The sequence below is a fragment of the Magnolia sinica genome, chromosome 19 (assembly GCF_029962835.1).
Source record: "Magnolia sinica isolate HGM2019 chromosome 19, MsV1, whole genome shotgun sequence".
Lineage (NCBI taxonomy): Eukaryota > Viridiplantae > Streptophyta > Magnoliopsida > Magnoliales > Magnoliaceae > Magnolia > Magnolia sinica.
The window spans coordinates 11,171,935-11,316,113 of NC_080591.1; the positions used below are offsets into that span (position 1 = coordinate 11,171,935).

At 40.3% G+C, this 144,179-nt stretch overlaps 4 protein-coding genes and 3 non-coding genes across 21 annotated transcripts; 3 read left to right on the forward strand and 4 right to left on the reverse strand.

Moving 5' to 3' along the window:
* Positions 1-35,281: 35,281 nt before the first annotated feature.
* Positions 35,282-35,384, reverse strand: LOC131235899 (U6 spliceosomal RNA). The gene has a single exon (XR_009166414.1). It is a non-coding gene; the product is annotated as a U6 spliceosomal RNA (small nuclear RNA).
* Positions 35,385-37,685: 2,301 nt separating this feature from the next.
* Positions 37,686-37,788, reverse strand: LOC131235910 (U6 spliceosomal RNA). Its single transcript, XR_009166425.1, has one exon. It is a non-coding gene; the product is annotated as a U6 spliceosomal RNA (small nuclear RNA).
* A 1,474-nt stretch (positions 37,789-39,262) lies between these two features.
* Positions 39,263-50,153, reverse strand: LOC131234923 (uncharacterized). 2 transcript variants are annotated; one of them, XM_058231924.1, is made up of 5 exons: positions 49,909-50,125; positions 47,305-47,365; positions 46,901-47,034; positions 41,833-41,906; positions 39,263-39,863 (listed from the first exon to the last, which is right to left on the reverse strand). In XM_058231924.1, the coding sequence occupies exons 1-5, from the start codon at positions 50,014-50,016 to the stop codon at positions 39,821-39,823; spliced, it is 420 nt and encodes a 139-aa protein (XP_058087907.1). In that variant the 5' UTR covers positions 50,017-50,125; the 3' UTR covers positions 39,263-39,820. The 2 variants fall into 2 exon arrangements, with proteins under 2 accessions (XP_058087907.1, XP_058087908.1); XM_058231925.1 differs by lacking the exon at positions 39,263-39,863 and having other exon boundaries at positions 41,865-42,002; positions 49,909-50,153.
* Positions 50,154-51,808: 1,655 nt separating this feature from the next.
* LOC131234388 (AP-3 complex subunit delta) lies at positions 51,809-60,858 on the forward strand. Of its 7 annotated transcripts, none has more exons than XR_009165697.1 (3): positions 51,809-54,785; positions 60,120-60,192; positions 60,284-60,858. XR_009165697.1 is itself a non-coding variant. In XM_058231226.1 (3 exons), coding segments are annotated over exons 1-3 (2,847 nt in total). In that variant the 5' UTR covers positions 51,809-51,883; the 3' UTR covers positions 60,285-60,858. The 7 variants fall into 7 exon arrangements, 3 of the variants coding, with proteins under 3 accessions (XP_058087209.1, XP_058087208.1, XP_058087210.1); XR_009165696.1 differs by having other exon boundaries at positions 60,133-60,192; XR_009165699.1 differs by having other exon boundaries at positions 51,809-54,656; positions 60,133-60,192.
* A 14,387-nt stretch (positions 60,859-75,245) lies between these two features.
* On the forward strand, positions 75,246-108,336 carry LOC131234434 (sec1 family domain-containing protein MIP3). Of its 8 annotated transcripts, none has more exons than XR_009165710.1 (10): positions 75,247-75,445; positions 80,641-80,703; positions 80,843-81,064; positions 88,668-88,728; positions 91,563-91,706; positions 102,300-102,452; positions 102,933-103,469; positions 103,948-105,441; positions 106,011-106,148; positions 108,057-108,265. XR_009165710.1 is itself a non-coding variant. In XM_058231295.1 (10 exons), exons 4-10 carry the CDS (start codon positions 88,678-88,680, stop codon positions 108,183-108,185), a joined length of 2,577 nt encoding a protein of 858 aa, XP_058087278.1. In that variant the 5' UTR covers positions 75,248-75,445; positions 80,641-80,703; positions 80,843-81,064; positions 88,668-88,677; the 3' UTR covers positions 108,186-108,336. The 8 variants fall into 8 exon arrangements, 7 of the variants coding, with proteins under 7 accessions (XP_058087285.1, XP_058087278.1, XP_058087279.1 ...); XM_058231295.1 differs by having other exon boundaries at positions 75,248-75,445; positions 106,011-106,079; positions 108,057-108,336; XM_058231302.1 differs by lacking the exons at positions 106,011-106,148; positions 108,057-108,265 and having other exon boundaries at positions 75,246-75,445; positions 103,948-105,156; positions 105,236-105,373.
* A 6,212-nt stretch (positions 108,337-114,548) lies between these two features.
* Positions 114,549-118,839, forward strand: LOC131235536 (glycosyltransferase BC10). Its single transcript, XM_058232729.1, has 2 exons — positions 114,549-116,425; positions 117,881-118,839. Exons 1-2 carry the CDS (start codon positions 115,856-115,858, stop codon positions 118,520-118,522), a joined length of 1,212 nt encoding a protein of 403 aa, XP_058088712.1. The 5' UTR covers positions 114,549-115,855; the 3' UTR covers positions 118,523-118,839.
* Positions 118,840-132,821: 13,982 nt separating this feature from the next.
* Positions 132,822-132,928, reverse strand: LOC131235902 (small nucleolar RNA R71). Its single transcript, XR_009166417.1, has one exon. It is a non-coding gene; the product is annotated as a small nucleolar RNA R71 (small nucleolar RNA).
* Positions 132,929-144,179: the final 11,251 nt, after the last annotated feature.

Genomic DNA, 144,179 nt, shown 5'->3' on the forward strand with positions numbered 1-144,179 from the left:
TGTGTGCATGTTAAAAAAAATAATAAATAATAATAAATAAAGGATGGGATCGCGCTATCCTGGGATATGTATGATGAGCCAAACAGACCCATTGAACTTGTCCCGGGATATAAGCAATCCCATGGATCTTAAAACAATCCACTGAAATCACCATCACTACCTTAAAATTGATCCCATCCCTTGGTTGGACGGATTGGAAGGTAAAATCCCGGGCGTGCCAAACAACCCAGTGAACTTGTCCGGGATATAGCAATCCCATGGATCTTAAACCTATCCACTGACATCACTATCGTTACCTTAAAATCCATCCCATCCCTCCTAATCCTATGGGATTCGCCCGGCCAAACCTACCCTTAATGTAAACTGCGCTTCAGCGGATCCCTGGCTGTGGGGGTCACCATGATTTATGTGCCTTGAATCCATTCGACATATCATTTTATGACATGATACAAAAAATGAAGCCGATCCAAATCTGAGGTGGACCACACCACTGGAAAAAAGTATGATTGAATACCCACCATTTAATACTTCTTGGGGCCACCGGAAATTTTATTTTCCATCCAACCTGTTGATAAGGTTACAAAGACCTGGATGAATCGACCATACACATATCAGCTTGATCCAACACTTTTGTGGCCCACGAGACATTTTTAATGATCAATCATCACTGTTTCTTATGGCGTGGTACACCTGGGATTCTACTGCATTTTTTTTGGGCCTTTGCACTAAAATGAGATGGAAAAATGGATGGATGACGTGGATCTAAGACAAATACATCAAAGTGGGCCCCACAGTCAGGGATCCACTAACCTCGGTGGATCCGAGATCCATCGAAGCCGCATCCCTCCAATGTACGGCATAAATGCTGCACCAGCGTTTCATGTGGGCATATGGGAGGCAAAATGACTCTGGGATATTCCCAAATTTTTAATGATTAGCAAACCATCTGTAGTTCTCAAAAATGGACGCTCAGAATCTTTTAGATGAAAATATATCCAACAAACAATTCGAACCATTCATTTGCTTGCTTCCATCGTCATTTATGGTTATAAAGAATCACTTTTATCCAGAAATACCAATAATCTCATCCAGGGCTTTGAAACAAATACCTACAGAAAAAGGCCACATTACGGATGGATTAGACCACCTGATCAGTGTGATTTTTCTATGAAACCTTCTCAAAATGCATGCTGGGCCGAGTGGACCGTCTAGATTCTCCAATTGGACTCTCCAAGTGCATCGATGCAACTAGGAGCTCTACAATTTACAGTGCACTGCAAGAGCACTAGAACATCTCTGGTGCAGGATGGGGACGTGCATATATTATCGAGAAGGAAAGAATGTCCAAAAGAACGAAGATAGGCACGCATAACGCTTCCTGGCCATTTCCCGTGACTTATTACGTGGAGAAATTTTTTGATACACTGGCTGAGTGTGATATATGATACACAGGCACTTAGAAATTGCATACTCAGGATAAGATTATGTTAATCTAAACTTTTCATATTATGAGTCTTATTTCATGAACCAAAAAATTATGCTTATTTGATTATCTCACTGTACGATTTGTGGACATTTATTGGACGGTTAAAAATGTAAAAACTGCACCTAATAACATTTTGAGCCCGTCATATAATTATTATTTTTTACACACGCACACACACCCCACACACGCAAGCCTTATTGGGATTTCACTACCTATGGATACTCGAACCCTTGACCGCTTGTTGAAACGCCTGTCATATAAATACATAGGTTGATGTACTAGAAACATAACATTCAGCTTTGATGACATGGCAGATAATTACTTTCTCCGAAAACCAGCACACATATGATGGCACATCAATGTTTATCAAGCGAAATCTATACAAATTTAGAGATATAAATTTAGAATGATATTTGTTCATGTAGTTTATCATGGTAAACTAATTCTATGAATGGTTTGGATGGCATATAAATATTATTGTCAGAATAATGGAGGTTTCAACAGTGAAAATGATTTTTCATTAGATTTGAAAGTACGGCAGGCCTTTCAAAGTAGATGGATAGAGTAGATTCATTATAAGCATTCTCGTGAACCCCACGCCGCCAGAGATACCTTTGGTGGTCGGTGCTACATGGCCCCACCATGATACATGTGTTTCATCCACATCGTTCATCTATTTTTTTAAAGATCATTTTAAGGTAAGAGGCTAAAAAATTAGGTATATCCCAGTCTCAAATGGACCACGTTACATGGAAGAGCGTTGAGTGAATGTACACCATTAAAAGCATTTTGGGGCCCATAGAAGTTTTGGATCAAGCTGATCTTTGTTTTTTTCTCTTCATCTAGGTACGCCTGACTTAATCAACAGATTGGATGTCAAATAAAAAGTACAGTGGGCCTCAGGAGGATTTTAATTGTAGATATCTAATCACTATTGTTTTCCTGTGGTGAGATTTATATCCCTTTAATTTTTTACGTCAACTCCTAAAATGAGTTGTAAAAGTGGATGAACGGCATGGATGAAACACATACATCATGGTGGGGCCCACAGAGCACCGACCAGCAGCCACCGGGCTAGTGGCAGGGGGAGTAGCCAATCGGTTTCCATATCCATGTGCCCGATGTGGCAGGGAATCTGAAGCAGATTGCGTCTGAACCGGGGCACAGAGATATTTCATATACCTACGCCTGGGGCTGTGTGGGGCCCAAAGGGATGTCCTTGATAAATCCACTCATTCCAACTGTTTTGAAAGACACGATAGGAAATGAAATAAAAATTAGAATCTAGATTCAAAACTCAAGTGGGCCACACCAAATAAAATGGTGGGAATGGAAGTTTACACCGTTGAAACCTTCTCAGAGCTAGCCATGAAGTTTATGCGCCATCCAAACCGTTCATAGGTTTATTAACACTCAGATAAACTGTATACACAAATGTCATCTAGATACAAAACTTCTGTCATCCCAGGCGTTCAATCCTCACTGTTTCGTATGGTATGGCCCACATTAGTTTTGGATATGCCTGAATTTTATATCATTATCCTATCGTAATCTTAAAAAATAGATGGACGGAGTAGATTTTTCATGGACATCTATGTGGGCCCCACAGCCCCAGGCACAGGAATTTCTCCGTGCCCAGGGTCACAGGTAATCCGCTTCCGAAGGAGGATGCCTCTCTTTAATGCATGACACGTCTCACCTACGATGAACACTTGGGTTGGGCCTATGACCGGAATCATCATGTGGGACCCTTGAAGAGAACCCTTGTGAGTGGGCCCATCCACATGATGACGACCCTATCTGTTGACCCAATCAGACTGCTCAGCAACCGTTCAGTTGGTGGCAGACCAATGGATGGTTGAAAATTCTGGAAACTGTCTGCATTAAATTGTATACTCGGATGGTTACGATAGTGCTATCAAATTGATTACTGGGCGGTGGGCGTTGAGGACTACCAGATGAACGGTCAAGATCATGCTGACATCATACTCAGGCACTTTAAAAAATAGTACAGGTAGCGTATATTAGTTCAAACTACACCGTCAAAGTTATGGAGCCCACCGTTAAGTCACCCTCCCAAAATCAGATTGATTGAATAATCCTATCCTCTGATTCATGACACTTGTTTTTTGAAAATTAAAATCTGATCATTGGATATTTTCATTTTTGAATGTCCACAAATCAGATAATCAATTTGGTCACGATACATCTAAAATGAAAATCATAATTTGGATAGTTTAATTTAACTCGTGTGCCATGTATGCAATTTCAAGTAATTTCTAAGTCCCTGCGTATCATCTGTCACACTTAGCCAGAGTATCAAAGTTTTCCTCTGATAAGAAAGATTCGGGCCACCATATTCCCTTGCCTAGGAGGCTAGGACATCACCACCATGAAGCCCCACTAAGAAGATCACACTTATTGGAAACTAAGGGCCTGTTTGGAATGGATTAAATGGTTTTGAATTACATTAGGTGGAATAACTGAAATGGGCCCAAGTTAACCCAAATCCCTGACCCAACTGTTGACGTAGAATAACTGAAAAATGACAGTTGACACTGAGAAGATGGTCTTAAATCTATATCAGTTTTAACTATCTATTTAATAGCCATTATTTGTGGGTGTACCAACAAGCTAACAAAAAATAAAAATAAAAATAGCCATTATTTGAATGGTTAGGATTGCTTGATCATTATGGTGTTACAGATATCCTCTATATCAATGGGACCCACAATTTACACATATGGTCCATGCTCCTTAATCAAATTTTATAGGTGGACCTAGTGGATTCTCAAGCCCAAGTCTGCCCTTAGTCTTCGTACAAATGATCATGGACTAACTCAGAGACTTGTATAGATTTGTTTGGTCCTGAGTCAAGCTGTGACTCGGCTGAGTCAGGAATAACTAGAGCTGGGCATCGAGTCGAGTTGGACGGAGTTAGGGCTGACCTAAATCCAGTTTTGAAATAGGCCTAACCTGAACTCGACTCGATTCGGTACAAGTCCAGCATGCCTAACCCGATCCAAGTCCAGGTCTGGCTTGGATGAATCCGGACTGAGTTCAACATGGTCACAAGTACCGAGTTGGGATGAGTTGGCGCCAAGTCAGGTCGGGTGCAACGGGTATTCATTGGCTGAAATCACAACTCAAAACCTAGATTCACTTGTTAGAATTGCAGCATCTCCATCAGCTACATGGCATCTCAAATCTGAAACATCATATTAGAGTTTTTTATAATAAATATGTACGGGTCGAGTTTTGGATCGAGTCGAGTCAGTACCGAGTTGGATTTTAGGTTGATTCGAGTCGAGTTACTGGGTGACTCAAACTCGACTCGGTTTGAGTTCGGATTGGAAGAAGTCAACTCGATTTGGATCGACTCACCCACTCGGTTCGGATCGAGTTGGATTTAAACAAGTCGGGCGAGTCAAGTGGTCCAGTGCCCAGCTCTAGGGATGACTCAGCCGAGTCAGTCTAAGCAACCCAATATTCTCAATCCCAACTCAGCAATGTCAAGCCAGATTGATTCGACTGACTCCGAGTCGATTGGACGGGTTGCATCCGACTCAGATGACTGCAGCAGAAAATCGTTCCTTTAAACATCTGTTTCAAATGCAAGCTGATCATCTACAGCCTGTTGTATCAGTGTAAACCCACGCACGTACATTGAATCGGACCCTTATTATTATTTTTTTCTCTAGACTTTATTTTTTCTCTTCTCCAAGTTGGAATATATAATGCAATATGGTCCACATATTACGTTTGTTTGCTAAAATATCCACCCTTGACACACGAATCTAAACACGTGAACAATACTTTTCTGATATTCAACTGATCACCAATACTTTTCTGCTATACGTTGGTGGTCGGATTACGTACCAGCAACGTGACCAATACTTTTCTGATATACTTGGGTTTTTAGCTTGTGCATGTGGGGCCCATGTGGATGGACTACCATGTTCCAAATAGATCCTGAATAGGATGATCCTGTCCTTTTAGTTCATAGCCAGATAATTGACAGAGAAGTACAATACACGGCGTCTGAAAGCTGATGGCTATGATTTTCAATATCTGGGAGATTTTTGGACCATGATCTATCCATAAAAGGTTGCATCCCATTAACGGTCTTGATAACCCAAAATGACCCTTATTCAAAATTAAAACCCAAGTGTTTGCTCATGAACTACAATGATTTGTAAAAATGGATGGATGACATGAATAAAATACATACATCATGGTGGAGCCAATAGAGCTTTTCCAATAAAACACAATACTTTTCCAATAAAACACATTACTGTAGTTGGTGATATATGCTACCAATGTCCCATTTGTCAAAACCACTTGTATGAGCAAATATTTAGTGGCTCAGGTGGGACATACTATGATGTTTTCTAAAAAATCAACCTGGACCACAAGGTGCGTCACTTCTTTTTAAGCCATAGGCCGAAAAAATCAGTTCTATCTATTATTCAAGTTGACCACATAATTGTAAACAGTGTATAGATAATCCTCGCCTTTCAAATTGTTTCTATTAAACTGGCCCAAGTGATTCATGTATCAGAATTATTTTTGGCAAAATGTTTTTTTTTTTAATAATCTAGTTGTTGAAGTGGATTTTGATGTAAGTATAATGTTTGACCCTTTAAAATAAAAGGTGGACATCTCTCTCCTAATTATTTCCTTTAGTGCGTATCTTTAGGCTCAATATGAGACTTAATAGCCAATGGTTATAGTGGATATTACATAAACATCGCAGTGGGCCCTGGAAAAATCAAGAGTCACGCCCCATATATATATATATATATATATATATATATATATATATATATATATATATATATATATATATATATATATAAACTATCTTTATAATTGGAGAAGTATGGGGGATTGAATTTTTGGCGGGGGCCCACCATGAGATGTATGCAAAATCCATTCTGACAATTAAATGCGTAATTATTTAGGCTTGAATCTACAAAAAATAATAAAATAATAAAAAAAAGGTTAATACGAGATTCACGTGAGCCACACCATATAAAATATTTGGAAGAGAAACATCCACCCTTGAAATTTATAGAATCCACCATGATGATTATATAAAATGGACACATTAGTTTATTTAATGGAACCCCATCATTTTGTTTAATGGAACCATCACTATGTCAAATGAACTTATCACTTTGTCTATTGAAATCCCGTTATTTTATTTGACAAGCCGTTATTTTATCTAGTAAAATCTTGCACTTTACACAGTAACATTGTCACTTTTTCTAGTGGAACTAAGTCACTTTACTCGAAAACTCATTATTTTATCAAGCAAAACTCATCGATTTGTCTGGCAACCCCATCACTTTATCTAGTGGAACATCGTTACTTTGTCTAATGGAACCCTCTTACTTTGTCCAATAATCACGTCACTTTGTCTATTAAAACCTTGTTACTTTGTCTAGCACCCTTTTCACTTCATTTAGTGAAATCACGTCACTTTGTCCAGCAACCTCGTGAACCCTGCCACTTGATACAGTAGAACTTTGTCATTTTATCCTACTACATAGTCTCTTTGTCTAGTAGAACCTCATCATTTTATCTTGCAACCCAATCACTTTGTCTAGTAAACCTCGTCACTTCATCTGACAGCCTTGTCACTTTGTCTAACAGCCTCGTCACTTTGTCTAGCAACCTCATCACTTTGTCTTCCATCTTCGTCACTTCATTTAGTGAAACCAGGTCACTTCGTCCAGCAACTCATCACTTTTTCCAACAATCTGTAACTTTGTCTAATGGAACCCTATTTGCTTTGTCTTATTGAACCTTATTACTTTGTTTAGTTGAATCATGTTGCTTTGTCGAGCAACCTCGTCACTTCGTTTAGTATAAATTTGTCACTTCATCTAATAACTCCGTCACTTTGTCGAATGAACCCCGTCACTTTGTCCAATGAACCCCGTCACTTTGTATAATGGTATTTGTTCAATTACTACTTTTTCTATGGTGTGGTTCACTTGAGATATCGATCTATCTATTTTTAGACTCATGCTCTGATGTAAGTGGGCAAAATGGATAAATAGTGTGGATAAAAAAACAACCATCATGGTTAGAGGTGGGCATCGAGTCGATTCAAACCAAGTTAGGGCTGACCCGACTCGATTCGATTTTGAAATAGGCCTGACCCAAACTCAACTTGACTCGGTACCGAGTTTAGCATGCCTAACTCGATCCGAATCCGGGTCTATCCTGGACTAATCCAGACTGAATTTGACCTGATCACAAGTACCGATTCGGGTCAAGTCTTAAAATAATATAAGAAAATGGATGGATGAAGTAGATATACAACGCGTAGATCGAGGTGGGCCCATGGTGAGGATACTACAGACATCACTCATGCTGGGTCACAACTAATATTCCTTGCCAATCAAGTAGACTTTGTAAATACTTTTTTATCTTATAAAAGTGTCGCGAGATGACATGGCCTAATTAAATTTTAGAAGAAAAAAATTGGAGGCGAATTAGCTACTGACACGTTGAGTAGCTAGACTCATTACCGAAGTTACGCCACTAAGTTCTGTGGGGCCCACCATGATGAATGTGTTGTATCCACACTATCCATCCATTTGGAGAGATCATTGTAGGGCATGATTAAAAGAATGAGGTAGATCCAATGTCACGCCCCAAACTCGGAAACTGGGCTCACAAAATTTTTGATCGCCGAATCCGGCGCCGACAGCCTCCTTAGAACCCCATTCTCGGCTCCCAGCGCCCATTCGCCATGTTCTGATCCTGGGATGCTACGAGGAGGATTTTTTTTAAATTTTTTTTTTAATATCAGTTTGATTCGTAATAAGCATAACTAAAGGCATAACCCACAAACAACAACCAAAAACTCCATCACATTTTCACTATGATAAAAAACTTTACAAGTACAATGAGTATAAAGGGAAATACAATGATGATGAACAAAAACTCCAAAATGATCTGCCACGCGCCCAAGCCTCAGCGCTGCTGCGATCCAATGTCACCTGCACGCAACGGTCGTGCATAAGCTTATAGAAAGCTTAGAGGGTGGTGAAAGTGTATACTGAAGGTGGTAATGCAGTTATGTAGTATCAGAGTAATGCGGAACATGCTGATGAATGCCAAGAATACCATTAGCCGTACCAAGGCCATGCGGTGCAAAGAATGATGTCGGCCATACCAAGGCCATGCAATGCGAAATGCAACTCAAGCATACAAATCCTCATCTAAGTCCACATATCGATACAGCTCAAAATCTGGAATATCACCGGGGTCTAGTACACTCCAAGCCAAATTGCCACCCCATCGCTCGCAATAAGGTGAGTGGAAAAGACCTCACTATCCGCCTGCTAATATCGGGCTCGGCTCGTTAATAGCGGACCCATTTCTCAAGCTGGTCAGACTCAACCTAGCTCTGCCTCCTCCTCTCGGGCGGGTAAGGCTGCACCCCCTTCCAACCGACTACGACACAGTGAAAAGCGCAGCCGTCTGGCAATCGGCACTCAGAGCTCATACACCCACTCGGTCTAGACGTTGGAGCAACCTCTTGGTACCATAAGTGTTTACGGACTTTCACCCAGGGGTATCTATAGCACCTCATGTGGAACAATATTTTCGGTATCCAATCCTGCCAACAACGATACGTCAGTGGAGGCTACGGCCCTGATGTCGCTGGGGCGTGCAGTAACCATATCATACGATGTGAATGCATGAATCATACTATCCAGTCATACAGTAATCATGAGCGTATCATGCGCTCATGTAGGGCAACATCGCCTATCCGGGAGCCCATAAACAATCTGCCCGAGGGCATATGTTATGATCAGTCACTGCTCATATCAAGCATACATATGATGCGTATGATCGTGAATCATGGAACTATACTAAGCAGGTCATATGGTAATGGATGCAGTTCATAACGAAGATGGGCTTAGACAGCCTACACATTACATGTACGGGCCTATAACGAGCCCTAGGGTGAGTTATAATGTGGTCATTTAACCAACATTATACTTGCAATGTGGACGTCAAACCAACATTACTCCCAAAGCATAGCCCGTCGTAAACATTATTGCATAAACCATGATGGGATCATACATTGCAATGGACCTTAGGTACATCCCATTGGGCCTTCAATATATCAAATGGGCCACATTAATGGGCCTCACCAACGGACCTTATATACATTGCAATGGGCCATAGCCCATGGGCCTTAAAAATACATCACAATGGGCCTAATCACATGGGCCTTACATTTATTAAATGGGCCGCACCAATTAGGCCTTATATGTACATCAAATGGGCCTCAACCCATAGGCCCCAATACATCTTAATGGGCCTTAACCCATGGACCATAAATGCATCTAATGAGCCTTACAACATGCCAAGGTGGGGTCCACTTGGACTATGGATCTGGCCCATTCTCTAAGCTCATGCCACAAAATAACCTTTTTAAAATGGATGGACAGATTGGATGCAGCACCTGCCTCATGGTGGGGGGTCCACATGAAGGCCAACCATCACATATTTTATATAATATAATATATATTTTATATATAGTATATACAATATTATATATATAATATAATATTATATATAAATATATATATACACACACACACACACACACACACGCACACGCACACATACACACCCACCGTCCCTGGACGGTGGGGATAGAACACAAACATCACAGCGGCTCCATCGTCCGCCTGGACGATGGCAATAAAACACATATATCACTGTGGGCTCCATGTGGGGCCCACCATAATGTTGATACGCCATCCAACCCGTTGATAAGGTCACGTAGACTTAAATGAAGGGTAAAAACAAATTTCACCCTGATCCAAAACTTCTGTGGACCCAAAAAGGGTTTCAAGGGTAGACTTCAATTCACACTATTTCCTATGATGTGGGCCACCTGAATCTTGGATGGACCTGAAATTTGGAGGGTGGTCCATTGCCCTTAGGGCCCACCATATGAATGGATTAGATGACAAATAAACATCAAGGTGGGCTGTCCGTCCGCTCGTCCACCCGGGCGCTGGTGCACAGGCAGCGCCTGCTGCTTTTCTGACACAGCAGCAGCGCTGCTGCTGCCGTTGTGTTTTGTTTTTTTGTTTTTATGTTTTCCTGTGGTTTTTCACAGGTGGGGCCCACGTCTGAGAATCCACTCCGTCCAATGGCCCTCCATGGCTCAAGACAAGCAAAACAAGCCTAATATTGGGCCTGTTTCGGTGTATAGAAACAACAGGGGATATTTCAACGGTAAACCCGTTGTTTGCCATGTTATGGCCAGCCTGAAAGTCTGATTGGTCCCATCTTTCGGCTCAACGCCTAAAACGAGCTTGGGAAAGGAATGTACGGTGTGGATTTAATACATCCATCAAGGTGGGGCTTACATGAGTGGGCCACCCAAAGGCTTGGAACCAAGCTAATATTTGTGTTTTCCAACAAACGTCCAGCGTTCAGGGACGCTGGATGGTCTGGCCGTGCAAGGTGGGCCACCAATGATGGATGGTGTGGGTACTACACACATGAAGTGGGTCCCACTTATAGACGGCTTGGACAAAATACATACTTTATGGTGGGGTCCGTTTAAGTGGGCCACACAATCATATCATGATCTTAAAAAAAGGAAATGAAAAAGAGAGAGAGAGAGATACAGAGTGGGACACGCGTGATGGAGGGACCCTGGCACTATGGGCCCTCCCTTCAATGATCTACAACATAAATCAAGTGGGCCATTACATGTGGGCCCATTAAATCGAAATCCAACGGTGGAGATCCATTCTCCACTAAAATAGATGGTCTAGATGACCCTAGGTATGTAAGGAAAATAAACATCATGATGGGGTTCATGGAGAATGGCCCCATCATGGAATGATCATGATGATCCAAGTGGGCCATCGGACACATCGTAGGGTCCAAAGTGAGATCCAAACCATTGATCGGTTGGCCTCACTTGGCCCATCTTAAAAACATTAAAAGCTACCCTATCAAAGCACCCACCGCTTGATCTTCTTGTTCCCTTGGCTTCCTTAGCTCCTTGTGCTTCTCTTTGATGGAGGAAGATGAGAAATGGATGGCTAGGATGAGAGATCTAGGGATGGAAAGGTGGGCCTCACATATGCATTTTTCTCTCCATGGAAGGGCTTGGACGTGAGGAGTTCTTGGGTTGCTTGGATTGTAATTTGAAAATGAAGGAGAGATAGAGTTGTAGAGAGAGATGGGTGATGTGTGATGGAGTGATGGATGGGAGAGAGAGGGATGAGTGTGTAAGAGACTTTTTGACTTTAGGGGTTTTTGGTGTAAGAAAGGTATGAGCTTGTAAGATCTTTTTTACTTTTGGGGCTTGCTTGGGAAATGGTGAAAGGTGATGTGTACTTGACATGTACTTGATATGATGAGATTGATTGATGTGACATCTTGTAGAGATTCTCTCAGAATTGGCACGTGCGACGTTTTTCTCACACCGAACGCTGGCCCACATCTCCTGGCCAGAGCATCGCATCAGCGCGCGAGTCACGGTATCGGAACCGCGGTGACGGCGCGGTCGCTATGGTAAAGGTCTTGGGTTGAGTCGACTCGGGTTGACGGCATGAGAATCAAGGTCGCGCGCAAATACCGGTTAAGGGTCGAAGGTTGTCGAAATTCGACCAGGAAGACCGCGGAAGTCTAAGGAACGGTACGGTCTAGGATACGGGGCTTACATCCAAAGCTGGAGTGAACCCCACCATAAAAAATAGTGAGGAGAGTCATGTCTACCGTTGAAGCCTTCCTAAGGTCCATCGTGATTTTTATTTGAGATCTAACCTGTTCATAAGTTAACACAGATATTAAAGAAGCGGAAACACAAATATCAGCTTGATCTTAAACTTTTGTGGCCCTTAAAAGTTTTTAATGGTGACCGTACTCTCTTCACTATTTTTTGTGGTGGGGTCCACTCGAGTTTTAGATTTGATTAATTCTTTGGCTCATGCCCTAAAATGATCTCTCCAAAGGGGTGGATGGTGTGGATACAAAACATACATCATGGTGGGACTGGCGTAACTGCGTGACGTCACTTTAGCAATGAGTCTCGCTATTCAACCTATGCGCTGAATCTCCAAATGAAAACTTAAATAAAAATCACGATGGACCTTAAGTTAACACAGACATTGAAGAAGGGAAAACACAAATATCAGCTTGATGGAAAACTTTTAACCCTTAGAAGTTTTTAATGGTGGGTGTGGGCGTGACTCACTCCGCTGTTTTCTGTGGTGGGATCCACTCGAGTTTTGGATCTGATTCATTCTATGGCTCATGCCCTAAAATGATCTCTCCAAATGGATGGACGGTGTGGATACAAAACATACATCATGGTGGGACCCACATAACTAGGTGACGTCACTTTAGTAGCTAGTCTCCCTGCTCAACCCGTGCACTGAATCCCAAAATGGAAGGAAGCGGATTGTGCAGTAAGTAACTCACTGCGTTAGCGTACTGAGTAAACTTCGTGGGGTCCTACATGATTTATGTATTTTATCCACTTCGTCTATCAATTTTACCCGATAATTTTAGGGCTATACATTTGAATCCACACCATAGGAAACAGTTGAATTGAACAGTTTACCATTAAAAATTTCTCGGGGGCCACAAAAGTTTTGGATCAAGCTTATATTTGTGTTTTCTCTTCATCCATGCCTGTATAATCTTATGGATAGGTTGGATGACAAATAAACATCATTGTGGGGCCTAACAAGGCTTCATCGGTGGAAATCATTATCCTCAATGTTTACAATGGTATAGTCCACTTGATATTTGGATATACTTCAATTTTGGGCTTAACACCTTAAATTAGATGGAAAAACGGATGGACAACCTGGATAGACTACATACATAAAAGGTGGGGGGAAATTGACTGAACTCGCCTCGAAGTTTGGGCAAATTACCTAGACCGCTACAACACTCCAGTATTCCCATAAGTGCCTTCTGACGGCTTTTGGAGTTTGCTTCGGACGAAAATGCCCTCGACCTTAGTTCAGTAGTTGCACGATTTTCTAGGGACTAAGAAGTTACATAGTATTTAATGCTAGTAAAGTGATGTGTATGGAACCCTTTTTGCATGTGGGCAAGGACTAAACTCGTGGGGCCCATATTGATGTATGCGTATAATCCATGCTGTCCATCCTTTTTACCGTGTCATTTTAGGGCTAGGGCCTATATATCAGCCTGATCCAGAGCTCGTGTGGGTTACATAATAGAAAATAATGGTGACAATAGAACCCGTTGTTGAAACATTCCAGGCTCACCGTGATGTTTGTTAGAAGTGGACACTGCCCAAGTCAGGACTTTTTGGGCCCCACGCCGAGCTGGCCAACAAGATGGACGGAACGGATCTCCCATTGTTGGCCTCAGGCTATTGTACCAACGGCTATCCTTTCATTTGGTAGTAAAGGAAGTGAACATGTAACAACCGCGACCTGAGAAAACTATGACCCATGACAACCACGACCCATATAACATGAGAACTATGACCCTTACAACATTACAACCACGATCTAGGTATGGGTCGTGTTTGCCATGTTATATGGGTCGTGGTTGTCATGAGGTAAGAGTGTGGTTGGCATGCTATGCGAGTCGTGGTTCATAGGTATGCTACAGAGTTGATTGGGTCATGTATTACAGGATATCTCTAACTCTCATGTTATATGGGTCATGGTTCTCGTGTTATATGGGTCGTGGTTCTCATGTTAAATGAGTCGTGGTTTCGTGTGATATGGATCGTGGTTCTCATTTCCTGCTTTCAAATTGCATGACAACCATGACCCATACCTCATGACAACCATGACCCATATAACATGACAACCACGACTTATATAACATGATAACTACAACCCACCACCATGTATGTGTTTCATCCATGCCACTCATCCTTCTTTCCATGTCATTTTAGGACTAAGGCCCAAATATCAGCTCGATCCAGTGCTTGTGTGACCCACATAATAAAAAATAATGGTAACTGTTGAAAGTTTCTAGGCTCACTGTGATGTTTGTTAGAAGTGGACATTGCCAAAGTTAGAACTTTTTGGGCCCATGCCGAGCTGGCCGACAAGGTGGATGGATCGGATCACCCCATTGTGGGCCTTAAGTTATGATACCAATGGTTTAATATAAAAGAAATTGAACACGTTGAAAACTACGATTCATACAACATAACAACCACGACCCATATAACATGGCAACTACGACCCATGCAAACCACGACCCAAATGGCTGCAGTTGTATGGATCGTAGTTTTCATGTTATATGGGTCTCAGTTGTATGGATCACAGTTGTCCTGTTATATGGGTCGTAGTTATCCTGTTATATGGATCACGGTCGCGGTTGTCCTGTTATTTGGGTCGCAGTTGTCCTGTTATATAGTTCGCAGTTGTATGGATCAGAGTAGTCCTGTTATATGGGTCGCAGTTATCCTGTTATATGGTCGTGGTCGTAGTTGTCCTGTTATTTAGGTCGCAGTTATCTTGTTATATGGATCGCAATTGTCATGTTATATGGGTCGCAGTTATCCTGTTATATGGGTCGCGGTCGCAGTTGTCCTGTTATTTGGGTTGCAGTTGTCCTGTTATATGTGTCATGACAACCGTGACCCATATCACATGAGAACCACGACCCATATAACATGATAACTATGACCCACGACAACCACGACCCATATGACATGACAACCATGACCCATAACAACTACGACTCATGACAACCACGATCCATGACAACTACGACCCATAACAACCACGACCCATATAACATGACAATTGCGACCTATGAAAACTACGACCCTTACCACCTTACAACCACGACCCATACTGCATTACAACCACGACCTGAGAATTTGACCATACATCAAGGCCCACATTGATGTATGTGTATAATCCATGCTGCCCATCCTTTTTGCCATGTCATTTTAGGGCTATGTTCCAAATATCAGCCTGATCTAGTGCTCGTGTGGGCCACATAATAGAAAATAATTGTGACAGTGGCACCCACTCTTGAAACTTTCCAGGCTTATTGTGATGTTTGTTAAAAGTGGACATTGTCCAAGTCGGGACTTTTTAGGCCCACGATGAGTTGGCCGACAAGCTGGATGGATCAGATCACCCTATTGTAGGCCTTAAGCTATGGTACTAATGGCTATCCTTTCATTTAGTAGTAAAGGAAGTGAACATGTAATAATCATGACCCATATAACATGACAACTACGACCCATGACAACCACGATCCATTTTTGGTAGTGTAAATGGATCAAAGGCTACAGATTAAGGCCGTGGTATAATCCAATTGATCTTTGGATATACTTCAATTTTGGGCTCAACACCTTAAATTAGATGGAAAAATGGATGGATGGCGTGGATAGACCACATACATTTAAGGTGGGCCCAACCGAGTACTTAATCCGATTTCCTCTCTCGCGCGCAACTTACACTGGGAAAGAAAGAAAAAAGGGGGACGGATTGCTACTGATAGATTGAGTATCCAGACTCGCTACTCAACTCTGCAAGCGCAGATTGCTACTGAAAAGTTGAAAAAAGGAATTGAACACGTTGAAAAACACGATCCATACAACATGACAACCATGACCCATATAACATGGCAACTACGACCCATGCAAACCACGACCCAAATGGGCCCATACTGATATATGTGTATAATCGATTCTGCCCATCCTTTTTGTCATGTCATTTTAGGGCTAGGGCCCAAATATCAGCCCGATCCAGTGCTTTTATGGCCCATAAAGTTGGCAGTTATATGGATCGCAGTTGTCCTGTTATATGGGTCGCAGTTATCCTGTTATATGGGTCGCAGTCGCAGTTGTCATGTTATTTGGGTCGCAGTTATCCTGATTGCAGTTGTCCTGTTATATGGGTTGCGGTCGTAGGAACGTGGTGGATTTCTCATAAACATCTCGCCCCACTAGCTTCTTTCGCAAGGAAACCTGCGCGGAAGCGGATTGCTGCTATACGTCAAAGCTATATAGTTGGTTGTATTGATGCCAGCAAGTTTTGTGGGTTTAATCATGAGGAATGTGTTCTATCCAAACCGTCCATCCATTTGGTGAGCTCGTCTTAAGGCTTGAGATAAAAAATAAGACAGATATAACTATCAAGTGGACCACACTATAAAACATAATGGGGGATTGAGCATCTACTTTTGGGGTCACAGAAGTTTTGGATCAATATGAAATTTGTTTTTCCTCTTCATTCAGATCTCTGTGACCTTATGAACAGATTGGATGCAAAATAAACGTTATGGTGGGCCCTACGAATTGTTTAACGGTGAAAATCATTATCTCTGCTGCTATTTGCGGTGTGGTCTAGATGATCTTTGGATATGATTCATTTTTTGGATAGTAGTCTAAAATGATCTCTAAAAATAGATGAACGGTGTAGATGTAATAAATACATCAGTGGGGCCATGTAACTTTGATATACTTTGAACCATTCGTATAAGTCGCAGCTCAAGGAGCGTCAATGCTCGTCCTAGCACAACACGTACTTACAGCAGGAAGGCGGATTGCGTCCTATAACCGTCCGGGCAGGGCTTTATGGGGCCCACCGTGATGTAAGTGTTTTATTCACGCCGTTAATCATTTTTTTCAGATAATTTTAAGGTATTAACAGAAGAATGAGGCAGGTATAAGTCTTAAGTGGACCACAAAGTGGGGATTTTACGTTCACCATTAAAAATTTCTTGGAAGGTAGAGAAGTTTTAGATCAAGCTGATATTTGTTTTTTCACTTCATCCACGTCTACATGACCTTATTAATGGGTTGGATGGTAAAAAGACATCACTGTGGCCCTTAGAAAGGTTTCAATGGTGGGAGTCATTATCACTGTAGCTTCCTTGGTGTGGTCCACTGGAGCTGTGGACCTGCTTGATTTCTACAATGACAGCTTAAAATGATCTGAGAAAAATGATTAACGGCATGGATAAAACACTTATATCATGGTGGACCCCACAGATCCCTGCTCGGGTGTAGGACGCAATCCCCATCCCTACAGCAGTAGCTGGCGTGTGGTACACTAGCCAATCTGCTTCCGCGTCCAACGCTTGGACTCATGTATAGCTGGAGGAGTCCAGATGGAGGTGGATTAGATACTGAAAGGTTGAGCAGTGACACGCAAACGTCACCAAGTTCTGTGGGACCCACCATAATGTATGTGTTGTATCCACACCATCCATCCATTTGGAGATATCATTTTAGGGCACGAGACAAAGAATGAGTCAGATCCAAATCTGTAGTGGACCCCACCACAGAAAACAATGGGACGAGTGACGCCCACCGTTGAAACCTTCCTAAGGTCTACTATGATGTTTATCTGAGATCCAACGTGTTCATAAGTTAAGATAGACATGAAATAAGGTAAAACACAAATTTCAGATTGATCGAAAACTTTTGTGGCCCTTGGAAATTTTTAATGGTGGACGACACTCTCTCCATTGTTTTCTATTGTGGGGTCCACTCGTGTTTTGGATCTAACTCGTTATTTGGTTCATACCCTAAATTTATATCACTAAATGGATGGACGGTGTGGATACAACACATGCATCATGGTGGGTCCCACATAACTACGACCCATGACGACCATATAACATGACAACTACGACCCATGACGACTACGACCCGAGTGACAACCACGACCCATATAACATGACAACTACGACCCATGACAACTACGACCCATATAACATGACAACCTCGACCCTTGCTACATGACAACCACGATCCATTCGAAGGGTCATGGTTCACATACACAATCGATCGTGGTGTTCATCTACAAAGGGTCGTGGTTGACAATAATGATCCATATTAAATGTGAACCACTACCCTTCGATCCATTATGAGGAAAGGGTCGTGGTTCGTGGTTGTCATGCTATGCGGGTTATAGTCTTCATTTTATAGGCCTTTCATCTAGTGGGGCCTACATTGATGTATGTGAGGAAAGGGTAGTAAGGGTCGTGGTTGCCATGAGAACCACGACCCGTAACAACTACGACTCGCCACGACCCATATAACATGAGAACCACGACCCAACGACCCAGGTATGGGTCGTGGTTGCCATGCTATATGGGTCATGCTTTTCATGAGGAAAGGGTTGCGGTTGTCATGAGGTAAGGGTCGTGGTTGTCATGCTATGCGGGTTATAGTCTTCATTTTATAGGCCTTTGTAAGGACCATCTAGTAGGGCCTATATTGATGTATGTGAATAATCCATGCTCGTGTGGGTTGAAATATCAATGGTAGGTGTCATTGTCACCATTATTTTCTATTATGTGGCCCACATGAGCACTGGATTAGGCTGATATCTGGAACCTAGCCCTAAAATGACACGGCAAAAATGATGGGCGGCATGGATTATATGCATACATCAATGTGAGCCTCAATGTATGATCAAATTCTCAAGTTGTAGTTGTAATGCAGTACGGGTCGTGGTTGTAAGGTGGTAATGGTCGTAGTTTTCATGGGTCATGGTTGTTATGTTATATGGGTCGTGGTTGTCATGTTATATGGGTCATGGTTGTCATGAGTCGTAGTTGTTATGGATCGTGGTTGTCATGGGTCATGGTTGTCATGAGTCGTAGTTGTCATGGATCGTGGTTGTCATGGGTCGTGGTTCTCATGTTATATGGGTCGTGGTTGTAATGCGGTAAGGGTCGTGGTTGTTATGGGTTGTAGTTGTCATGTTATATGGGTCGTAGTTATCATGTTATATGAGTCGTGGTTCGCCTATGATATGGGTCACAGTTGTTAAATGTTCAATTCCTTTACTACCAAATGAAATGATAGCCATTGATACAATAGCCTAAGGCTAACAATGGGGAGATCCGTTTCGTCCACCTTGTCGGCCATGTCGGTGTAGGCCCAAAAAGTCTCGCTTTGTGTAGTGTCAACTTCTAACAAACATCGCAGTGAGCTTGGAAAGTTTCAACAGCGGGTTCCATTGTCACCATTATTTTCTATTATGTGATCCACACGAGCTCTGGATCAGGCTGATATTTGAGTCCTGGCCATAAAATGACACGGCAAAAAGGATGAACGGCATGAATTATACACACACATCAATATGTGCCCCACGAGTTTAATCCTTGCCCACGCGCAAAAAGGGTTCTGTACACATCACTTTACTAACATTAAATACTATGTAACTTTTTATTCCCTAGAAAATCATGCAACTATTGAACTAAAGTCGGGAGTATTTTCATCCTAAACAAACTCCAAAAGCTGTCAGAAAACCCTTTTGGAAATGCACGGAGTATTGTAGCATTTTAGGTAATTTACTAAACTTTGAGGCAAGTACGGTGAATTTCCCAAAGGTGGGCTCAACTGAGTTTACTCGGTACCGTAAGAGCAAGAGCACACCGTAATCGGTACGCAATATCCCATTTCCAAATGAAACCGTCTAACGGCGACTTTTCCTGAAACGTAAATTTTTGTAATATATTAAAAAAATCCAGTGACGTGGCACTTACAGTGACGTGGACCAATATTAGTATTGGATTAAGCTGCTCGCTGTTTCCACAAAACAGAGGGTCCTTACTCTTGCTCGGGTGGTAGACTCTCAGTTGAAACGGCGGTGAAATTCCACCAGCGTGAGCGTGTGGGGGTTTGTGCGCGTGTGTAAAAAAAAAAAAGGATCCGCACTCTTTATTTTCTATCCATTCTGTGACACGTGTTGCCAAGTTCCACCTCTGACAAATGAGGTTACCGCTTCGTGATTACCTTTGTTGCTGCATTTTGTGACACGCCAACCATAGAAAGTGACACGTAAAACCAATGAAGTCACCCCGACCACTAGATCCAAAGCACCAACTAAAGAAAAATAAAGAGGGAACATCGTCTCTAATCTTATCCAATATAGAAAATTGAGTATTGCACGGTAGGCGGGACGCATGAACGAGTCATCTCAAGCAGTTTTTGAGTAATGTGTAATAAAAGGAGAGGTCTATCTGGCTAGAAGATAAGCTCCAAATTTTCATGCATGTGTGAGATCCCATTCATACAACCATGAGAATTGCCTAATAAAAAAATAAACTTATTCCACTTATCAGGTGGGCCATAGTGCCATAACATGGAAATCAAAGGATTGCAACTAATATATATAACGAAGAAATACAGATATAGCTCTTCCGGTGGGTGGATTATGTTGATTTCTAGATAAGATGAACCTTATAGTCAGACTAACCCACATAATGAATTTAAAATACACACAATGTAGGCAGGAGCTTGTATGCTGTTTACACGGTAAGCACCCAGCTGCTATCAAACAACAACACCTTTGGCATCTTGTATTTGATATAAATTAGCTGAATTCAAATCAGGATTACCAAAGAATCCATGTGAAATGAAATCCTCTTTATGTTTGGAATGTTGTGGATAAAATTAGGTGGAATCCAAAATTTGCTTTTGGGTTTGGCACATGAGTAATAAGACGCATTTCTAAGCATTTATGGATGGATTTTAGGAATTCTCATACATGGCTTATTATAATATTTATGTGAAATCCACCATGATTACTAGGTTTGTCGCTCCATTTTAATTATAGGGTCGATAAATCAGCTCAATTCATGATTCAAGTTAACCATATAACTGGAAACAATATAATGGGGGCGACGCTTATTTTCCAAACCGTGCCCTTGTGCAAACCACCTAAATGGTAGATGGGGCCCTTTTTTTGTCTCCGATGCATAAATTTTGGATTAGCATCTAATGGTTGGATTATATTTCATCTAATCATTATAGTGACTTCTTAAAAAAGGCAAGGGCAAATTGATTTTTGGGTGTTATTATTAAAATGGGATGACACACCTAGTGATTGGGTGGATTTCACTTAAATGTCATGTTAGGGCTAATTAATTCTTGAAGTGGATTCTGGGTGATTTCATGTGGATGTTTACTGAGGTCAACCACATGCACAATTAAAAAAATTCATCAAAGTGTCCCACTATGATGTTTATCTGAAATGCACCCCAATTAACAGGAGCATCACTCCATTTTAGCTGTAGAATCTAAAACTAAGCAGTACATAACAATGCTCACCGTCCAAACGGTTTCTCCTCTCATGAATGGGCCTGATTTGATCCCAAGGTCTAAATTTTAGCTTAGCATGGTTGGAGAAGATCTCATATAATCATCATAGTGGTTCTGAAAAAATCAAGGGTAGTCATCCCTCTCCTAACTTATTTCTTTTGTATTGTCCACTTGAAACACTATCCAAGCTAACTTTTGGGCACCATGGCTAAAATGGCATGGCACATTGGTAATTAGGGTGAATTTTGCTTAAACATTATGGTGGGCCCACTAATTCTTGAAGTGGAATTTGGGTGATTTTTATATGGTCACCACACACCTAGTAAGCAAGGTAGATTTCACTCAAACATCACCATGATCCCACTAATTCTTGAAGTTACCACATAGAATCTATAATAATCTGTGTTGAAGTCATACCTATTAACTGCATATAACATCCAAACCTTCCAATAGGTTGGTCCCAACATGAGAATTGCCTAATACGAACATCGGCCTCATATAATGTTCATGTGGGCTATATTATATGAAAAAAAATAAATTCCCATTGATAAATAGAAAAATACAAGTGTGATCTACATCAGTGGATGTGGCTGATTTTCTTAAAAGGTGCTTCTCGGGATGGATCAACTTATTTGAAGGGTTGGATGTCACATACACATGAAAGGTTGGAAGGTCTCTTTTGGATGGACGGTAAATTATAGTCCAGCCGGTTGGACCAGAGACCTTCTCTTAAGTAATGAAGCTCACGGCGTCGCTTTGCTTTGCAAAGTCAAGCAAAACATATAAAATGGCATGAAATTTGCATGTCGATCGAATGCAATCGTAGTGATGCTGTAATCCTAACCGCACAAATGGCATGAAATTTGCATGTCAAATGCAGGCCGTTGCTCATTTTGGGTCATTACCTATTGGTCGTCCATTTACATACCACAGGTCAGATGGCCGGGATTTTTCAATCGCAATGAACTTTAAGGCTATCTATTATCCATGTGGTGGCCCATCATTTCAGCTCTCTTGATTAACTTACGATTGTGCCACGTGTATGGTGGAGATGCTGGGGACCAAATGCCATAACTAGGAGCCCTGGTGGTGGGCCGTGCCTATTATTATTCTAAACTACTCCTACCAAATCATCTTTTGAGTCCCCATTCAACGTCTCCATACCTCTCCCTCTGAACAAAAGCCAGGTTACAGCATCCACAGATGATACTAGAAATCAGTTTCAATAATGTACAGTCCATAGAGAATCATCCGCCGCAGCATCTCCACCGTACACGTGGCTAAATAAACCCAGATTGTCTGTTGACCGTAACCCTTCTTCGCCTATTAAATCCTAACGGTTGTCCACTCTTTTCCTAATTGTCTATTCCTGGGCCACCGTCCATCTCCCAAGGTTTCTCCACCGGTGCAATTTTTCATGCCATGGCCCATTCAAGATGTGATCCACCAGATGGACAGTCCAGATTAATATAGACGTGGCCACTTGTACGGTGAAGATGTCAATGCTGGATGGTCCTCAGTATAGCACAGTAGATGAACATGCATATTCCAGTCAATCCACCTTTTCCATTTGACAATTCTAATAATTATCTTGCATGGACCATCTTTAGTGTGTGTATATATATATATATATATATATATATATATATATAATCCTACTAAGAAATTTCTAAGGCTGAATAAAAGAACCTTCAAAGCATCTGGGCTACAATTTCAAGGCCAGATTCGTTTTCATTATCTGTACTAGGTGTAACATGAGTAGCTAGGGTCAAACTTCATATTTTCAAAGGTCATGAGAAAGATTTGAATAATAGCAGTCATTTGATACTCCAGTTGCGTGCGACCCTTGATATGCAGCACTCATAAATGGTACACGTGGCATATATTAACTCAAATTAAACCGGGAGTGGATCAGGTGTTACCCGTAGTGTGTGTTTCCCTCAATGTGGAGCCCACCTTGATGTATGCATTGTATATCCACTCCATCGGTCAACTTTTCCGGCTCATTTTAGGGTGTGGTTTCAAAAATTAAGCAGATCAAAGTCTCAAGTGGACCACACCACAGGAATCCTTGTCGTCGGGCGTTCATTGACCATTGTTTCCTGTGGTGTGGTCCGGTTGAGATATGGATCTACTTCATTTTTGGAATCATGTGCTAAAATGAGCTGTAGAAACTGATGAACAGTGCAGATGTACTACATATATGTCAAAGTGGGCCACACCGTCTAGGCGCATCGTGTTAGGTGAGGCCGGGCCCACATCTAATCTGCTCCCCTAAGAAATGGTAAACGTGGCCTATATTAACCCAAATCAAACCATATAAATTCTGGAATCCATTGTCGTTAAGTTAAAATATGAAAATCAGGTTGATTGAATAATCATGACCATTGATTCTTGGACACTAGTTATTTAAGTAACCCCCAAGGTGTTTTTTAAACTGTCCCAGCAATCTAATATTCAGATAATAAAAAGGAGTTTTTTTTTTTTCATTGTAAATCTAAGATGGTACCTATAATTCCGGCAGTTTAGTTTGAATTATTTGGCCACCATGTAAGCAATTACTAATTGTTAAATGCATGTGGGCCATCCATCTATATGATAGGGTCTTAAAGTATTTCTCTTCAATTACGGCTGATTTGTTTTTTAATTTAGAATATAAAAAGGGTGTAAATGGTAATTATCATACACTTGTATTTTCATTCAACAGCCGCCACTTGATGTTAACTCGATGGTGACAAGTAAGCTTGGCCGACATATTGCCATGCTTAACTTAGGCACCAAGATTTTTTACCATTAAAATCTGTGGGGCCCATTATTATGTATTTGTCTATCCACGCCCTCCTTTCATTTTTCCAACTCATTGCAGAGCATGAGCCCAAAAAATTGAGGGAGATCCATCCAAAGCTCGAGTGGACGACACCACAGGAAAATGGGAGAATCAAATGCTTACCATTCAATTCTTCTTGGGGGTCACAAATTTTAGATCAAGCTGATATTTTTGTTTTCCCTTGAACTATGTCTGTGTGAGATTATGAACAGGTTAAATGATAGGTACGCATCCCCATGGTACTTGGGCTCACATTAACTTTCAAAGATAAGTGTTCAATTCCCTTACTTTCCGTAGTGTGGTCCACTTGAGCTTTGGAAGATCCTCATTTTTGGACTCATGCCCTAAAATGAGAACGTCAAATGGATGAATGGCGTGGATTAAAATCATATATAGTGATGGGCCCATGAATTTTATAGACACAATTAGAATAGCCAATTACACTGTAAATTCTTCTCCTATAATCAAATGCAAGAAGTAATAATTACCATTTACACTCTACTTACTTATTGTGTAAATTGAAAACCAAACAAGCCCCATTTACTGAATTTGGAAATGTTTGAATGTTTGGCAACCGCCACTTGATGTTAACTCGAGTGGTAACTCGATGGTGACAAGTAAGCTTGTTTGAAATATTGTCATGCTTAACCCAAGCACCAAGATTTTTTTCTACTAAAACCTGTGGAGCCCATTATTATGTATTTGTCTAACCACGCCCTCCTTCCATTTTTCCAACTCATTTTAGAGCATGAGCCCAAAAAATTGAGGGTGATCCATCCAAAGCTCAAGTGGACGACACCACAGGAAAATGGGAGAATCAAATGCTTACCATTCAATTCTTCTTGGGGGTAACAAATTTTAGATCAAGCTGATATTTTTGTTTTCCCTTAAACTATGTCTGTGTGAGATTATGAACAGGTTAAATGATAGGTACGCATCCCCATGGGACTTAGGCTCACATTAACTTTCAAAGATAAGTGTTTAATTCCCCTGCCTTCTGTGGTGTGGTCCACTTGAGCTTTGGAAGACCCTCGTTTTTGAGCTCATGCCCTAAAATGAGAACGTCAAATGGATGGATGGAGTGGATTAAAATCATATATAGTGATGGGCCCATGAATTTTATAGACACAATTTCAATAGCTAATCACACTGTAAATTCTTCTCTTACAATCAAATGCAAGAAGCAATAATTACTCATATTTAACGAATTTGGAAATGTTTGAATGCTTGGTAACCGCTACTTGATGTTAACTTGAGTGGTAACTGGATGGTGACAAGTAAGCTTGTTTAAAATATTGCCATGCTTAACCCAGGCACCAAGATTTTTTCCACTAAAACCTGTGGGGCCCATTATTATGTATTTGTTTATCCATGCCCTCCTTCCATTTTTCCAACTCATTTTAGAGCATGAGCCCAAAAAATTGAGGGTGATCCATCCAAAGCTCAAGTGGACGACACCACAGGAAAATGGGAGAATCAAATGCTTACCATTCAATTCTTTTTAGGGGTCACAAATTTTAGATCAAGTTGATATTTTTGTTTTCCCTTGAACTATGTCTGTGTGAGATTATGAACAGGTTAAATGATAGGTATGCATCCCCATGGGACTTAGGCTCACATTAACTTTCAAAGATAAGTGTTCAATTCCCTTGCTTTTTGTGGTGTGGTCCACTTTAGCTTTGGAAGACCCTCATTTTTTATGCTCATGCCCTAAAATGAGAACATCAAATGGATGGATGGTGTGGATTAAAATCATATATAGTGATGGGCCCATGAATTTTATAGACACAATTTCAATAGCCAATTAAACTGTAAGTTCTTCTCCTACAATCAAATGCAAGAAGTAATAATTACTCATTTACACTCTACTTACTGTGTACATTGAAAACCAAACAAGCCCCATTTACCTAATTTAGAAATGTTTAAATGTTTGGCAACTGCCACTTGATGTTAACTCGAGTGGTAACTCGATGGTGACAAGTAAGCTTATTTGAAATATTGCCACACTTAACCTGGTCACCAAGATTTTTTTCCATTAAAACCTATGGGGCCCATCATTATGTATTTGTCTATCCATGCCCTCCTTCCATTTTTCCAACTTATTTTAGAGCATGAGCGCAAAAAATTGAGGGAGATCCATCCAAAGCTTGAGTAGACGACACCACTGGAAAATGGGAGAATCAAATGCTTACTATTCAATTCTTCTTGGGGGTCACAAATTTTAGATCAAGCTGATATTTTTGTTTTTCCTTGAACTATGTCTGTGTGAGATTATGAACAGGTTACATGATAGGTACGCATCCCCATGGTACTTAGGCTCACATTAACTTTCAAAGATAAGTGTTCAATTCCCCTACTTTCTGTAGTGTGGTCCACTTGAGCTTTGGAAGACCCTCATTTTTGGGCTCATGCCCTAAAATGAGAATGTCAAATGGATGGATGGCGTAGATTAAAATCATATATAGTGATGGGCCCATGAATTTTATAGACACAGTTTCAATAGCCAATTACACCGTAAATTCTTCTCATACAATCAAATGCAAGAAGTAATAATTACTCATTTACACTCTACTTACTCTACTTACTGTGCAAATTGAAAACCAAACAAGCCCCATTTACCAATTTGGAAATGTTTGAATGTTTGGCAACAGCCACTTGATGTTAACTCGAGTGGTAAGTCGATGTTGACTAGTAAGCTTGTTTGAAATATTGCCATGCTTAACCTAGGCACCAAGATTTTTTCCCACTAAAACCTGTGGGGCCCATTATTATGTATTTGTCTATCCACACCCTCCTTCCATTTTTCCAACTCATTTTAGAGCATGAGCTCAAAAAATTGAGGGTGATCCATCCAAAGCTCAAGTGGACGACACCACAGGAAAATGGGAGAATTAAATGCTTACCATTCAATTCTTCTTGGGGGTCACAAATTTTAGATCAAGCTGATATTTTTGTTTTCCCTTGAACTATGACTGTGTGAGATTATGAACAGGTTTAATGATAGGTATGCATCCCCATGGGACTTAGGCTCACATTAACTTTCAAAGATAAGTGTTCAATTTCCCTACTTTTTGTGGTGTGGTCCACTTGAGCTTTGGGATACCCTCGTTTTTGGGCTCATGCCCTAAAATGAGAACGTCAAATGGATGGATGGTGTGGATTAAAATCATATATAGTGATGGGCCCATGAATTTTATAGACACAATTTCAATAACCAATTACACTGTAAATTCTTCTCTTTCATGGTTAAAAGAGCATCTTAATTTAATAGTTATTATTTTAAGCATGTTTCATTTTTTAAAATTTTCTTAGCTTTAAGATTTATAAAGTTTGTTCTTATGTCAAATTCCATCTTTTAAGTTAACAAAAAGTGGTTCGTGATTTCGAGTAGAGTTGAGCATTTTTAGTAATTTCTTCCTCAAAATATTTCTTTTTTTAATTTAGTCTAATTAGCCATTTGTGTCTTTGGTTATATATGGTTGACTATGAATAGGGTTGCCAATGGGTTGGGTTGGTATGTAAGGCTTTTAAGTAGAGGTGTACACGAGTCGAACCGAGTCGAGCTTGGCACAACTTGACTTGGCCTAGCCACTGGTTGACCCCAGCTCGAACTTGGCTCGGCTCGGTCCTCGAGCTTGGCTGGCCAGCTCAGCTCAATTCGGTCAACAACTTGGGCCAGTTTGAGCCAAGATAGAGCCGAGTTCACCTGTGCAGCATTTTCACAAACACATGGAGTGCACCTTCAATTTCTCACTATATGAAAAACAACAGCAGGTATTTCATCAAACACTCAATAGGCAATATCAAAATCAAGAAACAAGGGTATTTGTTTCATATCCATACCTTTGTCTCCACTAGCCGACACTACATTAATTCATTTCATCAAATATTTGGTGAGCAACATCAATATCAAAATAACCGAGTCACCGAACTAGTTTGATTTGAGTTGGAGTTCGATCCGAGACGAGTCAAGCTAGAACTCAGTTCAAAATTTTTTCGAACTCAAAAAATCAGCTCAACTCGGCTCAACTCAGTTTCGAACTGAAACGAACCGAGCTTTTTCTAGTCGAGTCAAGCAAGCTAACCAAGAAAACTCAGTTCGTGTACAACCTTACTTTTAAGCCTAGCCTGTCTTAGGCTAGACTTGGGTTGGAGTATTAGGTCTGAGCTCAGGTTTAAAATTTAAGTACGTCTGGATCGGACAAGTTTGGACCATGTATAATAGCCCAGCGGCCCAACTCGGCCCAGCTCATTAAGAGGTTTGAATGGTAATTTTGTAATATGCAAAATACATAAAACCTCATCCTCTCCCTCTCTCCCCTCCAATAACCTACCCATCTCTCTCTTACAAGTTACATGTCTTGTAGCACTTTGTATTTAACCTTTGGGTGGTTCAAAAGAATACAATAGAGAAGATTTGGAAAGGACATCAGATAAGATCGCCACGACCAAAAGTCAGGCTAGTCGGTTCGTGAGGTGGGCCACCCCTATAGAAAAGAATGGACGGCTTAAACAAACTTCCAACAGTACACATTCAACGTACACCTATGTCCCGCCTGATTACTGGCCCGGCCTGATTTTTGCGTATGGTCAACCTCACGGTGTGGCCCACCTTTTGTACCGTTCAGATTTTCGTCGAATTTTTCAGGCTGTAGATGGGACACGTGTCAGGGATAGCAAAGGTCCTCGAACCTTATTGCTTGCATGGATTCCACCATGCATCGGCCCAAAACCCACCTCATCTTGTCATTTCTCCTCACAGTGTATGTATTCGTTTCTAAAAAGAGGTGGCTCCTGGTTCATCAGGACCACCGTACTGACGGTGAATCCTGGTCGTCCATCTACTGGGCCGTGCATGAAAGTTCCAATGTAGATTAACCATACTGATCATGCGATTCTAAGTACTTAACTAGTGTTACCTTAAATAGGCTGTGTAGAGTAGGGTTACTTTAAATGGTTATAAACAGATGATCCCACGTCTCTGCTTAGCCACTGTCAAATGTACGGCTAAGATTATACATACCATTCCAGACTCAAGAAAGCATATATACACTAATCAGAGGTTAGGGTCGTCTAATCAATCTGATTTTCGGGCCATGCCCAATCTAAAATGGGCCCCAGCAATTCCACGGCTTGAACCTCTAGCGTATGTAACTCGTGCAAATAGGATGTGTATATGTGTATGGATGATCATTCTATCCGGAGTATCAAAGGTTTACTGACATGAGTGGCAGCGGGTTCGGTTCGGGTCTGGTTTAGGGTGAGCCCGACCCTAAATGGTATAAGACTTTAGGCCTAAAACCTATCCACAACCATTAATCCTATGGCCTGGCACAACCCACTTAAAATTCATCAAGCCCAATTAGCAGGTATATATAAATATGTATACTTATTATTGTTGGAAAATATATTGGAAAAATAAAAAAAATGAATTATGTATAAATATATTGTCCTTAAAGCTTGATTTGTTCCCTTATCGCAATGACAAAGGAATTTACTTAAGAACTCACTAAACACAGCTGATCATCTGACAAATTGGATTAATGATCGTCTAGGAATATTCTCAGAAGGAGAATGTTTTAGAGAGATCAGATGAATTTTGATGGGATATGTTAGAGTTGATGATTATGTACCTATAAACCACAAATTTTCTCACTCTTTCTAATGTGGAACTAAAGAAACTGCAACTTTTTGTTTGAAAATTTCAACATCATTTTTTTGGTAGAAAATTAAAAATTTTAAAATATTTTAATTTTTAAAACCAAAATTTCAACAATCATCTACTAATTTGTTTTGGGGTTTTGGGTGCGGTCCAATCATCAGGACCCACCCGTTCAATGGCGTTCGACCCTAGCCCGGCACATTTACTGTGTTTTCTAACCTGACCCGACCCACTACCCATTTAGCTTGGCCTAAACCCGACCATAGAAGCCAGTCGGGCCAGTTGACCGGTGGGCCAATCCAACCCATTACCAACTCCAACTAGGCCATCATGAACCTATTCGATCGATCCATGCATGATTTGTCACCAAACACAAACCAATATTTTGTCGCAATCATGTCATACATAGAAGGTGTATGGTGGACCCCATAGGGACGTGCATCAGATGCCTGCATGTCCACTACATATCCCATCATGCATGAGTGAAGTGTTTTCGCAAGGATAAGATGATGTTGACTAGTGGGGTCCACATGTCACCTACATGGGTATGCATGCATGCATGCAGGCAGGGACATGAAGCACGAGCACTAGGTGAGAGAGTGGGGAACAACAGAAGGTTGGTCTACGTGCAACTTTCACCATTTTGTAAAATAGTCACTCATTGTGGATAAAGCATGGCTTGAAAATGGTGGGCCATGACTGTGTGTCCACCAAAGCCCAATTTGTGGGGCCCATTGTGTTCTGGAGAATTAGAATGGAAATCAAGCTGATGGGACAGTCCTAATAGGGGGTTATTGGAAGTTGAATTTTGACTATTGACCATTTTTTTTAAAAAAAAAAAAAACGTAACGATGAAAATGCATTAAAGTAAAAACAAAGTACAGAAGAACTGCTGAGATAGCAGCCACAAAGCAGGACTAGGAACCTAAAAAAGAGAGATTATAATCTTTTAAACCCATTACATTCGTGACCCACTCTAAGATCAACGACTTGGCTAAGGATCTTATTGATTTAGCCGTAGCCTGAGAATCATTGAAAACTCGATCGTTCCTTTCCTTCCACACTGCCCACCATATTGCAATGATCGTCATTCTCCAAATTCTGGTTTTCACTTTACCAATCTTATGGCCCTGCCACGCTACTAGCAAGGACGCAGCTGAATTTGGAAAACAGCCAATAAAATTGAGTCTGGAGCAAAAGTCCCACAGAATTTGGGAGATAAAGGGGCAGTATACCATAAGATGGTCAACAGTCTCTTCATTGCGTATGCAGCACCGGCATATATTAACAATCTGCATCCCACGCTTCCTAAGATTATCAATCGTGAGGATCTGGTTCATAGCAGTTAACCAACCAAAACAAATGAATTTGGGAGGGGCTGCATTTTTCCAAATAAAAGGGGAGGTCTGAAGCACGGAGAAGAGATGGGAGACATGCTAGCATATAAGGATTTCACTGTAAATTTACCCAACCTAAGACGATTCCATATCAGCTTGTCGGGAGAGGAAGGATCCAAAGAGACAGAAGATAAACATTGTAGCATATCAACATATTCGACCACCTCTTGATCCCGCAAATTTCTGACACAAATGATTTCCCAAACCCCACTCGAACCCGAGTAGGAAAAATTGCTGGCTACCATGCTATCTTTGTTTGCAGCAATTCTATAGATGCCCGGAAATCTGCTTCTGAGAATATAATCGCCTAGCCAATGATCATCCCAGAACCGAATTCTTGTTCCATTGACCAGAATAAAACCTATATTAGAAACCACAGCTGCTTTATGGCGAAGGATTCCTTTCCAGATAAAAGAAGCTCTGTAATCATAGATATGACTGGTCCACCAACCCCTTGGAGACAATCCATATTTTCCTTTGACGATGATATTCCACAGAGCTTCTGATTCAGTGCCCAAATGCCAAAGCCACTTTGATGGACACTAAAGGGACTGTTAGTGTTATGGGAAAAATGCGCCGATCCATGAGGGAAGGTCGGACCCGGAGTATAATTAAGGTTAAAGCCGCAATAACCATAAGTCGGTGTGACCTTCAATGGGCTTATGAGAAGAACAGCTTAATAGGGTTGTCAAGCCCAGTGAAGGAAGCTAAGAGTTACTGAAGTTAATGATCACAAGGACAACATAAGCATGCTTTGTTTGTACTATCATCAGAACGACACCAACCTTCCAATAGCTTGGCCTCATTCACTTATGAGGCACCGCTGCCTCTACAGTCCAACCTGTAGATAAGGTCAGACGGGTTTATCAGCTTCCAACTGACCTTCAATCTTATCCGAGGAAACTATTTGAAGATCTCTCCCAGATCTTGGGGGATAAGTACAGAATCCCCGAAATCTTGGAAATGAGATCAGGAGTTCTAATTCAATTATGATGCTTACCTGTCAAACAGGTTAGGATTGTTCGAATACTGCAGTCTTTGCACAAACAGGTGGGCCAATTTGAGCTGGTACGCGATGAAACCCAAATTTCGAATAGACAGCTGAATTCTAGTAACGCCAGACGGCTGGGGCTGAGCCTAGGGATGTCTTGGGCCAGATTGTGAACTGATTGGTGGATCCCTGACTGTGGGGCCCACCTTGATGGATCCATGAGGTTTTTGAGTTTTTCAAGGCTTGGGCCCCCTCCATAGGGTGCTGCGCTTGTGGTGGATCCCTGACTGTGGGGACCACCTTGATGTATGTGATTTACATCCATGCCGTCCATACGTTTTTAAAGATCATTTGAGGGCATTATAACAAAAATGAAACAGATCCAAATCTTAGGTGCACCACACCACAGGAAATATTGGTTATTGAATCACTACTGTTAAAAAGTTGTTGAGGGCCGCCGTAATGTTTATTTGCCATCCATCCTGCTGATAAGGTTAGAAAGATCTGCATGAAGGGAACATACGAATATCAGGATGATCCAAGACCTTTGTGGCTCACAACTTTTTAAATGGTCAATCACCACCGTTTCCTGTGGTGCGGTAACCTAAGATTTGGATCTGCTTCATTTTCCAGATAATGCCCTAAAATGATGTTAGAAATATACGGACGTGGATGCAAGACACACACATCAAGGTGGGCCCCACCATGATGTGATTGTTTTATCCAAGCCATCCATCCATTTTTACAGCTCATTTTAGGGAATGATCCCAAAAAATGAGGCAGATACAAATTACAGGTGGACCACACCACAGGAAACAGTGATGATTAAATATCCACCATTAAAAACTTCTTGGGGGCCACAGAAGTTTTGGATCTAACTCATATTTATGTTTTCCGTTCATCCAGGTTTTTGTGACTTAATCAACAGGTTGGATGGCAAATAAACATTAAAGTTTTTAATGGTGGGCGTTCACTCACCACTGTTTTCCTCTGGTGCGGTCCATCTGAGAGATGGATCTTCCTCGTTTTTGGCCTCACCCCCTAAAATAATGATCCAAAATGGATGGACGGCGTGGATAGAAACAAAGTCGCTACTGGCAGTGTTAGTATGCAATCCGCACTCCACCCTTAACCGTGGCCTGATCGACAGGGATTTGATAATTATACGGTGGTGGAGAGTCGTCGATCCACATTGTTCTGACCACACTACTCAAAGCTGCATCGAGACGGGTTTGATAGCAAGCAATGCGTGCAGGTGTGATGGGTCGTGCTGGGGCTAAGATATCAAGGCCCATTAGGTCTGTTGGGTCGAAACCATTAGGCCCACATGGCAACCGGCCTGGCCTTATGTCCAGCTCAATGGTCCATCTGATTGGGTTGGCCCGGCCCAGGTCACGATAATGATCATTGAAATGAATCAACGACTCGGATCAACCCGTCGGTCTTGAGTCAGAGGTGAATCGTCCTGCTGGGGTTGAGTTGGGGTGACTCTTGTCAAAACAGAGCGGGTTGGACCGAGCCAGAGCATTAAACCGGGCGCGGATTAGGTGAGTCCGTGACTGTGGGGCCCATCTTGATGTATGTGTTGTATTCCACTCCATCCATCAGCTTTTCCTGCTAATTTTAGGGCATGGTACAAAAATAAAGCATACCCAAATCTCAAGTGGACCATACCACAGGAAAAAGTGGTTATTAATCACTGTATGGCATTATCAACATTACGGTGGTCCTAGGAATTTTTTTAATGGTTGGCGTTGAATGACCACTGTTTCACGTGGTGTAGTCCGTTTGATGTTTGGATCTTCTTCATTTTTGGGACCATTCCCTAAAATGAGCTGGAAAAACGGATGGACGGAGTGGATATACAATGCACACCAAGGTGGGCCCCACGGTGAGGGACTGACCCACTAAGCTGTTACCCGGGGCTCACCTAATCTACGCCCGTTAAAACCATGCTTGCTAATGTGGAGGAATCAGCACATGATACCCCACCGTATCTGTGCACAGGATACATGGGTTTTTAATTGTAGTAAGTGGGGCACCATGATTCGGTAATCCAGACCATTGGTTTGGTGCATTACGAAATGAATGGACTCTGTACCGAAGTAGATGGATCAACTCTCCATCTTAGCCGTTGGATTTGTGCCTACAGAGAGACTGTCAGGACGAGTTGGAAAAGCATCTACTTCCAACTTTAAGAGAAAGTCCTAAGATTGATTGGTGGTTCTTCCAATCTCTGGGGTACATGATCCGTCTAGGATGCAATCCATCTGGTTGTGGGCCGCTTGTGAACTGTATGATGAGCGGATCAGACAGGCCCATCTCCCATGTCACTTTCAAATGGCCCACCTGATGCCTGTACTGGTTCTACAATGGCTTGAATTACCGACCAACAGGGCCCACTTGTCCGAATGGAAAATGGAGTACTGCATAAAGATGCAGGTCAACTGATTGTGTGGGCCTGTATGATGAGCGGATGAGACTGACCCTTGCACCGTGTCATTTCCAAATGGCCCACCTGATGCAAGTTGCAATGGCACATATTCAGCTGCGCTGATCTGCTGAATGGTATTAAAAAAAAAAGACATTTGGGAAGAAAGGGCGCAATCGGTGGGCCCACCTGATGGACGGCCCGATCTTGGTAAAAAACATCGCCGTGGTCTGGTGTCCCACGTCAGGTGGCCCAATTGATGAGTTGAATAACAATGGCACATATTCAGCTGGGGCGATCTGCCTGATGGTATCGAAGAAAAAATAAATAAATTTGTGGATAAAGGGTGCAATTGGTGGGCCCGCCTAATGAACGGCCCAGATCTTGGTAGAAAACATCACAAAAAAAATTTGGACCATTTCTCGATTTGTGCGTGTCATCCTTGCGCAGGGGCCATGCTAATCTTCTCTGTATCGTTCCAATTTTATCGGATGTCTCCGAAGAGACAATAAAGATATGTTCTCAGCCTTACATGAATATCCTGTGTTTTATGTAAAAATCGATGTGGGATAAACATTCCAAATGCAATCCCATCAACAGGTGACCACCCAACAAGAACATGCCACGTCATAAGACATCCAATCCGTCTATCATGGGAGACCCACCGTTCAAAATAATTTGGCAAGAAAATCTAGCTGTTGGACCATCATGCATGTCACAAATTCACTAAAACAGCCCAGTGGTTAGTGACCCATTTCTTCTCACGTGTGCGCGTGGCCTACCTCGTAGTTGGACAGTCTGAATCTTCGGGCAGCATCACAACCATTGGTTCTGGAATCAGTTTACCATTGTGGTGGGTCCCGAGTATACCATGATTGACCGATGTTGGTACTAGCTTCTGCATCCGTCTCATCCAGTTTCAATTACATATGATGCTGGGTCCCACCACAGGACGATTCTGAGAGTTCGGGCCCGCTAATTTTGGACGGTCTGAAACGCAATGGATGTTACGTTCACTCACAAAAGCCTCACAATGGCACAACAGGCCCACCTAAGACCGCACTTGGTGGCCTAGAGGGCATCAATTTCACGGACCGAGGGCTGCAAGGGTAGAACTTTGACGAGATCCATCCCGTCCATCAGTTAAGCTGCCTCATGTTTACTCTGCAAACCAAAAATCATGACGATCCAATACTTAGTTGGGGCACACCATAGGAAACAGTTCGTATGGGTATTCCCACCATTAGTTTTGTGTAGAACCCACCATGGTGTTTATATGCTATCCAATCCACTCCTCTGATGCGCCTCATCGGACGGAAAGAAATAAGATGGCCTGGATCAAGTGGCCTGCGTTTTAGGATCAAAGCTTAACCTAGGGTGGGGTAACTGATGAACGGCCTGGATCTCAAGCACATAACGTCTGTTTCCCCCACATTAGAGAAGACGCTCCACATTGCGTAGGCATTTTGGCCCACTTAATTGCCGTAGGAATCCATCGTTCAACAATTTTCTGATGGGCATGTGCCCTTGCAATTTTGAGCCTTTACAATTTGCTGAGAGGCAAGAAATCCCACATGTCAAGCCCCTTCATATTCATCCAGTCCATTGGCCTGGTGGCCCACTTTGTATAGGTGATCCCCAAAAAATCTCCACACGATCAGAAAATCTTAACACTCCAATCTTTGCCCTCTCTTTCGTTGAATCTGGAATGTCGATTATCATCTCCTTCAATACCCAGAACTAGAGGCCGTATGAATTACAATTATATGATACTCGGGCTGGGAAAGACCCTTGATAAGCACATACATTAAATCTACTGTTGCTAAGTCACATTTCCAAGACCTGGTTGGTTGAACACTCCTAACCTGTGAATCATGGACACTTGTTTATGGGAAATAGGACCATTGGATATTTCTCATTTTAACCGTCCAATAAATGTCCTCCAATCTGATAGTAAGATGATAAAATAACAATAGTTTTGGATCATGGTGCATCTAAACTGGGACCCATGACTTGCACATTTTAATTTCAAATAATTGTGTCGAAGTACTCCCAAGTGCCTGCGTATCATACATCACGCTCTGTCAGAGCATCAAAGTTTCTCTCATAAAAATACCAATGAAATTGTCTATAATTCCAAGCACATTTACTGCCACCAGGTTTCACTAGATCATTGACCAATTGACTTGTGGGACTGTTTGGATGTCCCTCAGATTGAGAATTGAATGGATTATAAAGGCAGGGTAATTTGGCACTTCCCACAAAATGCAGATGGTGGGATCCGCTAAGTGTGGTGGCCCACAAAATCCATCCCAAAATGTGAACGCACATAACCTTAACAAGGTGATACTGTTAATCATCGAATTCTCATTCTGGGAACATGAGAGCAGGCACAGTAAGTCTCTCCTCATAAGTGGGTTAGGTTTTCTGTACACCTGAAGGCCAATGCGACCTTGAATGGGAGAATCATCCAGAAGCTTCTACAACTTGAGCACACTTACACACCGCCGATCTTAGCCATATATGCACCGTTGAGAATCTACATGTTGGCTTTCCTTTCCCATCTTTCCTTTGTGTCGAGCCTACAAACAGAAACAGAAACAGAAACAGAAACAAGAAAAATTACTCAGAAGTATTCACCGATGTTCCTAAAATCATCTCCCACCCGGGAAAAAAAAAAAGCACTGCTAGATTCCCCGTGGGCCGTTGTGTGATGGAAGAAAAAAAAAAAAAAAAATTGTGGATGAAGGGCGCAATCAGTGGGCCCGCCTGATGAACGGCCCAGATCCCGGTAGAAAACATGACAAAAAAAATTTGGACCATTTCTCGATTTGTGCGTGTCATCCTTGCGCAGGGGCCATGCTAATCTTCTCTGTATCGTTCCAATTTTATCGGATGTCTCCGAAGAGACAATATGAAAGTGCTCTCAGCGTTATGTAAAGGAGCTGTGTTTAAAGAAATACTCGATGTGGGATTATCCTTCTAAATGCAATCCCATCAACAGGTGCCCACCCAACAAGAGATGCCACGTCACAGGGCATCCAATCTGTCTATCATGTGGGACCCACCGTTCAAAATAATTTGGCAAGAAAATCTAGCTGTTGGACCATCATACATGTCACAAATTCACTAAAACAGCCCAGTGGTTAGTGGCCCATTTCTTCTCACGTGTGAGCGTGGCCTACCTCGTAGTTGGACAGTCTGAATCTTCAGGCAGCATCACAACCATTGGTTCTGGAATCAGTTTACCATAGTTGTGGGTCCCCAGTATACCATGATTGACCGATGTTGGTGCTAGCTTCTGCATCCGTCTCATCCAGTTTCAATTACATAGCTGGGTCCCACCACAGGACGATTCTGAGAGTTCAGGCCCGCTAATTTTGGACGGTCTGAAACGCAATGGATGTTACGTTCTCTCACAAAAGCCTCACAATGGCACAACAGGCCCACCTAAGACCGCACTTGGGTGGCCAAGAGAGCATCAATTTCACCGACCGATGGCTGCAAGGGTAGAACTTTGACGAGATCCATCCCGTCCATCAGTTAAGCTGCCTCATGCTCATTCCGCAACCCCAAAATCATGATGATCCAAAACTTAGGTGGGGCACACCATAGGAAACAGTTCAGATGGGTATTCCCACCATTAGTTTTGTGTAGAACCCTGCGTTTTAGGATCAAAGCTTAACCTAGGGTGGGGTAACTGACGAACGGCCTGGATCTCACGACCATAACGTCTGTTTCTCCACGTTGGAGACAGTCACGCTCCACATTGCGCTGGCACTTTGGCCCACCTAATTGCAGTAGGAATCCATCGTTCATTAATTTTCTGATGGACATGTGCTCTAGCAATTGTGAGCCTTTACAATTTGCTGAGGCAAGAAATCCCACATGTCAGACCCCGTCATATTCATCCAGTCCATTGGCCTCGTGGCCCACTTTGTATAGGTGATCCCCAAAAAATCTCCGCGCGTCCCAACCCTCTCTTTCATTGAATCCGGAATGTCAATGTATCATCTACTTCAATCCCCAGCACTAGACTGGCCGTATAAATTACACTTAATACTCGGGCTGGGAAAGACCCTTGATAAGCAGGCTATATACATGGCATACATTAAATCTACCGTTGCTAAGTAACATTTTCAAGATATGGTTGGTTGAACACTCCTAACCTCCGAATCATGGACACTTGTTTATGTAAATAGGACCATTGGATATTTTTCATTTTAACCGTCCAATAAATGTCCTCCAATCTGACAGTAAGATAATAAAATAATAATAGTTTTGGATTATGGTGCATCTAAACTGGGACCCATGACTTGCACATTTTAATTTCTAATAATTGTATTATAGTACTCCCAAGTGCCTGCGTGTCATTCATCACGCACTGTCAGAGCATCAAAGTTTCTCTCATAAAAATACCAATGAAATTGTCTAATTCCAAGCACATTTACTGCCACCAGGTTTCACTAGATCATTGAGCAATTGACTTGTGGGACTGTTTGGATGTCCCTCAGATTGAGAATTGAATGGATAATAAAGGCAGAGTAATTTGGCACCTCCCACAAAATGCAGGTGGTAGGATCTGCTAAGCGCGGTGGCCCAAAAAATCCATCCCAAAACGAGAACGCACATAACCTTAACAAGGTGATACTGTAATCATCGAATTCTCGTTCTGGGCGATGGGCTGAAACTGAAATCATCCTATTCTCATTCTGGGTAACGAGTGAATGGGCCCACTTGCATTCTTACGTAATGCTCAGTGTAGTCCTGAGAGTGAGTTCATGAGATCAGGCACAGTAAGTCTCTCTTCTCGTTAAGTGGGGTAAGGTTTTATGTACACCCAAAAGCCAATGCGACCTTGAATGGGAGAATCATCCAGAAGCTTCTACACTCGAGCACACTCACGCACCGCCGATCTTAGCCATATATGCACCGTCGAGAATCTACATGTTGGCTTTCCTTTCCCATCTTTCCTTTGTGTCAAGCCTACAAACAGAAACAGAAACAAGAAAAATTGCTCAGAAGCATTCATGGATGTTCCTAAAATCATCTCCCACCAGGAAAAAAAAAAAAAACTGTCAGATTCCCATCACAGACACGAAACATGCCCTTTTCATACATGCTGTCTTGCTTTTCTTATCTGATTATTTATTTATGAATTATTAAAAGTATATGTGTGAAACGCAATCAATCTACTAATTGATCTATCTCAGATACCCTACTATGTCATATCATGTTCTCATCTACCAGTATTTATAATACCTCAGCAGCTAATGAGACCATTTTAGTGAAATTCAACTGTCTCAATTCCTGCTCCAAAAACTCGAGTTCCCTTTTTATTTCCTTCTTGATCAATGACGACTGCTGGAGAGAACACCGAGAGGAATTTATATTGTCCTAAAATCATGGTTGCCTACTCGGATTTTCAGTTTTTGTACTGAGTGGAGCCCAAGGTTCAGTGATCCAGGCCATTGATCTGACATGGCCTTCTATTCACGGAATGATACCTGAAAAGACCTTGCCCCCCCCTTTTTCTCCATTTGGATGTGGAGCATTGCTGCATGGTCTACGTTCCACATCTTAAAACAGATGGGATCAAATAGAATTTTGTAGATGGTCCATCCATGATGGGGCCTTATATACTGTACCAAGAGTCTGGATCACTGAACCATGCTCAAGGACCTAAAAATTACAGAGTCCTGACACCACAAAGACAGTCAAGACCCCTTAAAAAAGACTAGGAAGTCTTCTTAAAACAGATGGGACTCACCATCTCAATGCAAAAACTCAACACTACTTTCTTGCATTTCAATAAAGAGCAAAAAAGATACGAAAATGTTAAAAGCTTACTTTTCTTCTCCCTACCAGTAATTTATCTCATTCATACAGAATACACATACAGGATCTTAACTGTTCATCAATGGTCCCCCATCACCTGTGTGCCACAACCCAAAAGCTGCAACAGTCACACGGCCTAACCATCGGCCAGACTCTTGGTAATAGACGGTCGTAAGCAGTTGACAAACAGCCTACATTCATCGGGCAATGCCCATGAATTGGAAAGGTTGGGATTGTCCAGTCAGTGAGATCTTTTGGGATCCGACCTATACATAATGGGGCCCACCAGATGAGCATTCTGAATCCTGTACACTTGTTCCACAGTATAGGATGATTAGAAACATATTCATCTAGAAGCATATGTGTGTTTGTATGTAAATAGGTATACTTTTGTGAATGTGTTGGAGGGTATTTGTTTATGTTTGTGTATGTATGTGAACTAGTGGAATGGCACATGGAACACACGTAGAGAGAATAGCGGAGAGAGAAACAGAAAGAGAATGAGGGAAAAGGTGTGGCTACATGCACTCTGGCCCATATACACACAAAAGATGGGTTTCAATGGTGGGAAGACCCATGCCCCCTTTCTCTGGTATTGTGGCCCACTCGAGCTTTAGATCCGCCTCGTTTTCGGGCCAACATCCTAACATGAACCAGCACGACAGATGTACGGTGTGGATGTTGCAGATTCATCACAGTGGGCCACACAAATCCTTGTCACACGGGCTCCACTATGTCTTCCGTACACAGAGCAGAAGAAGTGGATGCGGGCTACTCCCATGGAATTGAAAGGAAAAAAAAAAACCCTCAGGTTGAAAGGCTATACCGATGAGAAAATCAAAGGACCCCCCCCCCGGATGACTAATTACAGGGGGGAAAATGGCCAAACGCTATTCACATTATATATAGCATAGATATATGCTGGGATGATATCATGAAAATGTGCATGTATCATGTGCATTTATATATTTGTGTATATGTGCAAAACTGCAAATGTCTGCACACATACACATCCATGATAACATGAAAGCATGCATTTGGTTAGAGATGTACTTATGCTGATCAATGAAAATCAAATGTCCCTCTAAAAAGCTGATTTATGTGAAAGAAAAAATACCCCCAATGTAACTTCTTCCGCTTCTTTAATCCGAAAGATGGTTCCACTTCATCCTTCAGCAATGAGGTGGTGTCCTAATTTCAGTAGAAACACCAGCACAGAGTCACCATCCTATTAATCATGCCAAAAGTGCTACAGAAAACATAAGAAGCACCAAACCTGCTACTTTGCTGCACATATGGGAGTGGATTTTAGAACAGCTTAGGACTTAAAGAGGGAATTCAGCACATATTTCTGTAATATAATGTTGAAGTTCTATAAAGATAATCTACTTCATTTATATGAAGAAAAATCCAAAGCTAATGTTTACAAAGTCACAAGAATTTGAGAAATAGTCTTCTTTTGGTCATGTTGATAGCACCTTTTGATGTCACTAGTTTTCCCTTCAAACTCATTAGCAGTTCAATCTAATAAAGCATGAGCTATTGAGCTACTAGACATTTCTCAGACAGACATTTTGTACTTGCACAGTTCATTTTTTATTTTTTATTTTGTACAAGCAAGGCCCATGGTTCAATCATCGAAATTGTTCATATTATGGGCCCCAATGTGGATGGACCACGCCAAAAACTCTCAGATAGAATATAGATGGTTAAGAAGGAAAATACTGCTATCGTTCAAATTAAACCACGAAAATATCCAATAATAATGTTGCAATTTGCAGGATTTTTCATGCATGAGCCATCACTATTGAAAGTGAAGCCCATCGTAGCAATGGTTTGGCTAATTGAACTATTGACCCCACTTGTACAAATTGAAAAACCAAACAATATTGCACAAACTGTCAGCACTGCGTAGTGCGCTCATAAAGCATCAGTGATTTTTCATGGCACAAAATAGACAGTGCATCTATGAACCTTACTCTCGCCATACATGCCAATGTGCATCCAGATCTAGGCCACGCATCAGGTGGGTTCCATGTGTATGTGCGACAACCAAGAATCAAGCATGACTGACCAATAAATGGTCCATGAGAGTAGGCGAAAATGGTTCCAAATGAACATAGACAAGCAGCTGAAATGATGACTAGACCAGATATTTTGGCCAAGGCAAGCACACCCAATGAACAGTCCGGATCTCACTGGCACATCCCATTGGTGATGTGCCGCATTCGCAAGTGGTCTGAGTATGACTGTCATTCTACTCTACCAAGTAGCCACAATAGGGATCTTAGAAAGGGTAGGAATCTTTCTTTGGGAAGAAGGTTAACATTAATCAAGGCGGCAATGTCCAATTTACCAATTTATTTCATGTCTTCTTTTAAATGTTCGAAGTCATAATTGGATAAACTGAAGAAGATTAGGCAGGATTTCTTGTGGAGAGTGGTAGAAGAAAAGCTCAAATTTCATCCAATGAAGTGGGAGTGCAAACCAATGGACCAAGGAAGAGTGGATTTAAGAAATTTGGAGATAATGAATTTGGCACTCTTAGGAAATTGGATTTGGAGTGGAAGAGTAGAGCCCTTGGAGAGATGTGGTGAATAGGAAGTATGGGGTAAGGGAAGGCAGTAGATGGTTAAAGTCTTCATCGATGTATAGAGCTTCATTTCTTTGGAAATTGGTGACTTCATTGAAACAGAAGTTTTGGGAAGGGGTGGGCTTTTCTTCAGGTAATGAGCAGGATATTAGGTTTTGGGCGGATGTTTGGTTAGGTAATCATAAGTTGAGCAACATGTTCCCCCACTTAGCTGGTATCTCCATAGATGCGAATATATTGGTTGATCATTACTTCTCTTATGTCGGTGATGAAATTGTTTGGGCTCCTCCATGTAGAAGGAAGTTTTATAATGAACAGTGTTCGAAATATCGATACTATCGGCCGATATATCGGCCGATATATCGGCCGATATTATTGTTATCGCACCACTACGAGATGATACACTCGCGATAACCCCCGGAAGATACCAAAAAATTTAAAATCCAGATATCGGCCGATATATCGTCGATATCGCACAAAAAAACCCAAATATCGGCCGATATATCGTCGATATCGCACCAAAAAACCCAAAAATTTGAATTAGAAAAAAAAAAAAAAGGAAATCGGAGAGTACCTGGCCGTAGCGGCCGAATCGATGAACCGTTCCTTCCAGAATGAGATTTGAGGGGTTGCGTGCGTGAAAGATGGATCGGACTGCGTGGATGGGGGTAAAAATGGAGAGGGAAAGTGAAAGAGGGGCGCGGATGGGGAAATCACAGAAACAATTAGAGGAACGGACGAGTCCATCTTATTAGGGTTCGGAAAGTAAAAGAGGGAGAGTGAAAGAAGGATATATCGTTTGTATCGCGCCATCTTATTAGGGTCTCAGTAAACTCACTCGGGCCCACCTTTAATGTATGTGGTCCATCCACGCCGTCCATCGGATTTTCCATCTTATTTTAACGGTTGAGCCCAAAATTTAATCATACCCAAAGATCGAGTGGACCATACCATAGGAAATAGTTGGAATAATGATTTCCACCGTTGAAACCTTTTTAGGGCCCACAGTCATGTTTACATGTCATCCATACCGTTAATAACGTCATTCTTACTAGGATGAACTGAAAATACAAACATTAGCATGATTCAAAACTTCTGTTGGCCCACGAATATTTCAACTGTGGACGTTCAATTATCCCGTTTTCGGCCCACTTGAGTATTGGATACGGTTCATTTTTGGCCTCATATCCTAAAATGCACTCACAAAACGGATGGGCGGAGAGGATTTCTCACAAACATCACAGTGGACCCCACCTGGGTTCCCAGCGCAGGAACTTCTTACGGAAGGCTTTCGCAGGAAATCTATGTCCGAAACGGATTGGCTACTCTCACGGGCACCAGCCAATGGCTGGTGGTTGGTGCTTTGTGGGCCCCACCATGATGTATGAGTTTCATCATTTCTGTCCACCTATTTTTATAGATCATTTTATGTTATGAGAGAAAAAATGAGGTATATCGAAATATAATCTGGACCACATCACAGAAACAGTGTTGAATGAATGTTAACCATTTAAAATGTTTTGGGAGCCATAAAAGCTTTGGATTAAGCTGATATTTATTTTTTCCCTTCATCTGGGTCTTTATGATCCAATCAACAGATTGGATGTCAAATAAACAGTGCAGTGGGCTTTAGGAGGATTTAAATGGTGGATATCCAATCATTATTGTTTTCCTGTGGTGTGGTGCACCTTAGAATTATATCCCTATAATTATTTTTATTAAATCCTAAAATGATCCGTAAAAATGGATGAACGGAATGGATGAAACGAATACATTATGTTGGGGCCCACATAGCACCGACTGTGCATGGCTGGTGTGAGGGAGTTCACCCGCGTAGGACACGGATTAGATACTAACATTTGCACAGCCAGACTGGCTACTGAATTGACGTCACCAAGTTCTGTGGGGCCCACCATGATGTATGTGTTTTATCTACACCGTCCTTCCATTTGGCTAGATAATTTTAAGGCATGAGACAAATAATGAGTCAGATCCATATATGGAGTGGACCCCACCACAGAAAACAGTGGGGAGAGGGACGCCCACCGTCCATCTATTTCTCAAATTTTACTTCTTCAGCTCTTCTTTTGCTTTTCAATAAATTGGTTGTGTTTTCATACATGACTATGATATATTTATAAATATCATGCATCCAATTTAAATATAGTTGCATTAGTTCATTTAAACATCGCATAGTTTAGGACCCTATACAAAGGAAACTTATTATGTGCATATTTTTTTTGAGATGTTATGATTTAAAAGTGTGTATTAAGGGCTTTTTTAACAATCCCCAAAGTTTCATTAAAAAATTCAACCATTTTCTCAATGTTTCCCTATGTTTCCCAAAAAGTGCGATAAACTATGCGATACAAACGATATATCCCATGCGATAACCGATACATATCTGTATCCCAAGGGTGCGATACATAGTGCGATACCGATATTTCGAACACTGATAATGAAGAGTTAGAAGAGTTGCTTAAATTGCTAGATGTGTTATGTGCATCCCTCAAGGTCAGAAAAAATAAAATAAAAAAATCAATGGTATGGTTAAAAGAAAAGTTTTCTCAGTAAAATCTTTCTCTAGAATGATTAGGGAGTGGTGTTGTGCGGGTGGTGTGAGTCATACAGCTTATATGTGTAATATGGCACTCCTTCAAAGGTGGCAACTCTAGTTTGGTTAGTGGGGAAGACAAGGTTCTTATGGTGGACAATTTGCGCAAGAGGAAGATGGTTATACCGAACGAGTGCTTGATGTGTTATTAGAACGAGGAATCTGTAGATCATCTTTTTATCCATTGTGACTTTGCTAAGAACTTATGGGAGTATTTCTTTAATCTGTTTGGAATAGCATGGGTTTCACCTAGTTCGATTTTCTTTTCTATTGGTGTAGCATGGTGAAGGTATAGGAAAAATCAGAGAGAGTTTGGAAGCTTAGTTTATTAGCGGAGATACGGTGCATCTGGTTAGAAAGCAATAATCGCCGTTTCAGGAACCAGAAGGGGTGAATTTCTGAGGTCATCAATAGGGCTAAATGAATGTAATGGAATGGGCGATAGCATCAAATTCTATAGCCATCGCCCATTTCCCTGATTTATGGACTGATTTGTAATTAGTTTTTCCTTTTTTTTCCCTCTCTTTTTTACTTTTGTTTTCTTTTTTTCTTAGTAATTCTTTAGGCTTTGGCCTCTTCTCAATAAATTCATTACTGTTCCAAAAAAAAAAAAAACAGGGATCTAAGGATTTCTTTTTCATTTTCCTTTTCCTGATCAAATTACATGCTTGAGTGTGTGCATGCATGTGTGTGTAACGAATAGAAGCCAGTTATAATTGAAGGCACCGGATTACAACTTTTTTTTCCAAATATCAGGTCTAACCATAGATCAACCATATGCACACATGCATCCAAATCACATTCCTGTATATGACTGCCAAATATACAACAGGTGGCAGAAGTGCGGAATTTCAAAAAAATAAAAAATAAAAATCATGAGGATAAAAGGACTATTCAATATACTTTGTAGGATTTCACCATCTGTACTTCGATCTGTAAATATGAAACTAGAAAAGAAGATGAGATCTTCAATCTTACCTCACCCATTAAAGAAGTATTTGCTTTTGCAGTAGAAGAACTCGAGTCTTTTGGCATAACAGCTGCATGTTCATCTTGACCATCATTGATGCTGAGTCCTTTTTCACAGGCTTTTGTCGCACCACTCGCACCCCCTACAACAAAGATCTTCTGTAAGCTAAGGTTGCACTTGGGTATCTAGAAACATCATTCTATCAATACGCTTCTTCACCCAAATCAATATCCAGCATGCTTCAAGTCAGGCCTGAAATATATTGGGTATTGACTTGGGCAGAAAAGAGGGAAATTTCTATCCCATGTAGTGGGGCTCGTAATTTTTTTCACGCCGGATACACAGTGCAACAGATAACCATCTTTTTTGTTAAAACATCACATCAGTGACAAGGACGAGCATAAAAATGCACCTTTGGAATTTTTTTGAATCTTCGATCTTTGTTTTATCTGTAAACGTCTCTTCCTTAGCTCCTATGAAATGCAAGGAAAACAGCAATCAGGAGTAAGATTGGCTTCTCCACAAGGAAAACACATGCTTACCAAAAACCTGAGAAGAAAGTCCATTTTCTTTCATTTTGTCTGAGAATTCTTATACTGGATATTCTACTACCTCTCATGGCCACTCACGTTGTGACTGAAATGCACAGATGGAAGCTTCTTAGCCCTTGATTATGTTGCAGGAGAATTTCATTCTATCTCATTGTTGAGGTACTATAAGATGCTCAAATGAAAGAAACGGCAATTTTTTAATTGGCCAGCAATGGTACTGGTGCGGCAAGCCTTTGGTAACCTAAACAACTGATCTCGTGAGCTCCATCTTGGAAAGGGTCATGTCCTACCATCACTGTAACCAGATGACCTTAGTCATCCAATGAAAATGGACAAGCAAACGGTCCATGTTTATCACGGTTCCATACAGATGATCAGGATCATTGAATGCAGGAGATTTTTAGAATAACTCACTGCCAACTGCCAACCATGTTTCTCTTGATGGATTTGGCGGTTTGGTGTCGAGGAGTCTACTCTATGGCGTAATATTATTGTTGCCAAGTATGGATCTACCTCCATGGGGTGGTGGATTAAAGGCTCTTGTTTTTATCAAGCTTCTTACCTCTAGAAAGTTATTATTTGGGTGGCCCCTAAGGTGTTTGAAGGATTTAGTTTTGCTGTTGGGGAAGGGTCAAGTGCGGGGATTCCTTGCTCCAATCATCATTCCCAGACTTGGTTGTCCTATGCCCGGTGGCTAATATTTATGTAGCTGATTGTTTCCGTCCTCTGGATGGTGGGGGTGTTTGGGCTTTCCCCTTGTTGTAGGGATCTTCTCGACTTTGAATTTGATAACTTCCTCCTTTTGTATTAATTACAGGGTTTGTCAATCTCACCAGGGGTGAAGGATTTGCCGTTGTGGTGGCTCAGGAAAATTTGGGAGGTTCTCAGTCCGTTCTCTAGATCTGAGATTATCTCAGTTTGCGTTCAGAGGTGATTAGCACTATATGATCATATGGGGCTCCTTTGAAAATTGTTGCATTCTCCTGGCTCACTGGGAGAAAGAGGATACTAATGATCGATAACCACCAAAAGAGGCATGGTGCTTCCTAACACCTGCATCATGTGTCTTAGAGTGAAGGAGTCTGTGGACCACCTCCTCATTCACCGTTCCTTTGCCAGGGTTGTGTGGTTTGGCATCTTACAGTCTTCGAGTGCCTCTTGGGTTATGCCCGCTTCGACAGAAACTCTGTTTCATTCCTGGCACAGCAGCTCAGGTGGTTCTTTTACCACTCTTAGATGGAGGCTTGCCCTTCTGGCCATGCTACAGTCGATTTGGCTAGATAAAAAATAATAAATAAATAAATAATCTTATCTTTCAAAACTAGAGCAGTTCTCCAGATGGGGTGATCAATCGGGTGTTTATGTTGTTGTTTGAGTGGATGCCTTGAGTTTGTTCTGAGTTGCGGTTTTGGGCCTTGTATTTTTCCTTTCTGTGTTGTCTTTGTTTGTTCTTTTCTTTCTGTTTTGTATAGTTTTTCTTTTCTTTGACCTCTAGCCCTAATAAATTGCATCATCTTTCAAAAAAAAAGAAAAAAAAAGAGTAGCAATCCGGGTCACTTGATTCAAAAAAGAAAATGTGGGGGGCTTGGTGATTTAGGTAACATTGCTGCAGATGGTAGAAGGGAGTGATTTCCTAGATTTGCCTACTTTGCTCTGATAGTAGTTGGTCATAGTGGATATCGAATCTTCAGCTGAATAATGAAAGAATCCAGAGAATTTCAGCACACTACACATGCTTAATTGGACAGGCATGGTTACAATGTTTAGGATTGCATGGCACAACTTGCAAATTTGTAAAGCCATCGTTTGGAATAATTCAATCAATGAGCAATTAAGCTGAGTGTAGGTTACACCATTGTACTCAGCAGCTTAGGGGTGTGTTTGGTTGCACCAAATATCATGATATTTCATGATTAATGAGTCTAACTTGGTGTAAATTTTCATTGTATTTCATGAATTTGGTGCAACCAAACACACCTTAAAGAACGAGGAAATTGTGAGAAATCCTGCACACAAGAATCTATGCATACAAAGACAAAACTGATGAACTACTACTCATGGAGGAATAATAATAGAAGAGGTTATTCTCAATAAAGCGAGGTGGGTCAAAAGCCATCCGTCTTGGATCGGCCCGATTTTTTGGGCGATGAGGAGAACACAAGAGGATGCCTGTGACGGACGGATTGGATGTAATGCACATATCACAGTGGGCCCCACACATCATAATGTAGGATCTGAAAATTTTGAAATTGAAGGGAAAATAAAAAAGAATAAACAAAGGAAATTTTATTTCATTGGTAATCAATTTCCCGCCTTTCAATTTCAACGAATCAATTGAAGATGAGTTTGTAACTACCACCTAATTATACAATTAAAAAAATTCGCTATTCAATTCGATAATGCATCCAAACGCACCCTTCGACGTAAAGAAAAAGAAAAGAAGATAGAGGTTAAGGTGGAAGCACCTGGAGCTTTTTAAGCTGGTCCTGGGAAACGCCTGAGGACTGGAACTTGGGCTGGAGTGCTGGGCTTGCTGCTAGAGCAGCCTCTCTCCTTTCAATCTCCTCTTCCATGCTTGGCACTCTCTCTCTCGCTCTCTCTCTGTCTCTCCCCGGCGGATGAAGACAGTCCTCGGGCCGAGTGTCTCGGCAGATCTCTTCGGCCTCGGGGCTTTCAGTTCGTTCAAATGAGGGCCCTGGTTCCGACGGATGGGATCTTTTAAATCTGATGAATTTTTGACCCATGGACCATCCACGGTGGCGATCATCCAACCAACGGTTTTGATCACTAAAACCATGGGTGGCACTTGTATAAACTTAGACACCGTTTTGTACTATAGAAATGCGGACAGCCAACGTCTATCCATTCCCGTGCGTGCGATATCCACGCCGTCCAATAGGATGGCCCCGCCATGAGGATCACCTGTTCAAAAACCTGCCACATCCACTAATCAGGTGGGGCACGCCATAGAAAATAACGTATAGCTGCTGATTTAAAAGAATGGAAGTGTGGTTTGCCTGATGAGTGGATGGGAGGTGATCTTCATGGTGGTGCTGACCATTGGACGGGTTGGATGTCACTCTTGCCTGACATATTTTAAGTTTTCCGTTTGATGGACGGTAATTGATCATCCATCCAGTTGGGTGTTATTTCTCTTTCTACCTTGTCTTGTTGGGCGCGGATTAGGCGAGGCAGGGGTAACATGGAATGCAGATTGCGCCCTGCCCCGTCTGTAGAGGGGCCACTGTGATTTCTCTGTTTATCCACACCGTCCATCCTTTTTTCTTAAAATCATTTTAGAATCTGAGCTCAAGAATGAGACGGATCCATCGTGCAAGTGAACCACATCATAGATGACTCCAGCCTTTAATTCAACTTACATTTAATGTTCTGTTCATTTAATGCAGCCCAAGTGCCCAATTTGGTGTGGTCCACTTGAGCGTTGGATCGGCCTCATTTTTAAACATATAGATTAAAATGACCAGAGAAAAAGAGATGGACCCCGTTGATAGACAGATCTCGGTGGGCCGCTCCGCAGATATGCCGCAGGGCCGGATGCAATCCGGTTCGGTAAAATGGTGATGGTGGGATGCGGATTGCGTCCTGGCATGTCTCAAGCCACGAATGGTAAGTTTTGTGGCGAGCCCATGTATTTATTTATGCACGTCACCCACCGCTTCTCTTATTCTTCAAAGGTATGTGCATGAAAATGAAGTAGATCTAAGGCTCAAATGGACCACACCAAAGATAACTCTTGCATTTAATTGCTCATGCTTTCGCTATTCTGTCTCCTTAAGTGCTTTGAGCCGTGAGCTTTAATGTAATCAAAGGCCTATTTAAGGGTCATATTTTTTCAGTGGAAAGTCTACTACCCAAAAATAAGGTATATTCAAATCCCAATTCTATCGCATCATAAAAAAAACAGTGTTGATTGAACACCCACCGTTAAAATATATAGGCTCAAAAGTTTTGGATTAAGCTGATATTTGTTGTTTTTTTTCACTCATCATGTCTGTTTTTTTTCATTCATCTATGTTTGCATGACCTAATCAACGGGTTGGATGTCAATTTTTTAAAACGTTAATGGTAGACATTCACTCACTACTGTCTACCTCATTGTTTGGATTAAGCAATTAAATGATCTGAAAAAATGAATGGACGGCGTAGATAAAACACGTACAGCATGGTGGGGCCCACGGAGCACCGACCACTAGCCACCTCGCTGCCGGCAGTGTCACTAGCCAAACCGCGGCCGTCCCAGGATTCTCTCTGTCTCTTTGCTTCCCTCCACATTCAATCCCACCCAAAACCCCCGATTACCGCTCTCCCGTTCTTCCCAAACAAGAAAAAGAGAGAAAAAAAGAAGGAAAAAAAAAAGTGTTATCCCGTCGCACAAACCAGGAAAAATCCCAAATTCATCTCCCCCTCTGGCCCACCATCATGATCTCTTCCTCATCTTCTTCCCCATCTTCGATCATCGATTGCCTCTTCCAACGCTCCCTCGACGATCTCATCAAATCTCTCCGATCCCAGCTCGTCCCCGAATCCAAGCTCATCAGCAAAGCCCTTGACGAGATCCGCCACGAGCTCAAATCAACCGATCTCGCCACCAAATCCGTCGCCCTTCAGAAGCTCACCTTCCTCTCATCCATCCATTCGGTGGACCCCACCTTCGCCTCATTCCCCACCATCGAGCTCCTCTCCTCGCCCCGCTTCTCCCACAAGAAAACTGCCTACCTCGCTGCTTCCCTCTCCTTTCACCCTGGCACTGATGTCCTCCTCCTCATCCCCAACCAGCTCCGGAAGGACCTCGCCTCCCCCAATCCCTTTGAATCTAGCCTCGCCCTCGAATTCTTATCTGTTGCAGCTACTCCCGATCTTGCCCGTGAGCTCACACCCGACGTCTTCGCCCTCCTGGCGACTTCCAAACCTGCCCTCAGAAAAAAGGCCATTGCTGTAATTTGGAGGTTCTTCAACACGTACCCGGATTCCGTCCGAGTCGCCTTCAAACGGTTGGTCGAGAATTTGGATGGCTCAGATCCGTCGACGGTCTCAGCAGCAATTGGGGTCTTTTGTGAGATGGCAGCGAAGGACCCCAAGTCGTATCTTCCGCTGGCGCCAGAGTTTTATCGGGTTTTGGTTGATTCAAAGAACAATTGGATTTTGATCAAGGTGGTGAAGATTTTTGGGAAATTGGCACCATTGGAGCCAAGGCTGGCCAAACGGGTCGTGGATCCGATTTGTGAGCATATGAGACGAACGGGTGCAAAATCTTTGATTTTTGAATGTGTCCGGATGGTTGTTTCAAGTTTGAGCGATTTTGAATTGGCAGTGAAGCTCGCTGTTGAGAAGATTAGAGAGTTTTTAGTGGATGAAGATCCGAACCTTCGGTATCTTGGATTGAACGCACTTTCGATTCTGAAATCGACACATTTGTGGGCTGTGATCGAGAACAAGGAGGTGATCATCAAATCATTGAGTGATGCGGACCCCAACATTAGGCTTGAATCATTGCATCTTGTACTGGCAATGGTGACCGAGAGGAACGTTGCTGAAATTTCACGGATTTTGCTGAATTATGCACTTAAATCTGACCCTGAGTTCTGTAATGAGATTCTAAGATCAATCCTGTTGACTTGCAGTAGGAATGTCTATGAACTGATTGCTGATTTTGATTGGTATGTTTCAATTCTTGGGGAGATGTCACGTCACCCACATTGCGGACTGGGGGAAGAGATTGAAAGGCAGCTTGTTGATATTGGTTTGAGGGTGAAGGATGTGAGACCAGAGCTGGTTCGGGTTGCCCGTGATCTTTTGATCGACCCTGCATTGCTTGGTAATCCGTCTTTGTATAGGATATTGTCTGCAGCTGCTTGGGTTTCTGGGGAGTACGTCGAGTTTTCGAAGAACCCATTTGAGCTCATGGAAGCACTGTTGCAGCCGCGTACGAATCTCTTGCCACCATTGGTAAGAGCTGTATATATCCAATCTGCATTTAAAGTTCTAGTCTTTTGTTTGCATTCATACCTTATGCAGACTGAAGCCATCCCGTCATCGCCTTCTGTGGAGTCATTGCCAAGAATTTCTGGTTCAGTTTCTGAAATCCAATGCTTAGAAGAAGATTCTAACGCAATGCTTTCCAATAGATCTACAGAAGATGTTGCTATAGAAAATGAGGCGTCTCTGTCGGTTTCTTTGGACAAGACGCCTTTCACATATGAATCTGTTACCTACTTGTTGAATTTGATCAAAATGGGTGTGGATCCAGTAAGCGATGAGGTAGAGATACAGGAGAGAGCCCGCAATGTACTTGCCTTGATTAATGTACTAGACGAAAACCCTGGTTCTCTGAATCAAAAGGGAGGCAGTTTTGAAAATCAAGAACTGAAAACTTCTGAAATTGTCAGACTGTTGTATGATACCTTTTCTGAGAAGCTAGGTCCAGTCTCTGCAAATGCTCAAGAAAGAGTTCTTGTGCCTGATGGGCTTATTCTCAATGAAAATCTTGCAGAGTTGGAATCTATTTCTGCCAATGATATTCCACAGTTGAGTGTATTTTCCACCGTGGGTCATCGACAGAAAGAGATGGAATCAGAACCATCAACTGAGTCCACCTCTCTGCTGGCCGAGCACCGCAAACGACATGGATTATATTATCTTCCTGCCGAGAAAAATGAAACTGAATCCAATGATTATCCACCTGCTAATAATGACACCAAGTTGCTGGTCAATGTAATTGATGCTGCTGATGATCTTGTAAAGCTTACTGAGGAATCTCTAGTTCCAAAGAAGCCAAACCGTGTGAAGCCGCGGCCCGTCGTGGTAAAATTGGATGAGGGAGATGAAGCTCCATTTTCATCCACAAAACCGGTGAAGGATTTGAAAGATGATTTGCTTTCTGGTGCCGTTCGAGATATTCTTTGTGGTGAGGAAGGCAAATCCAGGTCATCACATGCCGAGAAGTCATCCAGGAGGAGGGGAAAGGAGATTTCATTAAATGGCGATTCTGTTACTCTGTCGAAAGAAAATTCAGGTGATACAGAGAAGCCCAGAAACGGAAGCCCAAGTTCTCGAACGAGCAGACATCGTAACCGTGGTAAAGATAAGCACACAAGTCATCATGAGAATGGGGGTAAAGAAGAAAACAGTCAGAAGAGCTCACAGAAGAGTAGTCGTCATCATGGTAGACATAAGACTCGTCATAGAGCAGATGGTAATGTTGTCCCACAAACGCCAGTGATACAGGATTTCCTTTTGTAGTGGTGAGCGGTTTGCAGATTTGTTGTGTTTTCATTTGGGGAGATATTGTTGCCATTGTAAAACCACTTGTTTTGCTGCTGAGGTCAGTTTGATACATTTTCTTTACTTTTTTTCCGAAAAGTAACTTGTCGTTCTTTTTATATAGGTGTTTGGAATTCCTTGTTAGCTGAAACGTAGCATTAGTCTCTTACACTGCTCTGATATGGTCAATTCAAATGGGCGTTTTCAAATGGAGGGTTGTGTCATGCCCTGATGTTAACTGCCTTTGTTTTTTTTTTTTTTTTTGGAGAGTTGATCAACGTGCCTTTGTGCCTCTTAAGGTTTGTTTATTTATTTGCTTAGTGTCCTTCGGTACACCTCCATTTCATCTATGGGATAAAGTCATTGAGAGAATGGAGAGAAAACTATCTCTTTGGAGAAAAATTGTCGAAGCCAAATATGGCTCCTTCCCTCGAAGGTTGGTGGACTCGGGATTCCTCCCTCTATAGGGCTTCTTTCTTATGGAAAATAGTGACAGCGGTGGCTCCTGTTATTTTTGCTGGTTTTAAATTCTTTTTTGGAGAGGGAACAAGAGTTAGATTTTGGGATGATGTTTGGTGTGGTGACACTCCCTTGCACAACACTTTCCCAAGGTTGACTGACTAATTCGGGGGCATTTTCACACCGGGCTCGAGTGGGGTGACTTGTGTGAAGTGGGGGCACACTTGGGTAGGTGGCTCATGGGAGACAAGACCCATGTGAAGTGGGGCCCACAAAGGGGATTCGGCCGAGGGCTTGACCTGGGCTATGAGATAAAGGGATTGATTCACCATGCTTTACCAGTTCGAGCTTTTAGAGCAAGTGGTTAGTTGTCCTGCATTAAAAGTGATATTAGAGCGGGAGGTCTCATGTTCGAGATCCTCACCAGGGGTGATTAATGCATGGGCATTTTCACACCGGGCTCAAGTGGGGTAGCCTTTGTGAAGCGGGGGCACACTCGGGGTAGGCGGCCCATGTGAAGCAGGTGGCTTGTGTGAGACAAGACCCATGTGAAGTGGGGCCCATGAGGGGGGTTTTGGCTGAGGGCCTAACATGCACTATGAGATAAATGGATTAATTCGCCACGCTCTATCAATTCAAGCTTTTATAGCAAGTGGTTAGTTGTCCCGCATCACTGACCTTAGCCCAACTCAAAATCTTTTAATTGCCCAGTTTTTTCTAAGTCGGAAGGAATCTAGGTCTCCCCTTGCCGTAGAAGTTTGAATGATGATAAATTTAATGAACTTCTTGTTCTTCTTTCCCTTTTCCAAGGGATTTGACTTTCTCAAGGTTCTCATGATACCTTGGTCTGGAGACTGTGTAAATCTGGGATCTTTTCTGTCAAATCTTGCTACTCGATTCTCGTAGGAGAATGCTAGAGAGGAGAAGAATGCCACACATTGAGGATCTGGCGCTATGGAGCTCCTTTGAAAGTTGTTGCTTTCGCATGGTTCATTGGGAGATACAAGATTTTAACCATTGATAATCTCCCAAAAAGGGGAATGTGGCTCACCAATGCTTGAAAGTTGTGGAGATTGTCGATCACTTGCTCATTCATCGTCCCTTCTCTGCTGGTGTCTAATCTGGTATCCTTAGGCTGGCTGTGTATTTTGGGTGTTGCCTAGCTTGTCGATCTCTTTATCGATCTTGGGTTTTTGGTTGGATAGGTTCAATGTTGTCAAATCGCCTAAGCGTTGTATGCGAACCACCATGTGTGATTGCTTATGTGACGCAAAATCGCATGAGTGATAGCACATGTTTTTTTTGTAGTAAAAAAATTAAAAAAGGGGAAATTTTCTGAAAAAATTGGAAAAAATTACTATAACTAATCCAAATTGTTTTTCTTATATATTTCATTCTAATTTGTGTAATTAGTAGTTGGTACTTGGTACCTTACCTACTATGGTACTTCCTAAGCTATAACAAGTTAATAACCAACATGTAAAAAATAATAACATGTCAACAACTTATTAAAAATTAATTAATTTTTTATTGAGAAATGAAATCTTGAAGAATGAAGACTACTATATACATTACTTACAATTACAAGTTATAACTTAGAAATTACAAATTTGCAATACAAGTATACAACTTACAATTTACAAAATATACAAACTACCATATACATTGATCCCTCTCCCATTGTAGCACATCACTACCGCCATCATCAAAGTCATCTCCTTCTTCAATGTGCACTTCATCTTCTTTTGTTTCTTCATCATCTGCCCAAACAAGTTGCTTATCCACATCCAATGATTGAGCATCTTCTTCATGCACTTCAATCTCAATCTCATCTTCTTGGTCTTGACTGCTACCAGGCTTCGCGCTACTTCAAGCCCCTCTTATTTGCCTAAGAACCCTTGCCACGTGCCAATCCATAAGCGGCGTCTTCAACTTGGGCCTATGTCAAGGACTCGCCTGCAAAGACTAGAGCATCTATCTCCACCAGCCACTCACCATTTGCCTTCAAATCATCTAGGCAGATAGGATCATAGAAACTAGACTTTTCTCGCCTAGCTTGAAGTTGTTACCGTAGCTTCTAATTATACCGGACGAAGACTCATTGGGTTTCTTTTATTCAAGACAATTTTTTTAAAATAAAAAATAAAAAATAAAAAAATCGTGTGAATCTATATAGCATTCGAAAATTTCAATTAAAAGTGAATTAGAATTGAGCTAAGAGTTGATGATGGTCGCTTACTTTTACGATTAGTAAACTGAAAGTGAATTATAGAACTTCAAGTCTTCAACTTACTAACTCGAATGTACTCCAATTGCGCTCACAACCTCCTGCAAAATACATAAGGCTAAGAATTCTCATGGCCAGCTTCTGTTATACCGGATCCCTCTTGTTTGGGTCAACTCCATACATTGACCACCAGCAAGTTGTGCTAATAAGTTTAAGTTAGACACTTAGACTTCTTAAATTGTAAGTTGAAACTTGTAAGAACTAAGAAGTAAGAACAACCGTATACATACTTCGTAGAAGTGCATACTTACTAGGCAATTTTATTTGGGAGAAGATTGCATCCAAAGAGTTCATCAGGCCCAGTTGGCAGATATCTTCACTAAAACATTGCCTTATACATAGGGTAGAATAATATGTAGCAAGCTGGGCATGATTAATATGTATGGTCCAGCTTGGCTGTTTATAAAAGAAAGGGAGTGGAGATTAGGGTTTGAGAATGCAAACCCATTCTCGTCTCTACATGATTTTCCCTTGTCCTTTCTCCCATCTCGATCTATCTTCCCTATTTTTACTCTCACTCTCTCTCCGTTCTCCACTTCCTGCTTTTCTTCTCTCCCACGTGTGAGAATTTGTGTGGAGTCAGATGCTGTCTCCATTTTGGTCCACTATTTTACAACACCATTCGAGAGACTTATCCTTTCATCAAATTCATCTGGATCACCCGTGAGCCCTGGCTCAGCCTCCCACTTGCCCAACACTTCATCAAACATACTGAGGAATCACGGGATTTCCTTGGCATCGAGGAATTTCTGTATTGAAAGGGGTGAGAGTGAGGGAGCATGCTCTCTCTCTCTCTGGATTATTTATTTATTATTATTATTATTATTATTATTTTTTTGTAGATCTTTGCAGTCACATTTATAGATGAGAAGCGAAACATGATAAGCTTGAACGACACCAGGAACCAAAACTAGGAAAACAACGATGGAGCCTAAAAAAAACAAAAAACAAAAACAAATCAAAAGGAAAACAAGATGCTGATACCACAAATGAGTTGAACCGCAAAACTGACTTATCTCCTATTAATAGCAACAAGCCAATCCCTGCACACACCAGACTTGGTGAGACTCTACCATGGAGTTGGCCTCTTAGGCATTCGAGAAAAAGAAATGGCCCTACCATTACAAAGGTCCCACACTTCTTCAATTAAACCCACCACTCTCCAGGAGAATAACATTGTAAATAATAGGACCTGAAACCAGTCTTAGAAATTTGGAGGGCCACTGCTTCAGCATAATTAGAGTCCTTAGTTCCAACAGGACCAAGAATTCCACGATAGTACCATTGCAATCACATAAGATGCTCTGAACTTCTGAAGGCCTGGGATTGCCTAGGTTCTCTACCCTAGTTAATTGCAGTGGTCTTTGAATAGCACACACATAAGCCTATCAGCTAGGATGATCACATTAGGTTGGTTGTGCCTAGATTTCCCCTCCAAGCAACATCAAGTCTCTATGATATTGGTCACAGCATTCTTCACAGACAGTGAACTCCTTGATATCATCAATTGCAATTTTGAAGAGTGGCTTGTATGTAGAAGTCCCTGTTGAATGTAGCTTCCTACTAAGCACCCTACCACATGTTTTCTTTAGATCAGTTTTTAGGTTTTAGTTTTTTGAGCTGATCCATTGCATCTCGTGGCTGCAGATATTGGAATCACCTTTCAAATGCGGATTTTTACCTAACCTGACTATTTTCAGGCCATGATCAGACATCTTCTGATTGAGGAAATTTTTTGTGGTACAACCCATCCATGATGGGCCCCACCCATTAAATGATCAGTGTAGGCCTCCAAAGGTGACTCACCTCACCTGTACTGTTTTGAGGCCGAATAGAAAATGCTTTTTCTTTTGATTGGGCATCATATGACACTTTATATGGATCTGACTGATGATTGTTTCTGCATTAGCAGTACTGGCTGGTCATCAATAGTCGGGATTGTCAAGATTACCGACTTATGCCAGTTTTCCGACTTGATTGGAGGAGTGTTCTGCTTCTGATTATTTTCATTGAGGCCAAGTTTGCATAACAGGGATTCCATGCCAAATAATGGAAAAAAACGAAAAGGGTTTTCCTTTGATGTGACAATTTGTGTTGTTAAGATAGCCAAAAAAAGGAGTGGATTCCATAAAGGATTTTTTGCACTTTTTTGTAATTTGAATTCTTGGCAGAAGAAACTAGGTGACTGTTGTGAGAGGAATATGATATTTGCACTTTCTATCCAAACAAGAAATCGAAAATTGGAATCCATGATTCAGTAATACTCATGGAAATCATCATTAGACAATTATTCTTATTTTTTCCTTTTCTTTTCCTCGGATTCCACCTATCCAAACATGCCCCGAAGTAGGATAATAGCAGGAAAGGAAATCACAAGCACCAAAGGAAATGCCATTCTCCCACTAAGGAATATTGGACTACAGGAGCTGAGAAAGCCCTGCAATCAGAACCTTTGCAAGGGAAACCATGTGGACATTGGATTCATGATGAACTGCCAAATGAAAAGCTGTGTTAAGTGACAATATCTCCCAAATACTCTACTGTAAGCCTCTAAATGCTGGCTATATCCATTAGATTCATGCATGCTGTGCAGTGTCTGTTTTCATTCTATATCAAAGCTTGCGACTGGCTTCAATTGGTTATTCATAGGTTCACTTTCTAGGATGATCGATATTTTTTCTTTTGCACGGGCGGTTGAAGTGTTGGGCGTGACACAATTTTGGTAAGTTGTGATTTGCTTGAGGTGAATGTTTGTCACTGGTTTCCCAAACTATTTCTTGTCTTACGCATTTCTTTGTTCGTTGTGGTTGCAGAAAGGAATTGCCTCTTATGGACATTGCTGCAATGCGTGCCATGAGCTTGTCTTTCTGCATTAACCTTGCATTAACCTCTAATGACAAGGGCACTGAGAGCACCTATATAAGCAAGTTGGTCGGAGCGAAGGAGTAGGTGCGGTTACAAGTTTTGACTATGAATTGGGTTTTTGGGACCCAGGAAATCCATTCGATATGTGACCTCCTTGAAAACCCGATTGCAGTTAGCAACTGCCAGTCTCCTGACGCCAATTGTCTTTGGGTATTGAATTCGTCAAAGCTTAACGGAGGATATATGTACATGCCTTCATATCTTATGTGGGGCGGGCTTCAGTGGTACCAGTAGCACCATATGCTGAGTGGTAGCAGGAAAATGTGGGCTCACTTGATGTATTCACACCATCCACGCTGTTCTATCAGATGTGTCACATCAGGAAACTTTTGAGGAACCGAAACTCAGCCGGATCCAGAATTAAGGTGGGCTGCCCTGCAGTGGCCCCATCTTACATTGTTAGCTACTTCATATTCTACATTTAGGCACGACTTCATTGTGGGTAGAGCCATTGTTTGAATTATCTCCAATATTATTGTTATCTCCAGCTTCGCAGTGCTGATAGTGATACTAATAACACTGGTAGTGATACCGAGAACACCGGTAGTATTAGAAATTCCAGGCATTAGTAATGCATTGCGAAGTATTGCTAACACATTGATATCACTAATATTTTCAATTATGTAAATACCAGCCAATGTATCAATATAGCCAATATTTTTTTACCGTGTAAATTCTAGGTGACGCATGTATCACAAGTGTATTGGCAATATTTTAATAACATCGCCAATATAGAGATCACAAAAAGTTTGTTTATTAAAAATATATATATATATATATATATATTTTTTATTTTTTTTTATGAGCACATTGTTGTATGCAGTTTCCAATTTGTTGTTGCTAATGTCGTGGGTAAAAATGGACTGACTTGAGCCAACCAACATAGGATAATAGCGGCAACAGGAAGGTAACCCGGGTTGAATGACCAAGCGCGACTTCCATGGATGGTTTGATAACCTGACCACGAGCAGGGAACCTCGTCGCCAGTTCCCGCTAAGTTTCTATATCGGTCAACCTGTTCCTAACTGAACACTCGACTCTGGAAGATTGACATCGGGACAACATTGACCCTTAAACCTACAGCTCGGCCTCATCTGGTCGGGTTCAGCTATCTAGTGCTGGTTGGGCTCGGCTAGCTATCTGGCGCAACCTTTCCAGGTTCCGACCAGATAGCCTTATCACTAAAAATAGTTCTGAGATCTCATCCAAGGATTTCAGAAGACAGCTGTAATGAGCAGCTACCTTGTAGGGAGTTTTCCATCTATGTAATCCGCACCAGAGCTATAAATGGGGCCCCCCAATCTACATAATCCGCACCAGGCTATAAATGGGGCCCCCCAATCTACAGGAAAGGTTACGTACTCAAACCCTAACACACCTAGACCTAGATTCCCTATCTAACTATGGCATCGGAGGGTCCTCTACCTTAGCCAGTATTTCCATTGTTGTTTTACTTGTGTAAGGACCCAAAGGTCTAGTTAGAACAACAAAATAACAACATCAACAGCTAATATTAATAATATCTCAATATTATCATTATTGCAACATGTGCAATATTAGGACCAAAATCTTTCGTTTGATTTCCAATTGTCAACGATTTCTTAGCAAAAATATTGTGAGTTATCGATATTATGCAATATCGATGGATATTTGGATGGAAGGTTGCATTGATGATTGGTTGGTTAGGTGGGATGAATGAGATGGATTGTGTCTTATAACGACACATGCTTTTAAGCTCCAATTAAGTGGAAACTTATTATGTATTAATTCTTTTCGGGAAATTTTTATTCATAAATATGTAAATATGTGTCTTTTAGCATCTCCTGAAGATTCATTGAAAATTCTACTGATTTTCCCACATTTCTGGTTATCAGCGATATTATCGGCGATGTCAATATTGTTTTCGTACCCCTGTTCAACGAAACTTGTAGCAATACCGATATTTCGAACACTGGGTAGCATTAGGACTTGGTGTAGACATATGTCCCACCATTTATAGATCGTTGGTGGTAATTTAATGATCATTTCAAAATTTGAACGTTCAAAAAAACATTTTGAAATGTGTCATAAGGTTCTGGCTCACTATTATCCAACAACAGGAAGTATGTGCACCCCGACTTCTGGTGCACCCTGTGCACACATGACCTTCTCCACTTCACATATTTACCTACTTTCGAACCGGTGCGAACATGATTTCTGATTGCGAAAGAGGAAAGCGGCACTGGAGGACCAAAATGAGAAAAGACGGATCATACCTACTGCTACTATTTTCTCACTCCACAAGTGCATCCAGGTCAGTTTCCTTTACCCTCCCAATTCTATTTTTTCATATATGGTTGTGGAATCATCTATCTATTGATGCAAAACTGCTAATATCACATGAGCATGTAGGAAAAAGATGTCCTATGCAAGACAATTAAGCACTTGATATAAAAGCTTGAACTGATAGAGCATAGTGAATTAATCCATTTATTTCATAGTCTAGGCCCCACATTCATGGGTTAGGTTCTTTGACGAACTCTTCTCATAGGCCCTAAATCACATGGGTTCCCCTCACACGAGTCACCTACTTCATATAGGTTGCTTACTCCAATTGTACCTCGCATCCCACAAGCCACTCCACTCAAGCCTGGTGTGAAAATGCCCCTACATTACTAATGTTGTATATTAACAATCCATGGACCCCACTTGTCCAAATCCCCTCAAAGAGGGGGTTTGAAATCCACAGTGAGAGCCTGGACTACATCTAAAAGAGTTGCATATGTAATATGTGTATCACTATACTATTAAATTGTTGGGCACATGGCTCACTAACCCAAAACAACTAGATTATCATTGCATCACTACAATTACTTTAATATGATGATCAGCACCGTCCAAACATTGTCCATTTAAATTAACGGTTAAAAATCGTTGTTGGTAACTTAAATATGATCTTGTGCTTGTGGCCCGCCCATCCGACACTTGGAATTTCATCACTTTCAGGCAAAGTATATATTTTTAGGGCTTATCACAGCCATTGTGTCAAACATTACTTACATTCACTACTTTTGGAATGTAAGTAATTAAATTTAAATTAAACCTCCATAAACTATATACACCGACAAACGTATCAACATAATGCCGCAACAAGATGTAACTCATTGTAACAAACGTACTGATAAATGAATATACTCAGTTTTCTTTTTATTCATCTTGATTCAGTTCACCTGCTTGTTAGTTTTGAATCTTTCTGAATGCTTTGCTGGACTGACCTAGGGGTAGTAGATTTTTAGATGCTCGGTATTTCACGGATGGGGTAGCAACTGTTCGGTTAAGTCTTCCAATCGATACGTTCCTGGTCGAATGGTGCTTGAGATGACATAGGGTCCTTCCCAGTTGGGTCCCAGTGTGCCACACCAACTTCCTTAGTGTTGAGGAACATTTTTCGGAGAACCATGTACCCGACTCAAAATCGCCTAACCTTTACTCGAGCATTATAAAACCGAGCTATTTGTTGCTGCCGCGCCATAGTTCGTAATCGAGCTCTTTCTCTCTGTTCGTCCACAAGGTCAAGTCTGAGAGCCAAGAGTTCTTCATTATTCTCTCCGTTAAACGAACTGATTCGGGCTGAGGGTAGCCCAATCTCGATCGGAGTAACGGCTTCCGAGCCATAGGCGAGGGAAAAAGGGGTTTCTCCTGTAGCGGTTCGAACCGTGGTTCGGTATGCCCACAGTATCTTTGGGAGTTCTTTGGCCCATGCTCCTTTGGCTCGGTTAAACTTAGTTCGGAGATGCCATTTAATGATCTTATTGACTGCTTCAACTTGTCCGTTCGTCTGAGAATGATGGGGTGATGCGTATACATTTTTGATTCTGAGATTATCGCACATCTCACGAAAGCTCCTATTGTCGAATTGCTTCCCATTGTCGGTAATAATGGTTCGGGGTATCCTGAACCGGCAGACAATGTTCTTCTATACGAAGTTTGTGATCTTCTGCCCGGCTATTTTTATCAGTGGCTCAGTCTCGGCCCACTTTGTGAAGTAGTCCACTGCTACGACAGGGAACTTGGTCTGTCTTTTTTCCATGGGTAGTGGTCCGATAATATCGATTCCCCACTGCGCGAAGGGCCAAGGACCGGTCATTGGAGTCAGCTTCTCCGGGGGTTGTCTCGGAATGACTGCGAACCGTTGGCATTTGTCGCATCTATGGACAAGCTTACGAGCGTCGTGCTGGATGGTCGGCCAGTAATACCCCTGACATAGAACCTTATGCGTGAGTGATCGTCTTCCTGAATGATTTCTGCATATTCCTTCATGTATTTTTTGTAGCACATAGTCGGCTTCACTAGGGTTTAGGCATCGTAGTAACGGAGCGTAATAGCCTTTGTTGTACAACATCCTGTTGAGTATAGTGTAGCGGGAAGCTCAGATCTTTAATCGTCGAGCCTCGGCACGATCTTCGGGCAACTCTCCATTGTCGAGATATCGAATAATCGGGACGAGCCAAGTGGGTTCCGAATCGATTGTATACATGGTCGAGCTAACCGGTTCACCGATACTTAGCTTGGCGACGTACTCGATCGGAATGAACCTCGGTATGTGGCTCCTGGGCATTACCCCCACATATCACTGTGGCTCACAATATTGTTTACCTATGGTGTGGTCCACCTGAGATTTATATCCCTCTCATTTTTTGTTTATAGCCCTAAAATGATCTTTAAAAATTGATGAATGGAATGGATGAAATATTATACATCATGGTGGGGCCCACATAGCACTGACCGGGCTGGTGGCAGGGGGAGTAGCCAATCCGTTTCCACCCGAACCCGACCGGACGCGGATCAGCTACTGACACGTTGAGCAGCGAGACTCGTTACTGAAGTGATGTCACCAAGTTCTGTGTGCCCCACCATGATGTATGTGTTGTATCCAAACCGTCCATGAATTTTTATATATTATTTTAAGCATTATCCAAGGAATGAGGCCGATACAAATCTAGAGTGAATCCCACCACATAAAACAGTGGAGATAGTGACGCCCACTGTTGAAACATTACTACGGTCCATCATGATGTTTATTTGAGATCCAAATTGTTCATAAGTTAACGCGGACATGAAAGAAGGAAAAAAACAAATATCAGCTTGATCAAAAACATTCGTGGCCATTAGAAGTTTTTAATGGTGGGCGTCACTCTCTCCACTGTTTTCTGTGGTGGAGTCCATTCGAGTTTTGGATACACTCATTCTTTGGCGAGAAAATGACCACTGTAGACAAAACCTTTTACCCATCGGTTTCTATGAAGGAATACAAACTTAGGTTACCAACTTAGACTAGCACGTACGGACAGTGACTTTAAAGACGAAACTACCCCTCCTTTTCACTGAGAGGACGAGCGCTGACGCTCCTCCAACCGAGAGTTGTACGAACGACTTAAAAGAGATCAAAGTTACATGGCCCACAGCTATGTATTTATTATATCCACAACGTTCATCCATATTTCGAGATCATTTCGGAGCATTATCAATAAAAATAAAATCATATCCAAAGATCAACTGGGCCACACCACACAGAGCAGAGGAAAATTGATTTTCATCGTTGAAACTTTTGTAGGGCCCACCATAACATTTTTTTTCCATCCAATCTATTCATAAGGTCACAAAGACCTAGATGAAGAGGAAAAACGAATTTCATAATGATCCAAAACTTGTGTGGCCCCTAAAAGGGTTTCAACGGTAGACATTCAAGTAGAATGGTAATGGTGGACGGACAGGGATACAGATATAGCTACGGTCATAATCCGTAGCCATAACAGTAGCTCGGCGATCAATCATTGATCCGTGATTCCACCGCAAGTCGCTGTCCCACCCCCGATCTATGGCTACGGATTATAACCGTAGCTATAACCGTATGTATGCACTTTCTTTTTTCTTTTCTTTTCTTTTCTCTAATTTTTTTTTTTTTTTTAAATTTTTTACATGGAGAATTTTATTCTACCTACATTTTTTTCTAACACATATTTATATAAATATGTAACTATGAGCATATAAAAAAAATTTCTCTTTTTTCATTTCTTTCTTTATTCATATAAAAAGAATATTTTCTAAACCAAAATTAGTTACTTGACGTACCATATATAATTTCAGGGTTGAAAGTTGAGCGGGCTCAACCCGACTAACCTGTGACCGACCCGACATGGGGTTGGGCTTGGTCAGGATGTATCGGGTTTGGTCTTGGGGTTGGGCCATACAAACAGCAACTCGATAAAACTTGAGTTGGGCTTGGGTTGAGGTCTCAGGAATTGCAAGGAAATGCATGGAAATGACCGTGAAATGCATGAAAATGACCGTGAAATGCATGAAAATGACCATGAAATAAAGGAAAATGACCGTGAAATGCATGAAAATGACCATGAAATGTATGGAAATGACCATGAAATGACCGTGAAATGCATGGAAATGACCATGAAATGAAATGGAATTACCGGGATTGACCGTGAAATGCATGGAAATGACCGTGAAGTGAAAGGAAATGACAGTGAAATGCATGGAAATGACCGTGAAGTGAAAGGAAATGACAATGAAATGCATGGAAATGACCGTGAAATGAAACGAAATCGTTGAGATTGACCGTGAAATGCATGGAAATGACCGTGAAATGAAACGAAATCGCCGGGATTACCCGTGAAATGCATGGAAATGACCATGAAGTGAAGGGAATTGACTGTGAAATGTATAGAAATGACTGTGAATCAAAACGGAATCACCGGGATTGACCATGAAATGCATGGAAATGACTGCGAAGTGAAGCGAATTGACCGTGAGCGAGGGAAGCTAGAAATTGAGCAAGGCAACGTACAAATTAAACAAGACAACCTAGGAAATGAGTGAGGAAACCCAGTCGACCCCGCAAATGGCATTCACACCCTAAACATTTGAGATCTTTTTTTGTTCCTCTAATAATTGAAACAAGGAGAAACAAGTTTTTAAAATAAGGCAAAAACTAACTTTGGTGTATGTGAAATCTTTTCGTATTTCAATTTTTGACTCATGGTCAAGGACTATTGATAAGCATAAATTGGAAATTGAGCAGGCCAAACTGGAAAATGAGCGGGACAAACTAGAATTTGAGCGGGCCAAACTGGAAATTTGAGCTGGCCAAATTGGAAAATGAGCGGGCCAAACTGGAAAATGAGCGGGACAAACTAGAAATTGAGCGGGCGAAACTGGAAAATGAGCGAGACATACTGGAAATTGAGCGGGCCAAACTGGAAATTGAGCAGGATAAACTAGAAATTGAGCGGGACAAACAGGAAATTGAGCGGGCAAACATGAAAATGAGCGGGACAAACTAGAATTTCAGTGGGACAAACTGGAAATTGAGCGGGCAAATATGGAAATGAGCAGGACAAACTAGAATTTCAGCGAGCCAAACTGGAAATTGAACGGGCAAACATGGAAATGAGCAGGAAAAACTAGAATTTCAGCAGGCCAAACTGAAAATTGAGCGGGCAAACATGGAAATGAGCGGGACAAACTGAAAATTGAGTGGGACAAACTAGAAATTGAGTGGGCAAATTGAAAATTGAGTGGGACAAACTGAAAAATGAGCAGGCCATCCACCTCCAGAGCCATGAACAGACCTGAACAAGGAGAGAAGGGCTAGCTTTGCCAACTTCAACTGCTCTTGGGAGTAGTTAATAAACTCTAAAAGATTGAAAATCTATTGTCCTTACACAAATGTGCAAGTCCTGAAACATGGCAAATATCAGACTGGTCATAGCATTTTTTTAGGTACGTTAGAATTGTGCTTTGACATAATGAATACCCTGGGAAATAAGTCACTTTCAAAATACCCACCAATATAGCTTCTCCAATTTTACCAATTATAAAGGTAAGTCTTTAGAATTTTAAAAAACAAAACTATGTGAGATTACTTCAGGATCATTTGAATTGAGGGCATCTAGATGCATTGGATATTTCAATTACCAGGCATTGTAATGCCTGGATGGTGTAACTGCTGGCAATTGAACATAAAACAATGAAAAGCTGAAAAGTTGCAAACATAACATAAAACAATGGCTCTTCGATATAAACACATAAAACTTGTAGTAGAAGACATAGAACACTATGGGGATGTTTTGTGCACAATGAAGCCAAAATGTGAACTATTTAGCCACCTAAGGTGGATCCGACATTTATAGGGCTAGGGTATATCCAAGATTCTTCATCAGTTATAGGAGATGCGCCTAATATAAGTTTCCAACAACCTAGGTTATATCTACCAGATTACTCAATTTTTATGAAAATGTTCCTCAAACGAACATCCTAGCTTATCCTCTTGAGGTTGTATGCCTCTAGAATGCCAAAAATATCTCCTGATTGTTGAGAAACCAGTTCTGAATGGTCTCTCAATTTGGTGCTGGATGTCTTGGAGGGACCAAACATCTAACTTTTTTTGATTCAAATCCTTTTGGATGAAAAATCAGAATAATATTGGGATACTCTATTATGAACCAACCCTATCAGTTCATCGATAAATCCGTGACCACTTCTTTGTTAATTGTATAGTGAATTGGTTGTAGCATCACCCGTGGAGGATTATTTTATATACATTGACGATCTCCCATGTCCTAATAAGACTCCTCAGCTCGTTTGCCAGTGTTGTTTCCACCATTTTCTTAGGATTATACATCATATGTTGTAGGAAGAATTTCAATCCTTCTATGAATAAATTCCATCCTTGTTGGGAGTATTTGAAATTTTATTAGGGTGAGAAGTTGGGGTTCTCCATCTTCGAATTGGTTGTGTGAATAATAGTATAATACCTTGTTTGCTTTTAGTACTTATATGTAACGGTTATGGGTTATCTACAAATGTGATGTGAAGAGTTTATCCAAATTGCTTGTCTTCCTTTTTTAGCAACTAGCCAAGGAAAACGTACCTAAATAAGACTTTAATTTCACTACTAAACTATGGAGGTGTCCCAAAAGAATACTTTATGGATCTTCTGAGGAATGCTTTGAATGATGCTCAATTTCCAGTTTGTCCCACTCAATTTCCCAATTTCCAGTTTGACCTGCTCAATTTCTAGTTTGGCCCGCTCAATTTCTAGTTTGGCCCACTCAATTTCCAATTTGTCCCGCTCAAGTTCTATTTTCCGAAATTCCTCCATGCTACAAGTTCTCCAGATGCAAATAACTGAAAAATCATGAAAACATGTCCCTCATAATGTTGTTCTGTTTTCTCTGCCACCCCACCCAACACTTACACATCTGCCATAGAAACCCTGCCAACGGTGAATTTGGGAGTGCATTGAAGCACACCCAAAATAACCTTTTGATGGCTGTGTATGGTATATATGATGATCAATGTTCAGTATTTTGATTGTGTAGTAGTTTTTTAGGTCATATTGTTCGAAGGTTGGATGCTTGGTTTCAAACCTCTACCAAACGAAGACGTCAAAGCAGTTGACCCACAGGTTAGCCCTTGAAAAAGGGATCCAACAATCACATCTGTTTTATATTGCATGTGCTTGGTTAGTGTATTTTTGTCAAATTCATGTTCATTGTTAGTTAATCAATTTGGCTTTTATGCATGTTTATTGTTAATTAATCAGTTTGGTTTTTACTCATATCATAATTCATATTTCAGCTGGAGATCATAAACAAAAAACTTGAAGCTTATTATGATGCATGGGATAAGTTCGTCCAGTCGTGGATAATTATCAAGATCAATAACCCAAACTGCGTCTTTCGGTGGCGGTTGCAGGTTTGTAACATTTTCATGATTGGAAGTTCTGACAGGGGAAAAAATAAATCTAAATTCCTCTATTTTTCCATCCTGCATCAAGACGATCATCATTCTCATGGCTGCATTTTTTTGAAACTTTGTCACCTACATGACATCGCAAGCCGAGCTTGCTATGAGGGTGGAGGGTAAACCCGGTATGTCTGATGAAGAGGTATGTTTCTTCATCCGACATTTTCTTCTATCTTCTTTTAATCTTACCTCGTATCCCCTAATTATCTGTACTTGGGCTCATGTAATTACCATTCTTCCTACAAATGACTGATTTAAATAACAATGTTTGAAAACTTGAAACCTGATTCGTGACTTGACAAGTCCAGTCAACTCAAAACCTGATTGAGTCCTCAATCGAGATTTTCTGGGTGAATTGAGTTGACCGGGTGATATTTTTGAATGCCCTATCTAGATTCTCAACAAGTGTCTAAGGACATGCCATATACTACAAAAAGTGAGAACAATGATATCTTGGCCGAATTTTTGCCAAGTGACCCAACTATCATTTCCCTAGCAATTTGTGCCATATACCTTTTACTTCTGCCCCTATTATTTTCACATTGCCCCTGTTGGTACTAAAAGAGATTATTTTGGCACTCCATTTTGCATATCATTCGTCTTTTCCTTTATGTTGAGGAGAACCATGGAAGGCAATTGGCTTTTCAGTTTCTGAGCAGTGTATGTTTGTGGTGCTTTAAGCAAATTAAGGTCCAATTTGAGGCCCACGTATTCAATCAAATTCCATTGATTGGACTTGGTCTCACATATCCAATTGACAGCCTTATTATTGGGTTTATGCAAACAACCATAGAGTATGGGAGGGTTTCATACAGCCGTACACATATCCAAGCCCATGCGGTCGTACATAGAGGAAGTAGCTGAGTGAGTTTTTGGGTCGGTAAGTTGGTTTCTCTTGTTTAATTTTCTTTCCTTCATGATGGATGGATTTTCTATGACAAATGTGTAAGTGTTGGGTGGGGTGGCAGAGAAAACGGAACAAATGAGGGACATGTTTTCATAATTTTTCAGTTATTTGCATCTGGAGAACTTGTAGCATGGAGGAATTTCGGAAAGTAGAAATTGAGCGGGACAAACTGGAAATTGAGCGGGCCAAATTGGAAATTGAGCGGGACAAACTAAAAATTGAGCAGGCCAAACTGGAAATTGAGTCGGCCAAATTGGAAATTGAGTGGGTCAAACTGGAAATTGGGAAATTGAGTGGGACAAACTAGAAATTGAGCATCATTCAAAGCATTCCTCAGAAGATCCATAAAGTATTCTTTTGGGACACCTCCATAGTTTAGTAATGAAATTAAAGTCTTATTTAGGTACGTTTTCCTTGGCTAGTTGCTAAAAAAGGAAGATAAGTAATTTGGATCAACTCTTCACATCACATTTGTAGATAACCCATAACCATTACATACAAGCACTAAAAGCAAACAAGGTATTGTACTATTATTCACACAACCAATTTGAAGATGGAGAACCCCAACTTCTCACCCTAATAAAATTTCAAATACTCCCAACAAGGATGAAATTTATTCATAGAAGGATTGAAATTCTTCCTACAACATATGATGTATAATCCTAATAAAAGGGCAGAAACAACACTGGCAAATGAGCTGAGGAGTCTTATTAGGACATGAGAGATCGTCAATGTATATAAAATAATCCTCCACGGGTGATGCTACAACCAATTCACTACACAATTAACAAAGAAGTGGTCAGGGATTTATCGATGAACCAATAGGGTTGGTTCATAATGGAGTATCCCAATATTATTCTGATTTTTCATCCAAAAGAATTTGAATTAGAAAAGGTTGGATGTTTGGTCCCTCCAAGACATCCAACACCAAATTGAGAGACCATTCAGAACTGGTTTCTCAGTAATCAGGAGATATTCTTGGCATTCTAGAGGCATGTAGCCTCAAGAGGATAAGCTAGGATGTTCGTTTGAGGAACATTTTCATAAAAATTGAGTAATCTGGTAGATATACCCTGGGTTGTTGGAAACTTATATTAGGCGCATCCCCTATAACTGATGAAGAATCTTGGATATACCCTAGCCCTATAAATGTGGGATCCACCTTAGGTGGTCTAAATAGTTCACATTTTGGCTTCATTGTGCATAGAACATCCCCACAATGTTCTATGTCTTCTACTACAAGTTTTATGTGTTTATATCGAAGAGCCATTGTTTTATGTTATGTTTGCAGCTTTTCAGCTTTTCATTATTTTATGTTCAATTGCCAGCAGTTACACCATCCAGGCATTACAATGCCTGGTAATTGAAATATCCAATGCATTTAGATGCCCTCAATTCAAATGATCCTGAAGTAATCTCACATAGTTTTGTTTCTTAAAATTCTAAAGACTTACCTTTATAATTAGTGAAATTGGAGAAGCTATATTGGTGGGTATTTTGAAAGTGACTTATTTCTTAAGGTATTCATTATGTCAAAGTACAGTTCTAGTGTACCTAAAAAAATGCTATGACCAGTCTGATATTTGCCATGTTTCAGGACTTGCACATTTGTGTAAGGACAATGGATTTTCAATCTTTTAGAGTTTATTGACTACTCCCAAGAGTAGTTGAAGTTGGCAAAGCTAGTCCTTCTCTCTTTGTTCAGGTCTGTTCATTGCTCTGGAGGTGGATGGCTCGCTCATTTTCTAGTTTGTCCCACTCAATTTCCAGTTTGGCCCACTCAAATTTCAGTTTGTCCCACTCAATTTTCAGTTTGTCCCGCTCATTTCCATGTTTGCCCGCTCAATTTTCAGTTTGGCCTGCTGAAATTCTAGTTTTTCCCTCTCATTTCCATGTTTGCCCACTCAAATTCCAGTTTGGCTCACTGAAATTCTAGTTTGTCCCGCTCATTTTCATGTTTGCCCGCTCAATTTCCAATTTGTCCTGCTGAAATTCTAGTTTGTTCCGCTCATTTCCATGTTTGCCCGTTCAATTTCCTATTTGTCCCGCTCAATTTCCAGCTTATCTTGCTCAATTTCCAGTTTGGCCCGCTCAATTTCCAGTTTGTCTCGGTCATTTTCCAGTTTGGCCCGCTCAATTTCTAGTTTGTCCCGCTCAATTTCCAGTTTGGCCCGCTCAATTTCCAATTTGGCCCGCTCAAATTTCCAGTTTGGCCTGCTCAATTTCTAGTTTGTCTCGCTCATTTTCTAGTTTGGCCCGCTCATTTTCCAGTTTATGCTTATCAATAGCCCTTGATATTGAGTCAAAAATTGAAATACGAAAAGATTTCACATACACCAAAGTTGGTTTTTGCCTTATTTTAAAAACTTGTTTCTCCTTGTTTCAATTATTAGAGGAATAAAAAGCGATCTCAAATTTTGGGGTGTGAATGCCATTTGCGGGGTCGACCGGGTTTCCTCGCTCATTTCCTAGGTTGTCTTATTTAATTTGTACGTTGCCTCGCTCAATTTCTAGCTTCCCTCATTCACAGTCAATTCGCTTCATTTCCATGCATTTCACGGTCAATCCCGGTGATTCCGTTTTGATTCACAGTCATTTCCATGCATTTCACGGTCAAATCCCTTCACTTCACGGTCTTTTCCATGCATTTCACAGGCAATCCCGGCGATTCCGTTTCATTTCACAGTCATTTCCATGCATTTCACGGTCATTTCCTTTCACTTCACGGTCATTTCCATGCATTTCACGGTCAATCCCGGCGATTCCATTTCATTTCATGGTCATTTCCATGCATTTCATGGTCATTTTCATATATTTTATGGTCATTTTCATGCATTTCACGGTCATTTTCCTTCATTTCACGGTCATTTTCATGCATTTCACGGTCATTTCCATGCATTTCCTGGCAATTCCTGAGACCTCAACACAAGCCCAACTCAAGTTTTATCGAGTTGCTGTTTGTATGGCCCAATCCCAAGATCAAACCCGATACATCCTGACCAACCCCAACCCAATGTCCGGTCGGTCACAGGTTGGTCGGGTTGAGCCCGCCCAACTTTCAACCCTAAAATTATATATGGTACGTCAAGTAACTAATTTTAGTTTAGAAAATATTCTTTTTATATGAATAAAGAAAGAAATGAAAAAAAAGAGAAATTTTTTTTATATGCTTATATTTACATATTTATATAAATATGTGTTAGAAAAAAATGTAGGTAGAATAAAATTCTCCATGTAAATTTTTTTTTTTTTTTTAAAAAAAAAAAAAAGACAGAAGAAAAGAAAAGAAGAAAGAAAGTGTATAGGGATACGGTTATAGCTACGGTTATAATCCGTAGCCATAGGTTAGGGGGGCGATCAATCGCCAATAAAGACAGCGACTTGCGGTGGAATCATGGGATTCACTATTGATCGCCGAGCCACTATTATGGCTACGGATTCTAACCGTAGCTATATTGGTATCTCTATCCATACGCCATTACCATTCTACTTGAACGTCTACCGTTGAAACCCTTTTAGGGGCCACACAAGTTTTGGATCATTATGAAATTTGTTTTTGCTCTTCATCTAGGTCTTTGTGACCTTATGAATAGATTGGATGGAAAATAAATGTTATGGTGGGCTCTACAAAAGTTTCAACGATGAAAATCAATTTTCCGCTGCTCTGTGTGGTGTGGCCCAGTTGATCTTTGGATATGATTTTATTTTTGTTGATAATGCTCCGAAATGATCTCAAAATATGGATGAACGTTGTGGATATAATAAATACATAGCTGTGGGCCATGTAACTTTGATCTCTTTTAAGCCGTTCGCACAACTCTCAGTTGGAGGAGCGTCAGCGCTCGTTTTCGCAGTGAAAAAGAGGGGTAGTTTCGTCTTCAAAGTCGCTGTCCGCATGTGCTAGTCTAAGTTGGTAACTTAAGTTTGTATTCCCTCATAAAAACCGCTGGGTAAAAGGTTTTGTCTACAGTGGTCATTTTCTCTTCTTTGGCTTATGCCCTTAAATGATCTCTACGAATGGATGGACGGTGTTGATACAAAATAAACATCATGGTGGGCCCACAGAACTTGACGACGTCGCTTCAGCAGCGAGTCTCGGTACTCACCCTCTCGTTAGCTAATCCGCGTCCAACCCGACCCGTGGACGAATGACAACCCAAAACAGATTTCAGGGTTCCCGAGAAAATCAGTCTCAACGAAGAATCATGTTCTAAGATTTCCAAGGAAATACAAAACCAGGAAGACCATTTCCAGCAGCCAAACAGGCTCTAAAATTCTACTCTCTATCATCTCCACACTCTGCAAATCTTCGATCGCAAAACCTCATCTTCAATCTATTTTGGTATGTTTCTCTCTCTCAAATGCAAATTGTCAAATGCAAAATCTCCATTTTCATCTCTCCCTTTCTCTGCGCGAGAAGAGGTTGAAGGGCGGACTCGCAGTAGACGTGCCAAAGTGGCACACATTCGCGAGATCGGGTCCATTCATCAGGTGGATCCCACCGTTAACACGGCGTTTGGGATTAAAAATAAAAAAATAAAAATCAACTTTCAACATTCGTGTCTGGCCCACCTTATGAGTGGATCAACCATATTTTTTGGGCTAGGGCATGTTCACAGGCGGGCTCAACTGATGAGTGGTGCTTGCTGCAAACCACTTCTTTTCAATCTCTCCTGTGAATCATTTTGCATTTCTCTTTGTAGATAGACGAATTATGATATCCGAGAATAATGATGTGGATGTCCTGATGCCCCGAGTCGATCAAGTAAGATTCATGGTTTCGTTATCCAGGCCCTTGATTCGATGGGTCCCAATTTTGACCGGGGATGCTCCAGAAAGCTCAGAGCTTCAAAGTTATTTCAGGCGAATTGATAGAAGTACAAGCAGACGGTTAGAAGAATGCATCAGCAATCCCACAAAGGATTGGATGGATAGGATATTCTAATTTGGAAAGTTTATGGAAGATTTCTGGGACATCCCATTTACAGTGGCTTATGCAAGATCAACAGTCTAGATGACTGAACTTAAGGACCCATATATATGAAATGGAGTTGGGACTTGTCAGTGAGATGGAGAGTAGCTAAGGGGTCGTTTGGATGCCAGTAAAGTTTTAAGTTGTAAGCTCATTACACCTGAGAAGAGTTTCAGGTGTAAACGGTTTACATGCTATTCCGTTTGGCTTAAGTGGTAATCTGTTTACAGGTAAACAGATTGTGTTTGGCTAGCTTGTAAAGTGTTTACAATGGATAAAGTACGTATTCACACCATAGAACTTGGTGGTAAACCTTTCAAAATCTGCAAATCCTACAAGGACTTGATTTTTTTTTGGGAGGCCCTAAGAGAGCATTAAAACATGCACACACTAGGAGGATTGGATGTCCTCCACCTGTCACAGTGGGCCCCCAATGCAAGTTGGAAGTTTTTAATGGTGAACATTCCGTCCTTCCCTCATATGGTCCATTTGAAAATCAACGAGCTGATTTTTTAGGGCCATAGGAGAGCATCAAGGAAAGCACATAATAGATAGATTGGATGTACCATACACATTACGATGGGCCACACAGCTGTAAAGACTTTACCTGTAATCTGAAACATGGATTTTTGCCAGGTTTCAGATTATAGCTGAAAGCTGTAATCTGTTTACAGCCTGGCTTGTAAAGCCTTTACAGGCAAACACATGCATCCAAGCAGCCCCTGTAATCTGATTACCCGTAATTCCTTTACAACTTGAGGACTTTACAGGCATCCAAACGACCCCTAATGCCATGGATGTTTGAGATCTGAGTCACTCATTAGGTGGGTCACGCATTGTGAAACATCGACTTTGCTTTTGTGCCATGCTCTGACAAATGCCACAATGCTATTGGTTATCACTTGAACCATCATCTTAAATCCAAGCAAGTAGTACAAACATTTTTTATTTTTATTTTTGTATTCTTTGACATATCTGAAGTATCAATATTCGATGAACTTAAGAAAGATTGCTTCATGAGGACAACAACTGTGAAAGCGGTTATATTTTGGTTTTCTTCATCAATTCACCTATCCAACAGAGGATATGAGATAACTTGTCTGTGTGTTTGGTCAGCTTCTTTGTTTCCATCTTGGGTGATTGTGTGTAATTCTGTTTGGTTCTAGTCGCGGTTTGTTTGGCCTGCCATCTGTGCCTTATATTCTGATGTCGGCCAGTTTGGCTCTGTTGTATCTTCTCCCTTTTTAATAAAATTCAGCATTCGTAGATAAAAAAACCCATCCAACATGCATTCCATTTTCCCCCTTCTTTCAAATATTCTTCGATTGATCTCTCAATAAGATAAAATTTCATTCTGAGACAAGTATGTTTTACTTTGTGATCGCTCAGGAGTTCCATTTCCGGTACATATGAAAAATGAGATTAACAGAAAACATACTCTTAGAAAAGATTGAACTGGAAGGGTGTTTACATGAAGAGACTTACACAGAAAAGATTGAACTGCAAGCACATTACATATCCCCTTTTCTTCCACATATAGTTTAGAGTAATTTGTTTTGGTTTCTCCACTTCTCCCGTCATCCCTAACCTTGAGTACAAAATCATCCACTGTAAGTCCTTTTCCTCTTCTCACCCCATAGTCATCGGGTTAATTGATGCAGGACTGTTGGATTGTCAATCATGTTCCCCATCATTAATCAGGGGTGAGAACTGGACCCCACTGCTGGGTATGTTGGCCCCACAATCTAATCAAATGGGATCTTTGACCTAAAATTCTAATCCTCCAACAACAGTCTACTGGTAGACCCTAAGCAGTGATTTTACAATCCTGCATCACTATTTTTGGTTGAAAGAAATCTGTCAACCTTCCTATATCATACTTGCTATATCTCCTTTTTGTTGTTTACATTCACTCTCTTCCAGGAGCTGCTTAAATTTTGCTGCCACATTGCTACTCACTTGATTACTCTAACACAACATTATTTTTCATTCTTGTGAGATGGGATTTACAACCTAAGTATTGCTTATTATCTCCATGCACCTTGGAGGAATGAGCGCATTTAATATCCACCTCCTTAACCATTTCTCAACCCAAAATAACAAATAACAAGGAGAAATTCTGAAACAAATTGCAAAGTCAGAGAATTTCCATGAAAAATTACAAATCTTGGTGTAGAATCATTTTTTTTTTCTTTTCTTTTGAGAGATCATGGAGAATTTTATTAAACAAAAGCAAAAACAGACAACAAAAAAAGCGCTGAGCTGGCACTCCAATTACATCCCAAGAATAGCAAAATTACAACCCATAAACTTATAAATACAAGAGGCTCATTTGACAACAAGCAGCCTAGCCCTTTGGGAAATCCCTCCACTGCCTTGCTTTCATCCTTGAAGCATCTCACATTTCTTTCTTCCCAAACAGCAAGCAGGGCCATTCTCCACATCATCCTCTTATTTTTCCTAAACCCACCCCAGGCTAGTGTAGAATCATGCTAAGCTCCGTAGAGATGGATCCCTCTTGAAAATTGAAATGAGTTGGTTTGTCGCTTTTTGGATGTTGAATAATATGGAAGACCATTTTTCAGTTGACAACGATGAAGATATCTTGATATTTTAAATCTCCACATCATCCTTTTATTTTTCCTAAACCCACCCCAGGTCAGTGTAGAATCATGCTAAGCTCCGTAGAGATGGATCCCTCTTGAAATGAGTTGGTGTCTCTTTTTGGATGTTGAATGATATGGAAGACCATTTTTCAGTTGACAACGATGAAGATATCTTGATATTTTAAATCTCCCCCCTTCATTGTTTTGAAAACCAAAAATCCTCTCTCTCTCTCTCTCTCTCTCTCTCTCTCTCTCTCTCTCTCCCTAACTCTCGTTGAAGAAGATTGCAATTCCAAATAAAGATATCCATGGAAAAGAAGTGGTTGAAAGGTTAGGCATTATGTTTTGAGTTTGAGATTAAACTGTATGATTCAAATCATTTATAGGAAAACCACTATGATTCCAATTGAAATGCGTACTATTTGGGTCATAAAGTGCACAATTTTAATTACAGTGGTCCTAGCTATTTGGGGTTGGCCCAATGTATGTCATGCTTTCAGAATGCGGGGTCTGTAGACCATTTATTCATGCACCGTGACTTTGTGAGAGCCATCTGGTGGAGGTTCTTTGATCTCTTCATGACATTTTGGGTGGTGCCTTGTCAATGGTGTTTTTAGTTCCATGTATAGCAGAGGTTGCTGAGGCCAAAAAAGAAAGGTGTTGTGGGAATTTTCTCTACCAGTGGGATTTTGGCTGAATGGTCAAACAGAATATTTTCAACTTACCAGGTTGGCTAGAAAAGGTGTTGCCTTAAGGCTAAGAAGAAGCCGTTCGGCTAGGCCAAGTCCTTAAGTGTCTTTACCTGATGTCCTGAGGACTTTTCTATAATAACTGGGAACTGAATTCATGTTGTAGTGGAATTGATGATCCCTCCTCAATTGTCCCTTCAATGTTGCTTTTGTTCCTTCCTTTGTTGCTCTTCCTTTCCTTTTAATGAAATAAATCTCTTAAAAAAAGAGACTATTTTGGGTTGGCCCAAGTATCTAGTTTTGCCAATCATTCCTAAGGCCCTATCCTGTGCAAGCAAACAGACCTTATTATCCCTTCTCACCACCTCAATTCAAGTATTTATTTATTTATTTATTTTTTGTCTTCTCATCCTCCTTTTGACCTTATTATCCCTTCTCACTGCCTTGATTCAAGTATTTTTTGGTCTTCTCATCCTACTTTTAGGCCCTTCACCCGTAATTATAGATTCCATTCTTATTGGGTCTGTCTTTATTTTTCATTGCACATGGCCTAACCATCTCAATCAGCTCTCCATTTATTTCCTGTTTGGACCTCTCCTAGGCTGCTTCAAATAACCTGATTCTTCATTCTTGGGGCCCATTTGGTTGCCACTAAAAAATATTTTATCTAATTTTATTTAATTGTAATTGTGTTAAAGATCATAGTTTATATAAAATTGCTGGCTGTATTTTTAATCCCTATCAAAGGATTGATCTATAATGCATAATTATGATAAAATAAAATGAGATGAACTCACTAGTCGCAACTAAACAGGCCCTTAATATTTGCAACTCTCATTTTCTACTCATGTTTTTGTATAATTTCCAACACTTTATTCTATATGCATAATTGGTCAACTTGCTATCTTTTAAAATGTTCTTTTAAGTTTCATTGGAGAAATATCCTTTCAAGTATGCGAGTTAATATGTGCTTTACCCATGGGTCATGTCTATTCAAATAACTTGTGTGATTTTTCAATTTAATCCCTTCAATTAAGAGTTTTAAGCCACAATAGTTGAATAAGTTTAAGATAAACATTTTCCTTTTAGCGTTGTTATTGATAGACCTTGTTTCCTGAGGAAAAGATTTTAGCACTGAAATTCGCTTCTATGTGATCCATTCACTGAAGATTGGGTTAAATGATCTGTTTGCTAAATCTCAGTGTCCACTTCCCATTTCAACTTTCTTAAAGAGATTTGTACGGTTTTCTTACCTGAATGTGTATGGCAGGTTGGTGGATAGTAACATTCTTATGCTGATATAATTGAATCTTGTTTGGCTCCTATTCATCAAGTAAGCTTATGATTGTTACAAAATTGCAAATAACATTGGTTATATATATATATATATATATATATATATATATATTGTTTATTATACTTTTCTTCCATTTATAGTTTCTTAAATTTGTTCACATCTTTAATTTGTCAAGGAAATATTTTCTTGATGCAATGGTGGATTTGGATCAAGTAATGTTGGGAATCAGTGCTGGTCCTCTCTTCCTTAGTGGCTTTTATTGCACCACATTCCTCCTACATACAACAGCTGGGTGCAAGGTGTAAATTTCTGGATCTTGCTCATAGCCCTTGGTCATTGGCAAGAGCTCTACAAATATAAGGAACAATAGCTTATTCGGGTGCTTTATCATCCTTTGGTAAGTCCTCCAATGCTTTTTTCCCCTAAGGCTTTTTTTAAGCAACATGGAACCATGTATCACTTTTTTATTATTATATAATTCTGTGCATAATGTGCTTATATATGTCTAAATGTTGTTCCATCGTCCATGATGAGGGTATCTTGGTAATCGTGTGTGCATTGGTTTTGATGTCTCCCACCTGTCCCCTTTTTTCTTATTTTCCTAATTGTTAACTTGGTTATTCCACATCAACTCTGGAAACTGTATGTTGAGGATGTTGGGATAAGATGGATTAAGTGGATGGGAGAATGTACATGTTCTGCATATCTTTTTGTGCTAGTAAACAGATCTCCAAATTTTTTTAGGGGACACGAGACTTTTGTGTTGGGGAGATCTTTTATCTCCTTTCTTGTTTGCATTGGTGGTAGAGGCTTTGAGTTGAATTGTGAAAAGAGCAAGGGTTGGTCAATAGTTTCTTGGTGGAAAATGCTAATGTTCAGATTGCTCATCTTCAATTCACTGATGGCACGATCCTTTTTCTATGAGGCTGATCAAGTTCAAGTGGATAATCTTTGGAAAATACACTGTTTTGAGTTGGCCTTAGGTCATACAATAAACACATAGTGAAGCTTTGGGTATAAGGCTTAATGGGATCGATGTGTGTGTGCGTGTCTCTCTCTCTCTCTCTCTCTCTTTTTTTTTTTTTTTTTTTTTTTCAGATTTTTGGGTGCAAGATAGGCAAGTTTCCACAAACCTACTTGGGCCTCACTTATCCATTGGAAAACCGACCAAGCATCCGTGGGATGCGGTAGTTGTCGCACAACCAGCTAATGGGAAGGATCCACCCAGATGTAGGCACTTTAAAACTAAGCACATGAATTGCAAATAAAGGAGAAACAATAGCCATAATTTTCATTCATTTTCAAGGTGCTTTGATACTACTCATATCAGGCCCTTAAATAAGCTTTGAGACGTATAAATGAGGAAGATTCTTAATATCATTGACAACTGATGATTTATGTAAAAATGGAAAAGTAAATAAGAAAGATGTTTAATGGATAAGAGATATCTAATGAGATTTTATTTCATGGTTAGCTGATTGATTTTGCATAGGTAGCTGCCTAATTAGGAGGATTGGAGCCATTAGGCCTTCTTATTGATGGGCCAGTTATGGGTTTGGGCCTTGGCCCATGGATATTGGGCCCACATCCGCTTGCATAAAGTTGAAAGGAAGGAGCTGAAGTTGTTGGGATGGAAAAATTGCTGTCTCTAGGTGGTTGCATTGCTTTGATCAAAACAGCTTTAGCAAACATGCCGATTTACTTCATATCTACGTATCATTGTTTGGTTAATATTATTAATTGATTGGTTGGAAAGAATTCAAAGGGATTCCTTTGGAGAGGGGTAGAGGACAAGTATATATTTTATTTGGTAGATTGGAGGGATGTTTCTCAATTGAGGAGCTAGGGGTCTAGCCATAAGTTTGCTAGAATCATTGAATTAAACTCTAGTAGAAAGTGGCTATGGAGGTTTGTGGAAGGGGAGGAAAACTTATTGAAATTTGTGATAGCCCGTAAGTATAGTACAAATGTAGGAGGATGGTTCACTTGACATTTGTCACAGTATGAAGCATTTAGGCTTTGGATGTGTATGAGGGAAGTTTGTTTAGGTAGGAGATTTCTTTTTGTCTAGGTGATGGTGTACACATTTGGTTTTGTGAGGATATGTGGTGTGAGATACTCCTCTTTGCTTGATATTCCTTAATCTACATGGAGTTGTTGCAGAGAGGGCAATGATGATTGCTCAGTGCACACATTATGTATGAGATCAATTAGTGGTCTCTTCTTTTCAAAGAGCTTTGATTGAAGAGGAGTTGAGGAATTTGCTTGTCTTATGGTCGGTCTCTAGCATCACTATCTATTGATAGAGGAGGATAGAAGGATATAGAGGATTGCAAAATCGCGTCACAGTCCCTATCAAAGTCATTGTATTTCATTGTGGTTTGTATGTCCTAGCCCAGAGAGTTGGATGTTATTTGTTATCATTAGTGTTTTAAATATCGACGATATCGGCTGATATATCCCACGATATATCTTGTATACCACCCATGCGATACGAAACACACAAATAGTGGGATGTATCCCACATGTTCGATCCGGTGAACATTTTTTTTCGATCCTTTTTTTTTTAATTTTTATAAATCATGTTAAATCAATGTCGAATTGTTACAAATCCATGATTTTTCATGTTTTGCATGGCATGAAAAATCATGGATTGAGAACTTCGAATTTGAGATTTGGAGAAGAAGGGCCAAGTTGTGGAAAATTGAAAAAATAAAAATAAAATCAAAATCAAACATGTATGTAACCTAATCTAGTGATTCTTCCTTTTCTTTTGAATGTATTGCTTGTGTTTTCACATGTCTTCTTACATTTATAAATTATATAAATAGACTTTGAATATACTTGCATCAATTCAGTTAGACAACGCATAGATTAGGACCCCATACAAAGAAAACTCATTATGTGCACTTGTTTTTTGTAATGTTTTGATTTGTAAGTGTGTATTGATGTCTTTTTTAACAATCACTGAAATTTCGTTGAAAAATTCAATCAATTTCCAATGTTTCCCCATGATTCCACCAACAACGATACATTACGCGATACAACTGAGATATCCTATGCAATAACCGATGCGTATCTGTATCCCAAGGGTGCGATATGTAACGCGATATTGATATTTCGAACATTGGTTATCATCATCATCATCTAAGTCTTATCCCAACTAACTGGGGTCAACTACACGAATCCAGTTCTACCATATTGTTAGGATTCATGATAGAAGTTGTGGCAAAAGTTCCATGCCGGCTACACTAATTATATATAGAAATATTTGGGTCCTCCCTATGTTTTGGCCTTCTTATGGTTGGTGGGGAAAAAAAAACATGGTGTTGACTATTGATAACCGGAGAAGGAGATATGTGAGTATCTTGTGTTTGCGAGATGTAGAATTTGTGGACCACCATTATATGCATTGTGGTTTCTCACAAAAGATTTGGTGGAAATTCTTCAATCTCTTTAGGTCATGGTATTAAAAAAACAGTTATGTATTAGTCAATATGTAAAGGAAACAATCACCCTTGTTGTGCGATATGGGGTGAATCAGTCCGTTATGCAAAAAAGGGCAGTGGCCTGTATCGACCAATATGCCCGTATTGACACTATTATGGGGCTGTTACGACCATGAAGGATGAATTTTGAAAATTTCTAATTTTCAAATTTCTTTAGGGGGTGTTTGAATTTTCATTTACCTGTGTAATTCGTGGTAAATGAGTAATGATAATTTTCCAATGTATTTGCTTGTAATTCAAGCAGCAGTCCCCATGTTGACTTTGACAGGAAGCTTGTTTACAAAAGCTTCTCACTTCCTAGGATACATTCGTACAATATTGAGAGATGTACAAATTGTGGGGCCCATTATGATGTATGTAACTTATCCACGCTGTCCATCCGTCCCGCGAGCCCTAAAACGAGGCATATCTGAAGCTCAAGTGGACCACACCATAGGAAATGATCGGAATTGAACACCTAACGGTTAAAATGTTTTTGGGGGCTGCAAAAGTTTTGGATCAAGTTAATATATGTATATACCCTTCATACATGTCAGTGTGATCCTAAGAACATATTGGATGATAAATGCACATCGCGCTAGAAAGGTTTCAACATTGAACGGTGGACATCATTACCCCCCTTCTCTCTTGTGGTGTGGTCTACATGAACTTCCAATCCACCTCATTTTTTTGACTCATGCTCTAAAATGTGATGGTAAAACGGATGGACGGTGTGGATCACACACATACATCACTGTGGGACTCTAGGATTTTAACAGTACCTAATGCCTCTTCATTTCTTGCTTTTGGATGCCTATTTTCCTCTCAAACAAACACCATTCAAAAGCTATAATTAGCTATTTATCCCCATTTATCCGCATTTACATGGGTAATTGAAAAACTAACCCCCTCCCGCCACCCTCCTTCTCGTGTTGTGTACGCTATACATGCAGTAGTGTACGCTATATGGTGGTATCCGGTGTTTTAAATAGTGTTGCTACATATTGAGCATAGCTTGCACGCTACATGTCGTGAGTAAATAGCGCATTTCTCGTGTTGTGTACGCTATACATGTAGTTGCTTACGCTGTAAGTTCATTAGCGTGTAGCGTGCGTAGCTTATGCTGCAGCATACTGCTCATTTTTATTAAAAAGGGCCTTTTCCATATGGCCACCTGCCTTTTGAGCTATGGACCGAAAACCTCCCACTTTTAAACTATTTTCGAGAACTCGCTCAAAGTTTTCACTGTTAGAGATTAAACCGCTTGCTGTTAGTTTACTGTACGAATGGATTTGTGTATTTTCGTATTGATGGAACTGCTCTCACTTTACCGCATTTTGCGATCTCCCTTCGTTGCCTTGGATTCATGGGCGTGCCACCTTAACCCCCAACCGTATGTAGTGCCCACCTTGTCATTTGTGAAAAATCCATGCTGTCCATCTGTTTTACCATCTCATTTTAGTGCACGAGCCTAAAAATGCGCCAGATCCAAAGTGCAAAGTGGGAACTATAATGGCCCCAAGATTCTTCAACGGTAGACGTTCAATTCCCACTGTTTCTTGTCACTTGGCCCATTGGAGCTTGGTATTGGCCTCATTTTTTGGTCCATGGCATAAAATGAACTAGAAAATCAGATGGACGGGGTGGATTTGGCGCAAACATCCTGTGGCTCAACGAGTGTTTTAATGGTGAGCTTTTAATCCCCTCTGTTTCATGTTTGTTTGACCTACTTGAGCTCTTGATCAGTCTCGTTTTTTATCCCATGCCCTAAAATGAGGTGTCAGAACAGATGGACGAAGTGAATTGGTCACAAACATCATTGTGGGCCTCACTATGGTCGAACAACCTTTGGACTTTAATCTGCCGTGTGGCCCATTGGAGCTTAGTATTGGCCTTGTGTTTGGGCAGAAGCCATAAAATAAGCTGAAAAACAGATGGACGGGGTGGATTAGTAAAGAAAATTATCCTATGGCCTGACGAATATTTTAATGATGGGTGTTTAATTCTCAAATTTTTATGTTCGTTTGGCCCACTTGAGCTTTAGATCGGCCTCATTTTTGGATCCATGTCCTAAAATGAGATGACGAAATAGATGGATGGATTGGATTTGTTACATACATCATGGTGGGCCCCACCTAGGTCGACAAACCCTCCCCTCTCTGAACTTAAATGTCCATCAAACTTCTCGTTTGCCATTGATGGACGTTGATTGTCGTGCCCACCTAACTTTGACCATTTGTTGGGCCCACCTTGATGTTTGTGAGAAATCCACCCCGTCCATCTGTTTTTCCAGCTCATTTTGGGGCATGCACCAAAAACTGAAGCAGATGTGGAGCTCAAAATGGCCACACAATGGCCCCAAGAAATTTGGGCCCACAGAGCTTTGCCACCTCAATGCAATACCGAGGTTGGTGCTCTCTTGTACATTGTAATCAGAGTCTGTCTGAATTATGATATTAGTGTGGATGAGCACCAAGTATAACATTGATAAATCAATATTATTCATCCATTGGGTGGCCTAAAAAGCAGTTAAAGTAGAAAAATGTCAACTGCACATGCTCATAAGGTAAATATAGCTAGATACATGTGATCGATGTGATTTCGACGATCTAGATCCATCACTGCCACATGATCTGTGGATGTTAGTTCAAAAGAGATGTCCATGCAATTAGCAACATTCACGTGTACCGCGCTTATCTTCATGTAGAGACAGAAGTTCATGTGGACCCCACCTATCCTCATGCATCTGCAATCTCTGGGTCGGCTCAAATGGGGACAAAAAGGGCCAGTACTGTCATTTTGCAAAGGTAAAACCGAGGGAGGGCATGAAATAGTAATATCTACGATTAACCAGGGGTAAAATTGACCTTTCGGTGGTTAACAGCTGCATCTGTCAAGCATCTTGTAAGCGGCCCCCCAAAACGTTTTTGAAATAGGTGGGTGGGTTTTGGGAAATAGTTTAAAAGCAGGAGGATTTCCGTCTATAGCCAAAAAGGCGGGCTGCCATTTGGAAAAATCCCTATGAAAAAACTCTTTTTATGTTAGTTTAACTGCTGATGTAAAATGGTGGTGACCAATCTTTCTCACACATGGCAATGATTTAGAAGTTTCCAAACCATCCAAATAGTGGGTCCTATTGTTGATGAAGAATGTCTGTACATAATATCCATATCATATAGTTTTACCCATCTATACAAGGGCCTACACGTGCATGGTTGAAGATTTATGAGTTTTCTAAATGGTGTGAGACTCACAAAGTCATACTTGCTCAAATGTTTTAAAAAAATGGGTTTCGAAAGAAGGTTTCAAAAGCACTCTTTCAAATGCCCTAATACCATTGATGACAAGCCATCTTTCCACCAAACTTCCTATCTTCGATTCTCTCAATCCAGGAACCGTTAGAGACAAAAATTTAGGGCATTGATCAGCCATGTGAGATGGTCCAATGGCTGAAGTTTCATGGGCATTGGAGCCCAAACAAAGGAGAACCTTGCGATTCCCCATTTGAAGTGCACACGGCTGTGGAGCTGAAGATTTGCATTTTTTGATTGATTTAATGTTAAATACAGGTATTTCTTTTAGTCTTTATCTCAGTTAATAACTTTTATTTTATTGTGATTGATTTCATATTGATTTAGAGTGCCTTTTGATTTTATTTTCCATTTTTATTTTTCATTTTTGGGGGTTGGTGTTGTGAAATATTGTAGAATAAAGGCTTATTCTAGAACCATTGTGTAGTGTGTACTGGTTGTTCTATGCAGTGTAGTGTGCGGTGTCCACATGATGATGGTGGTTGTCTTGTTTTCTATGTTATGGCTGTCAATTGTTTTCTCTGGTCGACCGAACCATCATGGGGGCCACCACACAACAGTTGGTTTAAATTAAATATAAATAGATTGGCTTTTGATGAGTGATAATTAATAACTTGTTTTGAACATGCTTTTATATGAAAATGGAAGCATTTTTAGGCATTATTTTTTTTTTAATTTTTAATTTTTGTTTTTTATATTTATTCTTAATATTGATCATTTTTCCTATTATTTTAATCAAAAAATAGAGGTATCATGTAGCTTACGCTACATGCTATGTAGCTTACGTTACACGCTATTTGTTTTAGCAAAACCCAACATGGAAGTCGGGTTGACACTGCCCAATAGATGGGAGGGAGGGATTGATCTTTGGCTGTTATAGGAGGATGGGGGGAAGACCTAAAAGGGCTTGGATTGTGGTGGCGAGAAGGGATAGGAAGGCTTGTTCACTTACCAAGTTTTACACCATAGAAATGATTAGCAAAAAAGGATTGTAAAGCTGATCCCTAATAACTAAACAAAAATAATGATGATGGTGATGATGGCAATCTCTTTTGTTCCACAACATTCTTCTTCTTCTTTATTTATTTATTTATTTATTTATTATACATGTCGACTATGTTTCCTTTGAATCTTAGATCTATCCATGTCCCATTCATTGGCTTGGAAGAGGTCCTGTAATTTTTTTACTTGGATATTGCAGATTGGTGGATATGGAGTCCTCGGTTGATGTAATAAGATCTTGCTTGGATTCCATTCATCAGGTAAGCTTGTGCTTGTATCATTGTTTTGCCTATTGTTTCTTGGTGTAAGTATAGTCTTTGAAGTTTTCTTTTGTTTCGTAAGGAAAATCATTCCCTGTTGCAATGACAACAACTCAATCATCTTTTAGGGGTTTTTTTTTTTTGAAAGGTATCTTTGATTATTCTTAGTTCTTGATATTAAAAAAATTTCAGTACAAGTAATGTTGTTTCAGATTTCTGATATAGACAGGCATTTATGTGTTATGTGCCAGATGGGTACCTGATTTTTTTTATATGAGACCGTTTTTTTTTTTTAAAAAAAATATTTTTTGGTGGATGAAGGAAAATGATAATTATCTTTCAAAAAGAAAAGAAAAGATAATTAAGTAGTTTCAGGTTGAACTATAGCACATGTATAGCTCTCGCATTTGAATTTGGACTCAAACGAAGCATCTAATTTCTTTGTTGAGCTTGAGATTTTTGCAACTGGAGAATTTGGGATGTTCAGCTGTTTTGGTCATGGTTGATATGGTTTTTATGTTCTTTCTGTACTCTCTTTCCATTCCCTTATCCTTCTCTGCGTTAAACATTTCAAAAAGCCTCTAAGACTAGGAAATAAAAATAAAAGATGAAAAGGAAAGAAAAATAATATACTGATGGCCAATAATCTTTACCTCCATCTGTCTTGATGTGTATGCCTTCTTAGGAGGCAAAGGAGACTATAGATCAGTTCTTCTTTGATTTTGGTTTTCTTCTGGATTAGCAGCTTCTTCTTGGTTCCTTTTGGGGTGTTTTTGCTCATTTTAGCATAACTTGTATCTCTTGTCACTTTGGTCCAAGGTTATCTGTAGCATGGTTGATCTGGTATGTGATGTCTCTAATACGGTATGGTAGGGATAAGTCATGTTAGTAGCTCCAGTGCATACTACTAAGTATAGCAATATAATAGTTATATATACAAGTGGATTTTGTGATTTATATTTGAAATAATGAACTTCATGGGGTCAGTTTGGAGAAAAGGAGGAATTGCCTATGGAGGATGTCCATCCTCGCCATCTGGTGGTCTGTTTGGGGGGAAAGAAACACGAGGTGTTTTGAAAACTCCTCAAAATCTGCAGAGTCTATTTCAGCTATGGCTAAGGGTTGTATCATTGAATGGGTGGTCAATGTTCCCATGCTTAAGGACTATGATTTTCGTTTCCTAGGAGGCTAGTGTGGCTGCCCTCTCAGCAGGCGCTCTATGCTTCTCCTTTCTTTTTGCATTTTCCTTTCTTTTTAATATAAGTTGCAGTTAACCTTCAAAAAAAATAAATAATGAATGTCATTATTATAGATGCTGCATGCATAGAATTATATTATATGTATAGATCATAACATAAATCTGTACATTCTAAATATAAGCTCGCCTTACAACCTAATCAACAATTATAGGATCGCAATTTTGGGTTGGTAAACATGGGATCCGGATCGCAGATGACCCATCATCCAGTTATTTTGATTTGGAATGGAAAGCGTGGGGGTTGATGATCTAGGTAACTTGTAGGCCCCAGAGTCCAACCAATGGGCATTTTAAAGCATCCAATACTGTGTGCTGCAATGGACCACATCAACAATAGTGACCGTAGGACCACAACTTTGGGTCGAAAAAAAATGGGATCTAGATTGCAAACGACCCATAATCCAGATTGTGTGATTTGGAATGGAAAACATCGGGCGGTTGGTGATCTAGGTAATTTGTGGGCCCTGCCATTCTATGCTGTGGGCGACAGAGGTCAATAAGCATTTGTCCAGAGTATCCATCAAACTTGTTGACAGGGTCCTAATTTTTCATTAATTCAACTGAACCCTTGATATGGTCCAGATCTTCAATATGGATGGTTGGATGGTTCAAATCTTCAATCTGGTTAGTTCAATTTTCTGGATCTTCAATCTGAACTCTTGGATGGGCCTGATCATCAATCTATAAGCAACTGGACCACTTACAGTCTTCTACTGGATGATTGAACAGACCTGCATCATATGGATCTCATGAAATTAAAAAAGGCATCTTTAGCTTTAGCCACTTGTCATGTGGTAAGGCTTGCATTTATGCATGGTTCAAATTATTGTGTTTGATATCCGTATAGGTGACCACTGATACATGATACGCTATGCACTGTATCGGCCGATACGACCGATTTATTGGGCGTATCAGTGTGGATTTTTACAGGTTAAAAAAAAATATTGAAAAAATATTATGCACTGTATCCTTGTCTATATTTGTTTTTAATAATTGAAAAACATCATCTGTATTATAAATGAGATTTTGTTTTGTTTAAGGATTAAGCAAAATATGTATTTTTAATTTTCTTCTCAAGATTTTTCTCTGACACAATGAGTATCAATTTATCGTATCAACGATGACCAATACACTACACATATCGGCCGATATGATACATATTGGCTGATATTTAAAACCATGCTTATATGCAGTCTCTGAGACGTGCATTTCAAGTTTTGAACATGAGATTACTTCATTTTTCTTTCACACAAGTTGTTTGGGCAAGATAGCATCGATCTTTTGCAGAGTTTATATACTTGGTTCGAAATATAGTCTTATATGCCTATTTTCTTCATCATTTTGAAAGATATGAGTTGTTTTGTACTAATCCAGCCATAAAGAGATGGCACTTGAGGTTTCTTTTCTTTTCTTTGTAATTTTTTAAAGACCATTGTAAAACATTAATGTGCATTATGGCATTTTGCAAAAGGTCTTATAACATCTGAAAAAAATGACCTTGCTCTTATACACATTGATGCATGCTTTTGTTGCTCTCGTGTGAGTCTTCACTAAACTCTCTTTTGTTCTTTGTTAGATATCAGACGAGGTTTCAGATGCTACTGTGTATCTAGATGCTGGTTGTTCAGAGGCCTTCCAATTTCTTGGTGCGTTGCCACTGTTGTTGGAACTTGGAGTGCGTGCTGTTTGCAGCTTGGAGAACATGTCTCCACTTGATGTTGTAAGTTTTGATTTCCATTTACAAACTGGTTGGTGCAAGTATTGCATATCATGTTCATCCCATTTGTAACAAGGTTTATATAGAATGTAAGTTGCTCGTGCTTGGCATCCTCAAAAGGTATGCGAGATTTTACAGAGTTGTGGGTCGCCATGAAATTTTAGATTTTCCATTTGAAGGAGGGCCTTTCACTTGGTCTAACCACCAAGCATAACCTGTAATGTGTAGGTTTGGACCAGGTCCTAGTGGATAGAGAGTGTGAGAAGCTCTTACCTAATTCCATTTGGACCATCATTCCCATGCCAATATCAGATAATAATCCGGTACTGTAGGATAACATCCACTGTGGTCCGAGACCATTCAAATTTGAAAATGAGTGCTTCAGATTCCTGGGTTCTACAATTAGGTGAAGGATTGGTGGTTGGAAGCTAATGTCGTTGGTTGGGCTGGTTTCTAATTTTGTAAGAATTGCAGATTATTAAAGCTAATTTGAAAGTCTGCTCCATACAATTATACAAATTGAAGTTTATTTTGCGTCACATTGAGGAGTTGATAAGGAGGTCTTGGCTAGTATAGGGGACAATGAGAGGAAAGAAAGATTGGAGCTGAGAAGGGAGTAGAAATTTCTCTCCCGGCAAGAGGAAATTGCGTGGAGGCAAAGGTCTAGAGAGCTGTGGCTGAAAGATGGGGATTGAAACATGGCTTACTTTTGCAGGATGGCCAATGCCAGGAGGAAGAACACCATCAAGAGCCTATGGGTTAATGGGAATCTACTAGAAGATAAAGAAGAGATCTAGAAAAATGTGGTTGGTTTTTTGAAGTATCTATATTCCAGAAAATCTGTGCAGGCCTACATTAGATGGTATTCAATTCAACAGGCTTACTGATGAGGCAGCTTGCAGTCCGGAAAGACTCTTCAAATGGAGGAGATTAGAAGGGTGATTGTGGAAATGGACAGAGCTAAAGCGCCAGGCGTGGTGGTTTTTCAATAGGGTTCTTCATATTTTGTTAGGAGATCATAAAAAACAATTTGATCAATGTGTTCAAGGAATTTTATGAGAGATGCAGGTTGAACAAAAGTTCAAACTTTATGCTAATTTGTCTCATTCCAAAGACACTAGGGGCAGAAGAGGTGCAAGATTTCAGGCCTTTAAGTTTGTTTGGCAGTGTTTATAAAATCATGGCCAAAACACCTGCTAACAGACTGAAGAAAGTGATGCATCTCTTATCTTCCTCTCCAAGGCACTTTTGTTGAAGAGTGGCAGATTTTTTCTTAAAATTTAATTACAAATAAATGCATCCATTCAAGGAGGATTTCGAAGGAGCCAGTGATTGTTTGCAAAGTGGATATTGAAAGGCATACGATAAAGTTGATTGGGATTTTCTTAAGGTATCTGTTGCAGAGGATGGGCTTCAGAGAAAGATGGATTAGGTGGATGATGGAATGCATTTCCACTACCTACTTCTTGATTCTTATTAATGGGTTGCCATGTGGATTCTTTGGGAGTTCGAGAGGTTTAAGGCAAGGAGGTCCGGTGGTGGAAGGTCAGCAGTCTCTTTATTAGAGGGCAAAGATGTGGGATGTTAGAACTTAGAAGGATTCATGGTGGGCAGATTATTGTTCTCTCATCTCCAATTTGCTGATGACACAATGGTGTTTTGCAAGGCCTCCTCAAGGTATGTGGCAAATATTAAGCTTATTCTGAGAAGTTCTGAAGCGGTCTCAGGTTCAAGTTTAACTTGAGCAAAAGGTTTTTCTGGGGTGGGTATCCCTCATCAAGTCAATAACCTCCAGTTTATTATTCATCATTACTCAAAATCCACATTTTGGGTACATTGAAATTTGAAAAGATTCAAAGATAGTTCTTATGGGGAGGTTCATTGGATAAAAAGTTCTACTTGGTTAAATGAGAGGAAAGGATAAGCATCAGGTGGCCTCGGCATAGGCGGAATGTGAGAGTAAATGTTGGTGGCATTGAGAAATATGGGGCAGCCAATAAAGGGTGGGATCCAGGATTTAATAGAAGATTCCTGCTGTAAAAGATTTGGAAGTATATTGTCAGTATGGGAGATAGCTCAAGGCAGTGGGGGAAAAGCTTAAGGTTTCAGATTTTTGGTTAACTATGAGGAATCAATTCTGTTTTGGGAAGATGTGTGGGTACATAGCAGACTTCTAGCTGTCAGATTCCCTACAGTCTACAGATTGGTCCAAGAGAGGCATATACCAGTAAAGGACTGTTCGTAATGTGTGGAGGACAGGTTATCCTGGAATAGTCCTTGGAAGAAATTTAATGATGAAGAAGTGGAGGAGTTTCAGTCCCTTCTCAGCTTGCTTGAAGGGGGTCACTTGTCACCTCTCCTTGAAGATGAAAGTATTTGGAAATGGGACTGTTCAGGCAAAATTTCAGCAAAATCCTTCATTTGCTCATTGAATGCAGCTAAGGTCCAATTTGCTACTCTGTGGAAACCATTGGATTCTCTGGAACATAAAGGTTCGTTTAAAGAGAGGATCCACAGTATTTGTGTAGATAGTAGTGTTGGATCAAACACAAGATGTTGCAACATATGGGACAAAATAAATTTAAATTCAATTTTCAGTTTAACATTTCTTTGTAAACTGAGATTCCTTGTTAAAAATTGTTGAAACCAAGGAATGCCAAATTGGTTACATAACGGTAATGGCGTGACTTGTTACAAGATACGGGTTTGTAACGGGCCATCTTGAAAAAAAATGCACTGTAATGGACTGTTAAAACATAACAGCCATTATGGTCCACTGTGACTGCGCAAGGGCACAAGAACCCATTTTCAGAAAAAAAAATCCATTTTCCAGAAAAGAAGAGGAGAAAAAATTACATTCATCTTCATCTTCTTCTTTCCACTTCTCTTCTACAAGTGGAATCTCTCTCTCTCTCTCTCTCTCTCTCTCTCTCTCTCTCTCTCTCTCTCGTCTTTTGAGAAGCATAAGTGGCTTCTTTATGTCCATGTCTTATAATAGTAGAAGGTTTCTAACTAGAGCTGTACACAAACCGAGTTAGCTTGGTTAACTCGCTTGACTCGACTCGCAAAAGCTCGATTCGACTCGGTTTGAAACTGAGTTCAAGCCGAGTCAAGCTGATTTTTTGAGCTCGAAAAAAGTTCGAGCAGAGTTTGAGCTTGCTCGAGCTCGACTCAACTCAGATCGAACCTCAACTCAAATAGACTCGGATCGAATCGGCTCGGTGACTCAGTTATTTTAATATTGATGCTACTTGCCAAGTGTTTGATGAAATGACACAATGAAGTGTTGTGTCGGGTGCATACATTCTCCGCGGGATTGGCTAGTGGCGAGGAAGGAATGGATACGAAACAAATCACTACAAAAAAAAAAACTTCACATTATAAAATTGCCCTCAAATCATGATTTTGATGTTGCCCGCCGAGTGTTTGATGAAATTCTTGTAAACTGCTGTTACTGTATTGCATTCTATGAAAAATCGAAGATGCACTCTATGTGTTTGAGAAAATGTTGCACAGGCTCGAACTTGGCTCGAATTGGCCCGAGCTGCTAACCAAACTAAGCCGAGTTGGCCAGTCAAGCTCGAGGACCGAGCCGAGCCGAGTTCGAGCTGGGGTTAGCCACTGGCCGAGCCGAGCCGATCCAAGCCGTGCCAAGCTCGACTCAGTTCGACTTGTGTACAACTCTATTTCTAACCTTTTATGTTTATGAGACATCTAATCCATCCAATAGGCATGAGGATCACATTTTGCTAAACTTAGGCATATCCACTCATCGAGTGGACCACACTTGTATTTTTTGCTATTTACCAATGGCTAGAAAATTTTGTCTATGGTGTGGCTCATTTGATGAGCAGATATGGATGAATTTTGCACAAGTTGTTTAGGGCCAATCTATTGGAAATGTTGGATTTCATATGCACTTAATCAGTTGAAAGTTATCTACTAGGTGGACCATAGGTTGGACCGAAGTTATCTGCCGAGTGGGCTGTAGGTTGTGGTCCAATTGGTTTGACTAGGGACCTCTTTTTTCCCTTATATGATACTTTGGTGGTGTATGAAGCTTGATACATTGTACTTAGAAATTTGTACACGTGGCATGTATGAAAATGTGGGGCTCGTTGTTGTTAAGTCACAAGCCCAAAATCAAACTGTTTGAATGATCCTACCTGTTGATTTGTGGACAGTTGTTTGTTGAAATCGGACCACTAGATATTTTTAATTCTATATTATCCTATAAGTTTCCACCTATCGAATAGTTGGATGATGAAATAAGAATAATTTGGGGCTGATTGCATTAGTATGAGTGAGTGCCATAGATTCCATGAATTTCGGGCCGATTTAAGGGCATTCAAGTGGTCACCGTAATCGGTGACACTTCATCCAAATTCAATTCTATTTTTTTTTTTTCCTTGAAATTTCTTAGGGAGAATGATCTCAAATGCTTATGGATATGCATTAGTGGGATGAGTGCCATAAATTCATGAATTTGGGGTTGATTAGGGGGCATTTGAGTGGTCTCCCAAATCAGTGACATTATTCATCCGAATTTAATTTTAATTTTTTCTTTAAAATTACTTGCGAGGAATTATGTCAAATGCTTAGGGATGTGCATTAGTGGGATGAGTGTCATAGCTTGCATGAAGTTAGGGGCATGAATTTGGGGGGCATTCAAGTGGTCTCCCAAATTTGTGACACCATTCACTTGAGTTTTATTTTTTCTTAAAATTACTTGCAGGGAATTATGTTAAATGGTTAGGGATATGCATTATGCGTGCCATAGGCCCATAACTTGCATGAATTTCGGGCCAATTTGGGGTCAATCTAACCCGATTAGGTTAATATAACCGTAAGACAGGCCGTGACAACATTCTTACCAAAAAATTGACTGTTACACCATCATAACCATGTTCAAAACTTCCAAAAAAAAAAAAAAACCATATTTAATATCCTCTCAATATTTCAGAATTTTTTTTTTTTTTTGGAATTTTTTTTTTAAAAAAATTTGATCATTATGGGGGTTTAATAGTGTTACGCATAACGGTATCAGTGGGGACCGTTCCGGCCACCAATATCGTTACAGCACACCTTGGTTGAAACAAATTAATGCTTTTTATACATGTCATAGTTTGATTAAAATTTTCGTTGATTTTTGTAAAATAGTGAAAAGAGATGGAATGGAGAAGTAGAAAGAGGAGAAGAGAATGGGCTGAGTTAGGGTTCACCCCCCCTTCCTTTTTTGTGTTATGGAAGTTTCATAATTACAAACATGTCATTAATAATAAAAGCAAAAAATCCCCTCTATGTCCTAAACCAAAACAACCCATCGTAGTGGGCCTGTGTAGGCCCATATCACATTTATTAACAGTTAACCTCAAGCTGGAGCATATATATTATCTATGCCAAGCTTGGAATATATATGTGTAGCTTGAGTAGAACGAAGAGCCTTGGTGAACACATTTCCTGCAACAATTTCTTAATCCACATCAACTCATAAGAGGCATGAGCTATAACTTCATACCCTACTTCGACACTCGATCGGGCCACCATACATTGCTTCTTGCTCTTCCACGTGACTAGATTTCCTCCCACAAATGTATAATATCTAGTAATGGATTGTTTATTTTGTCAAGGAACCTGCTTAGTTTGCATCGGAATGTCCTTGATTTGAAGATGACCATTCCTTTTGTACAAAATTCCTTGACCCGCTGCTCGTTTTAGGTAATACAAAATTTGAATAATTGCTCCCATATAAGGTACTCTTGGAGAATTCACGAATTTGCTTACCACACTCACTGCGTAAGATATGTCTGGTTGAGTAATAGTTATGTAAATAAGTTTTTTCAACCAATCTTCCATATCTCCCCGGATCCTCTATTACATCTTCTTGATCACGTACAAACTTGTGATTAGGATCCATTGGAGTGTCAATTGTCTTGATCCTACAAAGACCGTCTCCATGAGTAAATCCACAACATATTTCCATTGAGATAGATCAACTCCTTTGGATTTGGCTACTTCTATATCAAGGAAGTTTTGAAGATGACCGATATCTTTTGTGAGAAGTTTTGAAGATGACCGATATCTTTTGTGAGAAAATACTATTGAAGATACTTCTTTAGTTCTTAAATCCCTTTGTTATTGGTTTCAGTAACAACAATATCATCCATGTATACTGTAAGCACAATAAGAACTATGATACCCTTTCGTATAAAACAGAATGATTAATATGACTTTGAATAAAACCATAGTTTAATAAACCTTATTGAACTTGTCAAACCATGCATGTGGAGACTATTTTAACTCATAAATTGCCTTTCGTAGTTTACATACTTTTTCGGATTCTCCCTGAGCAATAAATTGGGAAAGATGCTTCTTATAAACTTCCATTGTAAGATCATTACGAAGGAAGGCATATTTGACATCAAGTTGGAAGGGGGGCCAACGATGATTCACATCGAAAGATAGTATAACCTGAATGGAATTCAACTTGGTCACAAGAGAGAAGGTTTCACCCTGATCAACACTAAAATAAAAATGTGAGTATACCCCTTAGTGGCTAGGCGAGCCCTTAATAGTTCAATCGTACTATCAAAATAAAACTTATTTGTATAGACCAATTTGTAACCTACAACATGTTTACTAGTTGGAAGAGTGGTAAGTTCCCAAGTGTCATTTTGATGAAGTGCATCAATCTCTTCCTCCATAGCCTGCTTCCACCCCTTATGTAACATAGCTTCCTTATATTACTTGGGAACAAAGTGAGAAGACAAGGACATGGTAAAGCTGTAGAAATTTAGAAATAAGCAATAAAAGGAGACATATTTAGAGATGGGATGATTGATACATGTACGCTTACCTTTTCTTAGGGCAATAGGAATATCGGATGTATCTAGAGAACTCACTGGACCATAAGTCCCTGAAAAAGATATGTTAGATGGCACGTCATTATTGGCTATACCATCTGTCTTCATTATGAGTAGATCTTCAACTGAGGTATAGTAGGAATGGAAGGGGTAATACATGATGGGAGTTGGATGTCGTTCTTGACCGCAACAGGTATGGAAACAATTTTCGTATCAAGAGATTTGCATCTATTGAGAAGAACGAGGTAAACTGAAAAATGTAACATATGCACATACATATTGTCTTTGAAGTGATGGACTATAACAATGATAACCTCTATGTGTGAGAATATCCAAGAAAAATGCATTTAACTTCGAGGATCAAACTTATCATGGTTATACCATAGCCGATGGACAAAAACAAACACATAAAAAAACTTTAAGAGGTAGAAGAAATAATGGTGAATTTGGGAACAAAACTCGATGAGGTGATTGACCGTAAGTATTGCATCACTCTAAAAAATCCTTGGAATATTCATGTGAATTAAGAGAACATGAGTTACCTCAAGGAGGTGATGCTTTTTCCATTTTGCAACCCTATTTTGTTGTGGAGTGTGTGTGCATGATGTTTGATGTAGGATTCTTGTTCCCTATTTTGTTGTGGGGTGTGTGTGCATGATGTTCGATGTAGGATTCCTGTTTCAGAAAAAAAAAAAAAAAAAACTAACTAACATCCATGGACGTAATTATCAGATCGAAACACAAGCAATATCTAATTAAATTGATTTTGTACTTCAAAACAATTCAAGTCTATCTTTCACTAAGTCATGTCATTCTCGAACAATCATTAGAAAATGTAACAAAATGCTTAAACCTAGACATATTAAGTATTTTAACTAGACCCCAAACATTTGAACGAACTAAAGAGAAAGAAACTAAATGATGGTTCTCAACAGGTAGTGGAAAAGTAGCATAGTGATACTTATTCAATTGACATACATCATACTCTAGACATGACATTGACGAGAAGGAATGACACTTTTAAGAATCTTCAAGGATGGATGACTGAGGCAGCAATGCCACCGCTAAGCTACGATGTCTTTTTACGGTGTTGCACCCACAATGTCATGATCAAGATAATACAACCCGTCATGCTCATGTCCTTCACCCATCTTCTTCTTCGTCTTTAGGTCCTCAAAAACACAATGTAAAGAATATAAAGTTATGTAATAGTTAAGGGATTTGGTAAGTTTGCTGACAGACAAAAGGCTTGGAGGAAATTTTGGAACAAATAAAACAAAGTATAATGAAAGAGAGGGACTTGTATGAACGGTACCCATTCCACATACTTTGGATTGGGTACTATTTGCCAAACTGATAAAAGAACTTGTTAATGAGCCATCAATAGACGAAAATGCATTAGACTGACTTGTCATGTCGGACATTCTAGAGTTACCCATAGAGTATGAGACTTAGATCCTAAACAAGCCATACCTGAGGTCATGAATGTAGGTGTAGGGGTGGAAGTAATTGCAGAAATAATAGGAACATATCGATTTTGTAGATTGTTCAACAACTTGAAATATACTTCTTGAGTAAAAGTGACCATCTCACTAGTCATATGTGTTTGTGAAGCAATAGATGTAAAACTAGTCAAAGGAGGCCTGCTCTGTCCAGTGGAAGCTTGATTAGCCCGTGTAGGTTTCCCATGAAGGTCCTAATATTTTTCAATCGAATAATTGGAGAGCCCACAATGCATGCACTTCCTAGGCCCCCAACCTCCACCACGGTCATCTCCCATGTCACAACGACCACCTCTTCCACTATGGCTACCATCGCGGCCTTGGATAAAGAACGATGCCAGAGCTAAGATGTCATTGGTTCCACTTGTGGAGTCCAAAGAGGCACCCTGGAGGTGTGCATACATCTCATTTAAAGATGGTACATTTTTACCACCCAAAATCTGTGTACAAATTGGTTCATATTCACATATCAACCTAAATAAGGACTTGACCACTCGGTACTGTTTACGTTGTTGACATAATTTCTCCAAATCGGTAGTAAGGTGCTAATCCACATTTAACTCTACCCATATGTCTTTGAGTTTGCACAGTATTCACCTAACGATATATCTCCTTGTTGGAGCTCGAATATTTCTTCATATAACTGGTAAGTATTCATCTACATGCAATCACTCGATGCACGTGGTTGGCGGGTGATTGCGTGCATCCGCAGGGAATAGTCTCGCCTTAAAAAGGGGCGGAGACACCCTGTCGTTATTTTTTTTAAAAATGATTAGTACAAGAGATGTTTTTATCAAATGAATAGATCTCACGTAGAGTATCCCACACTTAGCCATTTTTAGAAACATGACATTTGTTCTTATGGAGGGTTCCATATTATTCCATAACCACGCCATAATTTGGGCATTTTCTTATATCCGTTGGTCATGAGTATTGGATTCTTCATCAGGTTTCTCTATGGCCAGATATCTCAAATTTTCATTGGTTGTGAGAAAAACTTGGATTGACTTAGGCCACTGTGAATAATTTATCTCGTTTAATATGGACCCCTAAAAAATAAGATGGGTTTATAAATCCTGATTTCGGGTCACTTTTTATCTTCATAACAAATAAAAGAAGAATGTCTCACAAACACAAATGCGGGTTGATTTAGCACAATCAATGAGCACCACACATGAATACTTCACATGATGCACACGTTAGCTAAGATAAAAGAATCAGCCCACACGTCTACTACTTCCAACCAAACAAGAAAAAATATAGTCGCTAACTCAGCGTTCAACATAGGCAAATAGCCCACACGTTTGCAACGATCACATGTGAGATGATATCATTTAAGAAGGCGATGTCTTCATTCTCTCGTGCACAAATAGACCATTGCAAAAGGTCTGACACACAAAAGAAAAAAGAAAAAAGAAAAAAAACCCTCTAGGTTTCTTCTTCTTCTTCTCTTTTTTATTTTTATTTTTATAAATTATTATTATTATTATTTTTATTATTATTTTTATAGCATAAGCAAGATAAGGGACACCAAGAGATAAAAAGATTTGGACAAGAAGGAGAAGAAACGTTGAAGTTTTGATACCATGCAAAATAGTAGAAAGAGAGATGGAATAGAGAAGATGAAAGAAAGAGGAGGAGAATGGCCAATGCACGTGGTGATCTTTTTAAGTCAATGACACATGATTACATAGTGTTTCTACATCACATGCAATACCAACACATGTATAACAAAGAAAGATCTGACTTCTAATCAGAACTAAGTAGAATTGTGACATCATATTTTTGGGCCCTACCTTGGCGGATGACCTCCATGCTGCTGGACTGAAGGCCCTTCATGTGGGGCTTCGCTTGATCCCCTTTTCTATCAATAGTCCTTTAATTGTTGAAGGTATCCAAGAACTTGTTCCATTGGATTAGAAATGGGGTTGGCTTTTGTTCTCGATGAAGTTAGAGTGCTCTTCTCTAGGATAAACTACTTCTTTTTAAAAAAAAAAAACCTTTTCCTTTCATTGTCAAGGTCACCTTTCTTGCTAAAGAGGGTGCTTAGCAGGCTACCTCTCTGTACTGGAAACTTTGGATAAAGAACTTTTGGTTTGTATCTAGCATGTTATGGTACTGAAATCTCTAGTAGAAGATAATATTATCTTTGGATGATTTTATTTTTATCATCTTTGGATGATTTCTTATCTTTTGATCTGTATTAATTTATTTTTATTTTTTGAATATAGGTGGTTGATTGGAACTCAACCTCGATGGATCCCACAAAGAAGATGGTAGTCATCACATCACGCCTTCTAAGCGATGCACATCGGTATATTCTACGTTGCCTGAGCGCGCATCAAACTGTTCTTTGTTGCACTATATTTACATCTATCTCAGAGGTGCTTCTTCAGTGCTACATCTGATTTACCATGGTTTAGTAGCTCTTTGCCTTCAACTTCTGTGCTTGATGGACATCAGTCATGCATGTGATTATATTGCTTGCTTATATCAAGTAATATGCATAATTCATCAAATACTGTTTGGCACGGAGTTCAGTAAATATTGTTTGGCAAATGCTTTACTTTCATTCCTTTTAAAGGAAAATTTAATATCTAGGTGTTTTCTTCAGGATTTATCAAAATTTTAATGTTATATTTAGGCCTGTTTCTGCAGTTTTGATTTGCTTCCAATATATTCTTCCCTCACAGCTTGACCTCATAGTAACATTCCGCGCCCCCCCCCCCCCCCAAAACACACACGCACAAAACACAGAAACCATGCTATTTTTACATAGTACTAGTAGTGTAACTGGATGATGATTGTCTTCTGTGATCTCTCCTGAAGTTTACGCCTAATTATACTGCTATTGGACATTACAGATAGCGCACTCTGCATATGTTGATTCACCTCTAGGACCGGATGCTTTTCGAGAATATGAATCATTACTCCTCCAAGATTATGAAGAGATTGTTAGGAAGTCCAATACGAAGGACCATATTTCACCACCGGTTAATGAGTTCAGAGAGTCTCCAGGAAGCAAATGTGAGGAAAGATTGGTTGTGGAAGATGAGGGTTGGTTGCCTTTGGCTTCAAATGAAGAGGATGTCCCTAGTCCCGTAGCTACCTCTACTGGAAGAGATCTAGATGAAGTGAGCTCAATGAGTTTTACACAAGATGGATGGCCAAAATTGGTCGTGTCCGTGCATCATTTTCCAATGATTTTGTGCCCTCTCTCACCAAGGGTCTTTGTCCTACCTTCTGAAGGAACCATTGCCGAATCATGCTTCTCGAATGACCATGAAGATTGTCTTAGTCCTGGACTGCCTCCTATAAATACAGGAGTATCTTCTGATGGTGAGGATATTCCTCCTGGAGCCATTCAAACGGCACATTTTCTTTACCATCTGGTGACCAAGGTACTGCCAAGTCACCCTATAGCTGAAGAATTTGTTAACCAGGACCGGTTTAGTAGTCCTCTGATCCTGCAGTAGTGGAGGCCCATCCTCAGCTATCTGAACCATTCATCTGGTCAAACCAATTTTGGATGGCCTGTTGTCTAAAAATTCCTCTGATTGGATGATGCCTGCCTATCAAGTTAAATGACTTATCTTTGGCAAGTGTGAACTGTTGGACTTTTAGTTTTAGTTGCACTCTGTGGTGGGACTCATGTGATTGTTCAATGAGTGGGTTTTCTACACTATGGGCCATCCGTAGTGGATCCATAGGATGAATGGTTCTGATCAATGAGGGATGTCTCCCATGTATGGTGGAGGGCCTGAAGCCTATCAATCCTTTTCAAATGTTTTTATGTTATTTTACTATTCAAGCTAAGTGCCTTTTCCCTTGGTTACATAGTGATCAGTGACCATGTATTTTGCTTTTTATAAAATGCAGATGGATCTCAAGATGGAAATATTTTCTCTTGGTGATCTGTCAAAATCAGTCGGCAAGATTTTGACAGACATGTCAAGCCTTTATGATGTAGGTCGGCGTAACAAAAGATCAGCTGGCCTATTGCTCATCGACCGGACACTTGATCTCATGACACCATGCTGCCACGGGGACTCACTCATTGATAGGATGTTATCATCTCTACCCCGCAGGGAAAGAATGACCTCTGCCGCACACACAAAGGGCCCACAACTCCAGAACAAACATGCTTCTGTTAGTTTACAGCGGGCACCACTCGATGTTCAAATCCCACTTGGGAGAATTTTCAGTGAAGAACCTGCAACTGGTGGGATTCGGCTGTTAGAAAGCATTGCAGCTGTTGCATCAGGTTGGGCTTCTAGTGATCCCCAATCTCAACCCATCGATTCAGTTTATCAAAACATGAAGCACTCTGAGATTGATTTGCTAAATGGCTCGTTTGTATCCACTGATAACTTTCAGGGAGCACACTACTTGGAAGCAATACTTGATAGAAAGACAAGAGATGCAGCCTTACTTGTTAGGAAATGGCTTCAAGAAACTCTACGCAGAGAGAAAATACCTCTGAACATGAAAATTCGCCCTGGTGTTGCTACTGCACCAGAGCTTCATGCCATGGTTAAACTGCTGGCTTCAAACCAGGCATCTTTTGTAAGAAACAAAGGGATTATTCAGCTAGCGGTAGCTGCTGAAATAGCACTGAGCGAACCTCACCGTTCACGGTGGGACACATTCATCAGTGCGGAAAGGATATTGAGTGTAAGTGCTGGAGACAGCCAGAATCTTTCGGGCCAAATCCGGGATCTCATACATAAAAGCATGTTGGCAGGACCCCATGAGCGCGGACTTCTTTCCTTCCGAGATGTGCTTATTCTTGCAGTTGTTGGATATATGCTGGCTGGTGGAAGTTTCTCGACATCTGGGTCTGGCGGGCCGTTCTCTTGGGAAGAGGAGCATTCACTGAAGGAAGCAATTGTGGATGCAGTCCTTGAAAATCCGGCAGCTGCAAGATTTCAGTTCCTTCATGGCCTAGAGGAAGAACTTGAAGCCAATCTCAAAAAGTTGAAGTCTGAGGAGCCCAAGGAAGCTTTCTCTGGTAAATCCACGCCTGTTGATTTTGATGATCAGTGGGGCAGTTGGGATGATGAAGATACAGATCAGAGTAGCGAACAGGTATATAGTGACATGCAGTTAAGATTGGAGTTGCGGGATCGGGTAGACCACATTTTCAAGATGTTTCACAAATTATCAGGCTTGAAGCGGAGGAACCCAAGTTTCAAAGAAGGGCTCTTGGCTTTTGAAAGTAACTCCGGAAGCGATAGTTATACAAGCAGAGGGCTGCTTTATAAGCTTCTGACCATGGTGTTGGGGAACTATGATATTCCTGGACTGGAGTACCATTCTTCTGTTGTGGGGCGGTTTTTCAAAAGCGGATTTGGAAGATTTGGCCTTGGACAGGTAAGTTTTCCCATATGTTGGCATTTTATTTAAACTTTAGCATATTGAGTTCTAAAAAAGCCTAAATGCATCTTTGTGCTTGCACCTCTACATTGGAACAGTGTATCAGGTAGGCCCCACACAATATTCAAAGTACTGCAGCATGTAGTGGCCAGCCTCAAAACTGATATGGATCAGTATGTATAGGCTGATTTCGCTCAATAATGCTGATACATACAGATCTGTGTCGTTTCATCAAAAAATTGACGCATATCGGTTGATTCAATGCATATCAACTGTTATTTTGAACCCTGGCCACAGTGTATCCAAAGAAATCAAGCTGGTCAGGTAATTAGGGGGTCAACATGTCTCAAGACAATGGACGGCTCAAACACCAGTCCACGTTCAACATACTTGGGCGGCCCATCGTGATGATTGGAGTGGCCTGATTCCTGATTTTTGGGCCATTTCATCTACACACCTGATGCATGGTTCAAACGCCTACGGCATGTCAGGCCTGGCTACATGTGTGCTTAGAAAAGCTCTACTTTCCTATGCATGCTGAACTCTCAAATCCTGAACTCTTACAGGCAAAACCAAAGTTGGGTGAACAGAACGTTCTTCTTGTTTTTGTTGTGGGAGGCATCAATGGTCTCGAGGTTTGATTCTCTCAACTTTGTAAAGTTCAATTCTGAAGCTGAACTTCAAAACTTCTCGATTAGGCCCAGGTCCCTCCTATTTTGTTCTCTCTCCTTGATCTGCCTTATATTTCCATCATCATATTTACATGCACATTACTGGTAGGATACAACATCCATTTGTCACCACCCAAGTGTAGTTAAAGGTGCTAAGTGCAGTCCAGGCTCGGGTGCCCTAGAATGCCCTAAACATCTATGCTCACCTATGTGCAAACCTGGAGAATCTAGGGATGGTGTTATCATATTACAAATGGTAATGGAGGTTGAATCTTCTAGAATGACAAATTGTTTTTCAAGGCATAAGAATTTCTTCTGATTTTCTTTAAAAAATAAAAAATATGTAAATATAAATAATAAGGAAAAATAAAAAACTCATCAACCTTCCATTTCCTATCAGTATGTTCTGAGTAACATGACCATGAAATTATCAGTTCAGAACCTATATATGGTATACATATGGTGATGGCAATAAAGGATTCTTGTCTCTTTCCTTTGTTTATCTTTCAAGAAATTAATCTCAAAAAAATGCTAGTCTAATATTTTATGTTCTTTTCTACCTTTCTTTGGTGCAGTATTACATTAGAAAATGGCATTCAGTTTTGTTGACCGATGAGAAAAGATATCTTGATTTCTTTGTTTTAAATAGATGAAATGTTAGATACCACTTCCAAAAAAATAAATCCGATCAACATCCCAATGAATTCACAAATCATTCCAATAAAAGAAAAAATCAAATTCAACATCGTTTGTGAGGAAAACTATTATGCACCAAACTATCATTGACCCAGCCATTAATTAACCATTGATCAAACCATCCATCAAACTAGTAAACTGTTAATCACTGATAAAAAGCTAAAGCTACAGATGTCTTAAAAAGTTGTCTAGATTTAAAAATCAAGTCCCTCACTTAGGTCTTTCTACCCTCAAAAGGTGAAAACTTGTTTGAAGGGGGTTTTGTAAGTGCCCCTGAAGTCATTACACCCTTAGTGGGTGTCTAAATGCCAAAAGTACTATTTTTCTTGAGGTACCAATGCAGGCACATTTAGGCATACCTAGGTGCACCTTAGTGCATGCCTAGGGACAGCGCCTTGCATGAGGCTCAGTGAAGGTTTTAAATCACTCTATTGGGTATCATATCATTCACCACTTATATGGCCCTGTATCAATCTGTATCGCCCCTGTATCAGTCTGTTTTAGGCCAATAGGGGCCAATACAGCCGTATTGTTCATGGGTGATACTGGCATGTATCAAGCGATACATACCGGTTTCAGACAAACTTCAAACCTTGGACCCAGGCAAGGTGCAGGCCTTAAGTATGCACCTAGCCACGCCCTTGGCTTACCTTTAACTACATTGCACCACTGATAGTTGTGGTGGTCTTCTACTCAAATATGGCATACATGTACGCCAATCCAGATCTTCCAAATCATGGTCCCCACTGCAGATGCATCATTGCCTGAAAACTAAACTGATAAGATTTTATGTCTAATTTTGGCCATTGAGTTTTACTGCTGACCAACACTCTTTTCAAAGTCTTTTAGATGGCTACCTGATGGTCATGATTGTCGGTTGGTGTAATTTTTGGGCACTCTAACCATGATACTCTGTAATGGTAATGGTGGTCGTAATGGCCACCACCGTTACTGCTACGATATAGGCTGTGATGGCCATTACGGTCTCACTATGGGAAGAAAAAAGGGGGGGGACCATAATTTGCCGACCAAATTTGGACCGGAGACCATAATCTTTTTGAACCTTCCATTTCACAATTTTGATGGGCCTGGTTGGGTGCTTGTGTGCCATGTGTACAGTGGATGGGTTGCCACAACTTACAGTTGGAGCAAAGCAGATTGTTCAGCATTCCTCTTCTTTTCTTTCTATCTTTTGTGTGTGTGTGTGTGTGCGCGCATCTGAGTGTGAATGTGTGTATTTTGAAGGTCCGTGAAGCTTGGGAGGCGGCATCAGAAAGTGGTAGACCAGATGTCGAGTTGATTCTTGGCGGTACGACTCTTCTAACTCCTGATGACATGTTTGATTTGTTGTTAGGGTCTTCTAGCTACTTCTAATTCATCTCCATATAACATTTTTGAAAAGAAGGAAACACGAGGAAAAAAAGAGTATAATCTATATCGTCATGTTGATATCATGTAAAATTTCATGGGGACTAATTGAGGTGACAAGAAAGCCTGCCATATCTAAATCCAACCGAATTTCTAAGGAGGTTTGCTAATCCTGAATGCATGTATCCCCTAGCCCATATTAGATCCAAGCTGTCATTCAGGTGGACGCCACTCTCTAGATGTCATGGTAGAAAAATCAGGCCAACTCACTCATAAAGTGGACGACAATACAGAACAAATGGTCGATTCACGGAAGTCTTGTTTATCCTTCCGTTTTGTACACTGGCCCACCTAATGAGTAAACTGCCCTGATTTTTGAGCCAGGGAATGGCCCACCTGATTTCAACCTTGGACCTGATATCTGAACTCGTGGAAGCGTGTATAGGGGCTGAGTGATATGAGCATGTGGGGCTTGCAACCCTTGCAGGGCTGAAAATTTTGCTGATTGCAGTTGAAATTTACACTACAAGGCCCCTGTTCTGTGAGATCTAAGTGGATCCTCAGTCGTCCACATTTGAGGCTGGTCCTTCCATCACTGCGCCTCACTTGTACAAAAGAAACGAACGGCTGAAAAAATGTCTCTTATCTTGTATCTCACTTTTTCTCCGTGACCACAAGAAGTTAATTACATTTTGTAGATTCTAATTTTGATCAATAACCAGTTTTTATTGTTTCCCTCACCTTTAGAAGAACAATTGTACGGACATTGTAATTGTTTGGACCACCTGATGAGTAGTGTGGCCCGGGGAATGGTCACTAGAACGCACCTGGTGAGTGGTTTGGATCTGGTTTGGCCACAGGTCCATTTTGCATTTCTCATTTGAATATTGCCCGATGCATCTCATTTCTGCTATATTGAGGTGCATCACACATGTATCAGACCTAAAAAATAAAAGGGTCCTAATGGGCGGAGCAGGACTTCTTTTTCGGTGTGCACACACCCATTTTTGCCGGTCCTGGCTCATGATTCCAGCAAGTGGATCTTGACTGTCCCTGAATGTTAAATCTGTGCATCAGCGTGGCCCATTTATCGTCAGGACTGAGTGAAAGTCAGGTGTGGGGAAGGGCCCATGGGCCTATAAATGAGATGCAAGACTAGCCCGGGACTGGCCTGACCTCATGGACCAATGAGCTTTATTTGAGTGATTGTGCCCAAGCGTCTGGACGCATCTGACCTGATGGGCTGGTCCAATTCACTAACACTCAAATAAGGGAAGGAATACTAGCACGGAAAATCTGGAATGTGTAGTTGGAGGTTTGCTAATGGAAATCCCTGCCCATTGCATGCCTGTATATGTGCGAATATTACTTAGTGAATGATCCGGGCGTCCAAAATGTGGGCCACGCTATGTAGAATCGGTAGATGCTCTTGCCTAAAAAGAAAACGTTTTAGCCATCCTTTTGTCTTTTACACTACTGGCCTACCTGATAAGCATGCTTGTCACAATTTCGAGACTACATCTATACAATGCTTGGGAAGTGATCCAGACCGTTTACATGATGGTATTCATCATGTATGGAGGATGCCCAAAATATGTCTTTCATTGGACCGTTCAAACCTTTGATAATGCCCGTGTGGGGGCCAGGCGGGGCCCATTGCTACCCACTGAGATGGGTACATGCCTGTTCCCAATATGGGTGCACGTGCAGTAAACGGCTATATACACTGCCGTGGAAAGTTTTTAACGGTGATTGATCAATCATCACTTTCTTGTGGTGTGGTCCACCTGAGCTTTGGATAAGCTTAATTTTCGGGACGGTCCTAAAATAAGCTGGAAAAACGAATGGACGGAGTGGATATACAGCATGTCATCAAGTGCACCCAATGGTAACCGTGACACCCCACTAAGTTGTTGCCGGGTAACACCTATTCCTTTTACTCTAAGGGCATTTTTGGTTGCACTAAATATCATGAAATTTCATGCTTAATCAATCTAATTAGGTGGAAAATATCATGAAATTTTGGGGCCAACAATCTATACCGTAGACGGTCTTTATCCCTAAAAACTCAATTTATCCTACAACCCTTTAATACGGTTAGCATACACTGGTTTGTTCGCAAGTCAAGAGTATTGACTCTTTTTTTTCCTTTTTTTTTTTTTTCTTTCTTATTATTTTTTTTTTTTTTTTCTTTTTTTAAAATTTCTTATTTCAACGGTTCATTAGATGCCCACCAATCTATCGTGTAAAAGCACCCTCCGATTGTGGTTTTTAGGTTGTGAGCCATGTAAGTTGGACCCCACGATTTGAACGGTTTGGATTGAGATATATGTATTCCAAGTAAGCAGGGGAGGGGCTCTACATATGAAATCGTCACGGTTCCCTTGGCAGGGGTGTTTGAGCCATTGTTTTTGTAATCTAGATCATAGGTTTGTTGTGTCTTGATCGTGAATGGACTATGAACTTAAAAACCTCCTCAACTGGACAATCTCAATCGTCCAATTTGTTGTCTACTCATAAATGCTTTGGAAGCAGAAATATTGTGCGTTCAAATGAAAATGTCTAACCTTGGTCGTTGGATTTTCCAATATGTGAGATCTTTGAAGCATGCCCCATCCATGCTTGGACTTTACAGACCAACGGTCCAGATTATCAAATACTGGGTCCCGCTTGTCAGACTTCAAGGCCGGATGTACTATGAAAAGATGGTGAACAATTTTTAATATAATCACTGAAATCAAAAGAGAAGTAATCGCATAGGGATGGAAAAACTAATGCACATGTGATGTTCATGGGTAGGACCCACCTTATGAGTGGTCTGGATGTTGCAGAGTTGGTGCACGTGTGTCGTGAGTCTTCGCTTCAATCTCTCCCTGTCAAGCATGGCTACGACATTTCTCTGGCCCAACTCAGTTTTTATGGGGCCGGAATCCTCAGCAAGGCATGTTGTAGGAAGAGCGTGCAACACTAAGCTCTGTGGACCCACTATGATGTGTGTGATATCCAAGTCGTCCATCAGTTGGAAACCCTCATGTTATGATCCGATCCCAAAAATCACGACTATCCAAAACTCATGCGGACCACACCAAAGGGAACAGTGGTTATGGGAACTTCCATCATGGAAACCTCTCTGGCAACCGTGTTGTTTATAAGCCATCAATCCGTTCCTATTTTGATCCCGAATAAATGATTTATGAGCTTGGAACCTTTAAGAAGCCTATCTGTCCGATTCAAAATTCCAACCCACAACAAGGCTCAAGGTCTCACATAGGTCTCACATAGTAACTGAACTCCACGTAGAAATTTAGTAACAAACTCCACTTGGACAGCTATGATATTGCCGCTCAAGGTTATTTTGATGATCTAGCAAAATGGCGGGTTATCACAGAATTGCCTTAAACTGGTGTGATCGAAAAGTCCATATATACGGTAATAATATTTTCACGCAAGTCCATTTAAGCAAGCTAGAGGATTTAGAGGGTCAATCCAAGATTGTTGAGACTAAAAATATAAAATTTATGTGAAATTATTTGTTTTACCACTTATCAAAGTAAATCGATGATGTCACTTAGGGGTACACATGGAACTGGTAGAACAGGTAAACTGGACCGGAACTAACCAAACCCCACAATTTGGTGGTTTTGAAGTGCACTGGTTTTGAAAATAAAAGAATCAATTAGTTTGGTTTAGTTCTCAGTTTGGGATTATGTATAATTGAATTGAACAGCGAACCGAACCATAGAACTGACCTTGAAAATGAACTTAGAACTGAATTTGGAACTGGGCCATCCCAAGCAATAAATATCAAAAAAAAAAAAAAAAACCCTAATATCTTGATTCTCTTCATGCCACCCTTGCTGCCCCCATTCCATTCTTCTCTCTCTCTCTCTCTCTTTCAATATATTTTAGTTGTTTATTTGAGTAATGATTTATAGTTTGCAATGAGCCCTTTGATGGTTTCTATAAATGTATTTTTACATACCTTATACGATATGTAAACCATTCATCAAATGGATCACAACACGAATGGACATAGGCTGGATTATAAAAAGCCCATAACTGTAGAACCAATCTAGAACTGAACCGATTTTTATGGTCCAATTCCGGTTCAGTTCTAGGGTGTAAACAGTCCGATTCCGTTCCTAATTTTTCTGGAACCGCAAGGAACGATTCAGTTCTAGTTTCACCCTAGAACTGTACAGAACCGACCTGCGTGTTCCCCAGCCAACCTAATCACTTTACATGATATGTTTGCTTTCCAAGTTGTAGTAGTTACAAAAAATTCAGGCCAACCTCTATAGATAGAGGCCCACATCTCTTATTTCATAGAGGAGATACATAAGAGAAAAAGAGACCAACTTGGGTGCTCAGAGGGTGAGAATGAGTGGAGAGTAAAAGTTAGAGCAAAGGGAGAGTAGAGTACTGAGAATGTGCCCCAACCATCCAGACCCTCCAACGTAGCTTATACTAGCATCCAAGCCATCTTTGTGGTTCAAGATTGACGGAGTAAGGTTGGGATCCGAGATCTACAATCATCTCCTTTTATGAAGAGTGTTATATCTCTCTCCTACATTCCACATGTACCGGCATCAATCCAACCATTCATTTTACTTTTTTATCTTTGTATTTGCATGTCATCCCTCTCATAACCCCCACATATAGTTTAAATAACTTTTAATTGTATGTTCTACATATTATCGAACATTAGAATCCTGTTGTATCAGAAGTCAAGTCTTGTTAGACATTCTTATTTATTCCTCAGCACATTACATTTATCATTTTTTTTTCTTTTCTATAGCTACTATCTTCTTGAATCTAACACAGGGGAGACACCGTGATCTAATTGGTGTTAGTTCGGGTGAGTAGTGATTTACTAGTTAGTTTCTGACTTTGTTAGCAATTGGCTAGTTAGTTAGTATAACACCTTTAATAACCTCGAAAAAAAAAACTCCAAAAATCCCATAAAATAAAGACCGAACACTAGTGTGAGCAAAGGAGGGTGCCTAACCATTTTCTTCTCCATCACCAAGGTCTATGCCTATAATCTTTGAACTTTATCTGAGAGCCATCTTAATTTAAGGAGTTTCTAATTTCCCGACTTAAGACAATTCTATGTGTCTAGCTGACTGTAGATTTTGAGCCTATATTGATTATTGTAAATTCTGAGTTTATATTGGTTATTGGTGACTCAAAGCCTTACATGATTCATAGACTGTTGCACTAACGGCGAATCCTTTAAGTGTGCCTGCACATGCCCTCCACGAGGAATGTGAGTACATGTCATGAACCTTTTTCCTTCTCGACGAGAAGTCTCTTGCTAATATTTATATTATAAAAGGGTAGAAAATGAAAAGAAGAAGAAGAAGAAGAAGAAAAAAAAAAAAAAAAAAGAGCTTATTTGATTGAGTCCATTGGATTTTTTCAGTTTTAACGGTTCAACATTATGTTTTTTGTTCGTGGTACATTTAAAGTCTAAACCGGGACCGACGTTGGAAAAATATATTGAAAAACTAAAAATAAAATTATTTAAATTTTAACACTAGACTGAATTATGTATAAATATGTTGACTTTAAAGCTTGATTCGCCCCCTTATCGATTGCTGATGGGTTATAGGCGAATTGCTTCCAAGATAAGATAAGCCTTCTCTCTTAAATCCCGCACACAACAATCATGAATGGATTTACTTAGGAACTCGATACATGCAGCTGATCGTTTGACAATTTCTAAGAAGGAAAAACGTTTTGGAAAGATCAGATTGGATTCATATGGGATCTATTGGACTTGGATGATTCTGGACTAGGATGATCCAATTTATATAACATCTGAGGACTGGACTGCTGCTAGGTGATTATCAGTGGTTCTTCTGACTGTTAATATTGAATTCCGAGCTTTTAAGATTGTTGGATCAAATGATCTAACTATTGCATCATCAAGATCCATCCATTTTCAGACCGTTTTGACTATTAAGGCTACTAGGTGTTCTCAAAATGATCGATGGTTTTGGATCTATGGATTTGACTGTTTCCAGCAGCCTATAAAATCGATGTTCATTTCACACCTCTCGCACCATTTCGCGTAGGGTCACAATGGAGTGACTACATAATCAACCACTTATAAACCACGACATTTCTTCCACTCTTTTCAATACGGGACTAAAGAAAAAACAATTTTTTAACTTGAAAATTTTAAAATCTTTTTGCGAGGGAAAACAAAATTTTTAAAAATATTTTATTGATTTTTAAAACCAAAATTTCAACAACCTATAAATTGGACAGTTAACTTAGATTGCTTGTATGTCATTTTGAAGCTATTTCCACGTGCACGCGCATCATCCCTCAAACTTTGCCATAGTATCCAAGCTTTTCTCTTTGTTTTTATCCATTGGAAAGCTAAAATAGACAGGATTGCATACTCGGTGCCACCAGTAACACTGAAGATATGGACGGTCAGGATTTACCATTAAGTAGGCCACTTGTCCAGGAGAACCAAAAATAGACAGCTAGGATTGCACAATCGGTGCCACTAGTGACACTCAACGGTCTGGATTTACCATAAGTAGGCCACGTGTACAGGAGAGTCACGACAAACCTAGAGTGGTCCATTGCGTGATGAATCAGAAAGGGCCACAGCTACAATTCCATTTGAAAAAGGAATCTAGGAGTTAGTTGAGGAATGAAGTCTCTTCGTGGGGGAACAGCTGCGATCCCACGTTTCCTTGCATTCGTGTATGGGTTTAAGAATCCAATCAGAATCCTCTTTCTAGAAAAGCTACATGAGTGTGATCCAAAAGCCGCGCGTGTAAATACGATAAGAATCCTATTCTGGCACACGTGTATGAAATCCAGACCATCATCAGGTGGGCACAAACATTTATGTGCCATTCCAATCATTCACTGGGCCACATGTGTACAATGAGAAGGTCTCTAGTCCAACTGGTTGTACAACAAGTTACGGTCCACCCGGTAATAACTTCCAACGCGTTAAGTGCATACAAAATCCAATCCGTTCACTAGGTTAGTCCCACCATGAGGATCACATAGTAGAAAAATAAGCTCTATCTACTCATCATATGGGCCACACTATAGAAAAGAATATTTAGCTATTAATAAATAGCAATATAGAAGTGTGATATGCATGACGTGTAAATATGGCTGATTTTTTAATAAGGTGATCCTCATGATGGGGTCAACTTACTGGACGGATCTGATTTTGTATCTACTCAATAGATTGGAAATTATCAGCTGGGTGGACCGTAACTTTCTTACCAAACGGTTTGAATTGGAACCTACTCGTGAGACAATGAACGGCTAAAACTTAAAAGAATTAACCAAAGGTCCAAAATCAATGTACATGTTTGGTGAATCTGATTACAAGGCAAGCCTTCTTGCTTTTGGCTAGGGGACTTACAAGGTTGGATGAAAGACATGGAACTCTTACACGTACGACATGCTGACATGTGTGTCAGAGAGAATCCTACTCGTGTGAGTAGCCTCTCTCTCTCTCTCTCTCTCTCTCTCTCTCTCTCTCTAATATTATATAACATCCACAGCTTTATATAACAACCATAGCTGAAAAAGAACAATAGTAGAACCCTCTCTTTAACATCATATAACATCCACAGCTTTAAAAAACATACATCAACCATAGCTGAAAAAGAACAATAGTAGAAACCACAATGGAGAATCAACTACAGCAGCAACAACAACGTCCACACCCTTCCATTGCCAGGCTCTTCAACTCCCATTTACAGCTTCTAAACCTTCTCTTTTATTTCCTCATCTTTGGCTTTGGTTTGACCCTTGGTATCACAGCTAGTTTCTATCTCAAAAACCTCTCCTTCAATCTACTAACTGCCCAATTCTCATATTTACCACCACCACCACCACCATCACCATCACCATCACCATCATCCACATCACATAGGCCACATGGGTTCCGCAATGTTGGTCGCATTGGACTCAAGGAGTATGTGCAGCCACATTCTCTCATGCATGATATGTCCGACCCGGAGTTGCTATGGAGAGCGTCAATGGTCCCGCGGCGGGACGGCAAAGCCCCGTACAGACGGGTTCCTAAGGTGGCCTTCATGTTCTTGACTAGGGGTCCATTGAGTTTGGCCCCACTGTGGGAGAAGTTCTTCAAAGGGAATGACGGGCTGTACTCTATCTACGTCCACTCACATCCATCGTTCAATGGAACGGTGCCTGAAGAATCCATTTTCCATGGAAGAAGAATCCCAAGTAAGGTCTGTTTCTTGCAAGAATTCTTTTATTTTCTTTTGTTTCTTCTGCCATCCTTCTTGTAAATGTCTATATTATGGTATGGAGATGGTATCAAAATGTGTCGTTTGTACCGCATACATTCTTATATGAAGCCACAATTTCGGAATGTATATTATCGTATCGGCATGTCTTGGGGTAAGTCATAAATTCATATGCTTGTGCATAAACTAGATACAAATTAGCACTATTATCTTGATGGATTGGCACATATGTACTGGCGGGCTATACAACAAGTTGAGTTGAGGTGGGCCAAAATTGGCTTGACTCATCTCTGCTTTCCTTAAGCTCAAGCTCGCCCTCGAGATTAACATTAGAGCTTGGCTTGTTTGCCCAACCTTTCGAGGCGAGCTAATGGATTGAGTCGGAGCGAGCTAGTGCATCGAGTTGGGGCGAGCTTGCCTTGAGTCAAGTCAAGCTTGCTCCCACCTCAATCCAGCACCCGACCCAACCACCAAATTATATATTAGATAGAGTCATAATGGTACTTTTTTGTGGGTGCTTAGCTTGAGTGAGTGGCCGAGCAGGCCGTGTGGCTGAGACAAGTTGGGCTGACGTTGAGCCAGGCAGAGAGAGAGAGAGAGAGAGAGAGAGAGAGAGAGAGAGAGAGAGAGAGAGAGATTATGGAGATCGAGCGCAGTAGGTCTAGTAAGGGAAAGGGAAAGGGTAAGAAAGGGATGGACGACTGGGTAGAGTAGGAATTTTTTTTTTATTTAAGTGTTTAGTTTTACTTTTTTTATTTTAAAATTATATATATATTCGAGTCGAGTCAATCAATACTATGCTCGAACTCGGCTCGTTTTCAAAATGAGCTGGGTCAGATAAAGTTCGACTTGACTCGTGTCGTCATTCAAGCCAAGTTAAGCCAAGCAACATTGAACCAAGCTGAGTGAGCTTTTCGAGCTAGCCTGGCTTGTGTACAACCCTATGTACTGGATCTGGATAGTCCATTTGTGGGGCCTTACATTCAGATCTGGTTGGCATTTTCCGACCCGCAACCCAACCCAATTTGAATTCCAACCAGCCCAACACAACCCAATCCAATTCACATGACTATTCCCAGCCCAACCTTAACCTGAGTTGAATTTGCTAAACCTATCATGAATTCAAATTGGGTTAGCATTTTCCAATATGAGGACCTTGACAATCCGACCTGACCCAACCCAGCCCAAACTCGGTTTGGTCCCAAATCCAAGTTGCAGCTCTATTTCCATTGATGGGCCATAGACCGTATATTTCTTCTCCTAACCATCAATTTGCACTGGTCAAGTGTACTCAAATCCATATCTATATCATCAAACCTGGCTGAATTTTGGGGCATGTCTGTCCATGGTGGTGCCTGGCAAATGAATTCTAGTATTATTATGTTAAGAGAATTTTTTTTAGGGCATAACGTTCTTCGCCTTCTTTCTTTGATTCAGGTGGTGCAATGGGGAAACCTTAACATGCTTGAAGCTGAACGTCGTCTCTTAGCCAATGCTCTACTAGACTTCTCCAACGAACGTTTCATCCTCCTCTCTGAGTCATGCATTCCCCTCTTCAACTTCTCGACAGTCTACTCCTACCTCACTAACTCCACCAAGACCTTTGTCGAGGCCTACGATGATCCGGGCCCCACCGGCCGCGGTCGATATAGCAACCGCATGAGGCCACGTGTCAAGCTTGATCAATGGCGGAAGGGCTCGCAGTGGTTTGAGATGGACCGCAGCCTAGCGGTCGAGATCGTCTCCGACCGCCGGTACTTTCCAGTCTTCGGGAGGTACTGTAAGCCCTCATGCTATGTGGATGAGCACTACATACCAACGTTTGTGAGTGTGAGGTTCTGGTGGAGGAACTCAAACAGAAGTTTGACTTGGGTTGACTGGTCAAAGGGTGGGCCCCACCCAGCTAGGTTTGGGAGGAGGGAGGTGACCATTGATCTTTTGGAGAGGTTGAGGGGTGGGGCCCAGTGCAAGTACAATGGGAGGAGCACTAGGGTTTGCTTCTTGTTTGCAAGGAAGTTCTTGCCCAATGCATTGGACCGGTTGATGAGGTTTGCACCAAAAGTTATGGGCATCCATTGAATATGAGAGACTCCTCTGCCCGAGGACATGTACAATATACTCGGGTTTTCAGTTTGTAAAAGTGGGGCCCATGGTTTAGTGATCGAGACCATTGATTGTAGCCAGCAAGTTGAATGGATAAGTTGTCCTATTAGATGGATTGATTTTGGTGAATCCATGCACTGGGGCCTAATAAACCAGATGTCTGGATCAGGAGTAAATAATTCGGTACTCTGGCATTGATTGTTGATGTTCGATAGTTATTGTATTAAATTTAGGTTAGGGCACAATAGCCGTTGATTACTTCATAAATCAGAAGAGTCCATGTAATGTTTAAGGAGCACACCTTGTGAATTTTTAATTTGGTACTCCACCGGATTCGAGAATTTTTGTAACATTGATTGGTTACAAGCATGATTGTGAGATTTTATGAAATATAATCTTTTATTGATCTCTTTGGAAGTATTTTTCTATGTATTTTACTTGTAGGTTTGCAAGTGCATGGCATGTGGAGGGCCTGATGGAGATTTTTCTCCTTAGGCTTGACTGGTCGAGTGTCCTACTCGACCGATCGAGGGTGGCGCTCGACCAGTCGAGAGGGGCTCGACTCAAAGTCTAGTGACCAATTATTTTTATTCGTCTGGGCTGCTCGACCGATCGAGACTCCGCTCGACCAGTCGAGGACTCTACTCGACTAGTCGAGTTTACGCAGATTCTAGTCCAATTTTGTGCGGGATTCGAAAATTTGAGGCAGTTTTTGCACCCATGCGAAAGGAAGTTTCCTAAACTATAAATAGGGGGTACCTAGGGCTTTCTAGGTAATGCAAAAAAGGTTTCCTAAAGCTTTACAAGGATTTGCTAAAGGATTTAGGGCTATCAAAGGTGTGAGAAAGAGAGAGAAAGAGAGAAAGAGGAAGCTTGTGGAAGGAAGGTTATGCTTATATAGGTGATCTAATGTGCACTCTATATCTCAGCGCTTCTACATCTTCGTAGTCGGTGAGATCTCTTCGTTTTTCCTTTATTCTCTTATTGTTTATCCACTCCTGCATGAGTGAAGAAGATTGATCCAAGCGGTGTGTGCTTGTGATTGGTTGTAACATTTTACTTCATAGTGGATTGTTGATCTGGACGAGGTCCCGTGGTTTTTACCTTTTTGAGGGTTTTCTACGTAAAAATCTCTTGTGTCATGTGGTTTATGCTTTGATTTATTTCATTGCTTTATTATCCTATAATTCTAGTGTTTTGGGGAGGATAGATCCTAAGGTTTTTTCCAACGGCCCCCAACAGGGCTAACCGTAAAATGGAAGTTACCGTTCTATTAAATATTTCAACCTTTGATTATTGAAAGGCCAAGAAAATCATTTAAATTCATGAAAAATAGTTAAATTAATGATCATTGTAATACGCAAGGCTAAAGTCCATGTGTATCTTATAACAATATATATAATTTTTTGAAAATGTCTTTTTATAATGCAGATCTCTTACTTTCAATTTTTTTTTTTTCATTTTGGGTTTTCTCTTGATCTATTTGAAGGTCACATCTGACAGCTAGAATAACACAATAGGCATGGTTAATTAACTGTGGACCATGAATTTTAAGTCCCACCAATGGACGCTCGAGGTTCCTCGCTCATTTGCATGCAGTGGACGGGCAATGAACCTAAGCTGATCCAGTGCTCGATGAACTAGACTGGGCCAATATGTGTGTGTGTGTGTGTGTGTGTGTGTGTGTGTGTTGACCAATGCAATCTAGTAGATAGACAAGGAATGAAGTCTCCTAGAGAGGGAACAACTGCAAGATTCGATGGTGGGTCACATCTTGAAATATGTTCTTTCCTAGCATGGGAGACGAAACCGTAAAGCCGGTAGAAGCGAAATAAGGTAGAGCCATCCTCCGCACATGTGTGGCAGTGTAAATCGGATCCATCCATGTAGATTCCCTTATTGCTGATGGTAGATGGTACAAAATAAACATCCATAACTTCTCATTCACGAAGTGGTCATGATAGAGACCTAGTATGAAAAAAAATTTAATGGTTGAGATTGCAATATATATATATATATATATATATATATATATATATATATATATATATATATATATATATATATGCAACCTTTGAAATATAAGACATCTGTAATACGTACCACTAGATGGATGGATTCGATTGATGCATTAACATTCCACATGCTCTATGGAGAGATGGTGTCACGCCCCGAAATTCGAGTACAAAGTGTGCACTCTCATACCTAGGTTTCGAGTCATAATTCATAAACAGAGTGTACTAATTTTATTCCATTATACAATTATTAAGAGGCAAAATTAATATTCATTTTTACATTTCAACTAGGTCCATTCACAATCATTTACGCAAAATGATTTAAGCATCAACATCTATCCATTTTCAACATCCATAAACATTCAATCAACATAAATTAAACATCATTCATCAAGCAGTACAACTTACCAATTAATACATGTTATAGACTTAGAACAATTCAATTAAACAATACCAATCAAATGCTTAAAAATCCTACAACTAATATCATCATTCATTATATATAAATCAGATCATCTTAACAAATAAAAATCTAATTAAATAATTATGAACAATTCAAATGCGGCTAGTTCCTGTTCTGATAGGTATAATCACGTCTCACGTGTGTCGTGCACTAGTTCAGTCACAACTTCTTGTTCCTACGCCAACTTATCAGCTAATTGCTCTTTTATATGATTTTTCCATCAATAAAAATATAAACTGGCCAAGCTTAGTGAGAAAACTCAGCATGGTTCATGCTTATTGAAATTCAGATATAATATAAACAGAGTATGCATAATTATATGGATGTAAATGATATATGAATGTATTAGATGGGACGATTGTCCATCTGCTTGGATTGGAGATTTTCAACCTGCATTCACCCTTTGGGTGAGCTTCCACTTTTCGGTAGGCTTGGGCATATCCCACATTTGGTAACGCTCTACTAGAATTGGCATTTCTTTCACGGATGACCCCTAAGATCGACAATGCAATGTGTTTGTATGATGGATGATGTATGAATACATAATTTTTATAACTGTCATAGTTACTTGTCTTAATTAGAACATTCATGTGATTTAATGTACAATTATCACAATTCATACAATTTGGCGCAGATTAGCATGTGATTTATCGCATCATACATTCACAGTAGTTAAATCAACAACATCATAACAAAACACTCCAATCAACACATCAATCAATCAAACCATCACAAACAATTTATTTTAATTTTAATGAATTACGAGACACGTTAGGTTACTCACCTGAGTCTAGTAATGTAGAATCCATAAGGTAATCAGGCTGGTTTGAATTTAAAAATCTTATCAATTATATCCACAACATTGTTATCCGGTTATATTATACGGTGGGCCCCACCTTTGATTGACATCCTAGGTGGCCAAACCCTAAATGACCAAATAATTGAAATTCTATATATAATATGTTCATTAAATTCAATTGTCAGAATTTAAATTTCTTATTTTTTTCTATTTAAAATTTTAGAATTGAATGGCAAATGATTGATCAAAGTGGCCCACCGGATGATTGGATCATCCAGATTCTTGAGGTTATAACATATTTTGTCTCTACACATTAGATAAATGGTGTGGATCTAACCATACATACATTGATAGCCCATCTTAATCTTATACGTCAAATGATTCCAACACTAGCATAAAAATCTGAGCTTTCCTATTTAAACACTTACAAATCTAACTAATGTGGCCCATCCGATGGTCAAATTGATTTAGAAGTTAGGGCCATTGTATATTTTGGCCGTAGGGATCGTATGATCCGTACAGATCTAATCTGATTCAACCAAATGCACACCAATCAATCTCTACAAAAAAAAACTTCACATGAAATTTTAGACTTCCATTAACTTTCATTGTATCTACCTACAGATCAATGCAATGAACGTATGGCCGATCCACACCATTCATTACATAAACAAGTCAAATTATATTAAATGTTTAATAAATACTAAAAGAATGATAATAAACTTACTAGATCTAAGCTCTCCAAAATGCAATCTCTCTCTCTCTCTCTTTCTCTCTCTCTCTCTCTCTCTCTCTCTCTCTCTCTCTCCCTTTCTCAATTGTCATAGGATGCCTTGTGGTTAATATTTGAGTTGGAGTATAACTCCTATTACAACACTCCTTAAAAGAAAAGATCATTTGAGAGATTGAGAGATACAGGGAGAGTTAGAGATATATATAATGGAGAAGGATTATGGATAGAGATAAGAGTCAGGGACAACCAACATGATGCCCAACAATGCTACTCAACAGCTCTCCGAAGGAGAGAACGACAACAACAGGTAATACAGATCACCTCCCTAGATCTCAGGGAGGGAGGTACAAAAAGAGGATTGCCCTTGGAAGATATGGTCCCTATACAGCTCTTTGAGAAAGACGTATCATGGACAGTTCAGATCAAGTCAATGCATATCACCTCCCTAGATCCCAGGGAGGGAGGTACAGAAAGAGGATTGCCCATGGAAGATTCGGTCCCTGTATAACTCTTCGAGAAAGACCTAGCAAGGACAGTTCAGATCGAGTCACTACTCGATTCCTAACTCCGAGCTAAGATGACGAACCTTCTGAGAGTTTCGAGAATCAAGACATGACTGGGATAGATTCGAGAATCATGGTCCACCTCTTAAATGTGGATCCCGACCACAAGCCTATCCAGCAGAAGAGATGAGCTTTCGATGTAGAAAGGTATTCTAAAATCAATGAAGAGGTCGGCAAGCTTCTTCAGGTCAGTTTCATTAAAGATATCCACTACCCCAATTGGCTTGCCAATGTAGTGCTAGTGAAGAAGATCAACGGGAAATGATGAGTCAGTATCAACTACAACGACCTAAGCAAAGCTTACCCCAATGACAATTTTCTTCTACCAAGGATCGACCAGCTGGTGGACGCCACTGCTGTGTACGCATTACTCAGTTTCATGGATGCATATTAAGGATACAATCATATTAGCATGCACAAGCATGATATGCAGAAGACTGCTTTTATCATCGACAGAGGTCTATATTGCTACTAGGTTATGCTGTTTGACCTAAAGAATGTCAGAACAACATATTAGAGATTGGTGAACAAGATGTTTACCAAGTATATCGAAAAGACTATAGAGGTCTGCGTTGATGACATGCTTCTCAAAAACGCTAAGGACGCGAATCACATAGCCAAAATGAGAGAGACGTTCAGTGTCATGTCATCCCGACGTGTCATGCCCTGCTTCCAAGCCCACACTATCATTGTCCTGACCAATTAGCCCCTTCAACAAGTGTTATAGAAACTAGAAGCTTCAGGTCAGCTCACCAAGTGGGCGATCAAGCTTGGTGAGTTCAACATAGGATATAGACCTCGAACGACTGTCAAGGGGCAGGTTGTCGCCGACTTCATTGCAAATTTCACCCACTCTTCAAATATTACCTCAGAAATAAGGGGAAAGAGTAATGTGTAAGGCCCGTATCCTAGTACGTACAGTTCCGTAGACTCTCGCGATCCTCCCCATCGAATTTCGGCAACCCGCGACTTGTAATCGACATTTGCGTGTGACCCTCAATCGCGCCCCGTAGATCTGAGTCGGATTGACTCGAAACCTGTACCCTACCGACCGTGCCATCGACGTGGTTCCGACGCCGTGTCTTGCGCACCAATGCGATACCCAGGTTAGGAGATGTGGGCCCGCGAATATTTCTAAGAAACGTCGTGCATTGTAAATTTTGAGAAAATCTTTACAACTCATCACATCAATTAATCAATCACAAGTCAAGTACACAACTCATGCCTCTCCCATCCCTTTCTTACCAACAAAGACAAGCAACCCATACCCCATGCCACTTCACCTCCATAAGTCAATTCTCTCTTACACACACCCATCCCTCTCTTACAGTACCCATTCCTCTCATCCCATCCTTCTTACACAACCTCTATCAAAGAAAGAGCCAAGGAGTTTGACATTCCATCGGACCAAGAAAATCCAACGGTGGGTGTTTATAGGATTAGTTTTGTATTTTTTATGGTGGGCCAAGTGGGGCCAATCGATCGATGGTATGGATCTCACTTTGGACCCTAGGTGTGGCCGATGGCCCACCATGACTCATATGTTCATTCCATGATGGGGTCATTCTCCATGGACCCCATCATGATGTTTATTTTCCTAATATGTAAAGGGTCATTTAGACCTTGCATTTTGGTGGAGAAGGGATCCCCACTGCTGATTTGGATTGGTGAGCCCACATGTAATGGGACTCACTTGATGTATGTTGTAATCCACGGAAGGGAGGGCCTATAGTGCTGGGGTCCCTCTATCGCAACAGCCTCTCTCTCCCTCTCTCTCTCTCTCTCTCTCTTCTTTTGGTGATGATAATGATGTGAGTGACCCACTTATGACGTATGTATTATATCCATACCGTCCATTTTGGGATGTATGGACCCCTCGTGATGAATGGATTAGATCCACACCTTCCATCTGAGGACCACGTATAAGTGGGGCCACCTCAATATATGTGGTTGGTGGGCCACGTGTACGTGGATCCCACCTTGATGAATGTATTCCATCTATACATTGGACGTCTAGCAGTCTCTGTTGCTAGACTGTGTAAGGGAAAACACAACAAACAGCTATATATATATATATATATATATAAGAGAAATGATATTTAAATAATATATATAATATATATAATATTATGTTATGGTGGGACCCACCTATTGTGGTTAAATGGCTGGAGCACCCACGCCAGTAGCAGATAGCTGCTGTCTTCACAACAGCAAGTTCTGTGGGTCCCGACTACTGTGTACGCTTTAAATCCAGGACGTCCTTCTGGTGGGCTACATGTGGCCCTAATCACGAGGTATATGTTAAATCCCAACCGTCCATTTGGACGGTGGGACCCCAGCTATATAGCTACTGTACTTGCAGCAGCAAACTTCGTGGGCCACGCCATGATGTATGTCTTGTAGTCCCCACCATCCAGATGGCCAGACGGTGGGACAGACCTTGATGTATGTATTTTACTTCCACGCCATTCATCTGTTTTACGTCCACACCGTCCAGAGCTTAGAAGGTGGGGATCGGCCTAGCTAGTGTACCGCACTAACTATATAATTGCTGCATTTCATCAGCAAGTTTTGTAGGTCCCACTTCATGTATGTGAGGCATATCCACACCATCCATCTGTCTATGTGGACCCCGTACACTAGCTATATAGCTGATGTATTGAGGCCTGTAAATTTTGTGGGCCTGATCATCAGGCAGTGTTTTATTTAAACCATCCATCCAATTGGCCAGCTCATCTTAAGGCCTGAGACTAAAAATGAGGTAGATCTATTAGGTGGACCACACTGCAAAAATCAGTGGAGATTGAACATCCACCATTGAAGCCGTTTGGTGGTCGCAGAAAGTTTTAGATCAAAATGTTATTTGTTTTTCCTCTTAAACCAGGTCCTTATGACCGTATGAACAGATTGGATGGAAAATAAACGCTATAGTGGGCCCTGTGGAGTTTTAACGGTGGAGATCATTATCACCACTGCTATTTGTGGTATGATCTAGATGATCTTTTGATCATTATGTCCACGGCTATTTATGGTGTGGCCCATGTATTGCGGCCCATCTTGATGTGCTTGAGGCTCAGTTGATAAGGCCCATTTCGACATGCAAGGCCTATACGTGAGGCCCAACTATGATGTAATTATGGTTCATATGATGAGGCCCATTATGATGTATACGCGGCCCAAGTAATAAGGCCTATTGTGATGTATTTGAGGCCTAGGTGGTATGGCCCAATGTAATGTATCGATGGCCCATTGGTGCAGCCCATTGATGCGACCCATCTTGATGTATGTAAGGCCCATTGGTGCGGTCCATTGATGCGGCCCATCTTGATGTATTTGAGGCCCATTGGTGCGGCCCATTGATGCGACCCATCTTGATGTATATGAGGCCCATTGGTGCGGCCCATGTGATGAGGCCCAATATGATGTATACTTGTCCCATGTGTTGGGGCCCATTGTGATGTATATGAGGCCCATCATAATGAGCATGCGGCCCGTCTTTAAAGCCCATTGTGATGTATATGAGACCCATGTTTGAGGCCCAATGTGATGTATGCCCCGCCCATGTGTTGGGGCCCATTGTGATGTATATGAGACCCATGTTTAAGGCCCAATGTGATGTATGCCCCGCCCATGTGTTGGGGCCCATTGTGATGTATATGAGGCCCATTATGATGTATATGTGGCCCATGAGTGAGGCCCATGTGATGCGACCCATGCGATGCGGCCCATTGTGATGTGTATTAGGTCCATGTGATGTGGCCCATTGTGATCTATATTAAGGTCATGTGATGCAGCCCATTGTGATGTGTATTAGGCACATGTGATGCGGCCCATTGTGATGAGTATTAGGCACATATATTTGAGGTCCAAGTATGAGGCCCAATGTGATCTATATGAGGCCCATGAGTGAGGCTCAATGCAATGTATATAAAGCCCTTGTGTGAGGCCCAAGGTGATATATATGAGGCCCATTGCGATGTGTGATTCCACCAGGATGTATGCAATGATGTTTATGATGCCCATCCATGTTCCTAGTTGATATAAATGGGTCATGCCTTGAGAGCAATAATGGTTAAATGTCCACATTGTAACTCTTCCTAGGGCCCGTTATTAGGCCCATCCTCATCTCCCCTTAATGGGCTAACCCAAACTGTTGGACCCCCCTTTGGACCCTCATTTGATAAAGATATTTTTCACCATACCCTATAGGACCACTCAAGCCTTAGATCCCATCCTGTGTTTGTACCGAGCTTTCCATAAGGAATATGGCCCACCTAGATGCATGTGTTTGTCCAAGCTTAATGACATAAACCCGAGGCCCACTTAGATGATGAGCAGGACCGTTTGTAGGGTTACGTAGTCCTGGATGTGTGGATCCTACCAAGGGCCACCTTATATTTGTATCATGCCCTCATAGGAAATCTCAGTTGTCATGATAAAAGAAGTGAGGAAGCCCACTTGTCTATACCCCACTTGACTCGCCCCATGGGACATATCTTATCCTTGTATCCAGTTGCTAGGACCTCAGTATTACGTATATATCGTCACACCGTCCATTTACTTCTTCGGGACAAGTGTGAGGCTTATCCTTGATGCCAATACACCATTACATATTGTCATATATGGAAGAATATGTGGTATCAGATTTAGTATATCCTCTGTGTAGAGCCTATCTCGATGTATGGGCAAGATCCGTCGTCCTTCCAGTGGACCGCGTCTTGGAATATATGATATATCAGTACCTTAGAAGGCTAACGGGGGCCATGCCGCATGAACTCCTAAAGTTATAGAAGAAGCATGTTGTTTAGTTCATAATCTTGGTATGTGATATACTAGTGAATGCCGATCATGATTTATTATTGTCCGCCTTATCTAATAATCATGCTAAGTATACATAGTCTAGTAGGACACATTGAGAACATGTATAGTATTATATCATGATACATGCCCATACGCATCATCGGTATGCTTGTTATGAAGAGTGATTGAGCACAACATGTGTTATTGGGCTGATTGTTTATGGGACTCCCTGAGAGACGGAGTTGCCCCACATGAGTGCATGGTACTTGCAGGTTTGATGCATGACTGCCCTAGCGACATCAGGGCCGTAACTGCCACAGGCATATCGTGGGTGGTCAGATAGACACTGAAAATCTTTTCTACATGGGGTGCCATAGATGTCCCTGGGTGAAAGTTTCCAAACCCTCTTGGTACCAGAGGACGCTCTAACGTCTAAACCAAGTGGATATATGAGCACCCGAGTGCTGAATACCAGTAGGTCGCATCTCCCACTGTGTCGTGGTCGGTTGGAAGGGGGTGTGGCCTTACCCGCCTGAGAGAGTAGGCATAATTAGGGTGAGTTTGACCAACTCATAAATGAGTCCGCTATCGACGTGCTGCGTAGATATTGGCTGACTACTGGCTAGGTGGATAGTGAAGTCTTTTCCACTTACTCAGTTGTGCGCTTGATGGGGCGGCAGGTGGCGTTGAGTATATTAGACCCCTGTGATGATCCCAGAGATATACAATACTAATATGAGGACTTACTGAGTAGGAGTTGCGTACTCAGTATTTCGCTCATTCATTCACTATCCACTCGGGCTAGTGGTGCGCAACTAATTTTTATATGTTCCTTCGCAATGGCTAGGATTTTGGTTGGGCCGTGCGACTAATCTGAGATCAGGAGTTTACCACATTAAGTCTAGCTATCCAAATTTAGGTATGAGATTAGTTTGGATAAAAGTCCCTTATGATGAACCCCACAACTTGCGATGCTACGTACTATCATCCCGACTTCACACTCTAGCTTGGTCATTTCATTCGCACCTCATATTGCATTACATCCACGGCATATACCATTTTGAGTTGCTATGTTTCTGCATTTATATGGCCTATATGTGGTTGACGGTATTCGTGGACTCGTTAAGATTTGCTTATTGCATTGCATCTTTAGTATATGATATTTGGCTTACTATGTCTCTGCATTGCATAGTTAATCTACATTGTTTTCTCAATATATAATATTGATTTTTTATATTTTTTGTACATCGCATAGCCTGGGTAAGGCTGATGGTATTTATAGACTTCCAGCATGTTTCTGCATTGCTCTAATATTACATACTTGGCACTTACCTTGCGCACACACTTAAACCACCCTCTAAGCTTTCTATAAGCTTATGCATGATAGATGCGTGCAGGTGGCGTTAAGTTGCAGCAGCGTTGAGCTTGGAACGTACAGTTGTCTACTGGAGTTTTGATTTTCGACATATGTATTTCCCTTTCAATATTGTATTCAAATATTTATATTAGTGGATATATGATGATGATGTTGTCTTTGTGATTTGGGTAAACTTGTGGTTATGCTCTTTACCAATTAAATGTACGTTGAAAAATCCTCCTTGTACGATCCTAGGATCGGAATCTGGCATATGGGCGTTGGGAGCCAAGAATGAGGTACTACGGAGGCTGTCGGCACCGGATTCCGCAATTCAGAATTTTGTGAGTCCGGTTTCCGAGTTTAGGGCATGACATAAAGCATGATAAGTCTTATGTAAACCCACTATGTAGATGGGTCCTTAAGTGTATAGGGAGCATGGCGGGGTTAATTTTGACCTTCGCCGACCAAATCAAGATTGAGTATGCGTTGCGATTCAACTTTCGAGCTTCCAATAACGAGGCTAAGTACGAGTCACTCTGAGAAGGCCTATGACTAGCCAAGGCAATGGGAGCACATAAGCTAAAAATGTACAGTCACTCACAGTTAGTGGTCAACCAAGTGACCACTGAATACTAATCCAAATACAATAAGATGATCGCTTACCTGAGCATAGTCCCCAACGTGCTTGAGAAATTCGTAGGATACGATATTGTACAAGTCCCAAGATCCAAGAATGCAAACCCATATTACCTAGCCAGGTTGGCCTCAACCCTCAATACCAACCTCGCAAGAACTGTTCTAATAGAGTTCTTATTAGAATTGAGCATGACTTAGCTCGAGCTGAAAAAGACCCTCCTAGTCAGCAACGGGCCGAGCTGGATGGACCCGATCACCTTTTGCTGGCAACAGGGCGAGCTGCTGGAGGACAAGCTCAAAGCACAAAAAATCGAATACTAGTTTATTCGGTATACCATATGTTGAGACTCAAATATTGCATAATTTTCCCCATTTATATCTTGGTTTTATGAACATGAATCAGCTTAATGATCTATTTTACTCATGTATGTGTTTTAAGGTGAATTTAAGAGCTGTGATTAAAAAGGGTACTAAAAGTATGAATTTGATGCTCAAAAATCACCAAGGCAAGGGATGGATCTTAAGAGACCAAGATTGAAGAATTCGCATGCCAATGATCCAAGAAAACCAAGTTAGGAATGAAGAGAATCGAAGATTTGAAGTGAAGAATCCTGAAATTGTCCTAAAAAAATGTATTCTAAAACTCTGAAGTCTAGTTTAAGAAACTACGCAGAGTGAAGTTTGTTTTAACAAACTATGCAGCGAGAAGTTTATTTTAGAAAACTGCGTAAATTTGAGCCAGTTTCTAGAGTTTTCCAACTTTGTACGAAAATTGGAGTTCCCTACCTATAAATAGGGCTTCCAAGGCATTCATAAGCATCATTAAAAGCATTCAAGAGCAAGATTTAGGGTTTTTAGAGGGTTTTCAATTTTATTAAAGTTTTATAAGTTGTTTTTTCCTTTTAGATATTTTTTATTTGTATTTATTTCTTTCTTGTTGCTTTATTTCTCTATTCTAATTATGTTTTTTTAAGTTTTCTCTAGCCCAAGCTAGAAGGGAAGCACATGGGTTTAATAATTCTTTAAGTTATGATGATTTATTATTTTAATGATGAGAAGAATGGTGTATGCATGTTATCTATTGTTAAGGTTTAGGTTTTTGATCTTCATATGAGTTCATATGTTTCCATTATATGAGATCCAGATCGATGGATAGATTTACCCTAAATCAATTAGATTTCCTAGATAGGAGAGGTTCTCAACTTGTTATATTTTTTTGATGTTCATTATCTATTGACATTGAATTCTTAAAATCACCAGCGCTTGAGAATATATATCAATGGTGCAAATCCATGATTTTCTAATATTTTATATCATTTATTTAAAATGTTTAAATTATTTTATTTTTCGTTTAGGCTTACCATAGTGCTCAGATCCTAGTTGTGTTATCCAAGTCATCATGATTTTGGAACATTAACCTATATGTGAAACTTTGAAGCTTGGGTGTTGTTTTAATTCAATTGAATTACATCCATTCAAAACTCCTAAAATCAAATCATCAGTTTAATTTTTTTCATTACTTAGTTTATTTTGCATTTGATTTTCTCATTTTCACAATTCATCTCCCTGTGAGATCGATCCTGTATTCACGGGATATTACTTACGAACCTCTGCACTTGAAGGCGAGCAATTAAGTTCTTGGCGCAGTTGTCGGGGAGAGACTGAGAGAAATTAGATCTGTGCAAGATAGATAAGGTAAGTTCTTTTCTAAGGTAAATTCTCTTCTAAACCCTCCAAAATTTCTATAAATTTTCTATTTTTCTTTGAAAGTAAATTCAGTTGGATCTTTCAACACTAACTATGACATAAGGTTGCCCTGCTTGAGATTTTATCACCCAAGTGCTATGGTTGTCCTACAGTTGCTGTTTGATCACAAAGATTATCCGTTGAATCTATTTTTCAGATTAGCATAGTTTAATTTCTGTATTAGTTTTACTTTTGTTGATTTATTTTTTATTTTTGCTTTGTGGATTGAAGCCTCATGGTTGGCCCCGTCGCCTGGGTTGTTGATATATTTTGCTTTGTGGATTGAATCCTCATGGTCAGCCCTTACACCTGGGTTGTTGATTTATTTTTGTTTTGTGGATTTAAGCCTCATGGTCGGCCCTGCGCCTGGGCTGTTGATTTATTTTTGCTTTGTGGATTGAACCCTCATGGTCGGCCCTACTGCTTGGGTTATTGATTTATTTTGCTTTGTGGATTGAACGCTCATGGTCAGCCCTGTCGCCTGGGTTGTTGGTTAAGTTTTTATTTTTATTTTAAGCATCATACTTGTTATTTGAATTAGTGGTATTTGTTGTGTGGTGTGGATGGTTTATGTCCCGTTGGAGTAGGGATCAAAACAATCGACTCTCCTTCGAAGGTGGACTATTTCCAAGCCTTGATCATTCACTTAGAAGAGGCACTCAACATCACTTGGATTTCATAGAAGACCAGTTGATAATCTAATTCCAAATCTGCAAGATCCAACTATAAATAAAAATAAAAATAAAAATCAACCTAATCCTCCTCTTGAGGATGAAAATGAAGTTCATAAGAATGTGTTAAATTAACCACGGACTTTACGTGAACATTTACACCCTGAGAGATCAACTTTACCATCTTGCATAGTGTTCCCTACTCACACAGGGAACATTGATTTTAAACCAGGTATGATTCAATTGATTCCTAAATTTCATGGCTTGGATTATGAAAGCCCCTATTTGCACCTCAAGGACTTTAAAAAAGTAATTGCAACATTACAAGTAAACAATGGCAATAGAGATGTACTTAAGCTTAGGTTATTCTCATTTTCTCTAAAGGATCGGGCCAAAGCATGACTCAACTCTTTAAGACCTAATTCCATCACTACATGGTGAGTCTTAAGTATAGAGTTTTTGAAAAAAAAATTTCCCAAGCACAAAACAAATGCACTAAAATAAGAAATAATGTCATTCTCCCAAAAGGGGAATGAACTATTTTTTCAAGCTTGGGAGTGCTTCAAAGACCTTCTAATTACTTGTCCACATCATGGTTATGAACCATGGCACGTGATTGATGCATTCCGAAAGGGGCTCACCATGAATACCTATCAGTTCATAGAGATGATGTGTGGTGGAACCTTTCTTAACAAGGATCATAATGAGGCTTGGGATTTTCTAGATATGTTAGCAGAGAATACGTAAACATAGGATCTCTCTGCTAAACCAAACCAAACTAGATCCGTTCCTAGAGAGAAAGTGAGGATGTATGTCCTAAGAGAGGAATATGATCTTAATGCAAAATTCGCTACATTGGCTAGAAAGATCGAAGTCTTAGAAATTATGAAGGTTGATATAATTAAAGCAAACACTTCCTTAAGTAATTTTTGAAGCATTTGTGGTGGTATAGACCATGACACAAAGGATTATCTAATAATCTCAGTTGTACAAAATATCACGCATGAGCATGAGTAAGCAAATGCTATAAATAATTACCAAAGGTCAGTTACGCAACCAATGGGAAACACATAATCCAAATTAGTATAACCGTCCTAATCTTAGTTGGAGGAATGGACCACAAATTAATGCGCCTAATGCACCTCAAATGCCTCTACAAAACAACTTCTTTGGGGCACCTAACAATGCACCATATGTGCCCCCACCAAAGCGATCATCTGTGGAGGATGCATTGACTGCATTCATGAACTCTCAAGCTCAAATGAATCAGTCTCTAATCTAATCAAATCAGGAATTAAAAACGGCCGTGGCTAGGATTGAGACTCAACTAAATGCTAGGAAAAAAGGAACCCTTCTTCTTAACCTGTGTCAAACCCTAGAAACACACATTTCATTGGAGACTCAAATCCAAGTGAGCTAAATCATAAATAAGCTAAGACCATCATTACCTTGAGAAGTGGAAAAGAGGTCGATAACAAGATAATATAACTGGTAGAAATACCGGAAGATGAGCCACCGTCTCAAGAGAATGATAAACTCGCTATAGTTCAAGAGCCGCAACAACAAAAGGATAAAGAGACTAAGTCATATAAGCCTCCAGTTCCGTTCTTATCTAGACTTCGAAATCCAACTGTCCCCATGAAATATCAAGAAATGTTGGATGTGCTCCAAAATGTTACTATCAATATTCCTCCGCTTGATGCCATTAGACAAATTCCATCATATGCTAAATATCTCAAGGACTTGTGCACTGTAAAGAGGAAATTATATGTGCACGTAAAGACCTTCCTTACTGAGAAAGTGAGCGTTATTATTCAATAAAGGGCCGTACCTAAATACAATGACCCTGAGAAGTCTCACTATTCCTTTTATTATTAAAAATTTTCAAATTGAGCATGCTTTGCAAGATTTGGATGCAAATGTCAACTTAGTACCTTATTCATTTTACAAACAAATGGGGTTAGGTGAGCTTAAACTAACCACCATTACACTCCAACTCACTGACTGCTTCATTAAGGTATCAAGGAGAATTTTAGAGGACGTGCTAGTCTAAGTGGAGAAATTCTACTTCCCTGTGAATTTTATTGTACTAGACGCTGAACCATGTGTAAACTCTAGCGCTCAAGTTCCCATCATTTTAGGCTGTCCATTCCTAGCAACTTCAAATGCAATCACCATATTAAGAGACGTCATATACAAGAAAGGGTTCTCGGTTACCCATTTGAAGTAGATACGACCAGAAGAAGCCGAATACGTCCTGGGAGAAATCTAAGACGGAGTTTGTAGAAATCACTCAAGATGGAGAATATTGCCACGCAAAATAGTTTGGCAAGGGTACTACTGGCCCACCATGCATGAGGATACCAATCAATTGGCGAAAAATGCGACAAGTGTTAGTGGTTCATGGTAATGCCATGATAGCCACCCATGCAGCTGACTCCAATGAGCAATTCTTTGCCATTTGCTCAGTGGGGGTCGACATCATCAGACCCTTGCTCAAAAGTAAGGGCAGAGCAAGTTTGACACTGTTGTTGTCGACTACTTCATAAAGTGGGTCTAGGTTGAACCCTTAACTTGAATCACTGAGTAGAAGACAACATACTTCATTTGGAAATCCATCATCTGTAGATTTGGCATACCCCACACTATTATGTCTGACAATGACAAATAGTTGATAATGCCATATTTTAAGGTCTGTGCAAGTAGCTCGGCAGTCGCAATATCTTTGTCTTATCTCGGCACCCTCAAACCAACGGTTAGGTGGAAGCAGTCAACAAAATCATCAAGTGCTGCCTCAAGACTAAGCTCGAGAGGTTCAATGGGACATAGGCAAAAGAATTATTACACTTTCTATGGGCGTATTGAACTACAGCTCGAACAACTACCAGAAAAATGATCTTCTCACTGGTCTTAAGGCAGTGATTCCAGTAAAGGTTGGAATGCGCTCGTGCTGAACCGAATTGTTCTCGCTAGAAGAAAGTGAAGGCCAAATGTTGCTAAGTCTTGACTTGTTCGAAGAACTTAGATGCAGTGCACGAGTGAAGGTTGCTGCCTATCAGTAAAGAGTTGCTCGGTAGTACAATTCAAGAGTGAAGTAAAGAGGCTTTCGATTGAAGGACTTGGTGCTTTGAGAAGTCTCTATAAACACCAAAAATCCCGGCTCGAGAGCTTTAGGATTGAGCTGGGAAGGACCTTACAAATCCACCAGTATAGTGTAACTAGGGACACACTGGGTAAAAGACTTAAAAGGACGATTGAAATGCAGAGCACTTAAAGATCTATCATCAGTGATGATTAATTAGGTTGTGGTCTACATATGCTTTGGGCATTCAATTTTCGACAAACACCTTATGTGTTAAGCACCTTATGTGTTACACACTTCTAATGATTTTTCATAAAGCAAATATCATGTGCAGTTCCATATACTAACCATACTAGTGACTTAAAGATTTTATCTATCACCTCTGAAAATTCAGACTCTATTAGACTAAATTAAGTTGGCAGCAGATGAAGACTTGCATTCAGGCCTTAAATGGGAGACCCAATCCACAACAACTGTATAGTTAGCTGGGCATAGGAATTTCTAGGATTGGGGCTCACAGCTGGGTGATCCAACCCATCGATGGACAGGGTGCCCCAAGGATCTCCCAGCCGAGAAGATCCTAAGCCTTTGTTTCTTCGGCCTATCCAGTAAGTATGAGCAATTGCTCTAGTTTTTCTCGTCCGTCTGTTAGTAGGTCACCGATCAAAGGGCCAGGATCTTCCAGTCTAGGCGATTTTGGGAGCATCCCTCATCCACAACGAGGCCCATTACACCAACGATCCAGATCACCAAAACCGCATGTCCCCAACCTCATATCTACTCGTATTAAAGCGTCCAGCTCATCATAACAAGAGATCAATGTTACAAATATCGTGATATTTTCAAAATATCGAAGGATTTTATAATATTATCGTGATTCACGAATGTTGAAAGATTTTCTTGATAATATCCTTGAAAATCTCCCGAGAAATTTACCTGCCGAGAACGAGATTTGTCACTATGCATGCTTGTTAGGTACATGGTCAAGTGATCCAAACCATTGATTCAATGGACCCCACCTCTAATATTATCAGGAAAAAAAAATACTGCCTAATTGGAAGATTCTAAGCATTTTATATGGTGCCCTACAAATAGTCCCTAAAGTAGAAAAGTACATCAACGGTTCTCTTCAAAAAGAAAAAGCCAAACGCACTAGGTCATTCCAATCTGAGAGATCTCGAAGGCATCAACCATCCATAGCAGGGCCCATTAGATTAACGGTTCTGATTACTAAACAATGGAACCCAAATGTACAAAATACCTATAAGAAGGACAAAACATAGGTGTTTGGACAAACATGGAATCGACATCTGAAAGGTTCCTGAGTTTAATGCAGAACATGCCATGTGCTTCAACAACTTCAATTGCAAGCGATTCTCCCCATCCACACGCAAGCACAGGTACCGATGAGACACGTGTATGAGATCCAAGCTTCCATCAGGTGGGCCACCCTGATTAGACCGTCTGTTTGTTTTGTAGATGGTGGCCCACATGAAAGGGGAAACAGCTTAATTTGATTTTAGCAAGAAGATCTAATCATGTGTCCCACCTGATGAAAAGTTCTTGTCTCGCACATGTGTGGCTATTGGCACGTGTGACTTGCCTGTGGATGTAGGACTCTGGAGGAAACATCAGTACGTGGCAGTGGCACATGCATTTAAGCTAACTTAAAACATAACGCATATGGTCCCGCACATGTCAACCAAACCAGAGACATTTTAAATTTAGGAAGCGGATTGCTTCTGTGGGGCCCACCGTGATGTATGCATTTTATCTACGCTGTCCATCCATTTTTGTCGATCATCTTAATGCATGAGCCCAAAAATGAGGCAGAACAAAGGCTCAAGTGAACCACATCACATGAAGTAGTGGTGATAATGACTTCCACCATTGAAACCTTCCTAGGGCCCACCGTTATGTTTGTTTGCCATCCAACCTGTTCATAAGGTCATAAAGACCTGGATGAATAGAAAACACAAATATGAGTGTGATTAAAACTCCTGCGGCTCTCAGGAAATTTTTAATGGTAGAATTTCAATCCCTACTGTGTGGTCCACTTGAGCCTTGGATCAGCCCCATTTTTGGGGTCATAATCTAAAATGATATTTCAAAATGGATATACGGCATGGATGAACCATACATCACGGTGATCCCCACGGAGACCGTGCCTGGAGTGGTCCACTCCGTTAAATTTACTGACACGTGGCAACATGGATCACATGGTATTGTCAACGTGGATTTCATGAGTATTATTCTATCTGACGCCGATTGCCTGCTACAACTGACCGCAGGAACTAGATAGGTGGGACCCACTGTGTTGTTTGTGAGAAATCATTTCCGTCCATTCATTTTCCGAACTTGTCTTAAGGAAATGAGCCCAAAAATATAGTGAATCCAAAACTCAAGTGGGCCACACGGCAAGTCTGGAGAATGCAGAGCCCACTCGATGTTTACGTGCCATCCAAACTGCTGAAAATACAAAAATATTTGCTTGGTAGAAAACTTCCGTGAACATTTGAATGTTTCAACGGCAGGTATTCAATCCCCACTGTTTCTTATCGTGTGGCCCACTTTGAGTTTGGCATCTGCCTTACTTTTGCTCTCATGTCCTAAGCATTAGTTGGCAAAATGGATGGACGGTGTGGATTTCTCACAAATATCTTGATAGCCCCACTTAGCTTCCTTTTCACGGTCATCAATGTGTCTGATAACACTTTAAGGGTATAGGGTTTAGGATTTAGGATTTAGGATTTACTTGGATTTAAAAGTAAATAAGTGTATATCAAATTCAAGTATCTATTTTTGCCTTGCCACGACGATCTATATGGAAGGGGAGTCTTTGGAATGCTTTCCTTTTGAGAATAAATAATAATAGAGAATGGTCTTTGCAGTAGGTTTGCTTTATATAGGTGAAGGTTTGATTTCCCTCCTTATCTTTATTCAATATACGTGGTTGTGGGTGATTGCGTGTATCCACGGGATTAGTCTTACTTCCAAAAAGAGGTGGGGATACCCGGTGTCTTCCGAAAAAAGAATGCCTTTTCTTTAGTTTTTGTGGGATTTTAGAAGACAGCCTTAGATTTTGCATTAGGAGATATTTCAAATACTCCATTGAGGGTACTTTGGCACCTTGGCTTTGGAAGTATATCGGTGTATTTTAAATCTCGGTAACTACTCTTTGTGTTTGTTAGACCTGGATTTGGAGGTAAATAGAATCAGAAAATTTTAAAATACACCCTTTTGGTATGTTTTGAAATGTTGATAAAATGTTGGAAATACGGTATAATCCAAATGATATGTTTTGAAATGTTAACCCCACTTAAGAATTGATCAAATAGCTATTTTGGAAGGTTTATTAGTTATGGTTTGAAGGCTCCAGTTGCACTCCGAGTCGACTCGGACAAGGTCAGGCCCGTCTGAGTGGGGTGGCTGATAAACCCTGACTCTGGCAAGTTACAACTTGGCTCGGGACCAATGAATAATCAGTCCTAGTTGCTGAGTCTTTTAAACATGATCCTAATCTATCTATTAATCAAGTAACCCAACACATGCATATGACATTTCGAAAACTTAAAAATAAAAATCAAAACCAGTGGTCTGCATGCAAGATGCATGTTTTTTGCAACGGTTGATTAGAACGGACGGTAGTCCAGGCCGAACTAAAAGAAACTAGGTCCTAGCCCAATATGAAAATAATCGTGCCAGGGTTATGCTCGGCCCAGAAAGTTGTGTTAGACTCGTTTGTTTTGTACATCAGAGTTTCCAAACAGCGTGGCCCACCTGATGAAAAGCTGGGATATCGATGCCGTTTTGGCAGGTGTACTTGGCCTCCCTAGTCATGTGCTTTGAGACTGCATGTTTCAGTTTCAGGAACGCGTGTCAACGTGGCTATTGTATGCAAATCTGACACGTTTATACAGTAGTAGTCTCCCATGGACGGTCCACGTAATGTGGGCCACACTTTTGTCGAATGCTAACCTTCCAAATCTAGTTTTCTTTACTGGCATGGCCCACCTGAAGAGAGGAAAGGACTGAATTTTGGGTTTGAGTGTGACAGCTGAAGTGCTCCCCCAGCGTGGATCATTTGGCGCTTGTCTAACAGTTCCGTAGACCCCACATGTAAAGCATCATAGAATGTAAGAGATATGAGATATATGAAATATATATATACACACACACACACTTATATATACACACACACACACACACTTAATTTTTATTTTACTGGAGTTCTCAACACTATAGCTTATCTGAGATGTTTTACAAGTGAAAACCTCCTCAGGTGTGTAGATAAAAAGAAAAGATTATCTTCTGACTTTTCAAGAATACTACACAAATCTAGATATAGAAAAATCTCTAAAAATGAGATAACTTATGGTGTTGACAAAAAAATGCCTATTACAAGGTATTTGATTGCTTAGTATATAAGGGGGGAAAAAAACAGAAAGAAAAATTCTAATTCAACTCAAAATAATAATAATTTATTTTTAAAAAAAAAAAAAAACTATTTAAAATAGTAAAAGACATTTAATCCTATCAAAACTTGCAAACAATTCTTAAATGAATAAAATAAAAATTCTAAACTATAATTTGACTCTTAAAAACATAAAAATAGCAAGAACAAGGAATTTATTTAAAATAATAAGTCTCAACTTAAAACTGTAGTACCTCCCAAACATTTGAATTTTGCAACGCCATTTGGGAGCCAATAAACCTTAAGTGATTAGTTAGGGTTAGTGCTCGTTGATAGTTTCCTAACAGTATAATCTATATGCAAACAGATAACCCATCACAAAGCTATGGCCCTCAAAAGCTATAATACATTTTCAGACTAATTTTATCCGATCTCGGTTCCTCTATCCTAAATATGTGCAATGGTAGTCCTTTATGGAGTTGTCCTTTATTAATCCTTGCAACCTAAATAAAGTTAGGAAGACTTTCAAAGATTTCTACCCAACTCTAGAACTTTCTAAAACTTTTATTTTATTTTAAAGTTCTCTACACTTATAACAAAACCTCTCTAACAGACTAGATTAATGAAAAATTGACCAAGTCCATGATTTAAGCCCATTGTAATGATTGGTCCATGGCATGTGACACAAGGCTCATTCATATAGGCCTAGACTTTAGAGAGAGCATTTATAATTCCTCCGACATCAATGTAATTCAGGATAGTTGGTATTGATTGTTGAGAAAAACTTTAACACTCTGGGATAGTGTGATATATTGATGACTTGGAAGAACTTAGAAGTCACATATATGATACAAAAATAAGTTAAATTAAATAGTTCAAATTACAAAAATCATTTAGATGTATCAAGAACCAAAAGTTGGGATTACTAAATTATTTGATTGTCGGATTGGTGGGCATTTATTTATTAGTTAAAGATTAAAAATATCTAATAATTCTACTTTAACAAACAAGTGCTAGTAACCATGGGTCACTCGATTCAGTTGGTTCGCACTGAGTTGCATTTTAGATAGTTGTTTCTTTATTTTCCTTCTATCACAGTAGATCTTTACACAGTCTTCAGGGAGTAAAATGGTGTTGTGGTGCATTTATACAATGTTTAGGATGCAAAACGCGGTTACGATCTCAATGGTTGAAGTGAATTATATTGCAGTGGAACCTTGTACGAGCCAAGACGTTTAGGTTGTTGTTTTCAATTTAGCTAGTCAAGGCTACTCGTGCAACCGAAGGCCTGTATTGAAAGTACGTGTGCGTGTATATGATTGCATAGGTGTGCCAGGGTCTGCGCTCGACTTAAGGATATTGATTGAATTGGTTAGTACCCCTATGTTAAGATGGATAGATTTGAGACTGGATCTGAACTTAAAGTCCTCTCGAGCATTGACTGATTAATTTAATATACATCATACTTGAGTGATTTGAGCAAAAAAAGGACTTAGACCTCACAAATGAATTCTTTTTACCTTGTACCAGTGATTACGAAATCCTCCAATTTAAAAACTTTCTATTTCACCAGTGCTTTAGCTTGGCATTCATTGACCAGAGTAGAAGATTTGTACATAACAAAATAAATAGTAGCATAAACATGAACGATCATTGTTAATGTATTGGTCATGTTACAACCGATGTGCTTTTCAATCTAATTGAAACGAGAAGTAAGACAAATACCTGTTGCGCCTATTAAAACAGACGATTGAGGCATATGGTCAACAAGATATGATTAGTGTATGAACAACCGAATCGAAATTCAAATGAACATGGGGATTTAGTAACTTAAGGTTGCAAATATTTAATATATTGCAACAGGAGCCATTTGCCAATAATGAACTAAGTTAAGAAAAGTAAAATAGACATAAATATAAAGTACACATGTAAATAGCTGTGTGTAGTGTGGGACATTGAGCTCTATTTTAGGTATTTCCTTTTATAGCTTTCTTGAGGCAGTGAAAGCTTCTCGTTGGGCTTCAGGATCCTTTGTACGGGCTTTCCTGACATGTAATTTGTTTCTTAGTCACTCGGGGCTAGCTTTGGAAAGAAAGGATTTTGAACTCGTTAGCTTTTCTGGTCTTCTTTCCATAGCCAATCCTTTATGGAGATCTTTGTGGCCCACTAAAGATCTTGCTTGGAACCGCCCAAGTTCCTTTGACGAATACAAGCAGACCAAAGTCTAGGGACCTCAAGGGTTGATCTCTATTGAACATACCACCCGACGTCTCTTAATTGCCCACCTTGTCAACTTCAAGGTGTTAGATGATCCGAGTCAAATCATGTCCTTCATTTAATCACCTTATACTGATCTATCATTTAGACAGACCGAACCTCTCATTCTCTTAATTCCAATCATTATGTAGAACGAAACCTGATATAGGTTCAACCATCTCTTTATGATTCGGGCCTGGGACTTTGTCGAGGTTGGCTTGGATGTCGATTAATCCCCTTGGTCTTCGAAATCTTCTGAATTACTAGTAGTTCTCTGAATGTCTCTAGAAAAATTTTTCATTTTGGAAAGATTGTAAAAGGCAATCTTGCATATGAAATCACATCTAGTTGTGAAATAAAATATACTCATTTAGTAGATCTTTTATACCTGTGCCAGGCACATTCCTCATTTAATGGGCATGTTAATCGTGCCATGTGGCATGCGACGATTCGTCCCCTTAAAGGGCATGGTAAGGGTCTGTATCGTTGTAACAGTGACAGAATGCATAATGTTGAAGGAAGATCGAACGCATATTTTCTCAAAGTGCGAGTATGATTGTGAGTTTACTAAACATGCAGGTTTCCACAATGCATATTCTTATTAGTCCACGTAAGGGCACTGAAAATGAGTGTAAATATAGTTTAGAGAAATGTTTGAAAAGATGCATGATCTTCAGGATTCCCACAACAACGTATTGTGATAATGGGATAGCTATCTCTTTGCAAAGAACTTGATGTCCCATAGAAAAGCATAATGATATTCATTAACACTTCATCCAGGAAATCATAAAAAGTCATAACATCAAACTCAAATATTACAAGTCACATGGTTAAGTCGTTGAGATATTCATGATCAATTTTTAAAGAGTCTAATTTAATTGAGGCTATTGGAAGTTTATATAAATAATACTTTCTAAGTCCATTGTCCCAAGCAAATAGGAATTTTCAATGTATATTGTTGAGAGCTTACACTACAAGTCCCATTTAGAGATATATGCTACTTAGGGAGTGTTTGTTTTCTTATTTATGGATGGAAATAAAAGTAAATAAATAATTATTATTTCCCATAAGAAATATATGTTACTTAGGGAGTGTTTGTTTTCTTATTTATGGATGGAAATAAAAGTAAATAAATAATTATTATTTCCCATAAGAAATACACAGTAACCGCCCATACATAGTGACATTTGATTTGACTTGACACTAATATCAAGAAAAATTTTCAAAATTTATCAAGCTTGCCATGATATATGTGTCTGATCCAAGCCGTCCATTCATTGTAATAGCTCGTTTTAAGGCATAAACCGAAAATCGAGGAAAATCCAAAGTGTAAGCGGATCACAACACAAGAAACATGGGGATTAAACACACACCATTGAAAACTTCTTGTGGGCCATAGGAGTTTTGTATCTAGTAGATATTTGTGTTTTCCCTTCATCCGTGTCTGTGTGATCATATGAACAAGTTGAATCATAGAAACAAATCAATGTGGGACCCACGGATGGCTTCACATTTTAACGATGGATGTCAATATCTCCTTGTTTGTCACGGTGGTCCACTTGAGCTTATAATCTACCTATTTTTTTGGCGCAAACCCTAAAATAATTTGATAAAATAGATACACGGCGTGGATTGATCACATACATCATAGTGAGATCCACAAATTTCACTCAGTCATTCCCATCCATTTTTTCAAAAAGTAATTTCCAAATATTGATGGGTAATTACCCTTTGTATTCCATTTCTTCGTAACAATAGAAATAGGTTATAATTACCTATTTACTACCATTTAAAATGTTAAATAGGAAAAACAAACATACCCTTAAAGTCCTTGGTTTTTTAAATATATATGCATTGGCAAGGTTATTGGCTCAACTTAAGGGCGTGTTTGGACGGGCACGTTGGATGGGATTGAGTTGTATTAGGGTGGATTGCACTCCTTCCGATGAGGTGTCAGTGGATTGCATGCAATCCCACTGGATTGTTGTATCCAGCGTCCCAGCCATGGCGTGTTTAGACGGGTGGCCTGGATGGAAGTGGGTTGAGTGAGGGCGTGTTTGGACTGGCGTAGGATTGCTTGCCATCCAAGCGCTTCTAC

What these genes read in the sequence shown, in the direction of transcription:
- LOC131235536 (XM_058232729.1), top strand. Translation starts at nt 115,856, where the DNA reads ATGGAGAATCAACTACAGCAGCAACAACAACGTCCACACCCTTCCATT. An exon ending in GAAGAAGAATCCCAAGTAAG is followed by an intron (nt 116,426 to 117,880) that starts GTCTGTTTCTTG and finishes TCTTTGATTCAG; the next exon opens with GTGGTGCAATGGGGAAACCT.
- LOC131234388 (XM_058231225.1), top strand. Translation starts at nt 51,884, where the DNA reads ATGATCTCTTCCTCATCTTCTTCCCCATCTTCGATCATCGATTGCCTC. An exon ending in GACTCGTCATAGAGCAGATG is followed by an intron (nt 54,657 to 60,119) that starts GTAATGTTGTCC and finishes GGTTATTCATAG; the next exon opens with GTTCACTTTCTAGGATGATC.
- LOC131234434 (XM_058231295.1), top strand. Translation starts at nt 88,678, where the DNA reads ATGGAGTCCTCGGTTGATGTAATAAGATCTTGCTTGGATTCCATTCAT. An exon ending in GAAGATTTGGCCTTGGACAG is followed by an intron (nt 105,442 to 106,010) that starts GTAAGTTTTCCC and finishes GAACTCTTACAG; the next exon opens with GCAAAACCAAAGTTGGGTGA. An exon ending in GAGGCATCAATGGTCTCGAG is followed by an intron (nt 106,080 to 108,056) that starts GTTTGATTCTCT and finishes TGTATTTTGAAG; the next exon opens with GTCCGTGAAGCTTGGGAGGC.
- LOC131234923 (XM_058231924.1), bottom strand. Translation starts at nt 50,016, where the DNA reads ATGGAAGAGGAGATTGAAAGGAGAGAGGCTGCTCTAGCAGCAAGCCCA. An exon ending in GATTCAAAAAAATTCCAAAG is followed by an intron (nt 47,035 to 47,304) that starts GTGCATTTTTAT and finishes TCTTTGTTGTAG; the next exon opens with GGGGTGCGAGTGGTGCGACA. An exon ending in ATACTTCTTTAATGGGTGAG is followed by an intron (nt 41,907 to 46,900) that starts GTAAGATTGAAG and finishes TACTGAAATTAG; the next exon opens with GACACCACCTCATTGCTGAA.